The 122,925-nt window shown below is 40.9% G+C and overlaps 4 protein-coding genes across 5 annotated transcripts in view; all 4 read right to left on the bottom strand.

The window, feature by feature from the left end:
• Positions 1 to 15,549: 15,549 nt before the first annotated feature.
• Positions 15,550 to 27,560, bottom strand: LOC136762784 (CMRF35-like molecule 6). The gene is made up of 6 exons (XM_066716331.1): positions 27,456 to 27,560; positions 24,435 to 24,767; positions 20,039 to 20,347; positions 18,008 to 18,152; positions 17,482 to 17,576; positions 15,550 to 15,858 (listed from the first exon to the last, which is right to left on the bottom strand). Exons 1-6 carry the CDS (start codon positions 27,502 to 27,504, stop codon positions 15,854 to 15,856), a joined length of 936 nt encoding a protein of 311 aa, XP_066572428.1. The 5' UTR covers positions 27,505 to 27,560; the 3' UTR covers positions 15,550 to 15,853.
• Positions 27,561 to 43,627: 16,067 nt separating this feature from the next.
• Positions 43,628 to 55,509, bottom strand: LOC136762795 (CMRF35-like molecule 6). The gene is made up of 6 exons (XM_066716338.1): positions 55,387 to 55,509; positions 52,366 to 52,698; positions 47,932 to 48,240; positions 45,901 to 46,045; positions 45,403 to 45,497; positions 43,628 to 43,788 (listed from the first exon to the last, which is right to left on the bottom strand). The coding sequence occupies exons 1-6, from the start codon at positions 55,433 to 55,435 to the stop codon at positions 43,784 to 43,786; spliced, it is 936 nt and encodes a 311-aa protein (XP_066572435.1). The 5' UTR covers positions 55,436 to 55,509; the 3' UTR covers positions 43,628 to 43,783.
• A 15,916-nt stretch (positions 55,510 to 71,425) lies between these two features.
• On the bottom strand, positions 71,426 to 111,707 carry LOC136762766 (CMRF35-like molecule 8). 2 transcript variants are annotated; one of them, XM_066716322.1, is made up of 9 exons: positions 111,525 to 111,707; positions 93,882 to 94,214; positions 82,667 to 82,975; positions 80,950 to 81,073; positions 77,808 to 77,899; positions 77,284 to 77,336; positions 76,978 to 77,052; positions 76,605 to 76,795; positions 71,426 to 71,748 (listed from the first exon to the last, which is right to left on the bottom strand). In XM_066716322.1, exons 1-8 carry the CDS (start codon positions 111,574 to 111,576, stop codon positions 76,649 to 76,651), a joined length of 1,185 nt encoding a protein of 394 aa, XP_066572419.1. In that variant the 5' UTR covers positions 111,577 to 111,707; the 3' UTR covers positions 71,426 to 71,748; positions 76,605 to 76,648. The 2 variants fall into 2 exon arrangements, with proteins under 2 accessions (XP_066572419.1, XP_066572423.1); XM_066716326.1 differs by having other exon boundaries at positions 71,427 to 71,748; positions 76,609 to 76,795.
• A 4,538-nt stretch (positions 111,708 to 116,245) lies between these two features.
• The window catches only part of LOC136762753 (CMRF35-like molecule 6), a 15,907-nt gene continuing 9,227 nt past the window's right edge, over positions 116,246 to 122,925 (bottom strand). The window contains exons 3-6 of the mRNA XM_066716315.1: positions 119,423 to 119,731; positions 117,308 to 117,431; positions 116,842 to 116,942; positions 116,246 to 116,575 (exon numbers count right to left, since the gene is read on the bottom strand). Of these exons, the coding sequence (XP_066572412.1) occupies positions 116,553 to 116,575; positions 116,842 to 116,942; positions 117,308 to 117,431; positions 119,423 to 119,731 (557 nt within the window). The 3' untranslated portion in view covers positions 116,246 to 116,552. The remainder of the gene's footprint in view (positions 116,576 to 116,841; positions 116,943 to 117,307; positions 117,432 to 119,422; positions 119,732 to 122,925) is intronic.

Below are 122,925 nucleotides of genomic sequence, written 5' to 3'. Positions count from 1 at the left end.
ATGAGCCAAATGAACGAACATGAATGAACATGAATGAAAAGAGCTGTATCTGCCCAACCACCACAGCTAGTGTCTTCAAATCAACTTTCACAGTGCTATTTTTTTCAATGATTCCAGGAGTTTGGTTGCATATATGTGATGTTATTGATTTTCACAATTTATTCTTCTGATTCACAAGTAAAACAAAGGCTGTGAAGGAATTCACAATTGGTCTTCTTCATGTGAAAGTTGATTTGAAAACTCTAGCTGTAGTGGTTGGGGAGATACAGCTTTTTTCATTCAAATCAGGTAGTGCGAGTCGAAAATCAAACTAGTATCAAACGTCAAGATAACTTTACCGCGGTAGGCTGATTAATGTGTAGAAGTGTTCACAAATGCACGCATTGTAAGGCACGGTCATGAAACTCACCTGCATCCTTCTAGGTGTGAAGCGATGGTTTCACATCCCTTACCATCCTCAGAGTAGCGGTCTGGTGGAACATGCCAATCGCACTCTTAAGGAAAGCCTGACCTCTCCCCTCCACCAGCAAGGGCTGGACAGTGGCTCTTCCTGCTGTTTTATATAAGATCTGTGCATCTCCTTCCCCTCAAACACATCTCTCCCCTTATGAACTTATAACAGGGCGGGCAATGCAACTTCCCGCTGATCTTTGGGGCCCTATTGACTCCTCTGCCCCGTTTAAAGACTACCTTCTTGACTATGCCCGTGCCCTCTCTACACACCTCTCTTCCCTTCTTCAAGATGCTCAGGGCCAACTATGTATTGGTGATCTAGAATCCTCTCTCTCACACGGTCCTTCTCACTACAGCCTCATCTGTCTGTGTGGACGGCTGGTGGGGGGGCGCTGGAAACACTGGTCTCAAATAAAGCTATATGACAAGAGTGTTAACCCTATCTCTTCTGTGTAAAACCACTTCTTCTTAAGATTTAAGATGTGTCCCGACCCGAAGGATATAACCATTTCCTTTTAAAATTGCAGGTGTTCTATTTTTATACTTCGGCGTCGTCCTATGGCCGTCCACATCGGACGGCCAAACCAAAAGCACATCTTTCCCAGATGATCTGCACGACAGACATAGTTCACAGGACGAACGGAACTCCTTCCATCAGATCACTGCAGCATACGGACAAGCATTAAATGTGTCAAAATGTTGGGTTTGTATGTACGTACCTGCAGCGGTTGACAGTGGTGCTCCATTAATAGCACAACCTGTCAAGTGTGGCTTTATGCGGGTCATGACAGCATTTGGTGGATTTAGAGACAATCTTACGCCACTGGATGTAAAACCGAAATTCAACTTGGCCCATCTGCCTAACCAAAACGAGGACCGATACGGGGAGATGGTACATCCACAAAGAGGAGAAGTACTCTCTGAAGCTAGCATATTCTCTTCCCCCTGATACCTGTATATGTCAGAATCCTTCCCGTAAATGGAGGCTAGACTTTAGAAATTGTTCTATCATTGGATCCTAGGTCCTCGCAACATGTCACACATACATACAGCTTCCGCCCACGTACCACATCTCAGAGCCACACGGTGCCATTACTCATCTGCAGGGACAGCAATGGCACATATTGGATTTGTGGCCTCAGAGCCTATTGGGTCCTTCCAGCAAATTTCACAGGTTGCTGTTATTTGGGATATGTATATCCTGCCTTACGCAATTTTCCATGCTCCCAGGCATCCCTGTCAGCCACCTGCATGTATCCACATGAGAAATGTATGAAAGTACTAGATTCTTTATGATTTTGTTTCCTAATCTTGGTGTTGCTCGAAATACTAAAGAAATTTGCTCGGTTTCATCTGTAGTGGAATCTGTTGCTAATAATACTGCTGCAGCGCAGCCTAATATCACTACCGAAATGGTGGCTATACGTACTGTTGCCCTCCAGAATCGCATGGCCCTCAATTATTTACTCGCTGCCCAAGGGGGGATTTGTGCTATTATAGGCAAAGAATGTTGTACATACATCCCTGATTCTTCCGAACATATTTATGACTTAGCAGTTCACATACAGAAGGAAGCTCAAAAAACTCAGGGACTCATCCACCACCAAAGGAGGGTGGTGGTCCTGGCTAACTAATACTTTCGGAAGCTCTGTATTGCTATTTGTTGTTTATATTGTAGTACTCCTCATCTGTATCTATATTGTTATTCAGTGCAGTCAGTGCCTGTTTCGAAAAGTCTCTGATACCCTCTTTCCTGTCTCCTCTGCTTCAGCCCGACCACTTTCCAGCACCCCTGGGAATTGCAAGGACCCAGCTCCTTTTCTTTAATTGCTTATCACATGACTAGTGTCCCATCCCAGCCCATATAAAACATGTATTACTCACCTTGAATACATACAGAGCTGTGGAGTTGTGGCTAGTCTGCAAAACTCTGGATTAAACAAATGCTGTGGCTGATATAGAGAAGAATCACTTTGTTTCAATTAATATTTTGGTTTCTAATCATATCTGTACAAGGATGTCTGCTAAGAAATTAGTAATAATAATAATAATAATAATAATAATAATAATAATAATAATAATAATAATAATAAAAATAATAATAATAATAATAATAATAATAATAATAAAAATCAGCATGAAGCGAGTGAAAGTTCCTGTTGATAGAAACTCATAGAAACTGGACCCTCAGACCAGCACACCGGTGTGCCACGTCAATAAACAGTAATGGAAGCTGTGGAGGCAGCCATGGCATAATCAAAAACAAAACATGACAATTGATTGAATGCTTTAGATCAGTGGTTCTCAAACTTTTTTAACCAAGTACCACCCCTGATCAAACCAAAGCATCCAAGTACCACCTACAAGTGACCTTCTCATAGGAACCACAGAAAATCTCAATGACCAACATGAGCGCACGCACGCACATGGACAAATAATAAAAAGAGCACTGAGCTCTTACCATTTTAGTTAGAGGGGTGAGCCTGTTTAGCTGAGGAAAGCCTTGCAATATCATCAAAAACCACACAGCCTTTAATGAGAGGGATGGGTAGTCGCTGTCTTTGGATCCAGAGGTTCAACAGTGACAGTTGTTTAAATTCTGACTTCAAAGTATCGTCAAATGTTAACTCAAGCAACTTCTCCTGCACAGGACAGATCCTCGGGTATTCCCATGACATCAACAGTAAAGGGGTTCCTGATCCACTTTGGGGTGGCCTCTACTGGAAAATACTCTGAGAACTGTTCATCCAATGACAATCACGAACTGCAGCATCAAGTGCCACACCATTTGTGTGCAGATGGGTCTTCAGAGTTGGGAAAGAGACATTGCCTGCCTTGATTTTATTAACAAAAAGCTGCAGCTTTTTCTTCATAGCAGTGATCTTGTCAAACACATCAACAATTGTTAAAGAGAGCCCCTGCAGTACCATATTCAGCTCATTCAAAAGTGAGAATATATCAGCCAGGTAGACTTGCCAAAGGAGATTTCTGGCCACGCAGAAACATCTGGACCTTGGAGTGCAGTTCAAAGAGCCTCGTGAGCCTTGTAAGCAAAAGCTGCACATGTTCACTGCCCATTTCATTACAAGGCACACTGAACAGACGTGAATTAATTGGCTGGGCTTTGATCAAATTCACTACTTTGACAGCAGAGTCTAGCGCAGATTTTAAATCAGGTATTTTGTTGACTGCCAGTGCCTCGCCGCAGTGGATGCTGCAGTGCATCCACTTCATATCCAGAGCGACCTCTCTAATCCATGCAACTACACCACTGTGTCGGCTTGTCATGTCTCTGGCACCGTCTGTACAAACTCGGACACATTTTTTCCAGTCGATGCCATTCTCTTCGATAAATTAATTAATTCAGAAGAAAAATATGCTCCCCTGTATAGTTCTTGTTGGTAGCGGCTTACAGGCTTACAGAACCTGCAAACTGGCCAAATCAGGGACATCAGTAGACTCATCTAATTGTAGTGAAAAGCATCTGCTCATCTTAATGCGCTCTATCAGCGCACTTCTCACATCATCTGCCATGTCAATAATTCTGCGAGTGACTGTCATTGGAAAGGGGCACCAGGTCTAGCAGTTTAGCAGCTTTTTCTCCACACATAATGCGTCAGCTCTCTTGCCAATGGTAAACAAAGTTCTTCACCAAAAGTCTGGGGCTTTCCTGCTTTAGCAATGCGCAGACTGGGAACTGGAGTAGCACTGTTCCATATGGTGGACTTGCGCTGCTTCAGATCTTTGAAGTTTCGGCTCAGCTTTGCTGAGCGTCTCACAGCACACGACACACTGTGGTCTTGACTCATCCTCCTTCCTGGTGTAAGTGAATCCCAAACTTAGATCATTTTGGATCGCACTGCCTTGTTGCCGTTTTCCGACGCTTGCTAACACCAGCGGTGCTGTCCGTATCGGGTTCAGCAGCAGAGCTAGTGTCCATTTATTATTCTCCTCGTTCTCAACATGCGTGTCTGATCTATCGGAGCTGGCATCAGTGCTCTTGGAGTCTTGTCCTTTCAGCCATGATATAACAGTTGATTTTTGCGAGGTATTAATTTTAATTGTTCTATTGGCGGATGTAGTGCTAAACTGTCTCTCTGAGTGCTCTCTGAGTGGTATAAATATGTATTAGCGCACGCAGTACCGGTGTAGCTAACAGGAACTTAATAGACGTAATAAACAATTTTTACTAAAATAGAAAATATGAAAACCCGTCTCAAGTTTTGTTAAACAAATTCAATACATTACAAATAAAGAACTTGCATAGATTTTATTATTTTTATTATTATTTTAATTACTCATTTTTCTGTGCACACAACAAATTACAGGGTAGTCTGGCATACCACCTGGGGGCGCTCTGCATACCACTGATTGAGAACCAAAGGATTAGAACATTTGCAAACGAGATGAGGCCATTTTTGTTTTGTTTTATTTTAAAACTAGTTATATGACTTATATATGACATAAAAATACATCTTAATAAGAGGAGAAGCCAGCGATTCTAACATCTCAGTTTCAGATGATGACTGCTGGAATACTCTCAACTGTGATGTCTTATTTAATGTGATTTAAAAACGCTGCATGTGTTTGGAAAATAAAATAAAGATAACAAAAGAAAAAAAAAAGAAAGCGAGTTTGCCAGGATGAAGCCGATGGAAACACACATGATCCATGGCACCAGATGAAGCACGTTCATGGCCACGGCACTGTTTTACACGCCAGACGGTCCATGCTCCTGCAGGGAGCGTCATGTGAATGGAGCACTCTCCCTGCCAACACTACAGATGCACACGTGTGGAAATACACACGCAAGTGTTGAAATGAATGAATACAAGGATAGATCTGAAACACAATTATAAATCATTTCACTTGAGAAACGGGTTCCAGACGCTTGGGTGACCTCCGCCTGGTGCCTCTCGGCTGGTGTGGCCCCGGTGTGGCCCCGCGTCTCCCTACGTCAGCAGCGGAGGATCAGCTCAAGACGGTGACGATCTCACACGGTGAGCAACAGCACCTAGACCAGCTCTCACTGTCTACACACTTTACTGATGCACTTCAAATAGGACACATTCATAATCTGTACAGACATACACTGTATACTGACACACACAATACATACTGAGACACACACACTATATATATACAGACACTATATAACTGAGACACACAGTATACACTCACCTAAAGGATTATTAGGAACACCATACTAATACTGTGTTTGACCCCCTTTCGCCTTCAGAACTGCCTTAATTCTACGTGGCATTGATTCCACAAGGTGCTGAATGCATTCTTTAGAAATGTTGGCCCATATTGATAGGATTGCATCTTGCAGTTGATGGAGATTTGTGGGATGCACATCCAGGGCACGAAGCTCCCGTTCCACCACATCCCAAAGATGCTCTATTGGGTTGAGATCTGGTGACTGTGGGGGCCAGTTTAGTACAGAGAACTCATTGTCATGTTCAAGAAACCAATTTGAAATGATTCGACCTTTGTGACATGGTGCATTATCCTGCTGGAAGTAGCCATCAGAGGATGGGTACATGGTGGTCATAAAGGGATGGACATGGTCAGAAACAATGCTCAGGTAGGCCGTGGCATTTAAACGATGCCCAATTGGCACTAAGGGGCCTAAAGTGTGCCAAGAAAATATCCCCCACACCATTACACCACCACCAGCAGCCTGCACAGTGGTAACAAGGCATGATGGATCCATGTTCTCATTCTGTTTACGCCAAATTCTGACTCTACCATCTGAATGTCTCAACAGAAATCGAGACTCATCAGACCAGGCAACATTTTTCCAGTCTTCAACTGTCCAATTTTGGTGAGCTTGTGCAAATTGTAGCCTCTTTTTCCTATTTGTAGTGGAGATGAGTGGTACCCGGTGGGGTCTTCTGCTGTTGTAGCCCATCCGCCTCAAGGTTGTACGTGTTGTGGCTTCACAGATGCTTTGCTGTAATTTGATTTGTAATTTAGGTATAGGGGATATATTTTAACAACCTGTAAGTCTGTAATCCATATGTTTATTTTTTACATTGAAAATAAAGCAGACATTAATGTCACAAAATATTTTGAGCATGTGCAATAAATACAACAATGTAAGACTATATCTCTCATATTTTTTTTATAAGTGAGCAATTCTGGAGTATGAATAATATAAGGATCATATACTTTTGCCATGGATCAAAATAAATTTGTGTCCCTGATGGACAGTACCAACCCCGACAGCCAGTCAAACACAGCTGTCTGTTCCACAGCAGCACAGCCAGACCCCACCACCCCAGGGCCTCCAGGCTCTCTCTCAGCTCTCCTCACCTCTGTGACTGTGTCCCCAGATCCCCCCGACTCTGCGTGGAGGAGGAAGGTTTTCTTCAATTTGTTCATCCCATTGAAGTGTTTAATAATAGCATCCACAGCTCTCTGCTGGTGGAGGGGACTCTGCCCCTCAGTGGGGTCCAGCAGCGCCCCGGCAGTGAGCAGCAGCACAGGCAGCAGGCGGCTCATCTTCCTCTCAGCGCTGGGGGAGCAGCAGGTCTGAGGACTGGGCTCTGTGGCTCCTCAGTTCCCTGCCCCTCAGACACTCCCCCCTGGCACTGAGCCCCTAATGATGCAACAGGATGTCGTGGGTTTCCAAACGAGAAACTTCTGTGAAGGATTGTAGTATTCCTGCGGTTTGTCTTTGGTTTTGTCACTCGCTTGTTTGCCAGCACTGGAAAACAAGAATGGCTTTTATTTTTTCTGTCACTAACGAAGAAACACTGGTTAGATGCAAGTGGCTGCAAGTGACATGTTTAAATGCTTCATAATTTGTGTCTTATTACTAAAGTATTATCAGATTTGATATTAACTAGGTAATATTTGCATCCGCCAAGGATTAACTATGAATTAACAAATCAAACAATGTTCCTGCATGTCCAAACTTTATAAAAGCATGCTGTGCTGTGATATTTGCATCTGTTAACACTAAAAGCTCACAGAAATGTTACAAAAAGCAATACATTCGATACATAATGCAATACTTTTGAATCCTACATGTTGAGTTTTCTTTGAGAGCCACAGCTGTTTTCACATTGTAGCTTTGCTTCGAATGGTTGCACTTCTTATAAATTCACAGGCTTCCTTTTAAGTGTAAAGGACTTCACTGCAGCGAATTCTGAGATGGATGTTTCCTTTTCATTATTGTTAAAATGATTGCTGGGGTCAGAGAGTATAGCAGCTGAGCTCCAGCAATAGGGCTGGACACCCCTGCTATACAGGAGTTTCATATAGTATAGGGTGAACGTCATAGTGACTGTATATAGAAAGAATTGTATTTTTTGTATTTATCTTTGTGGGAATATGAGAGCTCTGTGCCATTTTTTTTTTTTTAATGTGGGACTTTTTCTGCAGAAAGGTGCATGTAGAATGCAATCAGATTCTCTTCTGAACTTTGCCATGACTCAGCCACCTGATGTCGCTGTGATATGGCATTTCACTGTATAAAGTATTCACTTCGTCCAAGTAACTTTGAAGTTGCTGATGGTTCATTGTATGCAAATTAATGAAGTTTACTGTTAAAACCACAACTTTCATAACCTCTGTTCACCCTCTGAACTGAGAGAAGTGAGGCTGGACAAAGTGAGAAACTGAAACAAGTGTCACGAGCAGGGTGTGACGTGCTAAATTCACCTTAATTAATTATTATTACTTAATTACTTTTTGCTTTAGATATGTGCACTTATTGGTTTATTGTGATTATTGTCTTTTTATAATTGTAAGGGTTGCTTCTTTTCTTTCTTTTTGTGTGGTTTTATTGTTATTTCTTCTAAATTGGGTTTATTCTATTATTGTTCCTTTGCCAAGTGCAAGCCACCGACCCGCATTCTCACCTGGACTCACCTGTATTCTCTCTGCACATTATCATCACCTGTGCCCCTGACTCTCTGCCTGACTACTTAAGCTGGGGGTTTCTTTAGTTTCGGAGCAGACAAACACAGAGCGAGGCACTGGATGGAGCGCAATGGTGTTCTCCATGAAACAACGAGGGGTTTGAGGGGTAAGGAGTTTAAGATGGTGGTCCTGGGGAAGATGGTGAAAGCTTTCTGGATTGACGATTACAATTATTAAAGAAGAAACCTGGAACTAGGGATGGGGAACAAGGAAACAAGCGGACTTGACAGCTAGAGTCAACGGTGAGGACTTCGGAGTGCTAAGTACCATACGTTTCTATTAAATGGGGATTAGTCTCTTAGCCCTTTAAAGACACTTTACCTGGACTCTAGTGGTTTTGAACTTTATTTGCACTTTATCTTTGAGAACTGTTGCCATGTTACTGCCTCCCCTCCGGCATCTCGCAATGGAGCCGCACCTGTGTGGAATTAAGGACCTGCAACACTAGTTAGTTGAGACTTTGAATTGTGAAACAATTATTGCATCCTCCTTACTTGCAGTTCCGTTGAAGCCCGGCTGGGCTGAAGAGGGAGTCGATAAAGGAGTGAAACATAGATTACTTGGAAACTATTCTGGAGTTGAATAAGGAACTCTAAAATCTCTCACCTGCAGCCTCGCTAGGATCCTGTTTTGCCAACGGGGTGCTGGTCTGGGTTGCCATGAAGGAAGAAAGGATATAAAGATTAGGAGATTCTAGGGGAGGGGGTCTCTGCTGTGATCCGTGTGCAGTCCACCGGCCTAATATTGAGTAGGTCCCCCTTTTGCCACCGAAACAGCCCTGACCCGTCGAGGCATGGACTCCACTAGACCTCTGAAGGTGTGCTGTGGTATCTGGCACCAAGACGTTAGCAGCAGATCCTTTAAGTCCTGTAAGTTGCGAGGTGGGGCCTCCATGGATCGAACTTGTTTGTCCAGCACATTTCAGTTTGTGGTCTGTTATCTTCAGGCACTCGATCCTTTGCTTTATTCAGGGCGCTCTCCCGCAGATTCAGTGAAGTGTGCGCGTTATCAGGAACCCCCGGATTTGAGCCCTGAGAGATTGTTGTTGCAGGTTCAAGTCCTAGCCCGCCTCTGTGCAAAGCTGCTGCTGTTCGTGAGAGATGCTGCTTGTCTGGGCATTGCTCGTCAACTGTGATGCCACATGACAGGTGACAAAGATGTCCGCAGCCAGGAGATCCCAGCCCGCGCTTCCCTTATGTTTGCCAATGTGAAACATCTGGCTTCGCAGCTCAAAGTAGTGTGTTTCCCCTGTAGAGACCCCGGGGCAAATTTGAACGCTCCCCAGATCTCAGCTGTGGTGCTCGACAGTATTACTTGTACTGTAATGGTTTTTAAAAATATATAGATATATTCCTGGCCTGTATGAAGCATTCAGGGTTCTGCAGTGTGTGAAGGTATTTAAAAATATACATGATATTTTTTTAGTTTTAGACTTCAAGTTTAGCCATTGTTTTCTAATTGTGTAAAAAGAAAGACATTATCATGGTTATGGCTGTAGAAAGGCGATACTTCAATCAAACTCACCCCTATACCACCTACTCCTCTATCTAATTGGCTATGCTATAGCAACACTATCTTCAGTTACTTTACCATATTTATACTATGTATTCAGAGTTAAATAATTAATTATCACTATTATGCAAGGACAATGAAATCAATCGATTCCCAAATTAATTTTGTAATCTGTTATATTTTATAGCAGGTGTCACATGTGTCATTTTGAATAATTTAGTTTATTGGTAAAGACCCCATCAACAAAAATGCAAAACTTCAGTTGTCTTAATTGCTACTACAATATCAACTTCAAACCGTCATACTGCAAACATGTGTTTCAGATCACCTGAATCTCAAACACATTCTGTGAAAAACAATTAAAATTGTTTCAGTTTGTTCATTTTTAATTGCGTATTTGGATGGCATTTAAATATAATAAAGAATTAGATTGAGAACATCAGAATATAAGAAGAACATAAGACAGTGTCCAATCGAGAGGAGGCTGTTCGACCATCATGCTCGTTTGGTGTCCATTAATCACTGAGTGATCCAAGGATCCAATCCAGTCTGTTTTTAAATGTTTAAGACTGGCTTGAACTGGTATGTCTGTTAATAATTGCGAACAGCTGGACTAGCACTAGAAATGAGAAGAAGGCATTTGACCTGTACTCGTCTTGGAAGCTGCAGAACTAAATCGTTCTAGAATCGCGGCCAGTCCGTGTTTAAATGATCCCAAGGAGTCGGCTTCAGCACGATGCTTGGCCAGTCTGTGTCCGTCCACCTCAATCTGTGTGAATAAGTGCTTCCTGTTTCCTGTCCTCACCTCCATTAAACCCGGTCTCTCTTTGCGTTCCTCTGTCCTCGTGCCACTGTTCATGTTGAAGTGATGCTCTGGACTCTTATGGTCAAGCCCTGTCTTGATTTTGAAGACCTGAATCAAGTTTCCATGTAATCTTCTCTGTTCGAGCCTAAAAGGACTCTGTTTGTGTGACAGAGATCACCGGTGTAACGTGAGAGCTGTTTAAACGCTCACAGCGGTACCATGCAGGGCTGCCAGGCTGCTGTTCAGGACGCCACACTGGCTGCTCAGGAATGCTGTGGGCCCTTCCTGCCGGGTTTAAAAGAAAATGGGAACATCCTTTTGGCTATATGTTTCAGAAAACAACTAAAATTGGAGTTTTACCTCATTCAGTTTAAATTGAGTCTTTAGTACACTGGCTGAACTTCCATAATGAATGTCGAAAATTAAAGGAGAAAATCTTGCCACTCTTCACAAGCAATATATTGTATTGTATGTTATATATAAATTGTATGGATTAAATCACACCAGATGATTAAGGTTTAATTTGCAAAGCACACTTGGCTCTGGCAGAAAAGAGAAATGCAGAAAGATACTTTATAACAATTCATTAAAACAATGACAAAGACTTTCCAATTACTTTGAAGAAAGGTGAACGAATCTAGCTTAAACTTGGACTCAACTGTCAGTGCTCTCCAATAAAGCACCAATTCCCAGGCCCAACAATGGCTTTGTTTCGTGTAAGTCATGTGATCCCGAAACAAAGGCAACAATTTGAAGAGGGTGAGTTTTATGAAGCAGCTCTTCTGTAGCTGCGGATGGATGTGCCGTTTCAAAATCACAAAGGAAATCGTGTCTGCCATCTTCAACGCACTGGCTGGTGACATGCGATGATGCCAATATTGAAATTATTAGAATCTGTAGGCAGATCACAAGACTCTGGGTAAACGTGAATCATACAAATCAGAAACAAAGGTTGCATGTGTTGACGTGAGTGATGCCAAAGAATTGGAAAGAAAGCCCTGGCTAAGATCTGTTCAAAAATGTTACCCCATTTTCACTCTTCTCTCCCATAATTACATTCATTTCATCATGTATGATTTTCAATGTTTACAGCTCAACGTTTTTTTACAGAACACTTAAGACCATTTTGCTAGAAATAAAACAAAACGTAAGCTTATGTTTGAATTGGCATATTAAATATAAAGTTAGGTCCATAAATATTTGGACAGTGACACAATTATCATCATTTTGTCTCTGTACGCCGCCACAATGGATTTGAAAGGAAACAAACAAGATGTGCTTAAAGTGTAGATGTTCATCTTTAATTTGAGGGTAGTTACATCCAAATTGCTTGAACGTTGTAGGAATTACACAATTTGTATAGGTGGTCCCCCCAATTGTAGGGTCTCAAAAATATTTGCACAAACTAATGTAGCCTTTGTTTTAAAAGAGATAATAATAATAATAATAATAATAATAATAATAATAATAATAATAATAATAATGTGTAAAACAGTTGTGTCAGCACACAAACAGTTAACTGCCTCAGCAACTGGCAGTTCAGGGGCCTTACAAATAAATGCATCTTTTTATTTTTAAAAAAGCAGAAAAGCAAGAGAAGCTTCCAGAGCACACCTAGCACAGACGAGAGTAAGAAACTAGAGCTAAAATACTTAGGTTTATTGTTCCCTAAAATAAAAAGATACATATATATATATATATATATATATAAATTACTAAAGTTACAGATCATTTTGAAGCAACCAGTGGAACGAGGTGATCGATCCTGGGCGCTGTGAAACGATTTTGTGGTGAGTTATATTATTTTATATATTATTATAATATTGAAACGAAATAAGTTGTAATATGTGTTTACTGTTGTAAAAAAACAACCAGAATTAATTCAAAGTATTGCGGATTGAGTTATTATATTATATTTGATTCATCGTGTGTTTAAGTTTGCATGTGCTTTGAACAAAGGTAGAGAATCCGCCATTTTGTGGTGATTCAATGTGTGTGTAGAAAACCCGCGCTAATGATCTCTCTGGTATACAGATGTTGACAAGCGAGTCTAGAGTTAAGAGGGATCTTTGAAAGGGAGTAAGGAAAATAGTTTTGATTACAAGTAATTAGATTCACGGACATTTCTTTTATGTTATGATCTGAAAGGGAGACGAGGTGCAGTGTTGTATGGTTTTGCAAAGGGGTGGACAGATCTGTAAAAAGCAATGTCAATCGCTGTGCAACGTGTTAAAATGTAACATTGAAAAGGAATAGGGAAAGCAAATGTTTAATTGTAATGTAAGTTATTTAGACTGCATAGTAATAATGATTCCTGTATGCAGGTTGTTTTTTCGTGTGCTGTTGTATTGTCTTGTGGAAAGCTCGTCGCACTTCGCTGCGTGTCCGCCATTACAGCTGGGATTGAACTAGCCGCCATTAGGACGCGCTGCGCCGCTCTGCGTGTATCCACACTGCGCATGTGCGCTGCACATACACACTGACAGAGAACCCAGTGACACAGAGTTTATTATCTTGTGTTTTTTCTTTCTCTTTGTTCCTTTTGTGTTGGTATGGGAATTAACTGATTGGAAATCATTTCTAAAACTAGACACAACAAAGCCAAGTAAAATACCATTCAGGAAAGTAATAACACTGGTATCTTTTTATTCAGGAGTTACTGTTGCACTATGCCACAACTTGCACAACCAGTCACCTATCAAACCTCAGATTATTGCCAGATTATGATGCGATGAATCCAGATATTCAGGCTATAGGAAGAGGATGGTCCAAGACTCAAACTGTCTGAAAAGATGCGTCTTGAGTAAGCGCCAGAAGGAGGTCAAGGACTCTGCTGTTTTGACTTCGGTGGGAAGCTTGTTCCACCATTTAGGGGCCAGGGATGAGAAGGAGCGGGCATTATGACAATTAATGACATGACAGTTTACTCTCTGTAGGAATTCAATTTGGTTTAATTTATAAAAGGAGCATTTTCTATTAAATTAAGTTTTGCTTCCAGTTAAGGATGTTCACTTTGTGCTGTAGCTTTGTAATTGTATAATATTCACATAGTCTGTCAATATGTGAACATTGGATGTGGAAAAATTGGAATAGGGAACATTTTAACTCTGTATTCAGCACTCAACATTTTGTGAAGAAACTAAATTATGTTGAAAACCAAATCAGAGCCAGGAAGACTAAACTAAAAATAAAGGTTAATTTTTTAAAACAATAAAAAGTAGAGACTTGGGGAAAGGGGTTTGTGTTAGTTCTTGCACAAATGCATTTTAATCAAACATGTTGTGTTATGTTCTTGGGAGACACATTATCTTCCTTAAAACACAGAAGTTACACAAGTTCTTTAACCCATTTAAACATTGGTAGCTTTCTAAACATGAAGCTACAGAGAAACAACATACTACATGCAACTATAACTAAAATAAATGTTTCCTTTGCCTCCTTTCAGCTGTATTTTACCCACTGCGAGAAAAACAGAAGTTTGCACTAGACAAACGTTCATACTGCCTAGGAGATTCACAACATATTTTACAGTGTTTCACATTTTACAATGCGTTCTTACAGTTTATTCAACATTCAATGATTCGTTTAGCAGAATGAATAGACCTTTTTGTTTGTTAAACTATTCCGATCAGTGATATTTCAGTGGAATGTATAGACTTGTTCGTAATGGATATTTTTTGTGAATTTCACAATGGAGTTTTTTTCAGTAGTATTAAACAGGATTCCCCCACTGTCTGAATAAACAGTAAGTGGCAGCGCTCTCAGATGTGTCTTAGAATATAAGGATTGTATTACAGCAAAAAATAAAGCACTTTGTTGTAATGGTCTTTAGAGGGCAGTCTCCTATCAGAAAGACAACAAAAACACTGATGTAGGATCTGTCACTCACAAAGTCAGATCCAGGACAACTCGGGAAGAATGTGATCGACAAGCTTGAATAGCAGTGTTTGTCAGGCAAGCGGTTCACAATGTTTAGATTTGGGAGGAGGCTGTCTCACTGTTGTTGGACCATTGGGAACCCAAGAATATACACCATACAATCAAATAGAGAAACAGAAACAATATATGGTCACAGAATTAATCCAGCTGTGCATTTTCACTCTCCTGTCCAAAGAGTTGAACTATTTTAACCCCAAAACACCCAATACCTTCAATCTGCCCCACATTGCGCTTTTTGGAGTCAAAATGAATTATTCTATGCAATACAAACAAACTCCGATAGATGGTGCTGAAGCCTAGCAGCCTACACTCTGTGCTGAATACGCTGCTGTACTTCAGCATTTCTCAGAGAGGTCCTAACCTGATCTGCTGTGTACGGGCCGGCTCCATCGTGCCTGTCCCATCTAGCACAAGCCTTTAGTAGAAGCCACGCTTATTTAGGGATAGGGGGAACTACGGGAACCTTATTATATTATGGCATATCATGATATTACATGCTAGATATTATTGTCATGACTTGTTCTATTATATGTTAATCTTGTGGAAAGGAAAAGGGCTGATTATGTAGCTCAATTAAGTTAATTGATTATGGAAATAAATGGATGTCCTTGTGGCTGGGGCAGAGTATACAGAAGAGTGGCTTTTCCTCTCAGGGGGCAGACGGACGTGGCTAGATAGGCAGTAGGAACACAGGGCTTTTTCAGGTGTGCCTTAATGATCTATATATTTGCACATAATGTTTGTTCTTTCAGTTTTGGGAAGCCTTTAATAATGTATATTTCTTTTACAAAAGTATTTTGTGACTATGACATTTACTTGCGAATATGTTATTGAGCTGGGGGACTCCCCACACAACTTCCCCAGAGCAGGATCGCTTTATCTCAGCACACCAACACAGCAGGCATAAGTAAGAAATAACACCCGTTTATTTTTACAATGCTTTAACACATCACTCAATATGGAGCCCAGGGCAGGAAGTCTGAAGCTGCCACACTTACACAAAGGGGGCACAATAAAAAGAATAACTAGACTTTCCCAGTAGCAAAAGATTAAGAAATCAATTAGAAAAGTATTTAAAATATCAATAAAATATGCCTTTAATATTCGCTGGGCTAAGCTAAAATGAATAAAAAATACTTCTCTTTTTCTTCCCCCCGCGTATCACCCCGTCCAATAATAACTCCGGGAGTTTCATGCAGGGGCTGAACCCGGTCACACTGGGGAGACACAAACACAGACAGGTCAGTAACACTAACAAATTATAAAACTTTGGTCCAGTATTTCTGACTCCAGTAGACTGGCTTCTTCCACAGGTACTACGCAGCAAACAGGTAAGTAAGATGACGTATTTAATGAGAACTTTCTTTCCAGATACACGACGGCAGCAACGTCCAGTGTGCCAGTCCCCGCCCACAGGTAAGTAGTTCAGTGAATTATATATAATACACCGAACTAAAGTCAGGCAGTAGGCTGGACAATAAGCACAAGTGTCCCAACACTGCAGGTGGAAACAAGACAAAAGGGTAATACTGGTGTTGGGACGATTGCTGTAGGGAACTCTGTCCTGTACGCCACTTACATCTACCTGCTCTGGAGGCACGTCGCTCTCTTGATTACCACACTACTGCGGCTTAGACAGCTCTGTGCTGCGCCACAGTAAAGCAATAATGCCAAGCTCTGCTTCCCCGGGTAGACTTTACTGCCCTGCTCTCCACTCCCCCTGCTCTGGCCATGCTGTTTCAATGACCTTGAACAAATGGATGGGATCTGTCGAACAGATCTGTAGATCTGCTGCTATCTGTTTATAAAGCCCTTCAAAGAGAGGCAAATCATTATACAAGTTGGGCTGGTAAAATTAGGCAACCAACCAGGTGGGTTTCTGTCGCAGGCGGTGCTGACTCTGCAAATCACCAAAAACCCACGTGCAAATGTAATTATATACTCAGTGCAACTGCAATAAGGAAACTGAAATCAAAAGTAAACAATTAAGTGAAGAAAAAACATACAATTGAAAGAAAGTATAACAACCAATACTTATAAGAAATGGAAACACACAATGTAATAAGAAGTTTGAAAACCCTGAGTTGTGCCGTCTGTGACACCCACTCCATAACTCCATGAAAAAGTACAGGTTCGAGGACTGAGCCCTGTGGTTCTCTGTAACCTCAGTTCAGTTTGAGTGGTTTTCATTGATCTGTACATATTGGATCTGTTTGACAGATATGATTTAAACCAGGACAGCACATTGTGAGACAGGCCAACAATGTTTTCTAAGTGGTGTATCAAGATTTGGTGGTCAAGCCACATTGAAGTCTAGTAAAATAATAATCATGGTTTGTTTGATACTGCTCAATTTTGTGCTCAGTGATTTTGTTGTTACGATATATGAATAGTATCTCTGTGCCAAGCTTGTTTGGCACAATAAAGCAGGGCTCTGTAACATGACACGTGCTCTTTGTAGCACTGAACATACTGAGTGCTCTCTGACCTTTACTGTTTACTGTGATTTGTGCATATTGTTTTATGCTGTTGCCCTTGTGATATCTTGTTTAAGAGGCACTTTCCATGATGGCTTGCTGTCCTGTCTGGGATGCGCCCAGCCTTGCACCCCATGTCTGCCAGGTTAGTCTTATTTATTATTTTATTGTCCAGGATGTATTTTATTGTATTCACTTGTGTAAATTGGAATTTGTAAAATGTATTATGCTTTGAATTGCTTTGTATTATGTCAATCTGATTTTGTAATGTTTGATGCCTTGTATTGAACTGTATTATTGCACTGGATAAGGGTGTCTGCCAATAAATAATAATAATAATAATAATTATGGAAAGGAACCTACTCCTTCTTCTCCACATCTTCCAGGCGACTATGACCGCAGCCCCCAGCAGGAGCACAAGTCCACATGCTATTAGGAGTCCGAGCAAGATTTGTCCGCTGCAATGGCAGGAGAAATAGCGATCAGTGACCTTCTGGATGGGTCTCTATGGGTCATTACTGGGTCTTTGTCACATTTGCTGCAGAAGAAGCTTTCCACATGGCAATTGCCCCCCATGACATATTGTCCCTTTGACAGTTGGTAACTATAACAAAGTGTCGTCCCCATGACAGATTGTCCGCCTTATATCCCCCCACCCCATCTCCCTCCTGTGACATTTTGGAACCATACATATATTTTCCACTGGCTTAGTTATATTCATTTATTTTTCTATCCCGTTATTCCAAGCATACAGCTTTCCATGCTTCTCTGCATCTTCCACAGTTATATATATATTTTGTTCTGACAGATAGGTGTGCAATAGCCCTGCCCCTGAACAGTGAAGACGATTTCACATACCATGAATGAGAACAAACAGAAATATTTGTACCTGCTGGCGTTGTGCTTCTCACCTCCTTCATCTCCGTTGTCTTTATCTTCAGGAGGCAGGCTGGAGGACTGGCCTGTAGGTGGAGCTGTGTGAACAGCTGAAGAGGTTTGCTGTGACGTAGTTGCTGGCGTTGCTGTTGTTTTTGCTGTAATAGAGCGGTTCACAATCTATGTGCAGTGTTTTTCTATGCCTTTCAAAAACATTTTTTAAGATAGCACCACAACGTATACAACCTGAACTTACAAAGATGTGTACTTAAAACATGTAATTTTATGTATAATGGCATTTTACTAAATAATAATTTTACAGAGTTAGAGACCTCACAAATATTTTGAAGCCGAGGTCATTATATCCCCCTACTTGTTTCTTTACAGACCCGCCTGCTGTCCCTGTCCCCTATACTTTGTCCTTGGATCTGGCTCCTTATTTTTTCACACAATAAAACAATGATATTTACATTTCTACACGGGTTTACAGTTTGTGTCTGTCCCAGCTGGGGGTTATTTAGTTTTGTCAGGGCAGGCATTGTGGCTCCTAAGCATCAGTAACAGAGGAGGCGATGATAGAGCCCCCATCACTGGGAACCAAGCAGGAGAAAGTACACAAGAGTCACAGGACATGGAAACACACAAGAGACTGATGCTTGTTGTGTCTTTACTGTATTGGCCACGTGACCTTTGCATTTATACTAGGGCTAGCACCAAATAGTCCAATACTCGACTAATTACAGGTGTTGTTGACCTCAGCACTTGTATTTGACTTACTGGAAATGTCCATTCACACTATTTGCTAAAGTGGCGAATGTTACATCAACATCAAAAGAAGCGCAGATTTCTGTATCCTATCCATTGTTTTGAGCCCAAGTACACAATGCCATCCCGCGTTATCATCTGGAAACAATCCATGCCACTATGACAATGTGAAACCAGCTGCAGAACCTAAAACATGATCTCAGGACATCAGCGATTTCAGATAACAGTCTCAGCCCACTGCAGCTTGTCCACCTTGTTTACTTTAATTAGATGCACGTTTTACACACTTGCACTTCATTTGTGTTCTCCCTCTCCAGTCCACTTTAATTTTAATGGACATTTTAATCTTTGTTAAAAATCCTCACTGCCTCCTCTCGCCTGTACTGCTCACTGGTTCTGTGTATGTCTGTGTTTGTGATTTTATGTATTTTAAACCTTTTAAATTATTTGTATTTCAATTGATAAAACAAAAGAACAGAAAATAAACCGTTTTGGTCTGGCTGCGCCGCTCCACTCCTTCTCATCCCGCAGAAGCCCTGCCGAGGTCCCGGCTGCTACACAGTGCAACTGCACACCGGGGCATTGCTGTTCTGTGTGGTTCATGACAATGCCAGCAAAATAATAGTGTGTTTCTTATACGAGGCTTTGATTTGTTACTCAAGGAAAAAAATAATTTGGTATTTGTTGTATGTATTTTTTTATTTCCCTGGTGAGCTATGTAAATGCACATTAATTGTTTTCTGTAAGGAATGAGCATATTGTTTGAAATAATGATTCTTAATTTTGTTATTTGTTTTTTAAAGTAAATCAATAACGTGAATATGAATAAATAATTATAATCATATGCTAAATAATTCTAAAGACCCCAGTTTAACAGCAATGCATTTGGTTTTCTTTTAACTTATTGCATCTGTTGCTTTTCACTAGGTCCGTGCGGTAGGCCTACTTCAGCGGTTGTTTATACTATGAAGAAGAAATTAATTTGTTATAAAACTACATGATTCCGTTTTCTCCGCTTTAATAATCAAAATGGAAGTAATCGTTTTTGGTAAAGAGATTTTATCTAACATTATAAATCTCCATCCATCAAAGAAATACAAAACAAATTGTGAAATTATGCGTTTTATTTTTTATATATTTTTGTGCTACAATCCCCACTATTCAACTAGTTTGACTGCTTTACCCTCAACTATTCAACTACATAAAGTTAGTAGTCGTTTATACACAAACTAGTTATTATCACTTACTGATGTTCATGCTAAATATTGCTGATCCTTACCTTCAGTGACTTTAAGGTAAACAGGAAGCTGTTGGTCAGATATATCACACCAGTACCAGCCTTGGTCCTCCGGCCGCAGTCCGCTCACAGTCACACTGAAGAGTCCCTCCGCTGTGTGGTCAGTGATCAGGACAGAGCCGTGTCCTGCAGTCCCAGGGCTTCCTGCTGTCTGACAGGAGCTCCAGTCTCCACTCCTGCACCACTGTTTCTGTCTGGACCGGTATGGGTTTCCATATCGACACTGGACACTGACCTCCCCTCCTATCTGTCCTGTTACTGTGGCATTGACCACATACGGCACCCCAGCGTCTGCAGACAGAGACATTAGAGCAGCTTTACAATACAATCATGAAATCATTTTATAGGTAAACTGAAATATGTTTCTATGAATAAAATATGTGGAAAAGGATGAACCATTTTTAAGAAGTTCTACACTCGATTTCACAAGATAAATGTTCAGTTTACTGTTCAAAGTATGGATTCTGTAAACTTCTTACGTGGAGACAGTAGATACTTACTGTAGCGCCGTCTCCTGGCCTGCGGCCGGCATTAGCATATTGGGGCGGATGCATGCTGGGAGTGCCACCCCCATCCTGACCCATTAGTGCACTGTGGACAATAGGGAGGGAGTGACCCATATGTAAATAGTTGTATGTGTGAGGGAGGGTCTGTGTTGTCCTGTTCCCTATTTCACTCTGTGTAAAATGGAGAGGCTGAAAACAGTGCAAATGGTGAAGGGTGCCCTGGATGGAGGCAGGGGGGTCCCGGACGTTGTGTGGCTTATTAAGGCACATCCAGGCTGCTGGCAAGAAAGTGAGTTTCATTAACCGCTTTTATTTTGCCAGCAGCCTGAGACCATTTGGCCTCTGCGCCATGGACAGCAGGCCGCACTCGTGGGATCCCCTGCCGTTCTACAGGGCGCTCCGAGCCTCCACAAAGTCGCGCTGGTCGAATAGAAGATTTCCCTCCCGAAACCTGACGGTTTATCTGGGCTAACGCTACGCACGATTGCCTTCTCAAACACACAGAAAGATGTCTCCCCATCCGAGTGTTCATGCACAAAAGGGGCCTGGCCCTTTTTGACACCTGCCCCTACAAGGATTGCCTGGGAAGGGAGACAGAGGCTCATATCTTTAGGGATTGACCCTCCGCTTGCAGAGTCTGGCTCCTGTTTTTCCCGTTCCTCCACAGGTTTGCCGTTCTTGTGCGGGCGACCGCCCAGCGAATCCTTTATGGACCAGCCAAGGGAATTACATCTCCAACCTTGAGGTGCTGGTGGCATGTCGTCTGTGCAGTGAAACAGGCCCTGTGGGAGGGACGGAACATCTGTCTGTTCAACAAGCAGGAGATGGACCGAAAGTCATCGCGCGGGAGGGGCATGGTCCTATTTAGGGACTAAGTCAATCTGGAGGTCCATCAGAGGGGCAAGGAGGAAGCCTTCAAGAACTGGCACATTCACGATCTGGGGGAGCTCAGAATCCCATGATGGGACCCACCTCCGGGGACGGCCATCTCCCCCTGCTGGAGCCCGAGTCCGAGATCTTTTATTCTTTACTGATTAATGATTGTTTTTAAAAAATGATTTTTAATTGTTTTTAATGAAATGTGTTGATTTTAAAAGCTTGTTTGTTTTTGATTGTTTGGTTGTTTTGGTTTGTTTCTTTGTCAAATGCATTGACTGTTATGATTTTAATTTTAAATGCATCAGATTTTGTTTTTGTTTTTATTTTATTGTTTTAATTGTTTTTTGATTTATCTGGTGCATTTTCAGTTAATTCCAATGCATTTGACTCTTTTGGCAGTTTGCCATTTATTCACAAGTTTATTGTTTAATTGATTTAATGCACAAGTATAGAGTTCATGTATATTTTGCTTTATTTTAAATCACGTTAAGATTTTTAAAAGTTTTAAGTGATTTTAGTATTTCATCATAAGTATTACAATTTTGTACGTTTTAAATTCTGCAAATGTAAAATACATATTTTAAATAAACAGTATTCACTGTTTCATTCTGTGTGGACCCTGAACCCTCTGTACTGTGAACAGTAATTCAGCAATTATGTACAAAGCGAGTCTGGTCTTATGCCCTTTGTTTACCGCAGTAGCAGCGGCCTCCAGCTCTACTAGCACCACTAGGAGCGGGGCCACAGCTCTACATATACAGAACACATACAGCATGGGGCAACGGGATTTGGCCTGGGACAACCGTGGTCGGCCTGGTGGTGACCCGGCGGAGGTCAGTGGGGGGGCGCGCTGCTGTCTGGGAGCCTGCCCTCTTGTTCCCCAGCTCTGCCTGTGAGGCGCGTCGGGGGGGTGGAATCTTTGCCAGCTGTCTGGAGTGATCTCTCTCTCCCGAGCTGCTGCCTGGACCCACACCGAGGCACACCAGCAGCTGTGACGTTTTTACAACAAGTGGAGCGCCTAGCGGGACTGGCCGCTGAAACCCGGCAATGATACTCAGACAGCAAGGGGGCAACTGCACCGGGACGCTGGGTGGAACCAAGGGACACGTCACCGGGCCGGGCCACAGCACCGACGCAGGAGATCCAGAGGAACGACGCTGAACAAATGCTGTGGAGAAAAAATACCTAAAAGGCAAAAACCAACACAGCGACTAGTTTTACAGTTAATATATGTACCTAAATACATATATTAAAAGTGTAAGTCTTTTGTGTTTAAAACCAAAAGTGAGCATGGACAGCACAGGACGGTCTAGTTAAATTAATAACTGTAGAAATACACAAAGACTACAATAATTGACTCCCCCAATCACGGCACGACCCGTGTTCCCGCGCTGGGCCAACCCCTGACCCCTGGAACTAACTAAGCCCAGTTACATAAACATACAGGAAGTAACACAAGTATACCCCAATGACCCCCCCAGATCGCTACAATATGTTCAATACATCTATTTTTTTTAATCCACAAGTTGCAGTTTTAGTGTTATTTAAACACCAGTTTGTCAGATAATAAAACTGCCCCCAAAAATATGATATCAATTTTTCTTCAACACATATAAAATCTGTTAGTGTCGTAATTTAGTTTGTCTAAACATGATCAATTATGCAGACAATTACAGTTTGTCTGCTTTCAAATGAAAGGCCCCACATACTTACATCCTGTATAATGCAATGGCTGTACATACACAGCATTAAACTATAATAACCCATTATAACCCCAGTTCCCTAAAAGAAAGACAGCCAGGAGCCTTTTCACAGACATCGGGGGCGGGTCTTCCTCCTGCCAGCTGGGCCCCTATTGGGCAGCTTTGGTACATGTTTTCACTGATTGGCAGGTCAGAAGGCTCTTCCCATTCGGTAATGGCCTTCTTTCCATTTGAAAGAGAACTAATGGTTTACAAATGCAGTAAACCATTTGATTTACACAAGTTTAAACTGTCATGGTATTTTTTTAATTAGTATTGTTGAGAGAAAATTTACTGTAGTTAAGTTACAATAGTTAACTATTTGAAAACCTTATATTTACAATAGATTTACTTATAACTGTTTTTTTTTACTTAGTTTACACAAAGTTTGCAGATGCATTTCAAATACCTTGTAAAAAATGTTTAAATACTATTAAAATTAAGCTTTAAAACTAATAATAATAATAATAATAGTAATAATAATAATAATAATAATAATAATAATAATAATAATAATAATAATATATAGTTTGTGTACCAATACAATGTTTTAACCATGCTTACATGCATATTACTTATTAAGAAAACTTTGTTTCCTGAAGTTTACACATTATTTGCTAAACTGTGTACAGATATACATGAAGAGCTACAAGGTAAGCAGATCTTTGTAAACTCTGTGCAAAAAGCAGTTTCACTGTGTAAATTTAGTACACTTGTAGGTTCCTGTAGTTTACAAAGAGTTTGCAGGTTTTGTAAGCAATTTCATGCAGTGATATGTGGACACTGTCAGAACACAATTACTCAAAGTTGCTCAGAAAAGGCTGGGTTTTTTACAAATGCTAATAACTCCTTCATTTTCTATCCCAATTTCACCCAATCACTTCTACATGTTCCAACTTGAGTGGCATTTCAACACATTTCAGCAAAAAAACTCCAAAAGACTATAATGGAGATTGAAATTTGTTTGGGAATAAAGTATGATAGTGTTGTAATTCTATTTGTCGAATCATAATCAACCATACAGAACATTATTCTACAGTCTGTCTGCTTCAGTGTATATATCTTAATTATTTGCTCATTTGCACTGTCCATTTGCATTTCCCTGTATTTATGTGATTTTGTTGAGTTTCTTATATATATTTATTGTTGTATATTGAGTTTAATATTATTGCATCTCACTGCCATTGTGGATGTGACAAATAAACTTTGATGTTTTAACTAAGTGAGTGGAAGATGATTTTAAGGTCTTACCTGCAGTAACTGTGATTTGCAGCTCTGCTCTGTCATCACGTGTCCTGGGCCCCTCTGTCTCCACAGCACAATAGTAATCGCCTGTGTCCCCCGTCTCCAGTCCCCTCATGGTCACAGTGAAGACCCCCTGGGCTGGATCGTCAGAGATGGACACTTTATCACTGTCTGTGATTGGAGAGTCAGTCCTTATAAGAGTTTTCAATTTGCCCCACTTATCGTAAAAGCCCCAGGTTTTCACACGGCTTTTGTATTTGTCCTCGTAGAGACAAGGGATGGTGACTGATGCTCCTGTCCGGACGATGGTGTGTCTCAGTGTTGACACGGCATCAGCACCTGCAACAGCAGCGCGACGGGAAAGGATTAAAACCTGACCATGTGTTTTATATAGAACCACAGAATACATACAGATACAGGAGGACTATGATATTTTCAGAACTTGCTTTATTGTCACCATTTGAAGAACGGAATTTTACATTTCTAGAGTTTTAAAGCTGAATCTGTTTCTCTGTTACTCTTTGGACCTGGCAAGGGCTGACACAGCCTCTCAACAGTACAGATTCTTTCTATCATTTCACATATATCTCTTATCTCTAAGGCTCTGGATTCTGTTGTTGCCCTGCATCTTGTTGTTTAACAAAACATGCTGAGTCAGCATCCTTGACCAAGAGGTTATTCATTCATAAAGTCTATGTCAGGGGTCTCAAACTCAATTCCTGGAGGGCCGTGTGTATGATGCTGGTTTTCATTCCAACCGAGTCCTCAATTACTTAATTTGTCAAATTAATTTTTCAATTATATTAAAAAAAAAAAAAATGTGGAAGGTATTTTAGAGTTGATGGTCTTAAAAGTGCATTTGATTCAAGGTACAGTTGCTTATAACATTTCCAGAGGCCTGGATAGGTGTTTAAATGTATCTAGCTAATTAAAACAATTAGAGCAATTAAGTCATTGACAAGTCTGTTGGAACGAAAACCAGTGTCATACACACGGCCCTCCCGGGATTGAGTTTGAGACCACTGGTCTATGTAGTAGTAGTTGAAATGTCTCTTGTTAATTAGAATATTGTAAACCACCTTCCTCTACTTGGCTAATATAACTACTAATTCATTAAATAATCCAACATGTGTGATTACTGTTTTAGTTTTTATTATAAAAGCACGCCAGTTGCCCAAAGCTTTAGTTTTAGTTTAAATAATAAAGCAGACCCATTAAAGTTATGTCTGAATTATAACACAAAAGCTTTAGTTTTAGTTTAAATAAAAAAGATAATCTGTCTCCCATCTTGGCTGGAATACACGGTTCTCGTGATCAATTGTTATTTTGTCAGAAGTCATTGTATCCCGGCTGCTCTACTCCTGGCTACAGTACTTGTGTCAGGATTAAAAGTGCTTTTAATATCATTATTAGCCTAATGCTTCTCAAGCGAGCGCCCTCTAGTGGTTGACTGTAGTAATGAACTGAGCGAGCAATTATTGCATTGAACTGCGTTTGCTGCTGCCTGTCTGCTGGGAGGATGAAGCGCAACTCCACCTCAATCAGGCTGTCCAAAATATTTCAGAGTTGCCCATCCCTGATTTAAAATATGACATATAATCAAATATGTTTTACTCTGCTGAAAATACATGTTGATGTTATTTTCTGAAATATATTTTCAACATATAATACAAGGATTACAGACTATATTTATATCATATATTCAAATGCATTTAAGGGCAGGCACTCGTACTGCATGTGAGAACAGAAACACAGCTATTTCTGTATTTGATCTAAGCATGTGGTTATGCAAGACATACAATACAATTGAGCAAATAAACTTTTCGCAAGTTTGGAAAATGTATAAAGCATTCTCTCACATTTTATTTTGTTTTAGTTTCTTTCTGTTTGAGTTTTGTAAAATGGACAAAGTTTCAGAAATTGTGTTTTAGAAATCGTGAAAAACTGTAGTACACGAATGATCTGTTATCCAATTCGGATTCCTGTAATAAAATGTAATTACAGTAACAAATATGGTCTATTAGGACTGAAATATTGTAATTACATTGCAAATGATAAAGTTTAAGTTAGTCTATTGTACATGTGCAGCTAATTTGTAAATACAATATTTGACATGTATGTCTTTTGCTGTAATTGTATTATACATCACAATAGAAAAAGAACCAACAAATAAAATACGAACACAATAGACATTGGATTTATACTCTTACATACAATGTTGCCATGCTGAATCATATGTAACAATGTGCTGTTTCGATATTTGTGTTCACTAGGTGTGTTGGGAATTTTTTGGTTTGCATGAGCAAGCTGTGTGAGGCTCTATCTGGAAAGAGAAACTGGCTTAAAATGACAAATTGTACTGAACACACAGAATGAGTAACAGTCAGCTCAGTTTCTGCAACACGTGTTGGGAGCTCATTGCACAGATACTCAAATTACTGCAAAAGAGCCAAACTATTCCTCACAGTTCAAGAATGTTCTGGTTTCCACCGATCTCAGTTTTCTACAAGGCTGTTTACTTGCTTTAGTCCTTTCACTCCAGGGCCGGATTAAATCAAGACTGTGACCCCCCGCTATAGAAACTGCACAGCTGTGCTCAGTTGCGGCTGCACTGTCAGTAAGATGACACTTTCTTCTATCAGAAATGTCTCCGCTATGATGTGCAGGTGTGTAGTCTGCCATTAGCTCTGATTTCATCCGGCAATAGACCTCATGTACAGTTTAAATCCCTCAGCAGACCCCCTGGCTCTACAGATTGCAAATCTGGTAAAAGTACAGAAATACTTGTTTTAACAACCCTAGACCAAGGCAGGGGATAAATCCAGCGTTAAATCTGTGCCTTTCCTTACAGTTGTTTCAATAGGAAAAAGGACACTGTCGCAAATGCCCGATTGCACAAGAATAACTGAACAAGAGGCCGTGAAAGAAAGACTGCAGTGAACATTGTGATGTGAAGTGTAAAGTGTAAAGTGAGAAACCCCTGCAAACGGGTCTCCACACACGCAGGAGCGACTGACAGTGTTTTACCTGGGAGTGGAGAGAGGAGCGGCAGCAGCAGGAGCAGAGCAGCAGCCATTGCTGTGAGGACAGCGGCTGCGCAGAGAGGCTGTGAGTCGCTGCCCTGGAGAGACAGCAGCGGCTCTCAGTGTCAGCAGATCCTCCACCGCAGAGCTAATTACAGCCAAAAGAGGAAAGGGTTGAGCTGTGTGTGAAACAGCTGGTCCCTCGGGGTCACAGTGCAGCAGAGGCGAGCGGACTGGACACCTGGCCACTCCAGCACATGCCACATGGGCCGTCGAGGTCGTAAAAAACCCGGCTTTCTGATGGGTTGAGGGAGGCTGAGCTCATGGTTTTCAAATTCACGTTCAAAGTCAAACCCGTATGAGACCCGATTTCACTCCTTCTTTAGAGACGGATCGGAGGAAAAGACGAGGTGGTGCTGAAAAAAGGCTCTTGAGGCAGAAGCTGCTAAATGAGCCAAATGAACGAACATGAATGAACATGAATGAAAAGAGCTGTATCTGCCCAACCACCACAGCTAGTGTCTTCAAATCAACTTTCACAGTGCTATTTTTTTCAATGATTCCAGGAGTTTGGTTGCATATATGTGATGTTATTGATTTTCACAATTTATTCTTCTGATTCACAAGTAAAACAAAGGCTGTGAAGGAATTCACAATTGGTCTTCTTCATGTGAAAGTTGATTTGAAAACTCTAGCTGTAGTGGTTGGGGAGATACAGCATTTTTCATTCAAATCAGGTAGTGCGAGTCGAAAATCAAACTAGTATCAAACGTCAAGATAACTTTACCGCGGTAGGCTGATTAATGTGTAGAAGTGTTCACAAATGCACGCATTGTAAGGCACGGTCATGAAACTCACCTGCATCCTTCTAGGTGTGAAGCGTTGGTTTCACATCCCTTACCATCCTCAGAGTAGCGGTCTGGTGGAACATGCCAATCGCACTCTTAAGGAAAGCCTGACCTCTCCCCTCCACCAGCAAGGGCTGGACAGTGGCTCTTCCTGCTGTTTTATATAAGCTCTGTGCATCTCCTTCCCCTCAAACACATCTCTCCCCTTATGAACTTATAACAGGGCGGGCAATGCAACTTCCCGCTGATCTTTGGGGCCCTATTGACTCCTCTGCCCCGTTTAAAGACTACCTTCTTGACTATGCCCGTGCCCTCTCTACACACCTCTCTTCCCTTCTTCAAGATGCTCAGGACCAACTATGTATTGGTGATCTAGAATCCTCTCTTTCTTCTCTCACACGGTCCTTCTCACTACAGCCTCATCTGTCTGTGTGGACGGCTGGTGGGGGGGCGCTGGAAACACTGGTCTCAAGTAAAGCTATATGACAAGAGTGTTAACCCTATCTCTTCTGTGTAAAACCACTTCTTCTTAAGATTTAAGATGTGTCCCGACCCGAAGGATATAACCATTTCCTTTTAAAATTTCAGGTGTTCTATTTTTATACTTCAGCGTTGTCCTATGGCCGTCCACATCGGACGGCCAAACCAAAAGCACATCTTTCCCAGATGATCTGCACGACAGACATAGTTCACAGGACGAACGGAACTCCTTCCATCAGATCACTGCAGCATACGGACAAGCATTAAATGTGTCAAAATGTTGGGTTTGTATGTACGTACCTGCAGCGGTTGACAGTGGTGCTCCATTAATAGCACAACCTGTCAAGTGTGGCTTTACGCGGGTCATGACAGCATTTGGTGGATTTAGAGACAATCTTACGCCACTGGATGTAAAACCGAAATTCAACTTGGCCCATCCGCCTAACCAAAACGAGGACCGATACGGGGAGATGGTACATCCACAAAGAGGAGAAGTACTCTCTGAAGCTAGCATATTCTCTTCCCCCTGATACCTGTATATGTCAGAATCCTTCCCGTAAATGGAGGCTAGACTTTAGAAATTGTTCTATCATTCGATCCTAGGTCCTCGCAACATGTCACACATACATACAGCTTCCGCCCACGTACCACATCTCAGAGCCACACGGTGCCATTACTCATCTGCAGGGACAGCAATGGCACATATTGGATTTGTGGCCTCAGAGCCTATTGGGTCCTTCCAGCAAATTTCACAGGTTGCTGTTATTTGGGATATGTATATCCTGCCTTACGCAATTTTCCATGCTCCCAGGCATCCCTGTCAGCCACCTGCATGTATCCACATGAGAAATGTATGAAAGTACTAGATTCTTTATGATTTTGTTTCCTAATCTTGGTGTTGCTCGAAATACTAAAGAAATTTGCTCAGTTTCATCTGTAGTGGAATCTGTTGCTAATAATACTGCTGCAGCGCAGCCTAATATCACTACCGAAATGGTGGCTATACGTACTGTTGCCCTCCAGAATCGCATGGCCCTCAATTATTTACTCGCTGCCCAAGGGGGGATTTGTGCTATTATAGGCAAAGAATGTTGTACATACATCCCTGATTCTTCCGAACATATTTATGACTTAGCAGTTCACATACAGAAGGAAGCTCAAAAAACTCAGGGACTCATCCACCACCAAAGGAGGGTGGTGGTCCTGGCTAACTAATACTTTCGGAAGCTCTGTATTGCTATTTGTTGTTTATATTGTAGTACTCCTCATCTGTATATATATTGTTATTCAGTGCAGTCAGTGCCTGTTTCGAAAAGTCTCTGATACCCTCTTTCCTGTCTCCTCTGCTTCAGCCCGACCACTTTCCAGCACCCCTGGGAATTGCAAGGACCCAGCTCCTTTTCTTTAATTGCTTATCACATGACTAGTGTCCCATCCCAGCCCATATAAAACATGTATTACTCACCTTGAATACATACAGAGCTGTGGAGTTGTGGCTAGTCTGCAAAAGTCTGGATTAAACAAATGCTGTGGCTGATATAGAGAAGAATCACTTTGTTTCAATTAATATTTTGGTTTCTAATCATATCTGTACAAGGGTGTCTGCTAAGAAATTAGTAATAATAATAATAATAATAATAATAATAATAAAAATCAGCATGAAGCGAGTGAAAGTTCCTGTTGATAGAAACTCATAGAAACTGAACCCTCAGACCAGCACACCGGTGTGCCACGTCAATAAACAGTAATGGAAGCTGTGGAGGCAGCCATGGCATAATCAAAAACAAAACATGACAATTGATTGAATGCTTTAGATCAGTGGTTCTCAAACTTTTTTAACCAAGTACCACCCCTGATCAAACCAAAGCATCCAAGTACCACCTACAAGTGACCTTCTCATAGGAACCACAGAAAATCTCAATGACCAACATGAGCGCACGCACGCACATGGACAAATAATAAAAAGAGCACTGAGCTCTTACCATTTTAGTTAGAGGGGTGAGCCTGTTTAGCTGAGGAAAGCCTTGCAATGTCATCAAAAACCGCACAGCCTTTAATGAGAGGGATGGGTAGTCGCTGTCTTTGGATCCAGAGGTTCAACAGTGACAGTTGTTTAAATTCTGACTTCAAAGTATCGTCAAATGTTAACTCAAGCAACTTCTCCTGCACAGGACAGATCCTCGGGTATTCCCATGACATCAACAGTAAAGGGGTTCCTGATCCACTTTGGGGTGGCCTCTACTGGAAAATACTCTGAGAACTGTTCTTCCAATGACAATCACGAACTGCAGCATCAAGTGCCACACCATTTGTGTGCAGATGGGTCTTCAGAGTTGGGAAAGAGACATTGCCTGCCTTGATTTTATTAACAAAAAGCTGCAGCTTTTTCTTCATAGCAGTGATCTTGTCAAACACATCAACAATTGTTAAAGAGAGCCCCTGCAGTACCATATTCAGCTCATTCAAAAGTGAGAATATATCAGCCAGGTAGACTTGCCAAAGGAGATTTCTGGCCACGCAGAAACATCTGGACCTTGGATTGCAGTTCAAAGAGCCTCGTGAGCCTTGTAAGCAAAAGCTGCACATGTTCACTGCCCATTTCATTACAAGGCACACTGAACAGACGTGAATTAATTGGCTGGGCTTTGATAAAATTCACTACTTTGACAGCAGAGTCTAGCGCAGATTTTAAATCAGGTATTTTGTTGACTGCCAGTGCCTCGCCGCAGTGGATGCTGCAGTGCATCCACTTCATATCCAGAGCGACCTCTCTAATCCATGCAACTACACCACTGTGTCGGCTTGTCATGTCTCTGGCACCGTCTGTACAAACTCGGACACATTTTTTCCAGTCGATGCCATTCTCTTCGATAAATTAATTAATTCAGAAGAAAAATATGCTCCCCTGTATAGTTCTTGTTGGTAGCGGCTTACAGGCTTACAGAACCTGCAAACTGGCCAAATCAGGGACATCAGTAGACTCATCTAATTGTAGTGAAAAGCATCTGCTCATCTTAATGCGCTCTATCAGCGCACTTCTCACATCATCTGCCATGTCAATAATTCTGCGAGTGACTGTCATTGGAAAGGAGCACCAGGTCTAGCAGTTTAGCAGCTTTTTCTCCACACATAATGCGTCAGCTCTCTTGCCAATGGTAAACAAAGTTCTTCACCAAAAGTCTGGGGCTTTCCTGCTTTAGCAATGCGCAGACTGGAAACTGGAGTAGCACTGTTCCATATGGTGGACTTGCGCTGCTTCAGATCTTTGAAGTTTCCTCTGAAAAAATCAACATGCTTATCCTTCAAGATCGCATGTTTCATGGTTAAGTGCCGCCTCAGATGCGCTGCTTCATGCTCTCATTGCTGAGCGTCTCACAGCACACGACACACTGTGGTCTTGACTCATCCTCCTTCCTGGTGTAAGTGAATCCCAAACTTAGATCATTTTGGATCGCACTGCCTTGTTGCCGTTTTCCGACGCTTGCTAACACCAGCGGTGCTGTCCGTATCGGGTTCAGCAGCAGAGCTAGTGTCCATTTATTATTCTCCTCGTTCTCAACATGCGTGTCTGATCTATCGGAGCTGGCATCAGTGCTCTTGGAGTCTTGTCCTTTCAGCCATGATATAACAGTTGATTTTTGCGAGGTATTAATTTTAATTGTTCTATTGGCGGATGTAGTGCTAAACTGTCTCTCTGAGTGCTCTCAGAGTGGTATAAATATGTATTAGCGCACGCAGTACCGGTGTAGCTAACAGGAACTTAATAGACGTAATAAACAATTTTTACTAAAATAGAAAATATGAAAACCCATCTCAAGTTTTGTTAAACAAATTCAATACATTACAAATAAAGTACTTGCATAGATTTTATTATTTTTATTATTATTTTAATTACTCATTTTTCTGTGCACACAACAAATTACAGGGTAGTCTGGCATACCACCTGGGGGCGCTCCGCATACCACTGATTGAGAACCAAAGGATTAGAACATTTGCAAACGAGATGAGGCCATTTTTGTTTTGTTTTATTTTAAAACTAGTTATATGACTTATATATGACATAAAAATACATTTTAATAAGAGGAGAAGCCAGCGATTCTAACATCTCAGTTTCAGATGATGACTGCTGGAATACTCTCAACTGTGATGTCTTATTTAATGTGATTTAAAAACGCTGCATGTGTTTGGAAAATAAAATAAAGATAACAATAGAAAAAAAAAAAGAAAGTGAGTTTGCCAGGATGAAGCCGATAGAAACACACATGATCCATGACACCAGATGAAGCATGTTCATGGCCACGGCACTGTTTTACACGCCAGACGGTCCATGCTCCTGCAGGGAGCGTCATGTGAATGGAGCACTCTCCCTGCCAACACTACAGATGCACACGTGTGGAAATACACACGCAAGTGTTGAAATGAATGAATACAAGGATAGATCTGAAACACATTTATAAATCATTTCACTTGAGAAACGGGTTCCAGACGCTTGGGTGACCTCCGCCTGGTGCCTCTCGGCTGGTGTGGCCCCGGTGTGGCCCCGCGTCTCCCTGCGTCAGCAGCGGAGGATCAGCTCAAGACGGTGACGATCTCACACGGTGAGCAACAGCACCTAGACCAGCTCTCACTGTCTACACACTTTACTGATGCACTTCAAATAGGACACATTCATAATCTGTACTGACATACACTGTATACTGACACACACAATACATACTGAGACACACACACTATATATATACAGACACTATATAACTGAGACACACAGTATACACTCACCTAAAGGATTATTAGGAACACCATACTAATACTGTGTTTGACCACCTTTCGCCTTCAGAACTGCCTTAATTCTACGTGGCATTGATTCCACAAGGTGCTGAAAGCATTCTTTAGAAATGTTGGCCCATATTGATAGGATTGCATCTTGCAGTTGATGGAGATTTGTGGGATGCACATCCAGGGCACGAAGCTCCCGTTCCACCACATCCCAAAGATGCTCTATTGGGTTGAGATCTGGTGACTGTGGGGGCCAGTTTAGTACAGAGAACTCATTGTCATGTTCAAGAAACCAATTTGAAATGATTCGACCTTTGTGACATGGTGCATTATCCTGCTGGAAGTAGCCATCAGAGGATGGGTACATGGTGGTCATAAAGGGATGGACATGGTCAGAAACAATGCTCAGGTAGGCCGTGGCATTTAAACGATGCCCAATTGGCACTAAGGGGCCTAAAGTGTGCCAAGAAAATATCCCCCACACCATTACACCACCACCAGCAGCCTGCACAGTGGTAACAAGGCATGATGGATCCATGTTCTCATTCTGTTTACGCCAAATTCTGACTCTACCATCTGAATGTCTCAACAGAAATCGAGACTCATCAGACCAGGCAACATTTTTCCAGTCTTCAACTGTCCAATTTTGGTGAGCTTGTGCAAATTGTAGCCTCTTTTTCCTATTTGTAGTGGAGATGAGTGGTACCCGGTGGGGTCTTCTGCTGTTGTAGCCCATCCGCCTCAAGGTTGTACGTGTTGTGGCTTCACAGATGCTTTGCTGTAATTTGATTTGTAATTTAGGTATAGGGGATATATTTTAACAACCTGTAAGTCTGTAATCCATATGTTTATTTTTTACATTGAAAATAAAGCAGACATTAATGTCACAAAATATTTTGAGCATGTGCAATAAATACAACAATGTAAGACTATATCTCTCATATTTTTTTTATAAGTGAGCAATTCTGGAGTATGAATAATATAAGGATCATATACTTTTGCCATGGATCAAAATAAATTTGTGTCCCTGATGGACAGTACCAACCCCGACAGCCAGTCAAACACAGCTGCCTGTTCCACAGCAGCACAGCCAGACCCCACCACCCCAGGGCCTCCAGGCTCTCTCTCAGCTCTCCTCACCTCTGTGACTGTGTCCCCAGATCCCCCCGACTCTGCGTGGAGGAGGAAGGTTTTCTTCAATTTGTTCATCCCATTGAAGTGTTTAATAATAGCATCCACAGCTCTCTGCTGGTGGAGGGGACTCTGCCCCTCAGTGGGGTCCAGCAGCGCCCCGGCAGTGAGCAGCAGCACAGGCAGCAGGCGGCTCATCTTCCTCTCAGCGCTGGGGGAGCAGCAGGTCTGAGGACTGGGCTCTGTGGCTCCTCAGTTCCCTGCCCCTCAGACACTCCCCCCTGGCACTGAGCCCCTAATGATGCAACAGGATGTCGTGGGTTTCCAAACGAGAAACTTCTGTGAAGGATTGTAGTATTCCTGCGGTTTGTCTTTGGTTTTGTCACTCGCTTGTTTGCCAGCACTGGAAAACAAGAATGGCTTTTATTTTTTCTGTCACTAACGAAGAAACACTGGTTAGATGCAAGTGGCTGCAAGTGACATGTTTAAATGCTTCATAATTTGTGTCTTATTACTAAAGTATTATCAGATTTGATATTAACTAGGTAATATTTGCATCCGCCAAGGATTAACTATGAATTAACAAATCAAACAATGTTCCTGCATGTCCAAACTTTATAAAAGCATGCTGTGCTGTGATATTTGCATCTGTTAACACTAAAAGCTCACAGAAATGTTACAAAAAGCAATACATTCGATACATAATGCAATACTTTTGAATCCTACATGTTGAGTTTTCTTTGAGAGCCACAGCTGTTTTCACATTGTAGCTTTGCTTCGAATGGTTGCACTTCTTATAAATTCACAGGCTTCCTTTTAAGTGTAAAGGACTTCACTGCAGCGAATTCTGAGATGGATGTTTCCTTTTCATTATTGTTAAAATGATCGCTGGGGTCAGAGAGTATAGCAGCTGAGCTCCAGCACCAGGGCTGGACACCCCTGCTATACAGGAGTTTCATATAGTATAGGGTGAACGTCATAGTGACTGTATATAGAAAGAATTGTATTTTTTGTATTTATCTTTGTGGGAATATGAGAGCTCTGTGCCATTTTTTTTTTTTAATGTGGGACTTTTTCTGCAGAAAGGTGCATGTAGAATGCAATCAGATTCTCTTCTGAACTTTGCCATGACTCAGCCACCTGATGTCGCTGTGATATGGCATTTCACTGTATAAAGTATTCACTTCGTCCAAGTAACTTTGAAGTTGCTGATGGTTCATTGTATGCAAATTAATGAAGTTTACTGTTAAAACCACAACTTTCATAACCTCTGTTCGCCCTCTGAACTGAGAGAAGTGAGGCTGGACAAAGTGAGAAACTGAAACAAGTGTCACGAGCAGGGTGTGACGTGCTAAATTCACCTTAATTAATTATTATTACTTAATTACTTTTTGCTTTAGATATGTGCACTTATTGGTTTATTGTGATTATTGTCTTTTTATAATTGTAAGGGTTGCTTCTTTTCTTTCTTTTTGTGTGGTTTTATTGTTATTTCTTCTAAATTGGGTTTATTCTATTATTGTTCCTTTGCCAAGTGCAAGCCACCGACCCGCATTCTCACCTGGACTCACCTGTATTCTCTCTGCACATTATCATCACCTGTGCCCCTGACTCTCTGCCTGACTACTTAAGCTGGGGGTTTCTTTAGTTTCGGAGCAGACAAACACAGAGCGAGGCACTGGATGGAGCGCAATGGTGTTCTCCATGAAACAACGAGGGGTTTGAGGGGTAAGGAGTTTAAGATGGTGGTCCTGGGGAAGATGGTGAAAGCTTTCTGGATTGACGATTACAATTATTAAAGAAGAAACCTGGAACTAGGGATGGGGAACAAGGAAACAAGCGGACTTGACAGCTAGAGTCAACGGTGAGGACTTCGGAGTGCTAAGTACCATACGTTTCTATTAAATGGGGATTAGTCTCTTAGCCCTTTAAAGACACTTTACCTGGACTCTAGTGGTTTTGAACTTTATTTGCACTTTATCTTTGAGAACTGTTGCCATGTTACTGCCTCCCCTCCGGCATCTCGCAATGGAGCCGCACCTGTGTGGAATTAAGGACCTGCAACACTAGTTAGTTGAGACTTTGAATTGTGAAACAATTATTGCATCCTCCTTACTTGCAGTTCCGTTGAAGCCCGGCTGGGCTGAAGAGGGAGTCGATAAAGGAGTGAAACATAGATTACTTGGAAACTATTCTGGAGTTGAATAAGGAACTCTAAAATCTCTCACCTGCAGCCTCGCTAGGATCCTGTTTTGCCAACGGGGTGCTGGTCTGGGTTGCCATGAAGGAAGAAAGGATATAAAGATTAGGAGATTCTAGGGGAGGGGGTCTCTGCTGTGATCCGTGTGCAGCCCACCGGCCTAATATTGAGTAGGTCCCCCTTTTGCCACCGAAACAGCCCTGACCCGTCGAGGCATGGACTCCACTAGACCTCTGAAGGTGTGCTGTGGTATCTGGCACCAAGACGTTAGCAGCAGATCCTTTAAGTCCTGTAAGTTGCGAGGTGGGGCCTCCATGGATCGAACTTGTTTGTCCAGCACATTTCAGTTTGTGGTCTGTTATCTTCAGGCACTCGATCCTTTGCTTTATTCAGGGCGCTCTCCCGCAGATTCAGTGAAGTGTGCGCGTTATCAGGTACCCCCGGATGTGAGCCCTGAGAGATTGTTGTTGCAGGTTCAAGTCCTAGCCCGCCTCTGTGCAAAGCTGCTGCTGTTCGTGAGAGATGCTGCTTGTCTGGGCATTGCTCGTCAACTGTGATGCCACATGACAGGTGACAAAGATGTCCGCAGCCAGGAGATCCCAGCCCGCGCTTCCCTTATGTTTGCCAATGTGAAACATCTGGCTTCGCAGCTCAAAGTAGTGTGTTTCCCCTGTAGAGACCCCGGGGCAAATTTGAACGCTCCCCAGATCTCAGCTGTGGTGCTCGACAGTATTACTTGTACTGTAATGGTTTTTAAAAATATATAGATATATTCCTGGCCTGTATGAAGCATTCAGGGTTCTGCAGTGTGTGAAGGTATTTAAAAATATACATGATATTTTTTTAGTTTTAGACTTCAAGTTTAGCCATTGTTTTCTAATTGTGTAAAAAGAAAGACATTATCATGGTTATGGCTGTAGAAAGGCGATACTTCAATCAAACTCACCCCTATACCACCTACTCCTCTATCTAATTGGCTATGCTATAGCAACACTATCTTCAGTTACTTTACCATATTTATACTATGTATTCAGAGTTAAATAATTAATTATCACTATTATGCAAGGACAATGAAATCAATCGATTCCCAAATTAATTTTGTAATCTGTTATATTTTATAGCAGGTGTCACATGTGTCATTTTGAATAATTTAGTTTATTGGTAAAGACCCCATCAACAAAAATGCAAAACTTCAGTTGTCTTAATTGCTACTACAATATCAACTTCAAACCGTCATACTGCAAACATGTGTTTCAGATCACCTGAATCTCAAACACATTCTGTGAAAAACAATTAAAATTGTTTCAGTTTGTTCATTTTTAATTGCGTATTTGGATGGCATTTAAATATAATAAAGAATTAGATTGAGAACATCAGAATATAAGAAGAACATAAGACAGTGTCCAATCGAGAGGAGGCTGTTCGACCATCATGCTCGTTTGGTGTCCATTAATCACTGAGTGATCCAAGGATCCAATCCAGTCTGTTTTTAAATGTTTAAGACTGGCTTGAACTGGTATGTCTGTTAATAATTGCGAACAGCTGGACCTGTACTCGTCTTGGTAGCTGCAGAACTAAATCGTTCTAGAATCGCGGCCAGTCCGTGTTTAAATGATCCCAAGGAGTCGGCTTCAGCACGATGCTTGGCCAGTCTGTGTCCGTCCACCTCAATCTGTGTGAATAAGTGCTTCCTGTTTCCTGTCCTCACCTCCATTAAACCCGGTCTCTCTTTGCGTTCCTCTGTCCTCGTGCCACTGTTCATGTTGAAGTGATGCTCTGGACTCTTATGGTCAAGCCCTGTCTTGATTTTGAAGACCTGAATCAAGTTTCCATGTAATCTTCTCTGTTCGAGCCTAAAAGGACTCTGTTTGTGTGACAGAGATCACCGGTGTAACGTGAGAGCTGTTTAAACGCTCACAGCGGTACCATGCAGGGCTGCCAGGCTGCTGTTCAGGACGCCACACTGGCTGCTCAGGAATGCTGTGGGCCCTTCCTGCCGGGTTTAAAAGAAAATGGGAACATCCTTTTGGCTATATGTTTCAGAAAACAACTAAAATTGGAGTTTTACCTCATTCAGTTTAAATTGAGTCTTTAGTACACTGGCTGAACTTCCATAATGAATGTCGAAAATTAAAGGAGAAAATCTTGCCACTCTTCACAAGCAATATATTGTATTGTATGTTATATATAAATTGTATGGATTAAATCACACCAGATGATTAAGGTTTAATTTGCAAAGCACACTTGGCTCTGGCAGAAAAGAGAAATGCAGAAAGATACTTTATAACAATTCATTAAAACAATGACAAAGACTTTCCAATTACTTTGAAGAAAGGTGAACGAATCTAGCTTAAACTTGGACTCAACTGTCAGTGCTCTCCAATAAAGCACCAATTCCCAGGCCCAGCAATGGCTTTGTTTCGTGTAAGTCATGTGATCCCGAAACAAAGGCAACAATTTGAAGAGGGTGAGTTTTATGAAGCAGCTCTTCTGTAGCTGCGGATGGATGTGCCGTTTCAAAATCACAAAGGAAATCGTGTCTGCCATCTTCAACGCACTGGCTGGTGACATGCGATGATGCCAATATTTAAATTATTAGAATCTGTAGGCAGATCACAAGACTCTGGGTAAACGTGAATCATACAAATCAGAAACAAAGGTTGCATGTGTTGACGTGAGTGATGCCAAAGAATTGGAAAGAAAGCCCTGGCTAAGATCTGTTCAAAAATGTTACCCCATTTTCACTCTTCTCTCCCATAATTACATTCATTTCATCATGTATGATTTTCAATGTTTACAGCTCAACGTTTTTTTACAGAACACTTAAGACCATTTTGCTAGAAATAAAACAAAACGTAAGCTTATGTTTGAATTGGCATATTAAATATAAAGTTAGGTCCATAAATATTTGGACAGTGACACAATTATCATCATTTTGTCTCTGTACGCCGCCACAATGGATTTGAAAGGAAACAAACAAGATGTGCTTAAAGTGTAGATGTTCATCTTTAATTTGAGGGTAGTTACATCCAAATTGCTTGAACGTTGTAGGAATTACACAATTTGTATAGGTGGTCCCCCCAATTGTAGGGTCTCAAAAATATTTGCACAAACTAATGTAGCCTTTGTTTTAAAAGAGATGATAATAATAATAATAATAATAATAATAATAATAATAATAATAATAATAATAATAATAATAATGTGTAAAACAGTTGTGTCAGCACACAAACAGTTAACTGCCTCAGCAACTGGCAGTTCAGGGGCCTTACAAATAAATGCATCTTTTTATTTTTAAAAAAGCAGAAAAGCAAGAGAAGCTTCCAGAGCACACCTAGCACAGACGAGAGTAAGAAACTAGAGCTAAAATACTTAGGTTTATTGTTCCCTAAAATAAAAAGATACATATATATATATATATATATATATATATATATATATATATATATATATATATAAATTACTAAAGTTACAGATCATTTTGAAGCAACCAGTGGAACGAGGTGATCGATCCTGGGCGCTGTGAAACGATTTTGTGGTGAGTTATATTATTTTATATATTATTATAATATTGAAACGAAATAAGTTGTAATATGTGTTTACTGTTGTAAAAAAACAACCAGAATTAATTCAAAGTATTGCGGATTGAGTTATTATATTATATTTGATTCATCGTGTGTTTAAGTTTGCATGTGCTTTGAACAAAGGTAGAGAATCCGCCATTTTGTGGTGATTCAATGTGTGTGAAGAAAACCCGCGCTAATGATCTCTCTGGTATACAGATGTTGACAAGCGAGTCTAGAGTTAAGAGGGATCTTTGAAAGGGAGTAAGGAAAATAGTTTTGATTACAAGTAATTAGATTCACGGACGTTTCTTTTACGTTATGATCTGAAAGGGAGACGAGGTGCAGTGTTGTATGGTTTTGCAAAGGGGTGGACAGATCTGTAAAAAGCAATGTCAATCGCTGTGCAACGTGTTAAAATGGTACATTGAAAAGGAATAGGGAAAGCAAATGTTTAATTGTAATGTAAGTTATTTAGACTGCATAGTAATAATGATTCCTGTATGCAGGTTGTTTTTTCGTGTGCTGTTGTGTTGTCTTGTGGAAAGCTCGTCGCACTTCGCTGCGTGTCCGCCATTACAGCTGGGATTGAACTCGCTGCCATTAGGACGCGATGCGCCGCTCTGCGTGTATCCACACTGCGCATGTGCGCTGCACATACACACTGACAGAGAACCCAGTGACACAGAATTTATTATCTTGTGTTTTTTCTTTCTCTTTGTTCCTTTTGTATTGGTATGGGAATTAACTGATTGGAAATCATTTCTAAAACTAGACACAACAAAGCCAAGTAAAATACCATTCAGGAAAGTAATAACACTGGTATCTTTTTATTCAGGAGTTACTGTTGCACTATGCCACAACTTGCACAACCAGTCACCTATCAAACCTCAGATTATTGCCAGATTATGATGCGATGAATCCAGATATTCAGGCTATAGGAAGAGGATGGTCCAAGACTCAAACTGTCTGAAAAGATGCGTCTTGAGTAAGCGCCAGAAGGAGGTCAAGGACTCTGCTGTTTTGACTTCGGTGGGAAGGTTGTTCCACCATTTAGGGGCCAGGGATGAGAAGGAGCGGGCATTATGACAATTAATGACATGACAGTTTACTCTCTGTAGGAATTCAATTTGGTTTAATTTATAAAAGGAGCAATTTCTATTAAATTAAGTTTTGCTTCCAGTTAAGGATGTTCACTTTGTGCTGTAGCTTTGTAATTGTATAATATTCACATAGTCTGTCAATATGTGAACATTGGATGTGGAAAAATTGGAATAGGGAACATTTTAACTCTGTATTCAGCACTCAACATTTTGTGAAGAAACTAAATTATGTTGAAAACCAAATCAGAGCCAGGAAGTCTAAACTAAAAATAAAGGTTAATTTTTTAAAACAATAAAAAGTAGAGACTTGGGGAAAGGGGTTTGTGTTAGTTCTTGCACAAATGCATTTTAATCAAACATGTTGTGTTATGTTCTTGGGAGACACATTATCTTCCTTAAAACACAGAAGTTACACAAGTTCTTTAACCCATTTAAACATTGGTTGCTTTCTAAACATGAAGCTACAGAGAAACAACATACTACATGCAACAATAACTAAAATAAATGTTTCCTTTGCCTCCTTTCAGCTGTATTTTACCCACTGCGAGAAAAACAGAAGTTTGCACTAGACAAACGTTCATACTGCCTAGGAGATTCACAACATATTTTACAGTGTTTCACATTTTACAATGCGTTCTTACAGTTTATTCAACATTCAATGATTCGTTTAGCAGAATGAATAGACCTTTTTGTTTGTTAAACTATTCCGATCAGTGATATTTCAGTGGAATGTATAGACTTGTTCGTAATGGATATTTTTTGTGAATTTCACAATGGAGTTTTTTTCAGTAGTATTAAACAGGATTCCCCCACTGTCTGAATAAACAGTAAGTGGCAGCGCTCTCAGATGTGTCTTAGAATATAAGGATTGTATTACAGCAAAAAATAAAGCGCTTTGTTGTAATGGTCTTTAGAGGGCAGTCTCCTATCAGAAAGACAACAAAAACACTGATGTAGGATCTGTCACTCACAAAGTCAGATCCAGGACAACTCGGGAAGAATGTGATCGACAAGCTTGAATAGCAGTGTTTGTCAGGCAAGCGGTTCACAATGTTTAGATTTGGGAGGAGGCTGTCTCACTGTTGTTGGACCATTGGGAACCCAAGAATATACACCATACAATCAAATAGAGAAACAGAAACAATATATGGTCACAGAATTAATCCAGCTGTGCATTTTCACTCTCCTGTCCAAAGAGTTGAACTATTTTAACCCCAAAACACCCAATACCTTCAATCTGCCCCACATTGCGCTTTTTGGAGTCAAAATGAATTATTCTATGCAATACAAACAAACTCCGATAGATGGTGCTGAAGCCTAGCAGCCTACACTCTGTGCTGAATACGCTGCTGTACTTCAGCATTTCTCAGAGAGGTCCTAACCTGATCTGCTGTGTACGGGCCGGCTCCATCGTGCCTGTCCCATCTAGCACAAGCCTTTAGTAGAAGCCACGCTTATTTAGGGATAGGGGGAACTACGGGAACCTTATTATATTATGGCATATCATGGTATTACATGCTAGATATTATTGTCATGACTTGTTTTATTATACGTTAATCTTGTGGAAAGGAAAAGGGCTGATTATGTAGCTCAATTAAGTTAATTGATTATGGAAATAAATGGATGTCCTTGTGGCTGGGGCAGAGTATACAGAAGAGTGGCTTTTCCTCTCAGGGGGCAGACGGACGTGGCTAGATAGGCAGTAGGAACACAGGGCTTTTTCAGGTGTGCCTTAATGATCTATATATTTGCACATAATGTTTGTTCTTTCAGTTTTGGGAAGCCTTTAATAATGTATATTTCTTTTACAAAAGTATTTTGTGACTATGACATTTACTTGCGAATATGTTATTGAGCTGGGGGACCCCCCACAACTTCCCCAGAGCAGGATCGCTTTATCTCAGCACACCAACACAGCAGGCATAAGTAAGAAATAACACCTGTTTATTTTTACAATGCTTTAACACATCACTCAATATGGAGCCCAGGGCAGGAAGTCTGAAGCTGCCACACTTACACAAAGGGGGCACAATAAAAAGAATAACTAGACTTTCCCAGTAGCAAAACATTAAGAAATCAATTAGAAAAGTATTTAAAATATCAATAAAATATGCCTTTAATATTCGCTGGGCTAAGCTAAAATGAATAAAAAATACTTCTCTTTTTCTTCCCCCCGCGTATCACCCCGTCCAATAATAACTCCGGGAGTTTCATGCAGGGGCTGAACCCGGTCACACTGGGGAGACACAAACACAGACAGGTCAGTAACACTAACAAATTATAAAACTTTGGTCCAGTATTTCTGACTCCAGTAGACTGGCTTCTTCCACAGGTACTACGCAGCAAACAGGTAAGTAAGATGACGTATTTAATGAGAACTTTCTTTCCAGATACACGACGGCAGCAACGTCCAGTGTGCCAGTCCCCGCCCACAGGTAAGTAGTTCAGTGAATTATATATAATACACCGAACTAAAGTCAGGCAGTAGGCTGGACAATAAGCACAAGTGTCCCAACACTGCAGGTGGAAACAAGACAAAAGGGTAATACTGGTGTTGGGACGATTGCTGTAGGGAACTCTGTCCTGTACGCCACTTACATCTACCTGCTCTGGAGGCACGTCGCTCTCTTGATTACCACACTACTGCGGCTTAGACAGCTCTGTGCTGCGCCACAGTAAAGCAATAATGCCAAGCTCTGCTTCCCCGGGTAGACTTTACTGCCCTGCTCTCCACTCCCCCTGCTCTGGCCATGCTGTTTCAATGACCTTGAACAAATGGATGGGATCTGTCGAACAGATCTGTAGATCTGCTGCTATCTGTTTATAAAGCCCTTCAAAGAGAGGCAAATCATTATACAAGTTGGGCTGGTAAAATTAGGCAACCAACCAGGTGGGTTTCTGTCGCAGGCGGTGCTGACTCTGCAAATCACCAAAAACCCACGTGCAAATGTAATTATATACTCAGTGCAACTGCAATAAGGAAACTGAAATCAAAAGTAAACAATTAAGTGAAGAAAAAACATACAATTGAAAGAAAGTATAACAACCAATACTTATAAGAAATGGAAACACACAATGTAATAAGAAGTTTGAAAACCCTGAGTTGTGCCGTCTGTGACACCCACTCCATAACTCCATGAAAAAGTACAGGTCCGAGGACTGAGCCCTGTGGTTCTCTGTAACCTCAGTTCAGTTTGAGTGGTTTTCATTGATCTGTACATATTGGATCTGTTTGACAGATATGATTTAAACCAGGACAGCACATTGTGAGACAGGCCAACAATGTTTTCTAAGTGGTGTATCAAGATTTGGTGGTCAAGCCACATTGAAGTCTAGTAAAATAATACTCATGGTTTGTTTGATACTGCTCAATTTTGTGCTCAGTGATTTTGTTGTTACGATATATGAATAGTATCTCTGTGCCAAGCTTGTTTGGCACAATAAAGCAGGGCTCTGTAACATGACACGTGCTCTTTGTAGCACTGAACATACTGAGTGCTCTCTGACCTTTACTGTTTACTGTGATTTGTGCATATTGTTTTATGCTGTTGCCCTTGTGATATCTTGTTTAAGAGGCACTTTCCATGATGGCTTGCTGTCCTGTCTGGGATGCGCCCTGCCTTGCACCCCATGTCTGCCAGGTTAGTCTTATTTATTATTTTATTGTCCAGGATGTATTTTATTGTATTCACTTGTGTAAATTGGAATTTGTAAAATGTATTATGCTTTGAATTGCTTTGTATTATGTCAATCTGATTTTGTAATGTTTGATGCCTTGTATTGAACTGTATTATTGCACTGGATAAGGGTGTCTGCCAATAAATAATAATAATTATGGAAAGGAACCTACTCCTTCTTCTCCACATCTTCCAGGCGACTATGACCGCAGCCCCCAGCAGGAGCACAAGTCCACATGCTATTAGGAGTCCGAGCAAGATTTGTCCGCTGCAATGGCAGGAGAAATAGCGATCAGTGACCTTCTGGATGGGTCTCTATGGGTCATTACTGGGTCTTTGTCACATTTGCTGCAGAAGAAGCTTTCCACATGGCAATTGCCCCCCATGACATATTGTTAACATATTGGTAACTATAACAAAGTGTCGTCCCCATGACAGATTGTCCGCCTTATATCCCCCCACCCCATCTCCCTCCTGTGACATTTTGGAACCATACATATATTTTCCACTGGCTTTGTTATATTCATTTATTTTTCTATCCCGTTATTCCAAGCATACAGCTTTCCATGCTTCTCTGCATCTTCCACAGTTATATATATATTTTGTTCTGACAGATAGGTGTGCAATAGCCCTGCACCTGAACAGTGAAGAACAAACAGAAATATTTGTACCTGCTGGCGTTGTGCTTCTCACCTCCTTCATCTCCGTTGTCTTTATCTTCAGGAGGCAGGCTGGAGGACTGGCCTGTAGGTGGAGCTGTGTGAACAGCTGAAGAGGTTTGCTGTGATGTAGTTGCTGGCGTTGCTGTTGTTTTTGCTGTAATAGAGCGGTTCACAATCTATGTGCAGTGTTTTTCTATGCCTTTCAAAAACATTTTTTAAGATAGCACCACAACGTATACAACCTGAACTTACAAAGATGTGTACTTAAAACATGTAATTTTATGTATAATGGCATTTTACTAAATAATAATTTTACAGAGTTAGAGACCTCACAAATATTTTGAAGCCGAGGTCATTATATCCCCCTACTTGTTTCTTTACAGACCCGCCTGCTGTCCCTGTCCCCTATACTTTGTCCTTGGATCTGGCTCCTTATTTTTTCACACAATAAAACAATGATATTTACATTTCTACATGGGTTTACAGTTTGTGTCTGTCCCAGCTGGGGGTTATTTAGTTTTGTCAGGGCAGGCATTGTGGCTCCTAAGCATCAGTAACAGAGGAGGCGATGATAGAGCCCCCATCACTGGGAACCAAGCAGGAGAAAGTACACAAGAGTCACAGGACATGGAAACACACAAGAGACTGATGCTTGTTGTGTCTTTACTGTATTGGCCACGTGACCTTTGCATTTATACTAGGGCTAGCACCAAATAGTCCAATACTCGACTAATTACAGGTGTTGTTGACCTCAGCACTTGTATTTGACTTACTGGAAATGTCCATTCACACTATTTGCTAAAGTGGCAAATGTTACATCAACATCAAAAGAAGCGCAGATTTCTGTATCTTATCCATTGTTTTGAGCCCAATTACACAATGCCATCCTGCGTTATCATCTGGAAACAATCCATGCCACTATGACAATGTGAAACCAGCTGCAGAACCTAAAACATGATCTCAGGATATCAGCGATTTCAGATAACAGTCTCAGCCCACTGCAGCTTGTCCACCTTGTTTACTTTAATTAGATGCACGTTTTACACACTTGCACTTCATTTGTGTTCTCCCTCTCCAGTCCACTTTAATTTTAATGGACATTTTAATCTTTGTTAAAAATCCTCACTGCCTCCTCTCGCCTGTACTGCTCACTGGTTCTGTGTATGTCTGTGTTTGTGATTTTATGTATTTTAAACCTTTTAAATTATTTGTATTTCAATTGATAAAACTAAATAACAGAAAATAAACCGTTTTGGTCTGGCTGCGCCGCTCCACTCCTTCTCATCCCGCAGAAGCCCTGCCGAGGTCCCGGCTGCTACACAGTGCAACTGCACACCGGGGCATTGCTGTTCTGTGTGGTTCATGACAATGCCAGCAAAATAATAGTGTGTTTCTTATACGAGGCTTTGATTTGTTACTCAAGGAAAAAAATAATTTGGTATTTGTTGTATGTATTTTTTTATTTCCCTGGTGAGCTATGTAAATGCACATTAATTGTTTTCTGTAAGGAATGAGCACATTGTTTGAAATAATGATTCTTAATTTTGTTATTTGTTTTTTAAAGTAAATCAATAACGTGAATATGAATAAATAATTATAATCATATGCTAAATAATTCTAAAGACCCCAGTTTAACAGCAATGCATTTGGTTTTCTTTTAACTTATTGCATCTGTTGCTTTTCACTAGGTCTGTGCGGTAGGCCTACTTCAGCGGTTGTTTATACTATGAAGAAGAAATTAATTTGTTATAAAACTACATGATTCCGTTTTCTCCGCTTTAATAATCAAAATGGAAGTAATCGTTTTTGGTAAAGAGATTTTATCTAACATTATAAATCTCCATCCATCAAAGAAATACAAAACAAATTGTGAAATTATGCGTTTTATTTTTTATATATTTTTGTGCTACAATCCCCACTATTCAACTAGTTTGACTACTTTACCCTCAACTATTCAACTACATAAAGTTAGTAGTCGTTTATACACAAACTAGTTATTATCACTTACTGATGTTCATGCTAAATATTGCTGATCCTTACCTTCAGTGACTTTAAGGTAAACAGGAAGCTGTTGGTCAGATATATCACACCAGTACCAGCCTTGGTCCTCCGGCCGCAGTCCGCTCACAGTCACACTGAAGAGTCCCTCCGCTGTGTGGTCAGTGATCAGGACAGAGCCGTGTCCTGCAGTCCCAGGGCTTCCTGCTGTCTGACAGGAGCTCCAGTCTCCACTCCTGCACCACTGTTTCTGTCTGGACCGGTATGGGTTTCCATATCGACACTGGACACTGACCTCCCCTCCTATCTGTCCTGTTACTGTGGCATTGACCACATACAGCACCCCAGCGTCTGCAGACAGAGACATTAGAGCAGCTTTACAATACAATCATGAAATCATTTTATAGGTAAACTGAAATATGTTTCTATGAATAAAATATGTGGAAAAGGATGAACCATTTTTAAGAAGTTCTACACTCGATTTCACAAGATAAATGTTCAGTTTACTGTTCAAAGTATGGATTCTGTAAACTTCTTACGTGGAGACAGTAGATACTTACTGTAGCGCCGTTTCCTGGCCTGCGGCCGGCATTAGCATATTGGGGCGGATGCATGCTGGGAGTGCCACCCCCATCCTGACCCATTAGTGCACTGTGGACAATAGGGAGGGAGTGACCCATATGTAAATAGTTGTATGTGTGAGGGAGGGTCTGTGTTGTCCTGTTCCCTATTTCACTCTGTGTAAAATGGAGAGGCTGAAAACAGTGCAAATGGTGAAGGGTGCCCTGGATGGAGGCAGGGGGGTCCCGGACGTTGTCTGGCTTATTAAGGCGCCTCCAGGCTGCTGGCAAGAAAGTGAGTTTCATTAACCGCTTTTATTTTGCCAGCAGCCTGAGACCATTTGGCCTCTGCGCCATGGACAGAAGGCCGTACTCATGGGATCCCCTGCCGTTCTACAGGGCGCTCCGAGCCTCCACAAAGTCGCGCTGGTCGAATAGAAGATTTCCCTCCCGAAACCTGACGGTTTATCTGGGCTAACACTACGCATGTTTGCCTTCTCAAACACACAGAAAGATGTCTCCCCATCCGAGTGTTCATGCACAAAAGGGGCCTGGCCCTTTTTGACACCTGCCCCTACAAGGATTGCCTGGGAAGGGAGACAGAGGCTCATATCTTTAGGGATTGACCCTCCGCTTGCAGAGTCTGGCTCCTGTTTTTCCCGTTCCTCCACAGGTTTGCCGTTCTTGTGCGGGCGACCGCCCAGCGAATCCTTTATGGACCAGACAAGGGAATTACATCTCCAACCTTGAGGTGCTGGTGGCATGTCGTCTGTGCAGTGAAACAGGCCCTGTGGGAGGGACGGAACATCTGTCTGTTCAACAAGCAGGAGATGGACCCGAAAGTCATCGCGCGGGAGGGGCATGGTCCTATTTAGGGACTAAGTCAATCTGGAGGTCCATCAGAGGGGCAAGGAGGAAGCCTTCAAGAACTGGCACATTCACGATCTGGGGGAGCTCAGAATCCCATGATGGGACCCACCTCCGGGGACGGCCATCTCCCCCTGCTGGAGCCCGAGTCCGAGATCTTTTATTCTTTACTGATTAATGATTGTTTTTAAAAAATGATTTTTAATTGTTTTTAATGAAATGTGTTGATTTTAAAAGCTTGTTTGTTTTTGATTGTTTGGTTGTTTTGGTTTGTTTCTTTGTCAAATGCATTGACTGTTATGATTTTAATTTTAAATGCATCAGATTTTGTTTTTGTTTTTATTTTATTGTTTTAATTGTTTTTTGATTTATCTGGTGCATTTTCAGTTAATTCCAATGCATTTGACTCTTTTGTTAAATTGTTTTTTTTTGGCAGTTTGCCATTTATTCACAAGTTTATTGTTTAATTGATTTAATGCTCAAGTATAGAGTTCATGTATATTTTGCTTTATTTTAAATCACGTTAAGATTTTTAAAAGTTTTAAGTGATTTTAGTATTTCATCATAAGTATCACAATTTTGTACGTTTTAAATTCTGCAAATGTAAAATACATATTTTAAATAAACGGTATTCACTGTTTCATTCTGTGTGGACCCTGAACCCTCTGTACTGTGAACAGTAATTCAGCAATTATGTACAAAGCGAGTCTGGTCTTATGCCCTTTGTTTACCGCAGTAGCAGCGGCCTCCAGCTCTACTAGCACCACTAGGAGCGGGGCCACAGCTCTACATATACAGAACACATACAGCATGGGGCAACGGGATTTGGCCTGGGACAACCGTGGTCGGCCTGGTGGTGACCCGGCGGAGGTCAGTGGGGGGGCGCGCTGCTGTCTGGGAGCCTGCCCTCTTGTTCCCCAGCTCTGCCTGTGAGGCGCGTCGGGGGGGTGGAATCTTTGCCAGCTGTCTGGAGTGATCTCTCTCTCCCGAGCTGCTGCCTGGACCCACACCGAGGCACACCAGCAGCTGTGACGTTTTTACAACAAGTGGAGCGCCTAGCGGGACTGGCCGCTGAAACCCGGCAATGATACTCAGACAGCAAGGGGGCAACTGCACCGGGACGCTGGGTGGAACCAAGGGACACGTCACCGGGCCGGGCCACAGCACCGACGCAGGAGATCCAGAGGAACGACGCTGAACAAATGCTGTGGAGAAAAAATACCTAAAAGGCAAAAACCAACACAGCGACTAGTTTTACAGTTAATATATGTACCTAAATACATATATTAAAAGTGTAAGTCTTTTGTGTTTAAAACCAAAAGTGAGCATGGACAGCACAGGACGGTCTAGTTAAATAAATAACTGTAGAAATACACAAAGACTACAATAATTGACTCCCCCAATCACGGCACGACCCGTGTTCCCGCGCTGGGCCAACCCCTGACCCCTGGAACTAACTAAGCCCAGTTACATAAACATACAGGAAGTAACACAAGTATACCCCAATGACCCCCCCAGATCGCTACAATATGTTCAATACATCTCTTTTTTTTAATCCACAAGTTGCAGTTTTAGTGTTATTTAAACACCAGTTTGTCAGATAATAAAACTGCCCCCAAAAATATGATATCAATTTTTCTTCAACACATATAAAATCTGTTAGTGTCGTAATTTAGTTTGTCTAAACATGATCAATTATGCAGACAATTATTCTACAGTTTGTCTGCTTTCAAATGAAAGGCCCCACATACTTACATCCTGTATAATGCAATGGCTGTACATACACAGCATTAAACTATAATAACCCATTATAACCCCAGTTCCCTAAAAGAAAGACAGCCAGGAGCCTTTTCACAGACATCGGGGGCGGGTCTTCCTCCTGCCAGCTGGGCCCCTATTGGGCAGCTTTGGTACATGTTTTCACTGATTGGCAGGTCAGAAGGCTCTTCCCATTCGGTAATGGCCTTCTTTCTATTTGAAAGAGAACTAATGGTTTACAAATGCAGTAAACCATTTGATTTACACAAGTTTAAACTGTCATGGTATGTTTTTAATTAGTATTGTTGAGAGAAAATTTACTGTAGTTAAGTTACAATCGTTAACTATTTGAAAACCTTATATTTACAATAGATTTACTTATAACTTTTTTTTTACTTAGTTTACACAAAGTTTGCAGATGCATTTCAAATACCTTGTAAAAAAATGTTTGCATACTATTAAAATTAAGCTTTAAAACTAATAATAATAATAATAATAATAATAATAATAATAATAATAATAATAATAATAATATATAGTTTGTGTACCAATACAATGTTTTAACCATGCTTACATGCATATTACTTAATTAAGAAAACTTTGTTTCCTGAAGTTTACACATTATTTGCTAAACTGTGTACAGATATACATGAAGAGCTACAAGGTAAGCAGATCTTTGTAAACTCTGTGCAAACTTAGTTTACAAAGCAGTTTCACTGTGTAAATTTAGTACACTTGTAGGTTCCTGTAGCTTACAAAGAGTTTGCAGGTTTTGTAAGCAATTTCATGCAGTGATATGTGGACACTGTCAGAACACAATTACACAAAGTTGCTCAGAAAAGGCTGGGTTTTTTACAAATGCTAATAACTCCTTCATTTTCTATCCCAATTTCACCCAATCACTTCTACATGTTCCAACTTGAGTGGCATTTCAACACATTTCAGCAAAAAAACTCCAAAAGACTATAATGGAGATTGAAATTCGTTTGGGAATAAAGTATGATAGTGTTGTAATTCTATTTGTCGAATCATAATCAACCATACAGAACATTATTCTACAGTCTGTCTGCTTCAGTGTATATATCTTAATTATTTGCTCATTTGCACATCTGTGCATTTGCACTGTCCATTTGCATTTCCCTTTATTTATGTGATTTTGATGGGTTTCTTATATATATATTTATTGTTGTATATTGAGTTTAATATTATTGCATCTCACTGCCATTGTGGATGTGACAAATAAACTTTGATGTTTTAACTAAGTGAGTGGAAGATGATTTTAAGGTCTTACCTGCAGTAACTGTGATGATCAGGTCTGCTCTGTCATCACGTGTCCTGGGCCCCTCTGTCTCCACAGCACAATAGTAATCGCCTGTGTCCCCCGTCTCCAGTCCCCTCATGGTCACAGTGAAGACCCCCTGGGCTGGATCGTCAGAGATGGACACTTTATCACTGTCTGTGATTGGAGAGTCAGTCCTTATAAGAGTATTGAATTTGCCCCACTTATCGAGAAGGAGCCAGGTTTTCACACGGCTTTTGTGTTTGTCCTCGTAGTGACAAGGGATGGTGACTGATGCTCCTGTCCGGACGATGGTCTCTCTCAGTGTTGACACGGCATCAGCACCTGCAACAGCAGCGCGACGGGAAAGGATTAAAACCTGACCATGTGTTTTATATAGAACCACAGAATACATACAGATACAGGAGGACTATGATATTTTCAGAACTTGCTTTATTGTCACCATTTGAAGAACGGAATTTTACATTTCTAGAGTTTTAAAGCTGAATCTGTTTCTCTGTTACTCTTTGGACCTGGCAAGGGCTGACACAGCCTCTCAACAGTACAGATTCTTTCTATCATTTCACATATATCTCTTATCTCTAAGGCTCTGGATTCTGTTGTTGCCCTGCATCTTGTTGTTTAACAAAACATGCTGAGTCAGCATCCTTGACCAAGAGGTTATTCATTCATAAAGTCTATGTCAGGGGTCTCAAACTCAATTCCTGGAGGGCCGTGTGTATGATGCTGGTTTTCATTCCACCCGAGTCCTCAATTACTTAATTTGTCAAATTAATTTTTCAATTATATTAAAAAATAAATAAATGTGGAAGGTATTTTAGAGTTGATGGTCTTAAAAGTGCATTTGATTCAAGGTACAGTTGCTTATAACATTTCCAGAGGCCTGGATAGGTGTTTAAATGTATCTAGCTAATTAAAACAATTAGAGCAATTAAGTCATTGACAAGTCTGTTGGAACGAAAACCAGTGTCATACACACGGCCCTCCCGGGATTGAGTTTGAGACCACTGGTCTATGTAGTAGTAGTTGAAATGTCTCTTGTTAATTAGAATATTGTAAACCACCTTCCTCTACTTGGCTAATATAACTACTAATTCATTAAATAATCCAACATGTGTGATTACTGTTTTAGTTTTTATTATAAAAGCACGCCAGTTGCCCAAAGCTTTAGTTTTAGTTTAAATAATAAAGCAGACCCATTAAAGTTATGTCTGAATTATAACACAAAAGCTTTAGTTTTAGTTTAAATAAAAAAGATAATCTGTCTCCCATCTTGGCTGGAATACACGGTTCTCGTGATCAATTGTTATTTTGTTAGAAGTCATTGTATCCCGGCTGCTCTACTCCTGGCTACAGTACTTGTGTCAGGATTAAAAGTGCTTTTAATATCATTATTAGCCTAATGCTTCTCAAGCGAGCGCCCTCTAGTGGTTGACTGTAATAATGAACTGAGCGAGCAATTATTGCATTGAACTGCGTTTGCTGCTGCCTGTCTGCTGGGAGGATGAAGCGCAACTCCACCTCAATCAGGCTGTCCAAAATATTTCCGAGTTGCCCATCCCTGATTTAAAATATGACATATAATCAAATATGTTTTACTCTGCTGAAAATACATGTTGATGTTATTTTCTGAAATATATTTTCAACATATAATACAAGGATTACAGACTATATTTATATCATATATTCAAATGCATTTAAGGGCAGGCACTCGTACTGCATGTGAGAACAGAAACACAGCTATTTCTGTATTTGGTCTAAGCATGTGGTTATGCAAGACATACAATACAATTGAGCAAATAAACTTTTCGCAAGTTTGGAAAATGTATAAAGCATTCTCTCACATTTTATTTTGTTTTAGTTTCTTTCTGTTTGAGTTTTGTAAAATGGACAAAGTTTCAGAAATTGTGTTTTAGAAATCGTGAAAAACTGTAGTACACGAATGATCTGTTATCCAATTCGGATTCCTGTAATAAAATGTAATTACAGTAACAAATATGGTCTATTAGGACTGAAATATTGTAATTACATTGCAAATGGTAAAGTTTAAGTTAGTCTATTGTACATGTGCAGCTAATTTGTAAATACAATATTTGACATTTATGTCTTTTGCTGTAATTGTATTATACATCACAATAGAAAAAGAACCAACAAATAAAATACGAACACAATAGACATTGGATTTATACTCTTACATACAATGTTGCCATGCTGAATCATATGTAACAATGTGCTGTTTCGATATTTGTGTTCACTAGGTGTGTTGGGAATTTTTTGGTTTGCATGAGCAAGCTGTGTGAGGCTCTATCTGGAAAGAGAAACTGGCTTAAAATGACAAATTGTACTGAACACACAGAATGAGTAACAGTCAGCTCAGTTTCTGCAACACGTGTTGGGAGCTCATTGCACAGATACTCAAATTACTGCAAAAGAGCCAAACTATTCCTCACAGTTCAAGAATGTTCTGGTTTCCACCGATCTCAGTTTTCTACAAGGCTGTTTACTTGCTTTAGTCCTTTCACTCCAGGGCCGGATTAAATCAAGACTGTGACCCCCCGCTATAGAAACTGCACAGCTGTGCTCAGTTGCGGCTGCACTGTCAGTAAGATGACACTTTCTTCTATCAGAAATGTCTCCGCTATGATGTGCAGGTGTGTAGTCTGCCATTAGCTCTGATTTCATCCGGCAATAGACCTCATGTACAGTTTAAATCCCTCAGCAGACCCCCTGGCTCTACAGATTGCAAATCTGGTAAAAGTACAGAAATACTTGTTTTAACAACCCTAGACCAAGGCAGGGGATAAATCCAGCGTTAAATCTGTGCCTTTCCTTACAATTGTTTCAATAGGAAAAAGGACACTGTCGCAAATGCCCGATTGCACAAGAATAACTGAACAAGAGGCCGTGAAAGAAAGACTGCAGTGAACATTGTGATGTGAAGTGTAAAGTGTAAAGTGAGAAACCCCTGCAAACGGGTCTCCACACACGCAGGAGCGACTGACAGTGTTTTACCTGGGAGTGGAGAGAGGAGCGGCAGCAGCAGGAGCAGAGCAGCAGCCATTGCTGTGAGGACAGCGGCTGCGCAGAGAGGCTGTGAGTCGCTGCCCTGGAGAGACAGCAGCGGCTCTCAGTGTCAGCAGATCCTCCACCGCAGAGCTAATTACAGCCAAAAGAGGAAAGGGTTGAGCTGTGTGTGAAACAGCTGGTCCCTCGGGGTCACAGTGCAGCAGAGGCGAGCGGACTGGACACCTGGCCACTCCAGCACATGCCACATGGGCCGTCGAGGTCGTAAAAAACCCGGCTTTCTGATGGGTTGAGGGAGGCTGAGCTCATGGTTTTCAAATTCACGTTCAAAGTCAAACCCGTATGAGACCCGATTTCACTCCTTCTTTAGAGACGGATCGGAGGAAAAGACGAGGTGGTGCTGAAAAAAGGCTCTTGAGGCAGAAGCTGCTAAATGAGCCAAATGAACGAACATGAATGAACATGAATGAAAAGAGCTGTATCTGCCCAACCACCACAGCTAGTGTCTTCAAATCAACTTTCACAGTGCTATTTTTTTCAATGATTCCAGGAGTTTGGCTGCATATATGTGATGTTATTGATTTTCACAATTTATTCTTCTGATTCACAAGTAAAACAAAGGCTGTGAAGGAATTCACAATTGGTCTTCTTCATGTGAAAGTTGATTTGAAAACTCTAGCTGTAGTGGTTGGGGAGATACAGCTTTTTTCATTCAAATCAGGTAGTGCGAGTCGAAAATCAAACTAGTATCAAACGTCAAGATAACTTTACCGCGGTAGGCTGATTAATGTGTAGAAGTGTTCACAAATGCACGCATTGTAAGGCACGGTCATGAAACTCACCTGCATCCTTCTAGGTGTGAAGCGATGGTTTCACATCCCTTACCATCCTCAGAGTAGAGGTCTGGTGGAACATGCCAATCGCACTCTTAAGGAAAGCCTGACCTCTCCCCTCCACCAGCAAGGGCTGGACAGTGGCTCTTCCTGCTGTTTTATATAAGCTCTGTGCATCTCCTTCCCCTCAAACACATCTCTCCCCTTATGAACTTATAACAGGGCGGGCAATGCAACTTCCCGCTGATCTTTGGGGCCCTATTGACTCCTCTGCCCCGTTTAAAGACTACCTTCTTGACTATGCCCGTGCCCTCTCTACACACCTCTCTTCCCTTCTTCAAGATGCTCAGGACCAACTATGTATTGGTGATCTAGAATCCTCTCTTTCTTCTCTCACACGGTCCTTCTCACTACAGCCTCATCTGTCTGTGTGGACGGCTGGTGGGGGGGCGCTGGAAACACTGGTCTCAAGTAAAGCTATATGACAAGAGTGTTAACCCTATCTCTTCAGTGTAAAACCACTTCTTCTTAAGATTTAAGATGTGTCCCGACCCGAAGGATATAACCATTTCCTTTTAAAATTTCAGGTGTTCTATTTTTATACTTCGGCGTCGTCCTATGGCCGTCCACATCGGACGGCCAAACCAAAAGCACATCTTTCCCAGATGATCTGCACGACAGACATAGTTCACAGGACGAACGGAACTCCTTCCATCAGATCACTGCAGCATACGGACAAGCATTAAATGTGTCAAAATGTTGGGTTTGTATGTACGTACCTGCAGCGGTTGACAGTGGTGCTCCATTAATAGCACAACCTGTCAAGTGTGGCTTTACGCGGGTCATGACAGCATTTGGTGGATTTAGAGACAATCTTACACCACTGGATGTAAAACCGAAATTCAACTTGGCCCATCCGCCTAACCAAAACGAGGACCGATACGGGGAGATGGTACATCCACAAAGAGGAGAAGTACTCTCTGAAGCTAGCATATTCTCTTCCCCCTGATACCTGTATATGTCAGAATCCTTCCCGTAAATGGATGCTAGACTTGTTCTATCATTGGATCCTAGGTCCTCGCAACATGTCACACATACATACAGCTTCCGCCCACGTACCACATCTCAGAGCCACACGGTGTTATTACTCATCTGCAGGGACAGCAATGGCACATATTGGATTTGTGGCCTCAGAGCCTATTGGGTCCTTCCAGCAAATTTCACAGGTTGCTGTTATTTGGGATATGTATATCCTGCCTTACGCAATTTTCCATGCTCCCAGGCATCCCTGTCAGCCACCTGCTTGTATCCACATGAGAAATGTATGAAAGTACTAGATTCTTTATGATTTTGTTTCCTAATCTTGGTGTTGCTTGAAATACTAAAGAAATTTGCTCGGTTTCATCTGTAGTGGAATCTGTTGCTAATAATACTGCTGCAGCGCAGCCTAATATCACTACCGAAATGGTGGCTATACGTACTGTTGCCCTCCAGAATCGCATGGCCCTCAATTATTTACTCGCTGCCCAAGGGGGGATTTGTGCTATTATAGGCAAAGAATGTTGTACATACATCCCTGATTCTTCCGAACATATTTATGACTTAGCAGTTCACATACAGAAGGAAGCTCAAAAAACTCAGGGACTCATCCACCACCAAAGGAGGGTGGTGGTCCTGGCTAACTAATACTTTCGGAAGCTCTGTATTGCTATTTGTTGTTTATATTGTAGTACTCCTCATCTGTATCTATATTGTTATTCAGTGCAGTCAGTGCCTGTTTCGAAAAGTCTCTGATACCCTCTTTCCTGTCTCCTCTGCTTCAGCCCGACCACTTTCCAGCACCCCTGGGAATTGCAAGGACCCAGCTCCTTTTCTTTAATTGCTTATCACATGACTAGTGTCCCATCCCAGCCCATATAAAACATGTATTACTCACCTTGAATACATACAGAGCTGTGGAGTTGTGGCTAGTCTGCAAAAGTCTGGATTAAACAAATGCTGTGGCTGATATAGAGAAGAATCACTTTGTTTCAATTAATATTTTGGTTTCTAATCATATCTGTACAAGGGTGTCTGCTAAGAAATTAGTAATAATAATAATAATAATAATAATAATAATAATAATAATAATAATAATAATAATAATAATAATAATAAAAATCAGCATGAAGCGAGTGAAAGTTCCTGTTGATAGAAACTCATAGAAACTGAACCCTCAGACCAGCACACTGGTGTGCCACGTCAATAAACAGTAATGGAAGCTGTGGAGGCAGCCATGGCATAATCAAAAACAAAACATGACAATTGATTGAATGCTTTAGATCAGTGGTTCTCAAACTTTTTTAACCAAGTACCACCCCTGATCAAACCAAAGCATCCAAGTACCACCTACAAGTGACCTTCTCATAGGAACCACAGAAAATCTCAATGACCAACATGAGCGCACGCACGCACATGGACAAATAATAAAAAGAGCACTGAGCTCTTACCATTTTAGTTAGAGGGGTGAGCCTGTTTAGCTGAGGAAAGCCTTGCAATGTCATCAAAAACCGAACAGCCTTTAATGAGAGGGATGGGTAGTCGCTGTCTTTGGATCCAGAGGTTCAACAGTGACAGTTGTTTAAATTCTGACTTCAAAGTATCGTCAAATGTTAACTCAAGCAACTTCTCCTGCACAGGACAGATCCTCGGGTATTCCCATGACATCAACAGTAAAGGGGTTCCTGATCCACTTTGGGGTGGCCTCTACTGGAAAATACTCTGAGAACTGTTCTTCCAATGACAATCACGAACTGCAGCATCAAGTGCCACACCATTTGTGTGCAGATGGGTCCTCAGAGTTGGGAAAGAGACATTGCCTGCCTTGATTTTATTAATAAAAAGCTGCAGCTTTTTCTTCATAGCAGTGATCTTGTCAAACACATCAACAATTGTTAAAGAGAGCCCCTGCAGTACCATATTCAGCTCATTCAAATGTGAGAATATATCAGCCAGGTAGACTTGCCAAAGGAGATTTCTGGCCACGCAGAAACATCTGGACCTTGGAGTGCAGTTCAAAGAGCCTCGTGAGCCTTGTAAGCAAAAGCTGCACATGTTCACTGCCCATTTCATTACAAGGCACACTGAACAGACGTGAATTAATTGGCTGGGCTTTGATAAAATTCACTACTTTGACAGCAGAGTCTAGCGCAGATTTTAAATCAGGTATTTTGTTGACTGCCAGTGCCTCGCCGCAGTGGATGCTGCAGTGCATCCACTTCATATCCAGAGCGACCTCTCTAATCCATGCAACTACACCACTGTGTCGGCTTGTCATGTCTCTGGCACCGTCTGTACAAACTCGGACACATTTTTTCCAGTCGATGCCATTCTCTTCGATAAATTAATTAATTCAGAAGAAAAATATGCTCCCCTGTATAGTTCTTGTTGGTAGCGGCTTACAGGCTTACAGAACCTGCAAACTGGCCAAATCAGGGACATCAGTAGACTCATCTAATTGTAGTGAAAAGCATCTGCTCATCTTAATGCGCTCTATCAGCGCACTTCTCACATCATCTGCCATGTCAATAATTCTGCGAGTGACTGTCATTGGAAAGGGGCACCAGGTCTAGCAGTTTAGCAGCTTTTTCTCCACACATAATGCGTCAGCTCTCTTGCCAATGGTAAACAAAGTTCTTCACCAAAAGTCTGGGGCTTTCCTGCTTTAGCAATGCGCAGACTGGAAACTGGAGTAGCACTGTTCCATATGGTGGACTTGCGCTGCTTCAGATCTTTGAAGTTTCCTCTGAAAAAATCAACATGCTTATCCTTCAAGATCGCATGTTTCATGGTTAAGTGCCGCCTCAGATGCGCTGCTTCATGCTCTCATTGCTGAGCGTCTCACAGCACACGACACACTGTGGTCTTGACTCATCCTCCTTCCTGGTGTAAGTGAATCCCAAACTTAGATCATTTTGGATCGCACTGCCTTGTTGCCGTTTTCCGACGCTTGCTAACACCAGCGGTGCTGTCCGTATCGGGTTCAGCAGCAGAGCTAGTGTCCATTTATTATTCTCCTCGTTCTCAACATGCGTGTCTGATCTATCGGAGCTGGCATCAGTGCTCTTGGAGTCTTGTCCTTTCAGCCATGATATAACAGTTGATTTTTGCGAGGTATTAATTTTAATTGTTCTATTGGCGGATGTAGTGCTAAACTGTCTCTCTGAGTGCTCTCTGAGTGGTATAAATATGTATTAGCGCACGCAGTACCGGTGTAGCTAACAGGAACTTAATAGACGTAATAAACAATTTTTACTAAAATAGAAAATATGAAAACCCATCTCAAGTTATGTTAAACAAATTCAATACATTACAAATAAAGAACTTGCATAGATTTGATTATTTTTATTATTATTTTAATTACTCATTTTTCTGTGCACACAACAAATTACAGGGTAGTCTGGCATACCACCTGGGGGCGCTCCGCATACCACTGATTGAGAACCAAAGGATTAGAACATTTGCTAACGAGATGAGGCCATTTTTGTTTTGTTTTATTTTAAAACTAGTTATATGACTTATATATGACATAAAAATACATCTTAATAAGAGGAGAAGCCAGCGATTCTAACATCTCAGTTTCAGATGATGACTGCTGGAATACTCTCAACTGTGATGTCTTATTTAATGTGATTTAAAAACGCTGCATGTGTTTGGAAAATAAAATAAAGATAACAAAAGAAAAAAAAAAAGAAAGCGAGTTTGCCAGGATGAAGCCGATAGAAACACACATGATCCATAGCACCAGATGAAGCACGTTCATGGCCACGGCACTGTTTTACACGCCAGACGGTCCATGCACCTGCTGGGAGCGTCATGTGAATGGAGCACTCTCCTTGCCAACACTACAGATGAACACGTGTGGAAATACACACGCAAGTGTTGAAATGAATGAATACAAGGATAGATCTGAAACACATTTATTAATCATTTCACTTGAGAAACGGGTTCCAGACGCTTGGGTGACCTCCGCCTGGTGCCTTTCGGCTGGTGTGGCCCCGGTGTGGCCCCGCGTCTCCCTGCGTCAGCAGCGGAGGATCAGCTCAAGACGGTGACGATCTCACACGGTGAGCAACAGCACCTAGACCAGCTCTCACTGTCTACACACTTTACTGATGCACTTCAAATAGGACACATTCATAATCTGTACTGACATACACTGTATACTGACACACACAATACATACTGAGACACACACACTATATATATACAGACACTATATAACTGAGACACACAGTATACACTCACCTAAAGGATTATTAGGAACACCATACTAATACTGTGTTTGACCCCCTTTCGCCTTCAGAACTGCCTTAATTCTACGTGGCATTGATTCAACAAGGTGCTGAAAGCATTCTTTAGAAATGTTGGCCCATATTGATAGGATTAGTGGGATGCACATCCAGGGCACGAAGCTCCCGTTCCACCACATCCCAAAGATGCTCTATTGGGTTGAGATCTGGTGACTGTGGGGGCCAGTTTAGTACAGTGAACTCATTGTCATGTTCAAGAAACCAATTTGAAATGATTCGACCTTTGTGACATGGTGCATTATCCTGCTGGAAGTAGCCATCAGAGGATGGGTACATGGTGGTCATAAAGGGATGGACATGGTCAGAAACAATGCTCAGGTAGGCCGTGGCATTTAAACGATGCCCAATTGGCACTAAGGGGCCTAAAGTGTGCCAAGAAAACATCCCCCACACCATTACACCACCACCAGCAGCCTGCACAGTGGTAACAAGGCATGATGGATCCATGTTCTCATACTGTTTACGCCAAATTCTGACTCAACAGAAATCGAGACTCATCAGACCAGGCAACATTTTTCCTGACGTTTTGGATTTCCTACTCTGCCCTGTTTGCCAGTTCCCTTGACTTCTTGCTTATCTCTTTGACCACGTTTCTGGATTTCCCTTATTGCTCTGTTTGCTGGCTCTTGAATCCTCATTTGTTTTCTGACCTATCTATCTGCTCTATATTTCGCCCTGCACTTCGAAGTGCTCTGATAGGACCCTTACAATGCAGAAGTTTTCCCCTTGATTTGTAATTTAGGTATAGGGGATATATTTTAACAACCTGTAAGTCTGTAATCCATATGTTTATTTTTTACATTGAAAATAAAGCAGACATTAATGTCACAAAATATTTTGAGCATGTGCAATAAATACAACAATGTAAGACTATATCTCTCATATTTTTTTTATAAGTGAGCAATTCTGGAGTATGAATAATATAAGGATCATACACTTTTGCCATGGATCAAAATAAATTTGTGTCCCTGATGGACAGTACCAACCCCGACAGCCAGTCAAACACAGCTGCCTGTTCCACAGCAGCACAGCCAGACCCCACCACCCCAGGGCCTCCAGGCTCTCTCTCAGCTCTCCTCACCTCTGTGACTGTGTGCCCAGATCCCCCCGACTCTGCGTGGAGGAGGAAGGTTTTCTTCAATTTGTTCATCCCATTGAAGTGTTTAATAATAGCATCCACAGCTCTCTGCTGGTGGAGGGGACTCTGCCCCTCAGTGGGGTCCAGCAGCGCCCCGGCAGTGAGCAGCAGCACAGGCAGCAGGCGGCTCATCTTCCTCTCAGCGCTGGGGGAGCAGCAGGTCTGAGGACTGGGCTCTGTGGCTCCTCAGCTCCCTGCCCCTCAGACACTCCCCCCTGGCACTGAGCCCCTAATGATGCAACAGGATGTCGTGGGTTTCCAAACGAGAAACTTCTCTGAAGGATTGTAGTATTCCTGCGGTTTGTCTTTGGTTTTGTCACTCGCTTGTTTGCCAGCACTGGAAAACAAGAATGGCTTTTATTTTTTCTGTCACTAACGAAGAAACACTGGTTAGATGCAAGTGGCTGCAAGTGACATGTTTAAATGCTTCATAATTTGTGTCTTATTACTAAAGTATTATCAGATTTGATATTAACTAGGTAATATTTGCATCCGCCAAGGATTAACTATGAATTAACAAATCAAACAATGTTCCTGCATGTCCAAACTTTATAAAAGCATGCTGTGCTGTGATATTTGCATCTGTTAACACTAAAAGCTCACAGAAATTTTCCAAAAAGCAATACATTCGATACATAATGCAATACTTTTGAATCCTACATGTTGAGTTTTCTTTGAGAGCCACAGCTGTTTTCACATTGTAGCTTTGCTTCGAATGGTTGCACTTCTTATAAATTCACAGGCTTCCTTTTAAGTGTAAAGGACTTCACTGCAGCGAATTCTGAGATGGATGTTTCCTTTTCATTATTGTTAAAATGATCGCTGGGGTCACAGAGTATAGCAGCTGAGCTCCAGCAATAGGGCTGGACACCCCTGCTATACAGGAGTTTCATATAGTAAAGGGTGAACGTCATAGTGACTGTATATAGAAAGAATTGTATTTTTTGTATTTATCTTTGTGGGAATATGAGAGCTCTGTGCCATTTTTTTTTTTAAATGTGGGACTTTTTCTGCAGAAAGGTGCATGTAGAATGCAATCAGATTCTCTTCTGAACTTTGCCACGACTCAGCCACCTGATGTCGCTGTGATATGCCATTTCACTGTATAAAGTATTCACTTCGTCCAAGTAACTTTGAAGTTGCTGATGGTTCATTGTATGCAAATTAATGAAGTTTACTGTTAAAACCACAACTTTCATAACCTCTGTTCACCCTCTGAACTGAGAGAAGTGAGGCTGGACAAAGTGAGAAACTGAAACAAGTGTCACGAGCAGGGTGTGACGTGCTAAATTCACCTTAATTAATTATTATTACTTAATTACTTTTTGCTTTAGATATGTGCACTTATTGGTTTATTGTGATTATTGTCTTTTTATAATTGTAAGGGTTGCTTCTTTTCTTTCTTTTTGTGTGGTTTTATTGTTATTTCTTCTAAATTGGGTTTATTCTATTATTGTTCCTTTGCCAAGTGCAAGCCACCGACCCGCATTCTCACCTGGATTCACCTGTATTCTCTCTGCACATTATCATCACCTGTGCCCCTGACTCTCTGCCTGACTACTTAAGCTGGGGGTTTCTTTAGTTTCGGAGCAGACAAACACAGAGCGAGGCACTGGATGGAGCGCAATGGTGTTCTCCATGAAACAACGAGGGGTTTGAGGGGTAAGGAGTTTAAGATGGTGGTCCTGGGGAAGATGGTGAAAGCTTTCTGGATTGACGATTACAATTATTAAAGAAGAAACCTGGAACTAGGGATGGGGAACAAGGAAACAAGTGGACTTGACAGCTAGAGTCAACAGTGAGGACTTCGGAGTGCTAAGTACCATACGTTTCTATTAAATGGGGATTAGTCTCTTAGCCCTTTAAAGACACTTTACCTGGACTCTAGTGGTTTTGAACTTTATTTGCACTTTATCTTTGAGAACTGTTGCCATGTTACTGCCTCCCCTCCGGCATCTCGCAATGGAGACGCACCTGTGTGGAATTAAGGACCTGCAACACTAGTTAGTTGAGACTTTGAATTGTGAAACAATTATTGCATCCTCCTTACTTGCAGTTCCATTGAAGCCCGGCTGGGCTGAAGAGGGAGCCGATAAAGGAGTGAAACATAGATTACTTGGAAACTATTCTGGAGTTGAATAAGGAACTCTAAAATCTTTCTCACCTGCAGCCTCGCTAGGATCCTGTTTTGCCAACGGGGTGCTGGTCTGGGTTGCCATGAAGGAAGAAAGGATATAAAGATTAGGAGATTCTAGGGGAGGGGGTCTCTGCTGTGATCCGTGTGCAGCCCACCGGCCTAATATTGAGTAGGTCCCCCTTTTGCCACCGAAACAGCCCTGACCCGTCGAGGCATGGACTCCACTAGTCCTCTGAAGGTGTGCTGTGGTATCTGGCACCAAGACGTTAGCAGCAGATCCTTTAAGTCCTGTAAGTTGCGAGGTGGGGCCTCCATGGATCGAACTTGTTTGTCCAGCACATTTCAGTTTGTGGTCTGTTATCTTCAGGCACTCAATCCTTTGCTTTATTCAGGGCGCTCTCCCGCAGATTCAGTGAAGTGTGCGCGTTATCAGGAACCCCCGGATGTGAGCCCTGAGAGATTGTTGTTGCAGGTTCAAGTCCTAGCCCGCCTCTGTGCAAAGCTGCTGCTGTTCGTGAGAGATGCTGCTTGTCTGGGCATTGCTCGTCAACTGTGATGCCACATGACAGGTGACAAAGATGGCCGCAGCCAGGAGATCCCAGCCACGTGCTTCCCTTATGTTTGCCAATGTGAAACATCTGGCTTCGCAGCTCAAAGTAGTGTGTTTCCCCTGTAGAGACCCCGGGGCAAATTTGAACGCTCCCCAGATCTCAGCTGTGGTGCTCGACAGTATTACTTGTACTGTAATGGTTTTTAAAAATATATAGATATATTCCTGGCCTGTATGAAGCATTCAGGGTTCTGCAGTGTGTGAAGGTATTTAAAAATATACATGATATTTTTTTAGTTTTAGACTTCAAGTTTAGCCATTGTTTTCTAATTGTGTAAAAGACAGAGAAAGACATTATCATGGTTATGGCTGTAGAAAGGCGATACTTCAATCAAACTCACCCCTATACCACCTACTCTTCTATCTAATTGGCTATGCTATAGCAACACTATCTTCAGTTACTTTACCATATTTATACTATGTATTCAGAGTTAAATAATTAATTATCACTATTATGCAAGGACAATGAAATCAATCGATTCCCAAATTAATTTTGTAATCTGTTATATTTTATAGCAGGTGTCACATGTGTCATTTTGAATAATTTAGTTTATTGGTAAAGACCCCATCAACAAAAATGCAAAACTTCAGTTGTCTTAATTGCTACTACAATATCAACTTCAAACCGTCATACTGCAAACATGTGTTTCAGATCACCTGAATCTCAAACACATTCTGTGAAAAACAATTAAAATTGTTTCAGTTTGTTCATTTTTAATTGCGTATTTGGATGGCATTTAAATATAATAAAGAATTAGATTGAGAACATCAGAATATAAGAAGAACATAAGACAGTGTCCAATCGAGAGGAGGCTGTTCGACCATCATGCTCGTTTGGTGTCCATTAATCACTGAGTGATCCAAGGATCCAATCCAGTCTGTTTTTAAATGTTTAAGACTGGCTTGAACTGGTATGTCTGTTAATAATTGCGAACAGCTGGACTAGCACTAGAAATGAGAGGAAGGCATTTGACCTGTACTCGTCTTGGAAGCTGCAGAACTAAATCGTTCTAGAATCGCGGCCAGTCCGTGTTTAAATGATCCCAAGGAGTCGGCTTCAGCACGATGCTTGGCCAGTCTGTGTCCGTCCACCTCAATCTGTGTGAATAAGTGCTTCCTGTTTCCTGTCCTCACCTCCATTAAACCCGGTCTCTCTTTGCGTTCCTCTGTCCTCGTGCCACTGTTCATGTTGAAGTGATGCTCTGGACTCTTATGGTCAAGCCCTGTCTTGATTTTGAAGACCTGAATCAAGTTTCCATGTAATCTTCTCTGTTCGAGCCTAAAAGGACTCTGTTTGTGTGACAGAGATCACCGGTGTAACGTGAGAGCTGTTTAAACGCTCACAGCGGTACCATGCAGGGCTGCCAGGCTGCTGATCAGGACGCCACACTGGCTGCTCAGGAATGCTGTGGGCCCTTCCTGCCGGGTTTAAAAGAAAATGGGAACATCCTTTTGGCTGTATGTTTCAGAAAACAACTAAAATTGGAGTTTTACCTCATTCAGTTTAAATTGAGTCTTTAGTACACTGGCTGAACTTCCATAATGAATGTCGAAAATTAAAGGAGAAAATCTTGCCACTCTTCACAAGTAATATATTGTATTGTATGTTATATATAAATTGTATGGATTAAATCACACCAGATGATTAAGGTTTAATTTGCAAAGCACACTTGGCTCTGGCAGAAAAGAGAAATGCAGAAAGATACTTTATAACAATTCATTAAAACAATGACAAAGACTTTCCAATTACTTTGAAGAAAGGTGAACGAATCTAGCTTAAACTTGGACTCAACTGTCAGTGCTCTCCAATAAAGCACCAATTCCCAGGCCCAACAATGGCTTTGTTTCGTGTAAGTCATGTGATCCCGAAACAAAGGCAACAATTTGAAGAGGGTGAGTTTTATGAAGCAGCTCTTCTGTAGCTGCGGATGGATGTGCCGTTTCAAAATCACAAAGGAAATCGTGTCTGCCATCTTCAACGCACTGGCTGGTGACATGCGATGATGCCAATATTGAAATTATTAGAATCTGTAGGCAGATCACAAGACTCTGGGTAAACGTGAATCATACAAATCAGAAACAAAGGTTGCATGTGTTGACGTGAGTGATGCCAAAGAATTGGAAAGAAAGCCCTGGCTAAGATCTGTTCAAAAATGTTACCCCATTTTCACTCTTCTCTCCCATATTTACATTCATTTCATCATGTATGATTTTCAATGTTTACAGCTCAACGTTTTTTTACAGAACTCTTAAGACCATTTTGCTAGAAATAAAACAAAACGTAAGCTTATGTTTGATTGGCATATTAAATATAAAGTTAGGTCCATAAATATTTGGACAGTGACACAATTATCATCATTTTGTCTCTGTACGCCGCCACAATGGATTTGAAAGGAAACAAACAAGATGTGCTTAAAGTGTAGATGTTCATCTTTAATTTGAGGGTAGTTACATCCAAATTGCTTGAACGTTGTAGGAATTACACAATTTGTATAGGTGGTCCCCCCAATTGTAGGGTCTCAAAAGTATTTGCACAAACTAATGTAGCCTTTGTTTTAAAAGAGCTAATAATAATAATAATAATAATAATAATAATAATAATAATAATAATGTGTAAAACAGTTGTGTCAGCACACAAACAGTTAACTGCCTCAGCAACTGGCAGTTCAGGGGCCTTACAAATAAATGCATCTTTTTATTTTTAAAAAAGCAGAAAAACAAGAGAAGCTTCCAGAGCACACCTAGCACAGACGAGAGTAAGAAACTAGAGCTAAAATACTTAGGTTTATTGTTCCCTAAAATAAAAAGATACAGAAATATATATATATATATATAAATTACTAAAGTTACAGATCATTTTGAAGCAACTGGTAAAACGAGGTGATCGATCCTGGGCGCTGTGAAACGATTTTGTGGTGAGTTATATTATTTTATATATTATTATAATATTGAAACGAAATAAGTTGTAATATGTGTTTACTGTTGTAAAAAAACAACCAGAATTAATTCAAAGTATTGCGGATTGAGTTATTATATTATATTTGATTCATCGTGTGTTTAAGTTTGCATGTGCTTTGAACAAAGGTAGAGAATCCGCCATTTTGTGGTGATTCAATGTGTGTGAAGAAAACCCGCGCTAATGATCTCTCTGGTATACAGATGTTGACAAGCGAGTCTAGAGTTAAGAGGGATCTTTGAAAGGGAGTAAGGAAAATAGTTTTGATTACAAGTAATTAGATTCACGGACATTTCTTTTATGTTATGATCTGAAAGGGAGACGAGGTGCAGTGTTGTATGGTTTTGCAAAGGGGTGGACAGATCTGTAAAAAGCAATGTCAATCGCTGTGCAACGTGTTAAAATGTAACATTGAAAAGGAATAGGGAAAGCAAATGTTTAATTGTAATGTAAGTTATTTAGACTGCATAGTAATAATGATTCCTGTATGCAGGTTGTTTTTTCGTGTGCTGTTGTATTGTCTTGTGGAAAGCTCGTCGCACTTCGCTGCGTGTCCGCCATTACAGCTGGGATTGAACTAGCCGCCATTAGGACGCGCTACGCCGCTCTGCGTGTATCCACACTGCGCATGTGCGCTGCACATACACACTGACAGAGAACCCAGTGACACAGAGTTTATTATCTTGTGTTTTTTCTTTCTCTTTGTTCCTTTTGTATTGGTATGGGAATTAACTGATTGGAAATCATTTCTAAAACTAGACACAACAAAGCCAAGTAAAATACCATTCAGGAAAGTAATAACACTGGTATCTTTTTATTCAGGAGTTACTGTTGCACTATGCCACAACTTGCACAACCAGTCACCTATCAAACCTCAGATTATTGCCAGATTATGATGCGATGAATCCAGATATTCAGGCTATAGGAAGAGGATGGTCCAAGACTCAAACTGTCTGAAAAGATGCGTCTTGAGTAAGCGCCAGAAGGAGGTCAAGGACTCTGCTGTTTTGACTTCGGTGGGAAGCTTGTTCCACCATTTAGGGGCCAGGGATGAGAAGGAGCGGGCATTATGACAATTAATGACATGACAGTTTACTCTCTGTAGGAATTCAATTTGGTTTAATTTATAAAAGGAGCATTTTCTATTAAATTAAGTTTTGCTTCCAGTTAAGGATGTTCACTTTGTGCTGTAGCTTTGTAATTGTATAATATTCACATAGTCTGTCAATATGTGAACATTGGATGTGGAAAAATTGGAATAGGGAACATTTTAACTCTGTATTCAGCACTCAACATTTTGTGAAGAAACTAAATTATGTTGAAAACCAAATCAGAGCCAGGAAGACTAAACTAAAAATAAAGGTTAATTTTTTAAAACAATAAAAAGTAGAGACTTGGGGAAAGGGGTTTGTGTTAGTTCTTGCACAGATGCATTTTAATCAAACATGTTGTGTTATGTTCTTGGGAGACACATTATCTTCCTTAAAACACAGAAGTTACACAAGTTCTTTAACCCATTTAAACATTGGTAGCTTTCTAAACATGAAGCTACAGAGAAACAACATACTACATGCAACTATAACTAAAATAAATGTTTCCTTTGCCTCCTTTCAGCTGTATTTTACCCACTGCGAGAAAAACAGAAGTTTGCACTAGACAAACGTTCATACTGCCTAGGAGATTCACAACATATTTTACAGTGTTTCACATTTTACAATGCGTTCTTACAGTTTAATCAACATTCAATGATTCGTTTACCAGAATGAATAGACCTTTTTGTTTGTTAAACTATTCCGATCAGTGATATTTCAGTGGAATGTATAGACTTGTTCGTAATGGATATTTTTTGTGAATTTCACAATGGAGTTTTTTTCAGTAGTATTAAACAGGATTCCCCCACTGTCTGAATAAACAGTAAGTGGCAGCGTTCTCAGATGTGTCTTAGAATATAAGGATTGTATTACAGCAAAAAATAAAGCACTTTGTTGTAATGGTCTTTAGAGGGCAGTCTCCTATCAGAAAGACAACAAAAACACTGATGTAGGATCTGTCACTCACAAAGTCAGATCCAGGACAACTCGGGAAGAATGTGATCGACAAGCTTGAATAGCAGTGTTTGTCAGGCAAGCGGTTCACAATGTTTAGATTTGGGAGGAGGCTGTCTCACTGTTGTTGGACCATTGGGAACCCAAGAATATACACCATACAATCAAATAGAGAAACAGAAACAATATATGGTCACAGAATTAATCCAGCTGTGCATTTTCACTCTCCTGTCCAAAGAGTTGAACTATTTTAACCCCAAAACACCCAATACCTTCAATCTGCCCCACATTGCGCTTTTTGGAGTCAAAATGAATTATTCTATGCAATACAAACAAACTCCGATAGATGGTGCTGAAGCCTAGCAGCCTACACTCTGTGCTGAATACGCTGCTGTACTTCAGCATTTCTCAGAGAGGTCCTAACCTGATCTGCTGTGTACGGGCCGGCTACATCGTGCCTGTCCCATCTAGTACAAGCCTTTAGTAGAAGCCACGCTTATTTAGGGATAGGGGGAACTACGGGAACCTTATTATATTATGGCATATCATGGTATTACATGCTAGATATTATTGTCATGACTTGTTCTATTATATGTTAATCTTGTGGAAAGGAAAAGGGCTGATTATGTAGCTCAATTAAGTTAATTGATTATGGAAATAAATGGATGTCCTTGTGGCTGGGGCAGAGTATACAGAAGAGTGGCTTTTCCTCTCAGGGGGCAGACGGACGTGGCTAGATAGGCAGTAGGAACACAGGGCTTTTTCAGGTGTGCCTTAATGATCTATATATTTGCACATAATGTTTGTTCTTTCAGTTTTGGGAAGCCTTTAATAATGTATATTTCTTTTACAAAAGTATTTTGTGACTATGACATTTACTTGCAAATATGTTATTGAGCTGGGGGACTCCCCACACAACTTCCCCAGAGCAGGATCGCTTTATCTCAGCACACCAACACAGCAGGCATAAGTAAGAAATAACACCCGTTTATTTTTACAATGCTTTAACACATCACTCAATATGGAGCACAGGGCAGGAAGTCTGAAGCTGCCACACTTACACAAAGGGGGCACAATAAAAAGAATAACTAGACTTTCCCAGTAGCAAAAGATTAAGAAATCAATTAGAAAAGTATTTAAAATATCAATAAAATATGCCTTTAATATTCGCTGGGCTAAGCTAAAATGAATAAAAAATACTTCTCTTTTTCTTCCCCCCGCGTATCACCCCGTCCAATAATAACTTCGGGAGTTTCATGCAGGGGCTGAACCCGGTCACACTGGGGAGACACAAACACAGACAGGTCAGTAACACTAACAAATTATAAAACTTTGGTCCAGTATTTCTGACTCCAGTAGACTGGCTTCTTCCACAGGTACTACGCAGCAAACAGGTAAGTAAGATGACGTATTTAATGAGAACTTTCTTTCCAGATACACGACGGCAGCAACGTCCAGTGTGCCAGTCCCCGCCCACAGGTAAGTAGTTCAGTGAATTATATATAATACACCGAACTAAAGTCAGGCAGTAGGCTGGACAATAAGCACAAGTGTCCCAACACTGCAGGTGGATTGCAGTCTTGAAAATGGAAAGCATGGCAGGTGCGATCAGGGTAAGCACACTCCTGGATGAACTCGTACAGCAATACTGCCAGAAAAGCAAGAAAGTCTCGATCATATTATACAAACAGCAGTACAGTTCAGTCTTTTACAGTTTAATGTCTTTGCAGGGGAGCAACGCCACACTCTTCTGGGGAAGCCAAGCCAAGAAATAGTGAAGCACGTTATAATAAAGTTCTCCACAAAAATAGTACTACTTGTTTGTGTCCTTCTTTCACAATGTACGAAACAAAGCAGAGGGTAATACTGGTGTTGGGACGATTGCTGTAGGGAACTCTGTCCTGTATGCCACTTACATCTACAGTGAGGGAAAAAAGTATCTCAGTGAGAGACAGAATAACAACAAAAAAATCCAGAAAAACGCATTTCAAAAAAGTTATACATTGATTTGCATGTTAATGAGGGAAATAAGTATTTGACCCCTTCGACTTAGTACTCGGTGGCAAAACCCTTGTTGGCAATCACAGAGGTCAGACGTTTCTTGTAGTTGGCCACCAGGTTTACACACATCTCAGGAGGGATTTTGTCCCACTCCTCTTTGCAGATCCTCTCCAAGTCATTAAGGTTTCGAGGCTGACGTTTGGCAACTCGAACCTTCAGCTCCCTCCACAGATTTTCTATGGGATTAAGGTCTGGAGACTGGCTAGGCCACTCCAGGACCTTAATGTGCTTCTTCTTGAGCCACTCCTTTGTTGCCTTGGCTGTGTGTTTTGGGTCATTGTCATGCTGGAATACCCATCCACGACCCATTTTCAATGCCCTGGCTGAGGGAAGGAGGTTCTCACCCAAGATTTGACGGTACATGGCCCCGTCCATCGTCCCTTTGATGCGGTGCAGTTGTCCTGTCCCCTTAGCAGAAAAACACCCCCAAAGCATAATGTTTCCACCTCCATGTTTGACGGTGGGGATGGTGTTCTTGGGGTCATTCCTCCCCCTCCAAACACGGCGAGTTGAGTTGATGCCAAAGAGCTCGATTTTGGTCTCATCTGACCACAACACTTTCACCCAGTTCTCCTCTGAATCATTCAGATGTTGGCAAACTTCAGACGGGCCTGTACATGTGCTTTCTTGAGCAGGGGGACCTTGCGGGTGCTGCAGGATTTCAGTCCTTCACTGCATAGTATGTTACCAATTGTTTTCTTGGTGATTATGCTCCCAGCTGCCTTGAGATCATTAACAAGATCCTCCTGTGTAGTTCTGGGCTGATTCCTCACTGTTCTCATGATCATTGAAACTACATGAGGTGAGATCTTGCATGGAGCCCCAGACCGAGGGAGACTGACAGTTATTTTGTGTTTCTTCCAATTGCGAATAATCGCAAACTGTTATCACCTTCTCACAAGCTGCTTGGCGATGGTCTTGTAGCCCATTCCAGCCTTGTGTAGGTCTACAATCTTGTCCCTGACATCCTTGGACAGCTCTTTGGTCTTGGCCATGGTGGAGAGTTTGGAATCTGATTGATTTATTGCTTCTGTGGACAGGTGTCTTTTATACAGGTAACGAGCTGAGATTAGGAGCTCTCCCTTTAAGAGAGTGCTCCTAATCTCAGCTCGTTACCTGTATAAAAGACACCTGGGAGCCAGAAACCTTGGTGATTGATAGGGGATCAAATACTTATTTCCCTCATTAACATGCAAATCAATTTATAACTTTTTTGAAATGTGTTTTTCTGGATTTTTTTGTTGTTATTCTGTCTCTCACTGTTAAAATACACCTACCATTCAAATTATAGACTGATCATTTCTTTGTCAGTGGGCAAACGTACAAAATCAGCAGGGGATCAAATACTTTTTTCCCTCACTGTACCTGCTCTGGAGGCACGTCGCTCTCTTGATTACCACACTACTGCGGCTTAGACAGCTCTGTGCTGCGCCACAGTAAAGCAATAATGCCAAGCTCTGCTTCCCCGGGTAGACTTTACTGCCCTGCTCTCCACTCCCCCTGCTCTGGCCATGCTGTTTCAATGACCTTGAACAAATGGATGGGATCTGTCGAACAGATCTGTAGATCTGTTGCTATCTGTTTATAAAGCCCTTCAAAGAGAGGCAAATCATTATACAAGTTGGGCTGGTAAAATTAGGCAACCAACCAGGTGGGTTTCTGTCGCAGGCGGTGCTGACTCTGCAAATCACCAAAAACCCACGTGCAAATGTAATTATATACTCAGTGCAACTGCAATAAGGAAACTGAAATCAAAAAGTAAACAATTAAGTGAAGAAAAAACATACAATTGAAAGAAAGTATAACAACCAATACTTATAAGAAATGGAAACACACAATGTAATAAGAAGTTTGAAAACCCTGAGTTGTGCCGTCTGTGACACCCACTCCATAACTCCATGAAAAAGTACAGGTCCGAGGACTGAGCCCTGTGGTTCTCTGTAACCTCAGTTCAGTTTGAGTGGTTTTCATTGATCTGTAAATATTGGATCTGTTTGACAGATATGATTTAAACCAGGACAGAACATTGTGAGACAGGCCAACAAGGTTTTCTAAGCGGTGAATCAAGATCTGGTGTAGGGTTGGCCATGCACCGGCTCCGGAGCCGGAGCGGAGCTGGACAGTTTTTGTTAGCTGTGCTCCAGAGCTGGAGCGGAGCTGGAGCTGGCAGTGCTTGGGCCGGAGCGGAGCTGGACTCAGGCTCATCGGAGCGCTCTGGAGCCTGGAGCCGGAGCTGAGGTCATGGTGCTGCTCCACTCTCTCCCCCTTCCATTAAACTCTCCTATATATTAAGTACAGTTTTCTTAAATTAACAAAGTATATAACTTCATAGGTGTAGTTGTGTGTTGGGGGTTATGTTCAGTTCTCACTCCAGCTATTAGTACAATAGTACATAATACATTATATTTTTAAATTGTAATTATATGAAACCTTCACTTTCTCACTCTGTTCAAGAAGTGATTCTTTAATCTCTGCACATCTCTTGTGAACCACTTGCAAAAGAAGGAAAGTCCATTTTAACTATCTCCAGACCAAATTCTTCATCTGCCTGAATTAATCTAATTTTATAGCCATCTGTTATCTGAAATGTCCTGACTTTAGTTTATCCAAAAGTGCCAGGGAGTTAAGGTCACATGCTGGAGTCATGCCCCCTGCACCTTATTTGCCACTAGGGTTGCCATTTTTAAGATACAAAAATACCGGACTCCAGGAGAGGGGGTGCTGACGATTTGACAATGAAGACAGTTTTTAACAACATATCCAATAGATTAGAGTACTTAAAATAAGCGGATATCTTCCAAAAACACTGGAGTACATACACTATATGGCCAAAAGTATGCAGACACCTGCTTGTCGAACATCTCATTCCAAAATCATGGACTTTAAAATGGAGTTGGTCCCCCCTTTAATGCAATAACAGCCTCCACTCTTTCCACTAGATGTTGGAACATTGTTGAGGGGATTTGCTTCCATATTGAGGTCGGGCACTGATGTTGGGAGATCAGGTCTGGCTCACAGTCGCTGTTCCAATTCATCCCAAAGGTGTTCGATGGGGTTGAGGTCAGGGCTCTGTGCAAGCCAGTCAAGTTCTTCCACATCGATGACAAACCATTTCTGTATGGACCTCGCTTTGTGCACAGGGGCATTGTAAAGGAAACAGGAAAGATCCATCCCCAAACTGTTGCCCAAAAGTTGGAAGTGCAAAATCGTCTAGAATGTCATTGTATGCTGTAGCGTTAAGATTTCTTTTCAGTGGAACTAGGGGGCCCGAACCATGAAAAACAGCCCCATAACCTTATTCCTCCTCCAGACTTTACAGTTAGTACTATGCATTCAGGCAGGTAGTGTTCTCCTGGCATGCACCAAACCCAGATTCGTCATTCGGACTGCCAGATTGTGAGATTGCATTTCCACTGCTCCACAGTCCAATGGCGGCGAGCGTTACACTGCTCTAGCCGACGCTTGGCATTGCGCATGGTGATCTTAGGCTTGTGTGCCTGCTCGGCCATGGAAACCCATTGCATGACACTCCCGACGAACAGTTTTTGTGCTGACGCTGCTTCCAGAGGCAGTTTGGCCAAATATTGACTGAAGGAGGTAATCACGTATGCATTCAATTATTTTCTGTTTTGTATTTGTAATTAATTTAGACAATCTGCAGATTATATTTTTCCACTAATTATAAGTGGTGTCCACATCCTGTTGGCCATGTAGTGTAAAAATACCAGACAGTCCAGAAAAATACTGGCCAGATGGCAACCCTAACTGCCTAATTGTTTTTTGTGGCTCCGGAGCTGGAGCTGGGCCTGCTGGAGCTGGACTGGAGCTGGAGCTGAACCTCTGGAGCTGACCTGGAGCACTGCCAACCCTAAGCTGGTGGTCAATTGTGTCAAAAGTCTAGTGACTTAAGTCTAGTGAAATAATAATGGCGTGCCCGGAGTCTGAGGACTGAAACACGTTGATGGATACCTTGAGTAGTAAATTAGTGCTTTAATAAAACTGTTGTCATTTAACTGTTCTGTGTAAAATATGTGTTTTCTCACAGTGTTGTTCTTTGTCTGGAGTCGACACACACCTACCCATTGCAGAGACATTAAATCATACTGAGCAGGAGCTCCTCTATCTCGGCCTGTGAGCCACAGCTGAGTACACAGCAGTGTCTGAGAGCTTGGCTCGGCCCACTCCCCCAGGGCGGCTCGGCGCTGCGGTGTTGTCCAGGAAGCACAGGGAGCTGTAGGTCACACCAGAGTCGGGGTCGGGGGCCGCCTGCAATAGAGCACACAGTGTCACAGGCACCCTGATGCACAACGTCTGCTTCCACAGCACGGCGTTTCACACTAATCTGCAACTTCTCCTGGTAATTGACCTCATCTTACTGTCTCATTTTGACGCAATACATTAATAATTTCACATGAGTGCTTTTCAAGGGAAAATACAATCAAAAGTACTTCTTCCTGCTGCGAGGCTTTCTTCTGGAATGAAATTGCAGCATACACCACATCTCTCGCTGGTATAGTGGAGGCCTGAGAGTGGAAAAAAATAAGTTTAATGTTTGTTTAATATCTAATAATTCTGTTATATATGGTTTTGAGATAATTTTGTATGCTGATAAATAATTAAATGTGACTTTTAAAATCCTCTGTTATTATCCTTTATTCATTTTACAATCCAGGGCTCAGGACATTTTGTTTGTTAGTTTAACATTCAGTTCTGTATAGAGACTCACTACAGAGGAAGAAAACAAAATGACTTACCGTGGAGTTAATCTGACCCTGCTCTGCTCCCTCCTCGCTTTTCCTCCTTTCCTCTAAAATACAGACATGAAGGTCATTGGTCACATTTGCCAGATACTGCAGTCTGCAGTTATCTCTGTCAGAGGTCTGGTGATGCCCGAGGCCCAGCTACCTGATCCTGGTTTGTTTGATACTGCTCCATTTTGTGCTCAGTGATTTTGTTGTTACGATGTATGAATAATATCTCTGTGCCAAGCTTGTTTGGCACAATAAAGCAGGGCTCTGTAACATGACACGTGCTCTTTGTAGCACTGAACATACTGAGTGCTCTCTGACCTTTACTGTTTACTGTGATTTGTGCATATTGTTTTATGCTGTTGCCCTTGTGATATCTTGTATACGCAGTACTTTCCATGATGGCCGGGTGTCCCGTCTGGGGTTTGCCTAGCCTTGTGGCCAGTGTCTCAACCCACTGCAACCTGGTAACCCGGGGTTATTGACTATGGATGGATGGATAAAACATTTAATTGTGGAAAGGAACTTACTCTTTCTTCTCGACATCTTCCAGGCGACTATGACCGCAGCCCCCAGCAGGAGCACAAGTCCACATGCTAGGAGTCCGAGCAAGATTTGTCCGCTGCAACGGCAGGAGAAATAGCGGTCAGTGACCTTCTGGATGGGTCTGTAGGGGTCATTACTGGGTCTTTGTCTGTCACATTTGCTGCAGAAGAAGCTTTCCACATGGCAATTGCCCCTCATGACTTATGCCTCAGTTCCACTGGCTTAAGCGTCGCGACTGCCATGCCGTGCCGGACGCGTCCCAGAGCTTTTTTTGCAAAACCAGGCCACTGTGAAGTCCATCCCTCTGATGGAGGAGCAGCGACTGTGGGTTTGGTTTGTGTTTGTGTTAAAAACAGAGACAGGAAACACTGCGAGCGATACAGCCTGACGTGGAGAGGACTTTGTGTCTGTTTTTTTATTTGTGCTTTACATGATTGTAAACAGCGTAATAAATACACGTTTCTGTTCAGCAATATTAGCAAGAGCTAAACATGTAGAGACAACATTATATTCAGACAAGCATTATGTCACTGTAAGAATACGTTTCCATGTGCAACAATAATACTAAATAGCGAATATGTATTGTTATTATTATCGTCATCATTTGTGCTAGTAGACAGGGGCGTCGAAGTGGGGGGAAAATGGGACTGACTACGCAGGGCCCCAATGGGGGGAGGGCCTTCAAAAAGCTTGGAATGAAAATTTGTTTTTGTTTGCAATTTTTTATTTCTAAGTAATTAGTGTCATAACTAAATATAAACTGGCTGAATAAACTGGTTGAGTGACTGAACTTTGTATCCCAAAAAATTAGTGGAGGTTCTCTGAGGCCACTCTCACCCCTTACAAAAGGCACAAATTGGTTTAGTTGACCTCTGCACTAGGATTCGTCTCTAAACGCAGCTAATTGAGCTGAGTGGCTGCTACTGTGATAGTCATGTCTCTCCCCAAGAAAGGGAAATTGGGTACCAAAAAATAAAAGAAAGAAAGGAAAGAGAAAGAAAGACAGCAAACTGAGGAAAAACAACTGCTAATTAATTTATTTGAAAAGAAAGGTGAGCACAACAGCACAACTGACACAGTTTGAGAATGGTTTAAGATAATATGTCAGCAGTTGTTTAGAGGCAGTCAGACAGGAATCTAGCTTGGTGCATATTTGCATTGTATAACATGAATTAATCAGTATCATAAATTAATCAGCAGCATAGGTACAATGTCATATACAGGGATGGAAATTAAGCCCCACCTCCCTCCGAGTAGTTTACATTTCGGGCGAGTTGAATTTTAGAGCCGCTCGTCTGTCCGCTTTTCAGCGCTGATTTAGTTTTAATGGTAGAAAAGGCCAGAGCCAGACCTGCTGTTTGTGTATGAACGCAAGAGCCCCCGGACTACCAAGAATATGACAGATTAGACAGGATTAATACACAGTTTATTTATAAATAAATATCGTAGCTTATGTCTTCCTACATATATGTGAAGTCAGCTCCAATAATGTTTTGTTCACTGTAGTTTGTGGGTTTTTTTTTTGTATGCACTATTTAAACTATTTTTAAATTTTTTGCATTATACATTGCCTACTTACACTTGTTTGGATATTCTTGGGTTACGTTCAGTTCAGAAAATATTTGTCATTCTAGTGGATATATAATATTGTGCACAGACTAACTTAACATGAATACTGGGAAAATATATATTGAAAACATTTGTTTCTAAACTACTCATTAAATACTTACTACTCATAAATACTTTTCTCATCCCTGTTATTGTCCCCCTTCATCTATTAGTTTTCTTATTTTATTAAATACTCATTAAACTTACAGTTAAAAACAGGACTAGTAACATTTTAGCCATGCTTGTGGAAATGTTGGTATACTAGCCCGGCTCCCTAGTGCCAAAACTCCTATAATCCATCCCTGGTCATATGACATTATATATAGGGCCTATCAAAATGACCTAGAAAAGATGAACATCCTGAAACAAATGGCCCTCAGTTTCAGAAACAGCCACAGAGAGTGGAGCAGCGGCAGGTCCCTCATCATCTCCTGACGGTGTTACTGAGAACGTGAGACAAACATCAAGTAGCCTGTTGTATTGTATGTTAGGCTATAAGCAGGTTAAGAGGCTAATATCAATCTAGGATTGACAATACTTTATGCTTCATGCTTGTACAGGGATCTGTCCTTGTAGCAAATAGTGAGTAAGAAGATGTGATAGATAAATACTTAAGTAAACATGAAGAAAATAATGTTCTTTTAAGCATGGTACTCCAAGCAAACCTCATTTAACCATAGTAAAGTAATTGCTACAGTATGGAGGGTTGAAATGTGAGATTTCAAACTCTGCAGACTTAAGCACATATCACAGAATATTATTACTTGTTTAAATGTGGTGTGAACAGTTCATTATTGACTACCCGGGGCTGTGACTTTCCGGGGGAGCGGGGGGCCCAAATTGCAATCTCTTCATGGGGCCTAAAATTCTTAGCAGCGCCCCTGCTAGTAGATATGTATCTTAAACGGCACAGCGTGACTCCCTTAATTTATTACTCTTACTACAGATTTGTAACTGCAAACAATACTTTTTGCTGTATTATTTATAATGTACTTATCAGATGTCCTTAACCAGGGCAAGTTACAGTTGAAACAAAATACACAAACGTTTCACAATTAATCATCCAGATACAATATAGCAGGTTATAATTGAACTAAAGTGTGCACGTCTCACTAATGGCGTCCAGCTCCAGATTGTTAACCTCCACAAAACACGGACGCATCCGCCAGTGGACACACCCATTTAAGCATCCGGGGCCGGACCGTCCGCCACTGGAAACGGGGCATTATTGTCCCTTTGACAGTTGGTAACACTAACAAAGTGTCGTCCCCATGACAGAGTTTCCGTCTTATACCCCCCCACCCCATCTCCCTCATCATTGGAACCAAACATATATTTTCCACTGGCTTTGTTCTATTCATTTATTTTTCTATCCCGTTATTCCAAGCATACAGCTTTCCATGCTTCTTTGCATCTTCCACAGTTATATATATTTTGATCTGACAGATAGGTGTGCAATAGCCCTGCCCCTAAACAGTGAAGACGAACATGAATGAGAACAAATAGAAATATGTGTACCTGTTGGCGTTGTGCTTCTCACCTCCTTCACCTCCGCTGTCTTTATCTGTAGGTGCAGGTGGAGCTGTGTGAACAGCTGAAGAGGTTTGCTGTGATGTAGGTGCTGCCGTTGCTGTTGTTGTTGCTGTAATAGAGCGAATCAGAATTCAGCTTACAAATCACACAAAAAACAAACAAACAAAACAACATCCATGTGCAATGTTTTTCCATGCATTTTAAAACAAAAAAATAAGATAGCACCACATTGTACACAACCTGAATTTACACAAATGTGTACTTCATGTATAATTGCATTTTACTTAGTTCTTTAGTGTGTTTTTTTATTTATGCAGAAAAAATAAGGAGCCAGATCGAAGGAAAAAGCATAGGGAACAGGGACAGCAGGCAGGTCTGTAAAGAAACATGTAGGGAGATACAGTTAGGTCCATAAATATTTGGACAGTGACACAATTGTCATCATTTTGGCTCTGTACACCACCACAATGGATTTGAAAGGAAACAAGAGGTGCTTTAAATGTAGACTTCTCCCTCTCTTATTTTGAGGGTAGTTACATCCAAATTGGGTGACTGGTGTAGGAATTACACCAATTTATATATGTGGTTCCCAAGTTTTAGGCGCTCAAAAGTATTTGGACAAACTAACATAATCATTAATTAAATTGTGAGTTTCATTACTTGGTGGCTAATCCTGAAGTCTGGAACCCATAGACATCTCCAGATGCTGGGTTTCTTCCCTGGTGATGCTCTGCCAGGCCTGCACTGCAGCTGTCTTTAGTTCCTGCTTGTTGTTGGGCTGTTTTGCCTTCAGTTTTGCCTTCAGCAAGTGAAATGCTGCTCAACTGGATTCAGATCAGGTGATTGACATGGCCATTACAGAACATTGCACTTCTTCACCTTAAAAAAGTATTGGGTTGCTTTCGCAGTATGCTTTGGGTCATTGTCCATCTGCACTGTGAAGCACCGTACAATGAGTTTTGAAGCATTTGACTGATCTGAGCAGATAATATACAGTGAGGGAAAAAAGTATTTGATCCCCTGCTGATTTTGTACGTTTGCCCACTGACAAAGAAATGATCAGTCTATAATTTTAATGGTAGGTGTATTTTAACAGTGAGAGACAGAATAACAGCAAAAAAATCCAGAAAAAAACGCATTTCAAAAAAGTTATAAATTGATTTGCATGTTAATGAGGGAAATAAGTATTTGACCCCTTCGATTTAGTACTTGGTGGCAAAACCCTTGTTGGCAATCACAGAGGTCAGACGTTTCTTGTAGTTGGCCACCAGGTTTGCACACATCTCAGGAGGGATTTTGTCCCACTCCTCTTTGCAGATCCTCTCCAAGTCATTAAGGTTTCAAGGCTGACGTTTGGCAACTCGAACCTTCAGCTCCCTCCACAGATTTTCTATAGGATTAAGGTCTGGAGACTGGCTAGGCCACTCCAGGACCTTAATGTGCTTCTTCTTGAGCCACTCCTTTGTTGCCTTTGCTGTGTGTCTTGGGTCATTGTCATGCTGACATGAATAACACACACCTGACTATGGAACAGCTGAGACAGGAGAAAGTACAAAAGAGTCACAGGACATGGAAACACACAAGAGACTGAAGCTTGTTGTGCGTTTGCTGTGTTTGAGTTTGGCCATAAGACCTTTACATTCATACATAAACTAGTAATCATCACTTACCGATGTTGAAGCTAAATACTGCTGATCCTTACCTTCAGTAACTTTAAGGTAAACAGGAAGCTGTTGGTCAGATATATCACACCAGTACCAGCCTTGGTCCTCCGGCCGCAGTCCGCTCACAGTCACACTGAAGAGTCCCTCCGCTGTGTGGTCAGTGATCAGGACAGAGCCGTGTCCTGCAGTCCCAGGGCTTCCTGCTTTCTGACAGGAGCTCCAGTCTCCACTCCTGCACCACTGTTTCTGTCTGGACCGGTATGGGTTTCCATATCGACACTGGACACTGACCTCCCCTCCTATCTGTCCTGTTACTGTGGCATTGACCACATACGGCACCCCAGCGTCTGCAGACAGAGACATTAGAGCAGCTTTACAATACAATCATGAAATCATTTTATAGGTAAACTGAAATATGTTTCTATGAATAAAATATGTGGAAAAGGATGAACCATTTTTAAGAAGTTCTACACTCGATTTCACAAGATAAATGTTCAGTTTACTGTTCGGATTCTGTAAACTTTTTACATGGAGACAGTAGATCCATACTGGCCCCTTGGGGCCACATCCTACTAAGAACAGTAATGCAGAGAGTGGCCAGTAGCACCTCTATCCTCACCTACAACAGTAACTAATGAACCATATACAGAGTGGAGGAGGCAGGAGACCAGCTCATGTGTCCCTCACAGCTAGGAGAGGGAGACAGCGAGCTCTACTGTGCTGTAACCTGCAAAGTGGGGCAAAGAGAGGCCAGGTCTTGTGCTCTCGCTTAACACAGGAGCACTCGCCTCCTGCTTGACCAGCACAGATAGGAGTGGGGCGACAGCGCTGTGTGCCAGCGAATTGTACACATAGCGGGGTAACCAGGCATCGCACATGCACACCCACAACACAATATCACAAACACACTGTAGAACCGTCTCGGAAATAAGTGGAGAAGTCGTGGAGATAAAGCAAATAGAACTTTAATCGAGCCGCTCGGAAGCCCCACGTCAGGAATAATTCCTTCAGTGAGACTTAATGTTTACAAACATGAGTGCAGCTTTATAGGAAAAATGACGTAACATCTTATGGCAGGTTCATCCAATCAGAAGATACAGGTCCGGGTCCGTTTTACGATCTGTCCTCCCGTGAAGAGGTGATGGATCCAAAAAGCAGATGTCTGTCTTTGATCCCACGGTCGTCATTTACCTACTGTCAATCGCCCATTAACAGAAACAATTCCTGCCTATCTTGAGAAACGGTTAAGTCATAAACAAATTCTCAGCAAACAGCTGTGGGCTATTTCGGCACTGTGTAATCTTTCATTACTGACAGGAGTTTCTAACAAACCAACCTTGTTGACCCTTTACTTGTCCTGCTAAATCTAATCTGCTCAGTCTGTATACAAACTACTTCTAATGCTAGTATTAATATAAAACATTATATAATTATCACAAAACACTTTCTTCAACATCCTATACAGAGTCTTCACACACACACAGAGAACATCATACACAAAGACTACAATTATTGTAGTGGTGGGTAGATATATTATAGATTTAGCCAGCCAAACAAAAATACAATTCAAGCTTTTTCAGTGAATTATAAAAGACAATAAACACAAACAAGACTTTGCATTCGACCTGAGGATCCAAGGCCAAAACGGCAAAGAGGAAGTCCCTGTGTGTGCGTCTCGTTGTACGCAGACAGGAAACAGAAGGGCCAGTTTACACAGGGGCCTATAGCAGCTTCGACACACACTGTTTCAATGAGGTTCCTATGGTAGTGAGATAAACCCCTCGGGTTTGGGCAGTGTTTCCCACTCAAAAGATAACAGCTCAATTACTGTAAATGTGAAACACAAATGTATAAATAAATGTGGTGTAAAACAGAGCCTGGTGTTACATCTACATGTGTTTTTTTAATTCAGCAATAAAATCTACAAATGGAAAGCATGCAATACAAACTGTGCGTCTCTGTTTGCATGACCCAGCAGATCTGAAGCTGTTTCAGTGTTAATAATGAAAAGATGGTCAGCCAGCTGACCCAGGTGGCCCATCCCCCAAGCTGACCACGGGCTCCAGCCGCCTGCTGCTGTGTTTGCATCTACAGTTTGGGATTATATCTGAAAATAAAGTACCGGTGTGCCTACATTTGTTATTTGTAGTTTATTTTCAACATGATCCAAAAGGGTACATTTCCTAAAAATGTTATACATTTTTCAAAATATGTTCAATACATTTTTCATTACTCAATTCTTTGAAATCCAAATGTCACCAGATCTGTCCCACAAGTTGCAGCTTCAGAGTTATTTCACAGTTTGTCTGCTTTCAAATGATGCCCCCTCTGTCTTAGCCTTTAAATCACGTCTGAAGACTCATCTATTTAGTCTCTGTTTTTCTAGCCCATAGTGCCACCGGTGTGCCATGGACATGCAATTGCACAACTGTCATTGGAAATGTCCTGCACTGCATGACCAGTATCTGAGCACGACTGCCCTCTTGTCTTCCAACAACAGCCTCCTCTGAGGGTCCAACGAAGCACCTCGTCCCCCACCATGGAAGTCTGATGAGGCACAACCCATCCCAGAAGCACCTCACCACAGAGGGTCAATGGGGCATCCACACCCAAGGTTTGACAAGCCATCGCAACCCAAAGCCTGTTGATGGTCCAAACCCTCCACCCCCGATGGCCAGTGAGAGACCTCCTCCAGAGGAAGAGCACAGCCAGCAGCACCGATCAAGAGCTTTCTGATCTCCATGCTGCTGTAACAACTACACTGCCTGGAGGGGAGGCAACCATTAGGCCTGGGCCCTAAGCTGTGGACCCCCAGAGATTCATTTTCTCCTACATGCCATCCATAGGAATTTTTTGTTTTTCTCTCCTCCGTGCCTAAATGGTTTATTTACTTAAATGTTCACTCACTTTATTCTAGATCATGTATAATGTTTACAGGTCTATATTTGATTTTATTGTATTTATGTTTTTTTTATTTTGCTATACGTTTGTTGTATGTTTACCAGTCTGTAAAGCGCTCTGTTGCTACCCTGCGAAGGGCGCTATACAAATAAAAATGGATTGATTGATTGATTGATACTTACATCCTCTATAATGTAATGGCTGTATATACACTGCATGAAACTAATGGTTTACAAATGCAGTAAACCATTTGATTTACACAAGTTTAAACTGTCATGGTCATGTCATTTTTGTATTGTTGACAGAAACAGATTGTAACATAACTATGGTAAACTATTTGGTGGGCCTTATATTTACAATATATTTACATATAACTAGAATGCATTTTTTTTTAACATGCTGTATATGAAAGCTAATCAAAATACTTATGGTTTACTCAAAGTTTGCAGATATATTTCAAATACTTTGTAATGTTTGCATAATATTTAAATTAATCGCATGCATTGTAAACTTGTTTAATGGTTTATACTACTGTAACAGATATAAGAAAGCAGCGCCGCCCACTTGGTTATGATGCGGGCGTTTCTTCCGCTTATCCGTTCTTCTAAGTCCTAAATATTTGAATTAAATTCCTCTAAGGCGTTTCAGCTGTGAACTGCTCAAATGTAAAAAGTTATAAACTTTCTTCTGCAACCGCGGAGCCTGCAGTCCTTGCGGTAGGATATACTGACTACAATATAGCCCGCCATCTGGGCTTGTAATAACACTTAGTCATTGTGAGAGTTTTAATCGTGATGATTCCTGAAACGTGATTTTCTGCAAGTCATATGTAACACTGTTTTTGTGCGTTATTTGATATGTTTACCTTTATTATTTAATCACGTTATTTCTTTACTTTCAGCGCACTTTTCTTTCATATATTCACTTGTAGTTAATTGTGTGAGAGCCAATTACTAGACTGGCTTGGGCTCTGACTGATTGAAGGAGCTTGGTTTGTATCCCCAGCCGGGCGGGTCTCTGTGCTGTGGTTTTAACTGTGATCCCCTGTTTTAAGGTGTGGAGCTGCTGCTGAAACGGCCCCTGCTCTTCTGAAGGTCCTGCCCCGGGTCTGTCCTGTTTGCTGTCGGTCCAGCTGTGGTTGCGGAGGCCGCTGCGCTTCACTGATCCGAGCCGCTGCATCATCTGACCGCACGATCGAGAGACACTGAGGACATTATTCGCGCAGAGAAGAGTTTATTGTGTTCATTAGCGATCGTGGAGAGGGCGGCATTTGTGTGGATTTTAGCAGCTTTTATTGTATCTTTGTTTTTATGATTTTATGGCGTGTATTGTATGGTTTATATTATGGGGTTCACTATCCACAATCCAGTGCTCTTTAGCGCCCCTGCCTGTACCGGGTCCTGGTGGTACTGCAGCCAAAATCTGTATGGAATTGGATCTGAAAATCGGCTAAAAGCCGAGAGTCTTAGAGGCGCCTAGAAAAGAGTAAGCGGGTTTGGGTGGGGGCCCAGTTACTCTTATAGTGACTAGCTGGATTGATAGGGTGCTTCAGAGCCTAAATGTGTGTCCCCTATATTTCACTTTCAGTGGCGTAGTTGGGTGCACAATCGTGCACCCAGTAGCCCTCGCTACACATATATGAATAGATTATTGTCATTATTTATTTTATTAGCAGATTTGCAGCTGCTATAGCTCGTCTGCCTGCCCTGTGATCGGCTCGGCAAGTTTGTCTTTCCTGTGCAATTCAAACTCGATCTCGTTGCAAACCCAGGTCTCTGGATCAATGTTTGATCAGTCACCTGTTTGATGCTAATTATTTTATATTATAGGCACTGTAGTGTTGAAAGCGCGTTTACTGTACGGATATGAACAGGTGTAATACTAGATGGAGGCATTTCAAAGCGCTTTCACATTTCATAATACGTATATATATTATATATATATATGTGTCACCTAAAGGATTATTAGGAACACCTGTTCAATTTCTCATTAATGCAATTATCTAACCAACCAATCACATGGCAGTTGCTTCAATGCATTTAGGGGTGTGGTCCTGGTCAAGACAATCTCCTAAACTCCAAACTGAATGTCTAAATGGGAAAGAAAGGTGATTTAAGCAATTTTGAGCGTGGCATGGTTGTTGGTGCCAGACGGGCCGGTCTGAGTATTTCACAATCTGCTCAGTTACTGGGATTTTCACGCACAACCATTTCTAGGGTTTACAAAGAATGGTGTGAAAAGGGAAAAACATCCAGTGTGCGGCAGTCCTGTGGGCGAAAATGCCTTGTTGATGCCAGAGGTCAGAGGAGAATGGGCCGACTGATTCAAGCTGATAGAAGAGCAACTTTGACTGAAATAACCACTCGTTACAACCGAGGTATGCAGCAAAGCATTTGTGAAGCCACAACACGTACAACCTTGAGGCGGATGGGCTACAACAGCAGAAGACCCCACCGGGTACCACTCATCTCCACTACAAATAGGAAAAAGAGGCTACAATTTGCACAAGCTCACCAAAATGGGACAGTTGAAGACTGGAAAAATGTTGCCTGGTCTGATGAGTCTCGATTTCTGTTGAGACATTCAGATGGTAGAGTCAGAATTTGGCGTAAACAGAATGAGAACATGGATCCATCATGCCTTGTTACCACTGTGCAGGCTGGTGGTGGTGGTGTAATGGTGTGGGGGATGTTTTCTTGGCACACTTTAGGCCCCTTAGTGCCAATTGGGCATCGTTTAAATGCCACGGCCTACCTGAGCATTGTTTCTGACCATGTCCATCCCTTTATGACCACCATGTACCCATCCTCTGATGGCTACTTCCAGCAGGATAATGCACCATGTCACAAAGGTCGAATCATTTCAAATTGGTTTCTTGAACATGACAATGAGTTCACTGTACTAAACTGGCCCCCACAGTCACCAGATCTCAACCCAATAGAGCATCTTTGGGATGTGGTGGAACGGGAGCTTCGTGCCCTGGATGTGCATCCCACAAATCTCCATCAACTGCAAGATGCTATCCTATCAATATGGGCCAACATTTCTAAAGAATGCTTTCAGCACCTTGTTGAATCAATGCCACGTAGAATTAAGGCAGTTCTGAAGGCGAAAGGGGGTCAAACACAGTATTAGTATGGTGTTCCTAATAATCCTTTAGGTGAGTGTATATATATATAAATAATGAAAAATGTATTTTGTAGCCACATCCTCACTTATTAAGTATTTATAGCCCAGATGAAGACACAGTAGTGTTGAAAGGCGTTGTTATTCAATAAAATTACACTTTTGTAATATAAGAGTCCTGTCTAAATACCTAATAAGTGAGAGTGCAGCTACAAAAACAATTTTTTATTATATATTTCTCCCTTATTTGGGCCAGCACCTCATGGGAGTGAAGACAATGCAGTGCACAGATGCTTTTAAGTTTATATATATATATATATATATATATATATATATATATATATATATATATATATAGAAAATTGCATTAATGAGAAATTGAACAGGTGTTCCTAATAATCCTTTAGGTGAGTGTATATATATATATATATATATATATATATATATATATATATATATATATAATATAAAATTTGATGTCCTTACGCATGCCATCTTAAAACGTGTTTTATATAAAGTGTAAACATCACCATGGACATGATTTCGGGACCTTTTCTCATATACAATTATACTATTTATATCATAAAGTGAATCATAAAGTTAATATGTAAAAATCACATTGAATTATGCATATTATTTATGAATACTGTATGTTTTATGGACAGCTGTCACTAGAGCTGCTGTGATGTTCACCCACGCATTGTCTATTGAATGTTTTTGCTTGTCTTTAATGTAGTGATACAGTAATTATTGCTGCAGCTCATTAATTCACTTCTCGTCGTCTACGCTGTTTATGGGGCGCATGCGTACACTGAGCGTGTTTCCACGTGAGTTGACGTCACTGCTGATTGGTCAGATTCTTGCAGTGGCGGTGGAATAATGTAGAAAGCATGAATTAATTAATTGTCTTATAGTAATAATAATGTAGAAAGCATGAATTAATTAATTGTCTTATAGTAATAATAATGTAGAAAGCATTAATTAATTAATTGTCTTAGAATAATAATGTAGAAAGCATTAATTAATTAATTGTCTTATAGTAATAATAATGTAGAAAGCATTAATTAATTAATTGTCTTAGAATAATAATGTAGAAAGCATTAATTAATTAATTGTCTTAGAATAATAATGTAGAAAGCATTAATTAATTAATTGTCTTATAGTAATAATAATGTAGAAAGCATTAATTAATTAATTGTCTTATAGTAATAATAATGTAGAAAGCATTAATTAATTAATTGTCTTAGAATAATAATGTAGAAAGCATTAATTAATTAATTGTCTTATAGTAATAATAATGTAGAAAGCATTAATTAATTAAATGTCTTAGAATAATAATGTAGAAAGCATTAATTAATTAATTGTCTTATAGTAATAATAATGTAGAAAGCATTAATTAATTAATTGTCTTAGAATAATAATGTAGAAAGCATTAATTAATTAATTGTCTTATAGTAATAATAATGTAGAAAGCATTAATTAATTAAATGTCTTAGAATAATAATGTAGAAAGCATTAATTAATTAATTGTCTTAGAATAATAATGTAGAAAGCATTAATTAATTAATTGTCTTATAGTAATAATAATGTAGAAAGCATTAATTAATTAATTGTCTTATAGTAATAATAATGTAGAAAGCATTAATTAATTAATTGTCTTAGAATAATAATGTAGAAAGCATTAATTAATTAATTGTCTTATAGTAATAATAATGTAGAAAGCATTAATTAATTAATTGTCTTAGAATAATAATGTAGAAAGCATTAATTAATTAAATGTCTTAGAATAATAATGTAGAAAGCATTAATTAATTAATTGTCTTATAGTAATAATAATGTAGAACGCAGACGATGCTACTGTGCAGCTCCTACTGAAACACAGCAGCTCTACTCGCGTCCAGTGTGAAGCACCAGCTCTTTATATTCCTGTCTGAGCAGGACGAGCCTGTAGAAGATGCGACTCGCATTTCATTCATGTGAAGGTCGGGGACATGAATGAAATTAGGGCGAGGCAGCGGATCTCTGTCCGGCCCGGCGGCACCGTTAACTCGCAAGGGGCATCAGAAATGAGTGAGGGGGCCCAACTCTTTCCAGTCGATGATAACACAGGATGTACAATCATCGATATTACAATTACACGCAATGTTTTTGCATAGCTCTCAAGTTCTCAAAATGGCAATGCATGAGATTTGTCACAAAAGAATAAAAATGCAGTGACAGATACCGATGCCCCGGTGTAAAGCAGGAGCCAGAGGGGGGTGGGCGCAACAATGTCTGGGGCAAATGCTTAAGACTGTAGGGGTGAAGAGGCTGGGGCTCAAAGGGTAAAATAGTTTGCAGTTCTTTAAATCCTCCACCTTGATTGTGTTAAGAGGAGGAGTGCCCAACGCTGCCCTCGTCCTGTCTGGACTTAATGTTGTCTGTACGTGACGTTCTTGAAATAAACAGGACGAACAAGTATCCGGACTGTCTGTTGTTTCTCAAGAGAAACTGTCAAAAATATAGTCGGACTGCTCTCTGTGCTATGAGTTATGATAACGGACAAATTCCCTGTCTGCCCAGCAACTAGATCTGTAATATGTCCTAAAGAGACTGACATGTCTGAGGAGATTGGCAGTCCGCCGCGTCATGTACTATATCATATAAATGTGTGTAAAGTGCCTCTGCGATCACATTCTTCCAAGCTGCTTGTATCGCAATACACTTCTCTTCACATATTTCTGGTTCATCGGTCTGACTTATTGGGGAAAAAACATGCACAGATAAAAGATGGATTCAACAAGAGGCAATGCGTGAGACTGGAGAGCTATACCTGCCACAAGAATACAGGTCACTGCACCGCTTTACAACAAGGACCATTCATAACCGGCTCGAAACAACACATTGTGACAACACAGCTGCATGCACAATACCCATCGATCTATGCAACACAACACAGCTGCTAATGACCCGAATAACACTCCCCATGCAACACAATGCATTTCAAAGCAAACAACACTGTCCTCCGCACTACACACTCACCGCCGCCCCGCCGCTCGGACGCAGCACGCATGCGCTGTGAGGGCGGGTGTGCGTGTCCTGTTTCTCCCGCAACTCGACTAACTCCCGGCCGCACTTTCTGCATTGTGGGCACTAGAGCTAAACTGATCATGTTGCATACCATTATTAACGTTACATGTATTTGATCCTGCAGCTGTGCCGTGAAACTCGTTTTTTCGTTGTGCGCATACTACTTTGAAAGCAGACATTGACCCGCCTTTCCGCTGCGTGAAGGCCAATCAAAATACGTATTGTTTCCCAAATGGTAAAATGTGTGACTGACGTATGAATGGTGCTCTGGAGTTGCAGAATGAAACATATAGCCCGTTTAATATCCATATTAACAACTTACTGGAAGTGAGTAACAGTAACGAGTCGTCTGTGGGAAATGTAGTGGAGTAAAAAGTACATTATTCTGTTCATACATGTAGTGGAGTAAAAGTAAAAGTAGCCACCAATAATAAATACTTAAGTAAACTACAAATACTCGAAAAACGTACTTAAGTACAGGAACGAAGTATTACTTTACACCCCTGGTAATTTGTACTCCAAGTACTTTTTAAATGATCTACGTTTAACTTTTACTTGAGTAGTTTTTTATACCAGTAATTTTACTTCTACTTGAGTAAAATTTCATCGAAGTAACAGTACTTCTACTTGAGTAGGATTTTTCAGTACTCTTTCCACCTCTGCCTAGTGTTTGTGTAATTTAACATTTGTAAACTGAATGTTTACAACTTGCCAAAGATGATTTATACGTCTGTGAACTTGAAGTTTACACATTATTTGCTAAACTGTGAGACATTCACTCCTTTATTTTAAATCCCAATTTCACCCAATCACTTCTACATGTTCCAACTTGAGTGGCATTTCAACGCATTTCAGCTAAAAAAACCTCCCACAGACTATAATGGAGAAAGTTTAATGTGTGAAAATTACAAAAAAAGCATTTCTTGTGGGAATAAAGTGTGATAGTGTTGTAATTCTATGTGTCTAATCATAATCAACTATACAGAACATTATTCTACAGTCTGTCTGCTTCAGTGTATATATCTTACTGATGTGCTCATTTGCACATCTGTGTACTTGCATTGTCCATTTGCATTGCCCTGTATTTATGCATATGTAGCGGCTTAGAAATAGCATGCATTACAGTTAAAAGTTTAACGTAAACTAGCCACCCCTTAATTATTTATTTTTATTTATTTTCTGTTTCTCTGTAATATTGTTTTTTTATAAATGCAAAGCAATAATCTTTCATTGTTGTTCTTTGGATTGTGCAGTAGGGGGCGCAGCAGCCAGGAAAACAGAGGAAAGTCCTTCTTTGTGGCACAATAAACTGGATGCCAGAAGGAAGAACATTGAAAAATTATTTCTCCTCTGTTTATTACAATCAAGGTCGGTAATACCTTATTTTTTCTTTAAAAACTCGATTTATGTAATTATAAACTGTTGAAGACTAAGATGTTATGTTTATTATTAGAAGTTTGATGGTACGTTTTCAAACAATGTGTTTTATGGGAAATACTTAAAGACATGTAAAAAAAAATACTAACTGTAAACGGAAAATATGTGTTTATATTTTTGAAATATAACTATCTCTTGATTATGGAGGTGTTTGTCTGCTAACTGGTGAGGTGTAGAACTGTAGGTTTTCATTCATACACGTTCATTAGTGTAAAATGGTAGACATCTATCTCAATGCGTAGGGGTTTTTCTTTTGGTTGTGCAAAACAGTTGATTTATGTGATGGTCAAATTGTTGGGAATTACTGTGAAACTGTGGTGGCAGAAATGTTGTTGCTTTGGTATTCAGATTCCAATTAAACATACAGACTTATGGAAACGCTTGTTTTGAAACAACAGTAATGTGAAACGGTGTGTATGTACACAAACTGGATGCCAGAAGGAAGAACATTGAACAAATATTTCTCCTCTGTTTATTACTATCAAGTTGCAGGACCCGGTCAGACACCGATCTGAAACCTGTAACACATACACTTGATTTTACTTGATTTTGTTGTGTTTTTCTTATATATATTCATGGTTGTATATTGACTTTAATATTATTATTACTGTATATACAGTTAGGAGGCCCCTAGAAAAAGCATCTCACTGCCATTGTGGATGTGACAAATAAACTTTGATGTTTTAACTAAGTGAGTGGAAGATGATTTTAAGGTCTTACCTGCAGTAACTCTGATGTGCAGGGCTGCTGTGTCATCACGTGTCCTGGGCCCCTCTGTCTCCACAGCACACCAGTACCAGCCTGTGTCCCCCGTCTCCAGTCCCCTCATGGTCACAGTGAAGACCCCCTGGGCTGGATCGTCAGAGATGGACACTTTATCACTGTCTGTGATTGGAGAGTCAGTCCTTATAAGAGTATTGAATTTGCCCCACTTATCGTAAAGGAGCCAGGTTTTCACACGGCTTTTGTATTTGTCCTCGTAGTGACAAGGGATGGTGACTGATGCTCCTGTCCGGACGATGGTCTGTCTCAGTGTTGACACGGCATCAGCACCTGCAACAGCAGCGCGACGGGAAAGGATTAAAACCTGACCATGTGTTTTATATAGAACCGCTGAACACATGTTTATCTATAACGTGTAACACTGGTGTTTTTGTGCACGTTTTGATGTGTTTCACCTTCATTGTCTATGTAATTAATCTCGTAATGTCTTTACTTCAGCGCTTTTCTCTCTCTAGGGGCATGACCCCTGTAATGGCGCTGTGTATGTATGACAGCGGCTCCAGTGTATAATGTGTCTGTTATTGAGAGAGAGATCCTGTCCGCTCACTGCACTGGAAGGAAACAGACATTTTCTTTGTGGAATCAGGTCTTAAAGGCTCAAGAGAAAAAGCAGCAAACGTTTCATCTCCATCAGTGCTCAGCGCAGCTCACAAAGCTGTTTCTGTGTTAATTTACTCGTGTATAAAACACTCAATATAGGAGAGATCCCGAGATTCACACAATTTGCAGATGATCCTAAAATAGGCGGCTCAGCAGATACAATCTCGGCAGCAAAGACTATTCAGAGGGACTCAGATAATATTCAGTTGTGGGCGACACCTGGCAGATGAAATTCAATGTGGACAAGTGCAAGGTATTACATGCAGGTAACACAAATGTCCCTATAATGACACTATGGGAGGAACAGAACTAGATGAAGTAACGCATGAGAAAGACCTAGGAGTCTATGTGGACTCCTCACTTTCTCCATCCAAACAGTGTGGGGAAGCATTAAAAAAGACAGTGTTAGGGTATATAGGAAGGACCAGCGGAAGCGGAAGTCAGGCCTGAGCGGCCAGCGCTGCCCCGGGGCAGAACAGGATGACGCGTCTGATTGGTCACTTGGCTTTAGAAGGCGGGTCGTAGATCACGCGTTTGATTGGGTTGTTTAACTCTTGGAGGCGGGACTTGGCTCTGAGGTGCATTTATTTTCAAGTTAAAAACCGGGAAAAGAAGATCAGTGGAATTAGCAAACGTTTTTTTTTGCATAGCATTAATACTGAGATTAACAAGAATAATTAATAATTTCGAAGAGTGATCATTAACATTTACAGTTCAGTCTTAAAAATGTATTACATAAAATAGGACCGGGCATTTTTGCTGGTACAGGGGGGAAAGTATTTAAATATATGTAGTTGCTTAAATATATTTTTAGAAATGCATATCAATATGTATTAAGCTAGGTAGCTAACATTGCAATTATAAATAAATTATTATTATTATTTTTATTTCTTGGCAGACACCCTTATCCAGGGCGACTTACAACATAAGTGCAAAAATACAGAGAAATACAAGGCATTAATCGATACAAATTCAATTTAACTAAAACATAGCAATTCAAAATATAATACATTTTACAAATTACAATTTACACAAGTACAGTAAGTGAGGTCCTACATCCTGGACGGTGAAAGCTAAGTGCTGTCAAGGTGTAGGTCACAGTCAAGGACTACGGGAAAGGGAGCAGGAGGAAAACATATAATATATGACTAATATTAGGCTGCGTCCCAAATCCAACACTTATTCCGACACCCATCGACAAGTGTACACTTTGCGTGACGTTGTGCTGACGTCACAGAGTGTGCACTTGAGTGAGGAGGGTGTAGGTGAAGCTAATAGCGCACAATGAGACACACTTCAGCGTTTGCCTTTGTCTGAAAAAGTACCTACGCAGTCTTTTCTTGTATTTGTATTTAATTAAAATAATAATAATTTTGAAATACACTGTTCGTTAATATCACCTCCTATAGCTCCGGCGTGTCGGTCTCCCATTCGGACCCTGAACAGATTTGAGAAGGGGCTCGTTATTGAGACTCCATAGTTAGAAATATAAAGATTGTGTCACCGGCAGTACAAGTAAAATGCCTCCCAGGAGCCAGAGTCTCTGACATCGAAGCTAAATTGGACGAATTGCCAGGCGGCGACGTTTCTACTGTGGTTATTCACGCTGCAATAACGATATTAGACACAGACAATCAGAGATTTTAAAAAGAAATCTTACATCACTATGCAAAACAGCGAAAAAACGATGTCAGAATATAATTGTCTCTGGCCCGCTACCAACATTACACAGAGGGGATGAGGCCTTCAGCCGGCTGTCCTTTCTAAATAGCTGGTTGACAAGCTGGTGTGCATCAAATAATTTCGTTTTTGTGAACAATTGGGATTGTTTTTGGGAAAGGCCTGGCTTATACAGAAGAGATGGGCTCCATCCGAGCTGGAGAGGAGCGCTAATGTTATCTGATAATATAGCTAGTTGTTTAAAAGCGTGACTCCTCAGAGCACCGGTCAGGCTTCAGGCTCGCAGTCCTACACTGCAGTCTGCCTGTAACTCCCAGCATAACCTGACCCCGATCCTAGATCCCTGCCTGGGGGCATCCAATTAAGTACATAGTCCTGAGATTAAATCTTATACAAACAAAATCAATAGTTATCCTATTAAAACAGTCATTTGTCATAGGCTTGGATGTATTCCTTCCTCTCAGGGCCCTCGTTTCAACAATCTAATAAAAGTTAAAACTACAAGACAGAAATTACTTGCTCACATTACTCCTCCCATGTATAAGCTTGCTGTCTTAAACATCCGCTCACTACCTAGCAAAGCAGCCTTAATAAATGACACCATAACTGACACACACATAGATGTGCTCACCTTGACTGAGACCTGGTTAAGACCAGACGACACTATTCCATTAGTAGAAGCCTCCTCTAATGACTTCTCTTACTGCCTGAAGGCCCGTGCAACAGGTCGCGGGGGGGCTGGCCACCATCTACCGCACAGACCTGCGCCTCTACTGAGCCATTAGACAGCTTCACATCTTTTGAAATTCACCAGGTAGAACTAAGGCTTAATCCACCTCTTCAGCTTATAGCTATTTATAGGCCACCAGGCCCCTATTCCTTTTTTATGACTGAATTTAGCAATCTCTTATCTGACTTAGCCATACATTATGATGAACTCATTATTTTGGGGGACTTTAACATACATATTGACATTAAAAACGCCCCCCTCACTGTTAGTTTCTTGTCCCTATTGGAGTCTGTAGGCTTCACTCAGCATGTGTCAGGACCCACACATCGCCACAATCACACACTAGATCTAGTTATTACCCGTGGGGTACAGATTCACAACCTAATTATATCACCCCAAAACCAGACGATTTCCGACCACTGCCTTATTACATTTGAGCTGCCTGGAGTAGAATTATACACACAGGAGAGGAATATAGAAACTCGCTGCCTAAATCCCACTGCTATTCATAAATTCACTACTCTGTTGCCAAATGCTAGCTTTATCAAAACAGGATCTGCAGATGAATTATTAAATAATTTCAAAAATACACTAAGCACTGCTTTAGATACAGTAGCCCCATTAAGGACACCAACAAATTAAACCAACAAAACACTCACCATGGTTTGACGAACACACTCGCTCACTTAAAACAGAATGCCGTAGATGTGAGCGTAAATGGAGAGAAACAAAACTAGAGGTCTTCACATGGCATGGAATGACAGTGTAATAAGATACAAGCAGCCCTGTCCTCTGCTAGGTCTGCCTACTACTCCAATTTAATAGAGATGCATAAGAATAACCCGCGTTTTCTTTTTAATACAATAGCAACACTTACTAACCAGCAGGTAAAGCCTTCAGAGGTTATCCCCCCAATTTCACCTGTAGTGACTTCATGGATCATTTCAATAGCAAAGTTAACAGCATTAGAGAACAGATAGAACAGGAAACATACACAGATACTATAGCCGACACATGCAGTCCTTCACAGCCCCGGCCTACCTTGGACTCGTTTAACGTAGTAAATCACCAGGAATTGGTCTCCTTAATTATTAAAATGAAAACAACAACCTGCACATTAGACCCTATACCCACTAAACTGCTAAAACAATCTCTGCCATTAATTATTCACAGAATACACACATTATTAATGTCTCTTTATCCTCAGGATCTGTTCCTGAATCGTTTAAAATAGCTGTAATTAAACCACTTCTTAAGAAATCCAGTGCCGAGCCTAACCAACTTAAACACTCGATCTCAAATTTTCCCTTCCTTTCTAAGGTTCTAGAGAAAGTAGTTGCAAACCAACTGCAAGCTTTTTTAACCGATAATCATCTTTATGAAAAATTCCAATCAGGCTTCCGTTCCGGCCATAGTACAGAAACGGCCCTGTTAAAAGTATTGAATGATGTGTTTCAGTCCTCCGATGTAGGGCACACCAGTGTTATTATTCTATTAGACTTAAGTGCGGCTTTTGACAAAATCGACCACAAAATCTTGATACACCGCTTAAAAAATCGCAATGTGCTTTCATGGTTTAAATCATATCTGTCAAACAGACTCCAATATGTACAGATTAACGACAACCACTCAAATTTAACTGAGGTTAAGTACGGAGTCCCACAGGGCTCAGTCCTCGGACCTATACTTTTTTCATTATACATGCTCCCTTTAGGTGATATCATTCGACGACATAATATTAACTTTCACAGTTACGCAGACGACACACAATTATATCTGTCAGTAAATCCTAACAATACCATAGACCTAGAAAAACTAATGTACTGTCTGTCTGAGATTAAAACAAGGATGACAAAAACATTTCTTATGCTTAATTCTGACAAAACAGAAGTCCTAATTTTAGGAGACAAAAATCGAACTGTTCATCATGCACTAACAAAACTGAGTAATGATAACTTTAATTTCTCCCCTAAGGAGATGGCACAAAACCTGGGTGTCGTCTGTGATCATAATCTGTCCTTTGAATCACACATTCAGAATGTGTCGAGATCTTCATTCCTCCCGCTCAGAAACATTGCTAGACTGAGACAATTCCTCTCGTTACAGGACACTGAGAAATTGATACACGCATTTGTTACATCTAGATTGGATTACTGCAATGACATTCTGTCAGGCAGCACAAACAGCTATTTCTGCACTTCAGTCCAAAATGCTGCTGCAAGAATCCTAACAACAACAAAAAAACATGAACACATCACTCCAGTATTGGCTTCTCTTCACTGGCTGCCGGTGCACTACAGGATAGACTTGAAAGTGCTCTTATTAACATTTAAAGCACTAAAGGGACTGGCACCTCTCTACCTCCTATTCGAATACACTCCAGGTCGGCCATTGAGATCACAGGAAGCCGGTTACTTAGCGCTCCCTAAAATACACAAGAAAAGCGGAGGTGGTAGAGCATTCAGTTATAGGGCCCCGAAGCTGTGGAACGATCTTCCAGCCAATGTAAGAGATGCCCCCTCTGTCTTAGCCTTTAAATCACGGCTGAAGACTCATCTGTTTAGTCTCTGTTTTTCTAGCGCATAGTGCTGCCGGTGTGCCATGGACATGCAATTGCACAACTGTCTTTGGAAATGTTTACCAGTCTGTAAAGCGCTCTGTGGCTACCCTGCGAAGGGTGCTATACAAATAAAAATGGATTGAGATTGTCAAAAGTGTAGAATTGAGAACAAGGGCAGTAATGTTCAGACTGTACAATGCACTAGTTAGAGCCCATCTGGATACTGTGGACGGTTCTGGGCTCCACACTTCAAGAAAGATATCGCTGCTCTAGAGGCAGTTCAGAGGAGAGCAACCAGACTTATTCCAGGTCTGAAGGGAATGTCCTACTGAGAGACTGAGGACCTGAACCTTTTCACCCAGGAACAGAGGAGACTACATGGGGACTTGATCCAAGTCTTCAAAATCATGAAAGGCATCGACCACATCAAACCAGAGGAGCTTTTCCAGATCAGCAGGGACACACACACCCGGGGACACAAATGGAAATTGGGCTTCAAGGCATTCAAGACAGAAAACAGGAGACACTTCTTCACACAGAGAGTCGTCACAATCTGGAATAAACTACCCAGCGATGTGGTAGAAGCTGAAAGTTTGGGAACATTTAAAAATAGACTGGATAGGATCCTTGGATCACTTAGATATTAATGGACACCAAACGAGCACGATGGTTCAAATGGCCTCCTCTCGTTTGTACATTTTCTTATGTTCTAATGCATCTGGGTACAGGCACTCTCACAGTGCGCTGGTTCAGTGAGTGACCACTGATGAGCAGGACTGTATTATTTATTATAAATCCAATATGAGTGACCACTGATGAGCAGGACTGTGTGTTATTTATTATAAATCTAACATGCTGCTGTGATTGTGGGCCAGTGTCTCAAAGAGGGAAACGATTCTCTGTGAGTTTATATTCACACTCTGGGCAGCTGCTCTGTTGGCCGCTCACTGTATATAAAATCCTGCCCTGACCTTGCTGCTGCATCCACAGTTCGGTGAATGTCTTAATTCAGTTTTTAATTGCTTTGTTTTGTTTTTCATTTGTCTGATGTTTGGAAAAGTTATAAGAATGCATTAGACTGGTTGGAATTGTTTTGGTTTTGTTAGAGACAAGTTTTGTTTTTCATTTTGTTTAATGCATTCACTGTTAATTATAATAATGCATCAGATTGTTTTTTGAATGTTCTGTTGGGAATTGTTAATTTGATTGAGTTATATACACTGATTGGTTTAAGTGCACTGGTTGATTTGTTTTGATCTTGTTTTGTTGAGATTTATTTGAAGACTTAAAAAAATAATTTTAGAATTTTAAAATGAAAAGTTTTAGAAATTTGAATCATAAGTATTAAAATTTATATCTTTAAATGTAAAATACTCACACAATAAAACAATATTTTTACTAGGAGCCAGTGTCCCATCAGTGGGTCAGTTTCACTGGGAGCCAGTGTCCCCTCAGTGGGTCAGTTTTACTGGGAGCCAGTGTCCGCTCAGTGGAGCAGTTTTACTGGGGGCCAGTGTCCGCTCAGTGGGTCATTGACCACTAGCACCACTGACCGCATCCTGGAAACACAATCAGACAATTTGATGCCCCGACACACTGAAGTGGCTCCCATTACAGGGTTACTGAAGCCCCGCCCACTGCTGTCAGAGGCTGACTGACCAAAGGGACGGGGCTGGATTTGCATGTTAGGTATATATTTATTTGGCAAACTCCACATTTAACATTTATATTTAGACTAAATATGTATTTAAAAGCTATATATTCATTTTATGACTCAGAGATTTATGATTTAGTTAAATATTTAATAAAACGATAAATATTTATTTTTCAAAAACTGAGATTAAGCATTTGTTGAAGTATTTATTAAAAAAATGAAAGATTTAAGATTTAAGATTTAAGAATTCCTGCTCGTCCTTGACTAAATCACCTTTCTACAACCTATTTACTTGCACCAACTCAGCAGCTGAACTGAATTGACTTCAATTAAGGCAAACTTAATAACTTGTATGTCTTAAGAAGGAGGGTCTCTAATACAATCCAGGCGCATCGTGTTAAAAAATGCAATTGTTTTTTAAAAAGAAAGTTTTGAATATGAAATGAGGCAGATTTTCCATTATATAGACAGGGAGAAAAGCACAACTGGAACTCTGATATCTACTCCCTGTAGAACGGCTTTCTTAGGTTTTGCTTGGGCTGATGGTTGACACACATCACCCTGTCGTTATCCACACAGACTCCGTATTAAATCATGCAAATAAACATTTATTCCACTGGTTCCACAGGTCAAATATTTATGGTTATTTACATGATTTCATTGTAATCATTATACATATTTACAAGTTGATTTCATGAATTAACGCAGGTGTTATGACATGGTCAGATAACCATGAGGCTCCATAGCTAAACTAACTGAATATGTGACAGTTGATTTCAAATATATATATAAACGCACGAGCCATGGAACATACATAAAGCTCAGTTTCTTGAAACAAAGTACAATTAATCCAAATGCATAAACTGACAAATACAGAATCAATATATTTCTTCTAAATAATAACACGTTAAATAAACTAATTGGCTCCTACGTACCGGCCCCAAATTGTTATCTATGGCTATGAAACAATTACTAATTAAACACACAAGGAGCCAAGTTAACTGAAACTTTTGTTGAAAAATCCTCAGTCTTCCATTGTCTTCTATTACCTGAAGTCAGAGTTTACTAGCACATGACTCACCATAGGAGATCAGCTTTTACCACTGTCTAATTCTTATTCTGCTTCTTGAAGAAGACAGGCCTTAGTGATGGGTGTGTGCAGTACGCTGGTCTTAGTCTTGATGTGGACATCTGTCCATGTCCATGTCTGTCTGGAACCACCTGGATGACCTTTCCCATGACCCAGGAATTACGAGGTGCTGAGTCGTCCACCACCAGCACGACATCTCCAGCAACGAAGTTGCATGACACACGTGACAACTTCTGGCGCTCCTGCAGCTGAGGTAGATATTCCTTAGTCCATCGCTTCCAGAACAGGTCCGACATGTACTGGACTTGCTTCCACTTTCGACGAGCATAGAGGTCTTCCTTCTGAAAAAGCCCTGGGGGTAGAGATGGCTTGGTCTTGAGGAGCAGCAGGTGATTAGGCGTCAACGCCTCCAGGTCATTTGGGTCGCTGGATGCCTTTGTAATTGGACGACTGTTGGTGATAGCTTCTGCTTCACACAGCACGGTATGAAGGCCCTCTTCAGCCAAAGCTTGTACTCTCAAAGTAGCATTGAGAATCTTCCTTATTGACCTGATCAACCTTTCCCAGACTGCACCATGATGGGAGCCTGTAGGGGGGTTAATCTTCCACTAGATTCCATACTGATGGAGAGTGTTCTCGATCTTGGCGCAATTCCATCCTTTGATTGCTTCTCTCAGTTCACATTCAGCTCCAATGAAGTTGGTTCCATTGTCTGAGCGAAGCACTGAAACTTGACCTCTTCTGGCTATAAAGCGACGAAGAGCATTGATGAATGAGTCTGTATCCAGAGACAATGCTACTTCAATATGGACAGCTCGGATGGCCATGCAAGTAAAGATGACCCCATACCTCTTCACGACACCTCTTCCACGCCGAACCTCAAATGGACCAAAGTAGTCTACACCAGTATTTGTGAACGGAGGTTCATCTGGCAAGACTCTATCCTGGGGTAGATCAGCCATCTGTTGTCGCCCTGCAGCACTATGTAACCACCGACAGACAACACACTTGACTAGGACTCTTCTTGTAGCTGAACTGGCACCAGGAATCCAATAGTTTTGGCGCAGCTTGGATAGCATATGGTTGCGACCATTGTGACCCACATCCTGATGGATCTCACGAAGGATAATCTCTGTCACATGGAAGTCTTTTGACAGGATGGCAGGGTGTTTAGATTCTTCTGGCATAGCTGCCCTACTGAGTCTTCCACCAACTCTAAGGACTCCATCTTGTAATATAGGATTGAGTTTGTAAATATGGCTGCTCTTCTTAACACTCTTGCCCTTCTGTAGGGTGGAGATTTCCTCAGGAAACTTCCTCCTCTGGTTGCAGTGGATGATCTCCAGTTCGGCGTCCTTGAGGTCTTTCACAGTGATGCTTCTCTTGTCAATGCTTGCATTGAAGCTTTGTAGCTCCTTGTCCAGCACAAGCCTTTGTCGATCCTTGTCATTCTCAGACTGAGCAATGGCCACACTCAAAAGTTTCCTCTTTTTACAAAGACGATGCAGAGTTCCTCTCAACTTTAGAATCCATGCCACTGCCCTCTTGAGTCGAATCCAAGAAGAGAAATGTTCCATAAACTGCTGCACTGTATCTATCCTTTCTTCAGCTGTCAGAGTGTTCACTATAATGCTCCTTTTGACCTCTGGGTCATCTGTAGAAGTGTCTCCAGATTGGTCTGGGTAATATGGCCACTCATTCTCAGACTTCACAAGAAAATCTGGCCCTGAGATCCAATCTTGATTCTGCATGAAGGAATCCACCTTGAGTCCTCTTGATGAATGATCAGCTGGATTGTTGACAGTATTAACATACCTCCACTGTGATGCTTCAGACACCCTCAAAATCATTGACACTCTGTTAGCCACGAAGGTGCGGAACCTAGTGGTCTCATTCTTAATGTACTTAAATACAGCTGTGCTATCTGTCCAAAATACAGATTCTTTGAGCTGTAGCTGCAACTCCCTTTTTAGCATCAGAGCAACTGGCCTTCCCCATGACAAAGGTGCAATGCACTTGATTGCGGCTGTTCCGTTGCAGACGGTAGCTCACTGTACCATAGCCCTCTTCACTCGCATCTGAGAAATGATGCAGCTGAGCGAATGAGGAGTCTCCAAAGCCTGCAGGCTGAAAACACTGTTCAACTTCAAAGTCTTTCAGCTGGTGCAGTTCCTTCATCCAGTCAGACCACTGCTGTACAAGTTGATTTGATATGACATCGTCCCAGCCTAGCTTCATTCTGCAAAGCTCTTGCAGAATCTTCTGCTGACAACAGAAAGAATACCCCACTGTATGTACACTGTACACACCACTGTATGCCTAATGCTTGCTCTACTGGGAGTGCATCTTAATCCAGGTCCAAGTCCTTGACCTCCTTTGCTCTCTCCTCTTCGGGAATAGTAGACAGTACAGCACGATTGTTGCTCACCCATTTAGTTAGTCTGAATGCTCCCTTAGCGCAGATGGCTCTCGGGTCATGATGCAATGACACAGCTTCTTCCTTGGAGCTGACTAATTTCAGACAGTTGTGAACATAAAAATTGTGATGTACTGTGTCAACCACCATGGCGTCAAACTGCTCTCTGTTGTCTCCGGCACGTTTTTTAAGGGCAAAGCTGGCACAGCTTGGTGATGACGTTGCACTGAATAAGTGCACGACCATCTTATACTCCACCAAGGCTAGACTGATGTCACCATGTGGCCACCAGAGAAATCTGAGAAGGTCAGAATCTTCAGATGGCACCTTCACTTGATGGAACATGGCCCCCACGTCAGCCATAATCGCTACTGGCTCTTGTCTGAATCTGGTGATAACACCTATCAGTCTGCTGGAGAGAACTGGCCCATGTAACAGCTGGTCGTTCAGTGTGGTACCTTGGAACGATGCCCCACAATCAAACACTACACGTATCTTCTGCTTCTTTGGATGGTACACACTGTGATGTGGTATATACCACATGCTTTAGCTAACAAAGTAACTCTTTTCACTTCAGCCTTTAAACGTGCAGATGAGGCAGATGATGAAGCAAGTGAAGAATGTCCAGTGTGGCTTTGTTTTCTCCTTCTAGTAACTGATGACACACTAGATATGCTATCTGATGGCTTGACCTCTTCATCACACTGCCTGGTTTGTTTCATACGTTTATGGACTTCTTCTATCCATATCTCAGTTTTCCCTATGAATTCTCTGAATGAACTAGCTTTGGGCTCAAACCAATTAAGCTGATCATCATTAATTTCCTTCTTGGATTGCTGCTGAAGTAGTTGTTTTACTGTAGTGTTCAGCTCACAGAAATCCCCAAAAAGCTGGCTGAACGTGATCATTAATTTGGTCTTAATTATTTCCAAGTTGTCATCATCATCCATTAAGTAACGCATTTCATTCATCTTGCCTGTCAGCTGACCTAGCTTGCCTTTCCGTGAGCCAATAAGACGATTCTGCATTTCCTCCATAGCTTTAAATGTAGGTTTCACTTGCCTCTTAGTCACAGGTAAAACAGATACTTCTTCATCACCATTCATGATAACATATTTTACCTTGCTTAGCTGATACAGTACAGTCCAATGATGTTCCACAATACAGCTGCGTCAATCTAAATACAGCGTATATACAAGTATTTCACCTTTTAATCCTTCACGATGTCTGAAACATTGAACTAGCAATGAAGGAGATAAATCCTGTACCGTACTATCGCTTTTCATGAATAGGGAAAACTAGTGAATAGCATTAGCTAGGGGTACACTAATAGAAACAGTTAACTTTGTTTCCATCCACTGAGATAAAAAGACAAAACTTACATTCGCAGTCGAGCTGGCTCATTCAAAGCGACGATGGATAATCTTTCTTTTATCTTGAGATCCAAAAGCTCCGTTTCTTTTCACGTCCAGTTTTCCAACCGGAGAGCTGGGTTTTCTGACTTTATTGTAGAACGGCTTTCTTAGGTTTAGCTTGGGCTGATGGTTCACACGCATCACCCTGTCGTTATCCACACAGACTCCGTATTAAATCATGCAAATAAACATTTATTCCACTGGTTCCACAGGTCAAATATTTACGGCTATTTACACAATTTCATTGTAATCATTATACATATTTACAAATTGATTTCATGAATTACCGCAGGTGTTATGACACGGTCAGAAAACCGTGAGGCTCCATAGCTACACTAACTGAATATGTAACAGTTGATTTCAAATATATATATATATAAACGCACAAGCCATGGAACATAAATAAAGCTCGGTTTCTTAAAGAAGCAAAGTACAATTAATCCAAATGCATAAACTAACAAATACAGAATAAATATATTTCTTCTAAATAATAACACGTTAAATAAACGAATTGGCTCCTACATTCCCATAATGCATTGTGGCTCAAAGATGGAAGAAAAGAGGGAGTTGACTGTCTGTTTAAATAGAGGATATTGGTCCCAGATAATGTGTGCATAAATGTGAATATCATCATACAATTGTGGGATTGCAAAATTATGTTGAATTTTGCATTTACATTTGAATTAAGTCCTCTAAACGCTTCCATATAGCATTGGATCTGAAAATGGGCTACAAGCGTAGAGCACAAGAGGCGCTTGGAAAAGAGGAAGTGGGTTTGGGTGGTGGCTCAGCTACTCTTACAGTGGCCAGCCAGGGCTCAGAGCCTAAATGTCTATCCCCTCTATTTTCCTCTTTTAACTTATTGTAATGGTTTTAATATTTGAACATTTTATACTTTTAATTTGCAATCCCTTGTCCTTTTATTCCCTGGTGTTTTAATAAACTATTAAATATCAACTTTCATTGTTTTACTGTAATTCCAGTGCCAGATGAAAATAGCCTAATTAACATAAAGGTGGTGGGGTACAGATGTAGAAGGACTACTATGTTATCCTTTTCAGAATTTGCTTTTTTTATTGTCGCCCTTTAAATGTTGCTTCGTTTAGAACCATTCGGTTTAGCTAATTCCCTTCAAGAAGTCATTTTACCCATTGCCCTTATAAAGACAAGGTGTTCTGGCCTGAAAATGAAGACCCTATACTTCTGCTTTAGCACTGTGCACACTGTTCAGTGACCTGCAGCTCAGTTATTTCTATCTCACCACCTTACAAGATATAAATACAGAGTGTGATCACATGGGCATCATGGTGCCATTAGTCTTCTGCAGTTTCCTGTTGAATTGTACAAGGTGTTAGATAAGACTCATCCGCTGAACCATTTAACACAGATACAAATTACATACATACTCAAAAGTTTTAGAAGACCTAAATTTTCACAGGTTTTATTGAATATAAGCAGTTTAATGTCCCAATGTACTCTGAAGTTAAAGCATAGAACAAATAAACAATTGGAGATAAACAAAATGATTTCATGATTTATTTTTTAACAAAATTTAATCTAAATTTTTCACTCATCAAAGTAGCCACCTTTTGCAGGTACAGTGAGGGAAAAAAGTATTTGATCCCCTGCTGATTTTTTTACGTTTGCCCAATGACAAAGAAATGATAATTTTAATGGTAGGTGTATTTTAACAGTGAGAGACAGAATAACAACAACAAAACTCGGAAAAACGCATTTCAAAAAAGTTATAAATTGATTTGCATGTTAATGAGGGAAATAAGTATTTGATCCCCTATCAATCAACAAGATTTCTGGCTCCCAGGTGTCTTTTATACAGGTAACGAGCTGAGATTAGGAGCACTCTCTTAAAGGGAGTGCTCCTAATCTCAGCTTGTTACCTGTATAAAAGACACCTGTCCACAGAAGCAATCAATCCCTGTCCAACTAGGCGTATACCAGAGGGTACTGCATGGTGGTAGTTATTTTGGTTCAGGGTACCACTCAGTCGCTGACTCTGGGATCCAGCAAAAGAGCCCCAGACCATCACACTCCTCCTCCATGTTTGACAGTTGGTGTCACACACTGAGGAACCATCCTTTCACCTACTTGACAGCATACAAAAACCCTGCGTGATGAACCAAAGATTTCAAATTTGAATTAGTCGGCCCATAAGACCTTCTTCCAGTCTTCAGTAGAAGAAGGCAAGCCTCTTTTTCTTATTATGCCATCTTAGCAATGGCTTTCTTACTGCATCTTCTCTTCACAGTTGAAACTGAGACTTGCTTACTTCATGTTCAGGTGTGTTTGAAGCTGAAGTCCTGCGAGCCCCTATCTGCTGTAGACTCTCAGAAACTTGTCTTCTGATTCTGTTGTGGCTTTGGGTCTGCCAGACCTCTTCCTCTCAGAGTTTTCTCCAGTTTCCAAGTGCCTTTTGATGGTGTAGGAAACTGTACTCACTGACACCTTGGCTTTCTTTGCAATTTCTCTAAAGGACCTACACTTTTAAGTGTTATAATGGTCTGTCTGTCTTCCTTTGTTAATTGCCTTTTTCTTGCCATTATGATAGTAATATACTATGTCCTGCAGTACAATGCTATCCAAATGCTTAAGAGGGTGTTGTAACACAGTCTGTTCCAGCACTGCTTTTATACAGCACTGTGGAGTAGTGGTTAGTGCTCTGGACTCATAACTGGAAGGTGGGGGTAGTAATCCCGGGTGGGGATATTTGTGTTGACTATTGATGATTGTTTCAGGTGTGTTTGAAATCTTGCTTTAGTAACTGAGAAAAAATAAATGTTGCATGACCAAGCTCTGTGAGGGTTTCATCTGGAAAGAGAAACTTTCCAAATTACAAAACACCAAATGAATAACAGTCAGCTCAGAGTTTCAGCAGCACGTGTTGGGAGCTCATCGCAGAGATACGCACTTAGATTGCTCCAGTAAAATGCCCAGCTGTATAAATGGGTACAAATGTAAATCGCCCTGGATAAGAGCGTCTGCTAAATTACAACTAATGTAATGTAATACAGACAAAGGGTTTGTAAGTAATCAACAGAAGTTGGGACACCTGTAGGAATTTTTAGCATCAACTCTTAAGGCTTAATTTAAGAACATAAGAAAGTTTACAAACGAGAGGAGGCCATTTGACCCATTGTGCTCGTTTGGTGTCCATTAATTTCTAAGTGATCCAAAGATCCTATCCAGTCTATTTTTAAATGTTCCCAAACTTTCAGCTTCTACCACATCGCTGGGGAGTTTGTTCAAATTGTGAGTCTCTCTGTGGAAAAAAGTGTCTCCTGTTTTCCATTTTAAATGCCTTGAAGCCCAATTTGCATTTGTGTCCCGGGTGCGTGTGTCCCTGCTGATCTGGAAAAGCTCCTCTGGTTTGATGTGGTCGATTACAGCAGAACAGCAAGTTGGTAACCCATTACTTGTTCCCTGAAAACATTTTTATAACTCTGAAATGTACATTATTTTTTCAGTTTTTGGTAACCTAAACTTTTATTCTTTAACTTCTGGTAGTTTACCGCTTACCATTTCAGGTTATTCACTGGACTTGAACTACTTACATTTCAATCAAAACTGGAAAAACTGTGAAAAAAAGGTGTTAGATTAGACTCATCCGCTGAACAATTTAACACAGATACAAAATACATACACTACCGGTCAAAAGTTTTAGAAGACCTACATTTTCACAGGTTTTATTGAAATATAAGCAGTTTAATGTCCCAATGTACTCTGAAGTTAAAGCATAGAACAAATAAACAATTGGAGATTGTTTCTCCATTTATAACTCTGAAATGTACATCATTTTTTCAGTTTTTGGTATCCTAAACTTTTATTTTTTAACTTCTGGTAGTTTACTGCTTACCATTTCAGGTTATTCACTGGACTTGAACTGCTTACATTTCAATCAAAACTGGAAAAATGTGGGTGTTCTAAAGCTTTTGACCGGTCGTGTATACATTTTTAATGCATGGTTGAAATGTGTGCCAAAAAGTTTGTATATTTAAAATTTGAGATACATTTCAAACAGGTTTTACTCTTGAAAATATATGATTAAGTTATTTTCTGAAATTTATTTTCAACATATAATACAAGGATTACAGACAAAAACATAGTTTAAATATATTTAAAATAATATACTATATATTCAAATGCATATTTGTTCTGTAAGGGCAGGCACTCATACTGCATGTGAGAATAGAAACACGGCTATTTCTGTATTTGGTCTAAGCATGTGGTTATGCAAGACATACAATACAATTAATCAAATTAGCTTTGCAAGTTTTGAAAATTATAAAGCATTCTCTCACGTTGACATTTTATTTTATTCTTGATTCTTTCTGTTTGAGTTTTGTAAAATGGACAAAGTTTCAGAAATTGTTTTATAAATTATGAAGAACTATTACATGAATGATCTATTATCCAATTCTGATTCCTGTAATAAATGTCATTACAGTAACAAATATGGTCTATTAGGACTGCAATATTTTAATTGTTGCAAATGTTAGTTTAAGCTAGTATATTGTATATGTACATCAAAATACCAAACTAACCAACAGATAGAATAAGAACACAATAGATATTGGATTTATAGTTTTACATACAATGTTGCCATGCTTAATCATATGCAGTGATGTGTAACCAATATATTTGAACAACACTTTTTTGTTCAGTGGTAAAACATTGCTTTAGTTTAAGTTGTGCAAGTATTATACAGGGATTTATACAATTAGATTTGCTACTGTTTTACAAGTTTTGTACATATGTGTTGTGTTTGGATATTTGTGTTGACTATTGATCATTGTTTCAGGTGTGTTTGAAATCTTGCTTTAGTAACTGAGAAAAAATAAATGTTGCATGACCAAGCTGTGTGAGGGTTTCATCTGGAAAAAGAAACTTTCCAAATTCCAAATCAACAAATGAATAACAGTCAGCACAGAGTTTCAGCAACATCGCAGAGATAGTCAGGTTCCTGCTTGAAGAGCCACAGTTTTATAAACTTATTCATAGTTGAAGACGGTTATCTCTGATTTTCACCACTCACCATTATCTAGGAGGCTGTTTACTTGTTTTAGACATTTCAACTACCTTTTACTCCAGACCTTGTAAATTCTTACACCTCAAATCCTTCAGCAGACCTCCATGCACTAAAGATGGACAGACAGCCATTCTCATAAAAATCAAAAATATATATGTATTCAATTTGTTTTCTTAACAAACATAGACTAAGGCACGGGATATATCCCACGTTAAATCTGTGGCTTTCATTACAGTTGTTTCAAAGGAAAATGGAAACTGTCGCAAATCCCTGATGGCAAAAGAGACCGTTAAAGAAAGATCGCAGTGAACATTGTGTGGTGTGAAGTGTAAAGTGAGAAACTCCTGCAAACGGGTCTCCACACACGCAGGAGTGATTGAATGTCTTTTACCTGGGAGTGGAGAGAGGAGCGGCAGCAGGAGGAGGAGCAGAGCAGCAGCCATTCCTGTCAGGACAGCAGTCCCTGCAGATTGGCTGCAAGTCGCTGCCCTGGAGAGACAGCAGCGGCTATCAGTGTCATCAGATCCTCTACCGCAGAGCTAATTACAGCCAAAAGGGGAACTGGGTTGAGCTGTGTGTAAAACAGCTGGTCCCTTGGAGTCACAGTGCAGCAGGTTTTTAATTCTGTGGTTGATATAGTGGCTGATAACGTTCCTATGGATTGAAACTCATGACCCTCAGACCAACACACTGGTGTGTCACGTCAATAAACAGTAATGGCATGGCCATGGCATAAGAAAAAACAAAACTTGACAATTAAAGAATGACAATAGCTGTTAGATGTTTGAGTGCTGTTGTGACTGTCTTCTCCATGGTTTAGGAGACAATGCCCGGGGAGAGCAGGGCTATCAGCAATCTGCAGTGTCCTCTCAGCTGTCTGCCATGTGCAGTCAGATTCTCTCTTTCTGCAGATTGGTGACACGCGTGTATACATTTCCACTGGGTTGATTACCTTACTTGTTGAGAATGTTAATTGCTGCATGCTGTGTGTATGGCCTGTATCACAGAGGGGTTTAACCACATTAAGGTGATGGAGACCACACATTGACTTTTAAAACAAACCCAAAGTTTCTAAAGAATATGGTCATGTACTGGCTAAAGTGTCCTGACAAATGTAATCTGTATACATGCCTGATGCCAAGGCAGTAATGCCTGACAAATTAATCAGAGACATTCATGGTCATTATTAAAGTGAAGAATTTCATCCAAAATATAACCCACCAGTTCTCCCTTCAATACCAGTTTAGAATGAATGACTTTTCAGTGTTAAGCTTTCAAAATAATAATGAATACATCTAAAAACATTAGTCTGGCTGTTTACCCTTGCTATTAATACAAATCTTTATTTACAGGAACACAGGGCACGAAGACTGCTCTTGACAGTACATATAAACAGGGAAAAGAATACAAAACCTAGATAAAATTGCCTATGAATCTAGATTTCCTCCATATAGTAAACGTCACAGACTGACAGAAGCTCTCTTTATCACTGATTATATTGTTCACTAGGTGTCACAGGTGACAGTGACCTCCGTAGTCCTGACTGCGCCACTCCTGATTATGGAGGTTGGGGGATCCCTAATCACCCCTAACACAGGTACCCTAACACAGGTACCCTAATCTCCCCTAACACAGGTACCTCTAATTGCCCTTAATAAACAGTTAATAAGTAAATCTATTTAATTCAGTCTTTCCTATTTCCTCTCAGTAGACACTGCCAGCAAGCAGCAAGAATGCAGGAGAGTGCAGGAGCAACAGCTCAGCCCTAGCAATGGCAATCAAGCCGGTCTTCCTTCTCAACAGTCTTGTTCGTGAATCCCTTGTACCACACGGATATTTATCTTGCCACAGTGTCGTGACAGTCTGGTCTGCTCTATGACCCGGACTGTCCACACTGTTGGAGTCTCAGTGGAGCTGTGGGACAGGCTTTCTCTCCCCGCTCTGCTGCTCACTTCTCCCATTTATCTTTCTCTCTCTCTCCATACAACATCGCTGGGGAGTTTGTTCCAGATTGTGACGACTCTCTGTGTGAAGAAGTGTCTCCTGTTTTCTGTCTTGAATGCCTTGAAGCCCAATTTCCATTTGTGTCCCCGGGTGCATGTGTTCCTGCTGAACTGGAAAAGCTCCTCTGGTTTGTGGTCGATGCCTTTGATGATTTTGAAGACTTGGATCAAGTCCCCACATAGTCTTCTCTGTTCCAGGGTGAAAAGGTTCAGTTCCTCAGTCTCTCAGTAGGACATTCCCTTCAGACCTGAAAAAAGTCTGGTTGCTCTCCTCTGAACTGCCTCTAGAGCAGCGATATCTTTCTTGAAGTGCGGAGCCCAGAACTGTCCACAGTATCCAGATGAGCTCTAACTAGTGCATTGTACAGTGTGAACATCACTGCCCTTGTTCTCAATTCTACACTTTTGACAATATACCCTAGCATTGTGTTTGCCTTTTTTATTGCTTCCCCACATTGTCTGGATGGAGAAAGTGAGGAGTCCACATAGACTCCTAGGTCTTTCTCATGCGTTACTTCATCTCATAGTGTAATTATAGTGGACATGTTTGTTACCTGCATGTATTACCTTGCACTTGTCCACATTGAATTTCATCTGCCAGGTGTCGCCCACAACTGAATATTATCTAAGTCCCTTTGAATAGCCTGTGCCGCCAAGATTGTATCTGCTGAGCCACCTATTTTAGTATCATCTGCAAATTTGACAAGTTTGCTAACTATCCCAGAGTCCAGATCATTAATATAGATTAGAAAAAGCACAGGCCCTGCAACTCCACTAACAACCTCACTCCAGTTAGAAACAACTCCTCTAATCGACACCCTCTGTTTCCTATACATCAACCAGTTCATAATCTAAACCCATGTTGACTATCTGCAAGAATATGGTTTTCATTAAGATGCTCCTCTATTTTCCAATTACATTGGTTTAATTACATTCTCACAGCAATAAAATAATGTATGGCATTAAAGGAATGGAGAGGTTACAAATAGGATAACTTTTTCTGCATATAGGATACCTGATGAGAAGTGTAAGCCTTCTGGCAGATGTGTGATCGCAGACCTGTGATAGGGGCTGTTCTGAAGGTGAAGGGATTTCATGAGAGAACCTCTCAGAGCTGCAGTCAGTTTGTGTCGTGATCTTCATGCTGCATAAACTGGGAGAAAGACCTCAGAGCATTTGTCTGCTACAGCTCATGTGTGATGCCACTGCAAGGCCATTTCTCAAGGAATATGAACTGATCTGGAGGAAGGACCACAACTTACAAATTACCGATACATTTTTAATTACACCCGTGTCACCTTCAATCAATTATTCCTAATCATTTTTTTTGATTTGACAGTTGAAATCAGCTCCTGTAGTATTAGGGGTGCATTGAGATTGAATGAGTGCATTGGATGAAAATGCTAATAAGGGCAAATCCATCATTAAGTGACCCTGGCCAAGAAGAAATAAAACTGCCTTTATAAACAAGAGATCTTTCTCAGTTTTTACTCAAAAGTGTATATTTGTGCATGTTGTATTATTTTTGTTCAGTTTATGCCTTTTCTTTACAGCCATTTAAAATTAACTGTTGAAAAACAAAATGGTCTACTTTTCAGGTTTAGATAGTAATATTGATTCATTTGGAAATGTGCCCAAGTTGAACTCAATGGATATGCAATACAGTTAAAAATACTGCATTTTACTGATAAAAGGAAACTTATACAGTAGTTCAAAATAACGGTGTTTATAAAAAACACGTCGTGTCCATACCATGTTCTTGTTTTTAATAACATTGTGTACTGCATAAAGAAGTACTGTTCAGTCGGTATTTTTCCACTAACCAAAAATATATTCTGCTGTACTAGCAAAAATCCCAAATTACAATAACAAGTTGTCTAAGTAGGGCAAAGGGGACATATGTTGCAATATCTAAACTATGTACACGATCTTGTATGAATACCGTCTGCCTAGATACCATCCTCCAATGCAGGATGAGACCCCAGATGTTTAAGACCATTGGCGTGAATTTGCCATAGAGGAAGCATAACCAGATTGTATAAATATAACTTGCTTCCTGTAAAACTTTGAGAATATCAGGGAACTTCCCCTGATGCTCCCCCGATAGAAAACGTTTAGCCTTTATTAATAAAAATGGCCAAAATGGTCTCTCCTAAAGTAATAGTAATCTTGAGAGATGATTACAAATAATGTCTTAGGATACAGAAGCAAAATACATATTAAATTCACTCATAGTAACACATTTTCATGCCATACCTTATATATTAAAATCACTTATTTAAACGGTGTCAAATTGCTCTTTATCTGTCAATAGCTCTTGGTGAATTACAAATGAGCATTGACGTGTTTAAAACGCTTATATAATACATATTGTAGCAGTGTGAGAGACAAGGTGGACATTTGTGTTACAAGGCTCTCAGACACAATCTCGGCAGCACAGGCTATTCAAAGGGACTTAGATAATATTCAGTTGTGCGCTGATACCTGGCAGATGAAATTCAATGTGGACAAGTGCAAGGTATTTCATGCAGGTAACAGAAATGTCCACTATAATTACACTATGGGAGGAATAGAACTAGATGAAGTAACGCATGAGAAAGACCTAGGAGTCTATGTGGACTCCTCACTTTCTCCATCCAAACAATGTGGGGAAGCAATAAAAAAAGGCAAACACAATGTTAGGGTATATTGTCAAAAGTGTAGAATTGAGAACAAGGGCAGTGATGTTCAGACTGTACAATGCACTAGTACTGGCAGCACTGTGGAGTAGTGGTTAGGGCTTTGGACTCATAACTGGAAGGTCTGAAAGGAATGTCCTGGGCACGACTTGCTCATGAACAAAATCTGCACATTCTTTGAAAACTGTGATCATTTATGAAAATCAATTATAGAAAATAAATAAATTAAATATATTTCCAATTATAATTTTTTACTGGGGGCCCCCTAGCGGCTCATGGCTAGAAACAGCTCTGTGTGAGAGTGTGCGTGTGTCAGTGTGGATGACCGGGAGTGCGTATGTGTGTGTCAGAGTGTGTTAGTGTGTGTCAATGTTGGTGTGTGTGTGTGAGACCACTCCTCCACTCCTGTTCACCTCTCAGACACAGTGTAATAGTTTGAAAACTGTCATGTAATATAATTTATTAGCAGTAAGATGATATACAGTGCAGACAGTTATATAGATGATAGAGAGATAGATAATAAAACGACCTGGTGGACCCTATTGAGGAGAGTTATAGAATTGTTTCTATTATAATGTGACGCTCAATGTCCCTATGTGTTGGGACCGCTGCTGGAGTCGCCTTTCTCTAATGTCCATCCAGGGCTCGGTGAGGAACTCCTGCAGACGGAGCTCCAGAGGCCGTGTGTTTGTGCTGCCAGATCAAAAGACCTGTTCTTTCAGGCATTGTGGGTCGACATCAAAGGGCATCTTGTTTGGCGGCTGTGGGAAACAGGACGGATTAGCGATTCCTGTGAGGAAGACCAGAGCGACACTGTGCAGGTCCTCATGTGCAGAAAGCCACAATGAAGAGGACATGCAACTAGCAGCCAAAGCATGTATGTCTCTCTGATATACTCGGGTGTGTTTGCTGAATATCAAGGTGTGTGCTCTCATACATATACACTGCAGTGCACATCTATTTCACCTTTCATAACGTGAGTCACAATGGCTCTGTAGGCAGAACGAATAGTTGTGTTGTAACTCACTGCGGTTCTTCCAGATCTTCCCGATGGCGATGACGGAGCAGGTCAAGAAGAGCAGGAACACGGTCATCTTCCCCAGGACGTTCAGCGCGAGTTCAGTTAGGCTGCAGGAGAGTCAATGATGTAGGTGTGGTGTCATGACTTCTTTTTAAGCTGCTAAGACTGAATAAGATTTTAGGCTGTCCTGGTCGGTTCTGTATTCACTTAACAATTCCTGCTTTGGACCTTTGTGATTTGAGGTGTTAAAATCATTTAAAGCTCTAACCAGCCTGAAGCGAGGCCAAAACACTCGGCCATGTGGTCAGGGAAGAGCGGAACAAGAGGATCGATCCCAGCAAGCTGGAGAACGAGGTCTCCTACAGTCACAGAGGCACCTATAGGCGGCTCTGATAGAAACATGGTTCGATAGCTTTCCATGGGGATTGGTGTAACCCCAGTGCTTCCCACTTGAGAGATAACATATGTGTACCTGTTGGCGTTGTGCTTCTCACATCCTTCACCTCCGCTGTCTTTATCTGTAGGTGCAGGTGGAGCTGTGTGAACAGCTGAAGAGGTTTGCTGTGATGTAGGTGCTGCCGTTGCTGTTGCTGTTGCTGTAATAGAGCGAATCAGAATTCAGCTTACAAATCACACAAAAAACAAACAAACAAAACAACATCCATGTGCAATGTTTTTCTATGCCTTTTAAAACAAAAAAATAAGATAGCACCACATTGTACACAACCTGAATTTACACAAATGTGTACTTAAAATGTGCAATTTCATGTATAATTGCATTTTACTTAGTTCTTTAGTGTGTTTTTTTATTTATGCAGAAAAAATAATGAGCCAGATCGAAGGAAAAAGCATAGGGAACAGGGACAGCAGGCAGGTCTGTAAAGAAACATGTAGGGAGATACAGTTAGGTCCATAAATATTTAGACAGTGACACAATTGTCATCATTTTGGCTCTGTACACCACCACAATGGATTTGAAAGGAAACAAGATGTGCTTTAAATGTAGACTTTCACCTTTAATTTCAGGGTAGTTATATCCAAATTGGGTGAACGGTGCAGGAATTACACCCATTTATATATGTGGTCCCCCAGTTTTACGGGCTGAAAAGTATTTGGACAAACTAACATAATCATGAATTAAATTGTGAGTTTCAATACTTGGTTTCAAATCCTTTGCAGTCAATGACTGCCTGAAGTCTGAACCCATAGACATCTCCAGATGCTGGGTTTCTTCCCTGGTGATGCTCTGCCAGGCCTGCACTGCAGCTGTCTTTAGTTCCTGCTTGTCCTTGGGCTGTTTTGCCTTCAGTTTTGCCTTCAGCAAGTGAAATGCTGCTCAACTGGATTCAGGTCAGGTGAATGATTTGGCCATTACAGAACATTGCACTTCTTCACCTTAAAAAAGTCTTGGGTTGCATTTGCAGTATGCTTCGGGTCATTGTCCATCTGCACTGTGAAGCACCGTACAATGAGTTTTGAAGCATTTGGCTGAATCTGAGCAGATAATATAGCCCTAAACACTTCACAATTCATCCTGCTGCTTCAACTTCAACTGTTGTCAGGGGGTTATTCTTCACCAGGGAGAGAATTCTTCTGTCATCCACCACAGTTGTTATCCGTGGTCTTCTGGGCCTTTTGGTGTTCCTGAGCTCACCAGTGCGTTCTTTCTTTTTAAGAATGTACCAATAGTTGATTTGTTTTTGCTATCTCTCCGATTGGTTTTGTTGAATCCACCTTTTATCTGTGTATGGATTTTTCCAATAAGTCAGACCGATGAACCAGAAATATGTGAAGATAGAAGTTTATTGCGATACAAGCAGCTTGGAAGAATGTGATCACAGAGGTCTCTATGACAGCAGATCCTTAAAGGCAATTTACACACACACATATTTATATGATATAGTACATGACGCGACGGACTCTCTGCCAATCTCCTCAGACATGTCAGTCTCTTTAGGACATATTACAGATCTAGTTGCTGGGCAGACAGGGAATTTGTCCGTTATCATAACTCATAACACAGAGAGCAGTCCGACAATATCTTTGACAAGTTTCTCTTGAGAACCACAGAGAGAAACAACTCCTTGTATGGTACAGACAGTCTGGATGCAGATCTTCCTATTTTTATATAAAGCACATCAAGTACAGACAACATTAAGTATAGACAAGGACAGGGTTATTCACATAGCACTCCTTATCTCAACTTCCTCAAACAGGAGGATTTTTAGAAATTGTTTTGGTTTCTCAGCCTAATGACGGCTTGCTTCACTCGCAGTGGCAGCTCTTTGGATTCATATTGAGGGTTAACAGCAACAGATTCCAAATGCAAATGCCACACTTGAAATCAAATCTAGACCTTTTATCTGCTTACCTGTAATTGAACTAATGAGGGAATAACACACACCTGACTATGGAACAGCTGAGACAGGAGAAAGTACAAAAGAGTCACAGGACATGGAAACACACAAGAGACTGAAGCTTGTTGTGCGTTTGCTGTGTTTGTGTTTGGCCATAAGACCTTTACATTCATACATAAACTAGTAATCATCACTTACTGATGTTGAAGCTAAATACTGCTGATCCTTACCTTCAGTAACTTTAAGGTAAACAGGAAGCTGTTGGTCAGATATATCACACCAGTACCAGCCTTGGTCCTCCGGCCGCAGTCCGCTCACAGTCACACTGAAGAGTCCCTCCGCTGTGTGGTCAGTGATCAGGACAGAGCCGTGTCCTGCAGTCCCAGGGCTTCCTGCTTTCTGACAGGAGCTCCAGTCTCCACTCCTACACCACTGTTTCTGTCTGGACCGGTAAGGGTTTCCATATCGACACTGGACACTGACCTCCCCTCCTATCTGTCCTGTTACTGTGGCATTGACCACATACGGCACCCCAGCGTCTGCAGACAGAGACATTAGAGCAGCTTTACAATACAATCATGAAATCATTTTATAGGTAAACTGAAATATGTTTCTATGAATAAAATATGTGGAAAAGGATGAACCATTTTTAAGAAGTTCTACACTCGATTTCACAAGATAAATGTTCAGTTTACTGTTCGGATTCTGTAAACTTTTTACATGGAGACAGTAGATCCATACTGGCCCCTTGGGGCCACATCCTACTAAGAACAGTAATGCAGAGAGTGGCCAGTAGCACCTCTATCCTCACCTACAACAGTAACTAATGAACCATATACAGAGTGGAGGAGGCAGGAGACCAGCTCATGTGTCCCTCCACTGGGCACAGGAGCACTCGCCTCCTGCCCAACTAGCACAGCTAGGAGAGGGAGACAGCGAGCTCTACTGTGCTGTAACCTGCAAAGTGGGGCAAAGAGAGGCCAGGTCTTGTGCTCTCGCTTAACACAGGAGCACTCGCCTCCTGCTTGACCAGCACAGATAGGAGTGGGGCGACAGCGCTGTGTGCCAGCGAATTGTACACATAGCGGGGTAGCAAGGCATCGCACATGCACACCCACAACACAATATCACAAACACACACACAGAGAACATAATACACAAAGACTACAATTATTATAGCGGTGGGTAGATATATATATAGCCAGCCAAACAAAAATACAGTTCAAGCTTTCTCAGTGAATTAAAAAAAGACAATAAACACAAACAAGACTTTGCATTCGACCTGAGGATCCAAGGGCGAAACGGCAAAGAGGAAGTCCCTGTGTGTGCGTCACATTGTACACAGACAGGAAACAGAAGGGCCTGTTTACACAGGGGCCTATAGCAGCTTCGACACACACTGTTTCAATGAGGTTCCTATGGTAGTGAGATAAACCCCTTGTGTTTGGGCAGTGCTTCGAAAGATAACAGCTCAACTACTGTAAATGTGATACACAAATGTATAAATAAATGTAGTGTAAAACAGAGCCCGGTGTAAATGTGTTTATCTTTTGTTTACATCTACATGTGTTTTTTTAATTGAGCAATAAAATCTACAAATGGAAAGCATGCAATACAAACTGTGCGTCTCTGTTTGCACGACCCAGCGGATCTGAAGCTGTTCCAGTGTTAATAATGAAAAGATGGTCAGCCAGCTGACCCAGGTGGCCCATCCCCCAAGCTGACCACGGGCTCCAGCCGCCTGCTGCTGTGTTTGCATCTACAGTTTGGGATTATATCTGAAAATAAAGTACCGGTGTGCCTACATTCGTTATTTGTAGTTTATTTTCAACATGATCCAAAAGGGTACATTTCCTAAAAATGTTACACATTTTTCAAAATATGTTCAGTACTTTTTTCATTACTCAATTCTTTGAAATCCAAATGTCACCAGATCTGTCCCACCCGTTGCAGATTCAGAGTTATTAACACAATTTGTCAGATAATAAAATCCCCCCCAAAATGATGGTCATATCGATGTTTCTTCAACACACATTTTTGGTGTAAAATCTGGTTGTGCTGTAATTGAGTTTGTCTAATCATGATCAATTACGCAGACAATGGCTGTACATACACTGCAAGAAACTAATGGTTTACAAATGCAGTAAACCATTTGATTTACAGAAGTTTAAACTGTCATGGTCATGTCATTTTTTATTGTGGTAAACTATTTCAAAGCCTTATATTTACAATATATTTACATATAACTAGAATGCATTTTTTATTTTATTTTTACATGCTGTATATGTAAACTAATCAAAATACTTTGTAACATTTGCATAATATTTAAATTAAACTTAAACTTGTTTAATGATTTATACTACATATGTACCTTTTGTGTACCAATAAAATGTTTAAGCCATAATTACATGCATATTACTTATTACGAAAACTTTGTTTACAATACATTTACAAACATTACAGTACCAGATCGAGAGAATTTAATTTTACCTGACTTTGATAACCTATGGTAAATGGTGGCTGACATTATTTATTTGTTAACCCCACTATACAACTAATACAATTTCAAGGTAACTAATTCAATATTGTAACAGACACCAAAAGCCAGAGAAAAGAGAATGGCCGTGTGACTGAGGAGACTGAAGAGACTGTTTTATTACTGCTAGATATAAACCAATAAATGTAATTTTCACATTATGCTTGCATTTACACAAACATCTCGTACAGGTTGTCTCAAAGCACAGCAATTACATAATCAACACTTTCTAAGAACTAATAAGACTTATGTTTCTAATACAAGTGTAACATGGAACACAATAACTCTTTAGGGTTTATCACTGGATTAGCCATCCCCCTTAATCTTGTCAGGATTGATATGGAAATCATTGTAAACGTTCAGTTCCCCAGTAACTACAGGTGTCTAGACATGTGGATACTTAAAGTTTACACACTACAGTGTTCTTCAAACTGTACAGAAACCTAAAGTTTACTATTAGTGAAGTGATGACCTACAGTGTTTGTGTAATTTAAGTTGCCAAAGATGATGTATACGTCTGTGAACCTGAAGTTTACACATTACCTTGTGTACAGATATACATGAAGAGCTACAAGGTAGCAGATCTTTGTAAACTCTGTGCAAACTTAGTTTACAAAGCAGTTTCACTGTGTAAATTTAGTACACTTGTAGGTTCCTGTAGTTTACAAAGAGTTTGCAGGTTTTGTAAGCAATTTCATGCAGTGATATGTGGACATTCAGTAGTTTCACAACACCAATTAGCGCTGGGGCGGGGGAAGTGATTTTATTTGATTTTGGCTTACTCTCTTGGCTGGAGCCGGTCCGGACCATCAACCCCCCCCTTACAGGGACTGAGCCAAGGCGGTTGGTGACAGGGAGGTGGTGGGATGCAAGAGAATGAAGCGCTGGGGGTTTGTGTTGATGACGAGTATTTTTACTCTTTGAGTGTAAGCGAGTGTGATGATATCGGAGTTGTTTACTCCCAAAATTAATTCATAAATTCCACTTGTCACTACAGTTACTCAAAGTTGCTCAGAAAAAGCTAGGTTTTTACAAATGTGTGTGAAAATTACAAAAACAAGCATTTCTTGTTTGGGAATAAAGTGTGATAGTGTTGTAATTCTATGTGTCTAATCATAATCAACTATACAGAACATTATTCTACAGTCTGTCTGCTTTCATTTGATAGGTCACACATATCTGTATGTCAGGGTTATA

Source organism: Amia ocellicauda, chromosome 2 (genome assembly GCF_036373705.1).
Source record: "Amia ocellicauda isolate fAmiCal2 chromosome 2, fAmiCal2.hap1, whole genome shotgun sequence".
NCBI classification, from domain to species: domain Eukaryota; kingdom Metazoa; phylum Chordata; class Actinopteri; order Amiiformes; family Amiidae; genus Amia; species Amia ocellicauda.
This window is presented reverse-complemented; position numbering and strand designations above follow the sequence as displayed.

What these genes read in the sequence shown, in the direction of transcription:
- LOC136762784 (XM_066716331.1), bottom strand. Translation starts at nt 27,504, where the DNA reads ATGGCTGCTGCTCTGCTCCTGCTGCTGCCGCTCCTCTCTCCACTCCCA. An exon ending in GCTCCTCTCTCCACTCCCAG is followed by an intron (nt 24,768 to 27,455) that starts GTAAAACACTGT and finishes CTGCTGTTGCAG; the next exon opens with GTGCTGATGCCGTGTCAACA. An exon ending in GAGAAGCACAACGCCAGCAG is followed by an intron (nt 17,577 to 18,007) that starts GTACAAATATTT and finishes CTGCCATTGCAG; the next exon opens with CGGACAAATCTTGCTCGGAC.
- LOC136762795 (XM_066716338.1), bottom strand. Translation starts at nt 55,435, where the DNA reads ATGGCTGCTGCTCTGCTCCTGCTGCTGCCGCTCCTCTCTCCACTCCCA. An exon ending in GATCATCACAGTTACTGCAG is followed by an intron (nt 48,241 to 52,365) that starts GTAAGACCTTAA and finishes CTCTGTCTGCAG; the next exon opens with ACGCTGGGGTGCTGTATGTG. An exon ending in GAGAAGCACAACGCCAGCAG is followed by an intron (nt 45,498 to 45,900) that starts GTACAAATATTT and finishes CTGCCATTGCAG; the next exon opens with CGGACAAATCTTGCTCGGAC.
- LOC136762766 (XM_066716322.1), bottom strand. Translation starts at nt 111,576, where the DNA reads ATGGCTGCTGCTCTGCTCCTCCTCCTGCTGCCGCTCCTCTCTCCACTC. An exon ending in GCTCCTCTCTCCACTCCCAG is followed by an intron (nt 94,215 to 111,524) that starts GTAAAAGACATT and finishes CTGCTGTTGCAG; the next exon opens with GTGCTGATGCCGTGTCAACA. An exon ending in AGGGTCAGATTAACTCCACG is followed by an intron (nt 77,053 to 77,283) that starts GTAAGTCATTTT and finishes TTCCACTCTCAG; the next exon opens with GCCTCCACTATACCAGCGAG.